Source organism: Typopeltis vanoorti, chromosome 14, assembly GCF_054136105.1.
Source record: "Typopeltis vanoorti isolate ZY-2024b chromosome 14, IOZ_Tvanoo_1.0, whole genome shotgun sequence".
Lineage (NCBI taxonomy): Eukaryota > Metazoa > Arthropoda > Arachnida > Uropygi > Thelyphonidae > Typopeltis > Typopeltis vanoorti.
In genome coordinates this window covers 47,762,049-47,906,227 of record NC_143562.1, presented here as the reverse complement: position 1 = coordinate 47,906,227, position 144,179 = coordinate 47,762,049, and the positions used below count along the sequence as shown (strand labels likewise).

At 34.6% G+C, this 144,179-nt stretch overlaps 1 protein-coding gene across 1 annotated transcript; it reads right to left on the bottom strand.

Annotated features, from left to right (window-relative positions):
* Positions 1-37,717: 37,717 nt before the first annotated feature.
* LOC150099431 (cytochrome P450 4C1-like) lies at positions 37,718-123,393 on the bottom strand. The gene is made up of 10 exons (XM_090404345.1): positions 123,300-123,393; positions 116,152-116,303; positions 66,749-66,819; positions 57,600-57,790; positions 55,195-55,264; positions 51,087-51,213; positions 48,880-49,071; positions 41,863-41,929; positions 39,641-39,820; positions 37,718-37,890 (listed from the first exon to the last, which is right to left on the bottom strand). The coding sequence occupies exons 1-10, from the start codon at positions 123,391-123,393 to the stop codon at positions 37,718-37,720; spliced, it is 1,317 nt and encodes a 438-aa protein (XP_090260471.1).
* Between the last annotated feature and the right edge of the window lie 20,786 nt (positions 123,394-144,179).

Sequence of the window (144,179 nt, the reverse complement as noted above, 5' to 3'; positions counted from 1 at the left end):
CTCTTGTATTTGAAGAGGTCAGTCTCTTCATAGTTTGCTGCGTGTTTAACTAGATCGTTGGGGTGTGTAGAGATCTTTGAGAAAAATTTTTCTGCTGTAGTTAATAGGAAGGAGTAGATGTAAGGGATGTTTGTATCTCTATGCAGTTGCACGTTCCTTACAAACCACGGTGCGTCCAATATTATGCGTAAACACCTATTTTGCACTCTCTGCAGTCTGAGGATGTTGGAGTTGGATGTGTGGCTCCAGGCTGGAGAGGCATATGTCAACATTGGGCGGATCGTCAACAGGTAGAGGAGCACTTTGATTCTGGTATTCAGTCTACTTTTTCTACTTATTAGAGGGTAAAGTTGTGCAATAGTTTTAGATGCTTTCGTACATAAGGCTTTGGTGTGTGGGTTGAACGTTAATCTTTTGTCCAGAATTACTCCAAGATATTTTGTTTCTGTTTGCCAGGGGATTTTGGTGTTGAAAAGATAAAGGTCCCCCATGGGAGTTGCCATTCTTCTGGTGAAAAGTATTGCTACACTCTTCTGGGGGTTCACTTGTAATCTCCATTTGGAGAACCAATGTTCTAGTTGTAGCAGATTTTCTTGCAACTTTTTAGTGACAAGATGAGGTCGTAGAGATCTGGCAAGAACTGCTGTGTCGTCCGCATAAAGTGCTAAGATGGATGACATTGGGTTGTGCGGGATGTCTGCCATATATATTGAGAATAAGATCGGAGCCAATAGGGAACCTTGAGGAACTCCCGCAGAGATCCGTCGCTGACTTGAAACTGTACCATTTATTTTGACTTGTATGTGTCTGTCCTGGAGGTAAGATTTAATTAGGTGGACGATACTTGATGGTATACCTGCTGAAATGAGTTTGTGTAGTAATCCCAAGTGCCATATTTTGTCAAAAGCTTTCGCTATGTCAAGGAAGACTGCTCCGGTGTGCTGGTGCCAATTGTATCCGGTGGTGATATACTCAGTTATCCTATAAATTTGTTGAGTAGTACTGTGATGTTGTCTGAATCCAAATTGTTCCTTTGGAATGATATTTAACTCATTTACTGAGGCGTGGAGTTTAGAGAGAATGATTTTTTCAGCAATTTTGCCTAAGTTTGAGATTAGGCTGATGGGTCGATAGCTTTCAGGCAGGTGTGGATCTTTACCTGGTTTATGCACTGGGACTACATCTGCGACTTTCCAATAGTTGGGGAAATAGTTAAATCGGAACATGGCGTTGATTATGGTGGTGAGATGTACAACAGCTCTTCGGGGCAGCAGTTTTATTACTCTATTTGTTATGCCATCTGGGCCAGGGGCTTTTTTATTCTTTAGCTTCTTTAGAATTTCATAGATTTCTATGAAATTCTAAAGAGGTGTTTGGAGGTATGTTGTTGCAGGTATCGGTGACTTTCAGTGGATGTCTGACATGGAGGTGGATTTTATAGACATGTTTGAAGTCCAAGTTGTCATATGTAGGGCTACATTGTTTTTCTAGGTGCCTTGCTATCTCTTTAGCTTTTTCTGCGTCCGTGTGTACTAGTCCCGTGTCTGACTTGAGTGGGGGAAGAGATTTACTTTTGTTTCTGAGACTTCTTATGTTCCAGATGGAGTGATCGCCGGGTGATACAGAGGCTAGTTTGGCTTCCCAAGTTTTGTTCCTATAAGCTTTAAGTGCTTCTCTAACTTCATTATTCAGTTTGTTGAGAATCCCCTTATCCTGAGGTGCACAGGTGTTGTGATACCTTTTCCTTGCTTTGTTTTTGTTCCTAATTAGATCCATAATGTCTTCTGGAAGTCGGTTTGGCTTAAAAGTAGTTTTGACGCAAGACGCAAGACGTTGCTGACTATAAGGGCGAAGCAAAATGCTTTTTTATTCCCTGCTATCTGATAAGGATTACTGTGTGAGGAAAAGTTTATGAGCTAAGAGCTCTGCCTGAGTGGGTGCGATTCAGAGATCTTCATTTGGAAGTAGGATGGCCTTCGGTCTCCTATATTTTGAGAAGTCTGTTTCATCATAATTTGCTGCTTGTTGCACTAATTCATTTGGATGTGAAGAGGACACTGAGAAGAACTTCACTGCTGAAGACTGCAGGAAAGAATAGATGTAGGGGATATTTGTATCCCGGTGAAGTTGGACATTTCTGACGTACCATGGTGCGTTTAATATCATGCGGAGACATTTGTTTTGCATTTTCTGTAGTTTGAGGATATTTGTACTTGAGGTGTGACTCCAGGCTGGGGATGCGTAAGTGATAATGGGTCGAATCAATAGTTGATAAAGGAGCAGTTTTATTTTGGTATCCAGCTTGCTATTCCTATTGTTAAGAGGGTAAAGCTGTGCAATGACTCTTGATGCTTTTGAACATGAGGCTTTTATATGTGAACTGAAAGTTAGTTTTCTGTCCAGCAGTACACCCAGATATTTGGCTTCTGCTTTCCAGGGAATCTTGGTATTAAATAGGAAGATATCATCTTTGGGGAGTATTGAGTTTTTAGTGAAGAGCATGGCAATACTCTTCTGAGGGTTTACTTGCAGTCTCCATTCCGAGAACCAGTGCTCTAATCTCTGCAGATTTTCTTGCAGTTTCTTGGTGACAAGGTGAGGTTTAATAGATCTGGCTAGTATAGCTGTGTCGTCTGCGTATAGAGCAATGATGGATGACATTGGATTGTGCGGAATGTCCGCCATGTAAATCGTGAAAAGTGTCGGTGCCAGAAGGGACCCTTGAGGAGCTCCTGCCAAGATGCGTCGTTGGGTAGATAATATATCATTTAGTTTGACTTGCATTCGTCTGTCACTAAGAAATGACTTTATAATTTGAACTAGATCTGATGGAATGCCAGCTAAAATCAACTTGTATAGTAGTCCAAAGTGCCATAACTTGTCAAACGCCTTCTCTAAATCAAGAAAAACTGCCCCGGTGTATTGATGCCAATTATAACTTGTGATAATGAATTCTATTAGTCTGTGAATTTGTTGGGTGGTACTGTGAAATTGGCGAAAACCAAACTGTTCTGAAGGAAGGATGTTTAATTTTTTTACTGAAAGTTGAATTCTGGAAAGGATAGCTTTTTCTGCTATTTTGCCCAGATTAGATATCAGACTTATGGGACGATAACTTTGAGGCTGCTGAGGATCCTTGCCTGGTTTGTATATAGGAACTACGTCTGCCAACTTCCATGCAGAGGGGAAGTACTTAAACCTGAACATAGCATTTATTATTGTTGTGAGATATGCGATGGCCTTTCGGGGTAGCAGTTTAATAACTTTGTTGGAGATGCCGTCAGGCCCTGGAGCTTTTTTATTCTTTAAATTCTTTATAATGTCATAAATTTCAGCTGGGTAAATAGGTGTGAGTTGGCTAGTACAGGTATCAGGCCGTTTTAACACGTGTCTGACGTGGCGGTGGACTTTGTAAATATGATTGAAATTTAGATTATTGTATGAAGGGCTACACTGTTTTTCTAAATTTTTAGCTATAGTTTCGGCTTTTTCTGCATCTGTGTAAACAATGTTCAGGTCAGATTTGAGAGGAGGAAGAGATTTGTTTTTGTTTTTGATGTTTCTCAGGAACTTCCAAACGGATTGATCACCAGGTGATATGGAGGCTAATTTATCTTCCCATAGTTTGTTTCTATGGACTTTAAGTGCATCTCTCACTGCACTGTTCATTTTGTTGAGATATTTCTTGTCTTGGGGTGCTCTGGTGTTGTGGTATCTTTTTCTTGCTTTATTTTTCTCCCTGATTAAGTTCATTATGTCATCTGGTAGTCGTTTAGGCTTGAAGGCAACTGAATTTGAGGTGATAGATGCTATGGCTGTGTTGATTTGATCAGTAAGTTTATTGACTGCAGAATCAATTTCTTCCTTGGAATTAATATGAGGGATGGGATCAATGTAGTTTGGAAGCATTTTGGATGGTTTTTCCCAGGGAATGAAGGTATGAGGCGAATGGGGAAGATCCCTCTGATAACCCAGTTGGAGCAGAATAGGATTGTGGTCTGATGATAACTCATTCAATGATTCCAGGGAGTACTGTAGGTTAACATTCTGAAGGACAGCTATATCCAAGACGTCGGATGAGCCAGTAGGACTGTGGTGAGTTGGCACTGAGGGACCAGCCACAGTTGCGCAATTTGAGCTTGTGTAGTTATAGAGGATGCGGCCATTCCTATTTATAGACCTACTGCTCCAGGCGTGATGTTTTGCGTTAAAATCTCCTGCAATAATAACCGGCAGTTTAATGCCGAGGATAGCATCCAGATCTGTGGTCAGCAATGTTTTTGATGGTGGGTTATAAGCAGAATATATTTTTATGTTTCCGATAGAGTTTGTGATGACATTGATACCTGTAAGTTCGAGATTGGTGGTTGTAGGAATGGCTACAGAATGATGATTGATGTGATTTTTGATGAGGATGGCGGTGCCACCACCTCTGTAATCCAGTCTATCATTCCTGTAGAGCTGATATCCTTTGAATTTAGGATTGTCAGCAGGTCTCAGGTGAGTTTCATTAATTAATAATATATCCGGATTATATCTGTCATTGAATTCCTGTACTTCTAGTATTTTATTTTTAAGGCCGTTGGCATTCTATGAGATAATCATTAGAGAATTTGGGGTAAATTTTTTCCTATGCATTGGAGAGTGCAGATAAAATGAGCTGTGTTTGCTGCAAGAAACTTTCTGTAGGGCTCAGTGATGGATTTGCGTTACTGAAATCCTGTAACATATTTACAAGAGAAGAGGTGATGATGGCTGTTATATTTGAATGTGGATTTGATTTGTCATATTCTGGTCATGGATTGCTTTTTTGGGGCGGGCCACATCAGCATATGTTCTTGTTTGGTGTTGAAGATTTATTTTCTTAGGGGGCTCAGTTGATGGTGGGTGAACACCTGTCATCTTGTTCAAGCTAATAGGAGCCTGATGAACTTGGGCTTCTGGGGCTTTCGTTTCTGTCAGTGAGCTAGACTAACTGATTAACTCAGTTTGTCTGTTTTTTGGGTGGCATATACATCCTCTGTAATTTGCAGGGTGGGGGCCACCACAATTAGCACACTTAGCCAGGGTGGTTTTTGGCTTGGAGCAGGTATATGTGGGATGGGTGTCACCACATTTCAGACATCTGTATTGGGCTTTGCACAACTTCTGGGCATGACCAAATTTTTGGCATCTATGGCATTGCCCAGAAGAGGCCTTCTTCCTAAGTGGCTCTGGTGAGATCTTGAGCCCACAGATTGTCTTCAAATTGTAAATATCTTTATAGATGTTGTGTATTTCTACCAATACTAGAGGCATAGGGGTCTTGTTAGATCTGTACATTCTACTGACTTTGATGGGAGGCAGATCTTGCATGTTGAGGTCAGCAGCTATTTCAGCTGTTTCAATGTCTTCAGATACTCCTCGGAGTACCACTTTAAGATTTTTCTCTGAGGTAAGTGTGAATGTATGGTATTGTATACCTCTTGTGTCCAACTCCTTGGTTAGATTTCTATAGTCAGACACTGTAGTGGGCTGAATTTTGATGCCCTCCTCTATGTTCTTGGCAGTGGAGTAATTTATTTGCAGGTTGGCCATGGTGGTTCTTAGGGCTGTCCATCTCTGTTTTTCCCTAAGAATGACTGGAGGCACCTTTTCATTGGTGGAGGCAGAGGAATCTATGTTGGGGGCATCTTCATCCATGCCATTTTCGTTTGCTGACTCCGAGGCGAGAGTTTTGCGTTTTTTACGCACGTGCTTCTCTCCTTGATCTGAATGAATAGATTCAGAGGTGACTGGATTTAAATTTTCCTCCATTTGAGGAGTGTCTTCATTTGGATCATCGTCAGTCTCAGGTGAAGAGTAAAGATTCAGGAAGCCGGGCCATTCACGCTCGAACTTCTTAAGGAGTTTCTTTATGAAGCTGAAAGCCAATCCTTTATCTAGAGAGTCTATAATTGTATCAGGATCTATCAAGTTTGATGGCCATTTGAGCTTAAATTTCCTTTGAAGTTTATTTACAAGTATGAGCGCTGGCTCTTCGTCCAGCGAATCTGTGAGGGCGTCCAAATCTGACACATTCATTATTGACAGTTTGCGTATAAACGCAAGTAAATGTATCTGGAATAGATATGCTAACAATGGCGATTCTATCGGCTGTTAGGCCTAACGAATCGCCCTCGTTGCAATTACCGTCCACTTACCTTTGCTGATGTTCTTAGATTCAGTATAGTCCGCAATTTAATGACTTTAAATAAACGCGTCTCTGCTAGTTAATCTAGCAGCTACACTTCAAAACCATCATATTTAATTACCACGTTCTACAGAGAAGAAAGTTCACAACCGTACAGTGAAGACTCACTCAAAAGTAGTTTTGGTAGAGGTGACAACCTTTATGACTGAGGTAAATACAAAAAACAAAATGGTAGGTGGAACATTTTTCAATTTATAATAAACTTTCCATTAAGTTTTTAAAATGTATTTAAAATAATCATAATTTATATTATGTACTATCATATTTTATGAAAATATCCCTAAATAGAGCTTTCGTATGGATAAGCCCTTTGGTTGGAAAGACCTAGGTTCGATTCCCGCCCATAGCGTGAGGAACCTTTATCAGTCGGTTTCATACGGGGGTAGAAAGTTTTTCATCGGGAAACTCGGATTGCTGGTCCTCCCAAACAGGCAAACCGACCCAGTGAACACACATAGATTACAGTCACGAACACGTCCCAGCTATATGCCGGTCCCGAGCCCAGTTAAAATTGGGGGTGGGGATGGGAAAAGCCATGATGAACTACTCTGTAAAACGTCTCACCAAGAACACTTTGTGGGCAAGCCTAGAAAGTCACTAAGGGTCGGAAATGTCTGAAGGGATAAAATCCCCACCATATACCTAAATACAATGAATTCTTAGATATTTTCGATTTTTCATATTTCTTTATTCTTTGAAGAAAACAACGACTGCTGTTATCCGAAAGAAAACCATTCAGGCTTTTGAAACCACATTTTTCGGATTTCTGAACTTGGGTGATATATCATCAGAGAATAGATATAGTTCGCATAGTAAGAAGTTGATATGAATTGCTGCATCAACTAGCAACATACCACAGTATACTACATCACATCGAATACTACTTCCCTCGCGTATCCTGAACTGTTGTAAAATAAATAAATACATAAATAAATAGATTTTAAATTAAACTAAAAAATAAGTTAACATATCGTTAGGGAAAAAATCAAAGTAAGATTAATAATTAACTAAATCTACCAATCATTCTTCTTTAAGTATCTGGTTCTTACAGCTTACTTTTAATTTTTGTTGTTTATATTGCTGTATTCACTAATTGGTTTCCCCTCTAGAATTATTCTGAGAGTCCTAGCTTGGAAAAAATTCAACGACACCCTAATGTGAGGAACAAACGACTATTGCGCACACCTTAATAAGATGTAAGACTTCCTTTCTCTGCGATGACTTCAGCAATCCTACAGCGCATACGTTCCCAAGACGGACAATAAGATCAATGGGAGATTTGAACCATTAGTGCAGGCATGTACGAGTTGGAAGTCGCTTACCTTCACCTCCTTCGACGCTCAAGTTTATCCCACAGATGTTCAAAGAGGTTATGATCAGGTTCTGGAGAGGCGAGTCAAGTGCAGTGACGTTCATGTCCACAAATACGCAGTTACAGCTGTCTTGCTGAAAGAGACCATGGTTAGTTCCGTAGAAACGCCACAATGTAGGAAGTATTACATTGTCCAGAATGTTCAGATACTCCTCGGAGTTCAATGTTCGTGGCACAACCAACAGAGAACAGGAAAAGTATGCCACTTTTGAATTTCATAGTTTGAGTAACGCACTCCGGTAAGAAACGTTCACCAGGCATCCTCCGTAATCACCGTTTTGAGATTTTGAGATTAATGTAGACTTAGCCTCTGTGAATGCGTGAAGTAGTGTCATGTGAGAAAAAGTACACCAAGTTTTTGGCAGCTGCAGAAGCTACACTTTAAAGGTGTCTTTGTCAGGAAAGATCAGACATTAAGGTAAGTCAAAAAAGGGAAATCTGATTGTTTTTGAATTGCTGCAGGTATAAAGGCTAAGAATGCGTGCTCTTCCTTACGAGATATCTGACAAGGTATTTCGCAAGATATTTTGGCGGCATTGATGTCTATAAGTTGTTCTTGCTCTCATTGAAATCTAGCTATGAGATCTTAGTTTCAGGCCACCGGTCGTAGTGGATTTTGAGGATTCTAATACTTGAACGGTTTATCAAAGGAAAAGGATGAATGAAGTTCATCCTTTTCCTTTGATAAACCGTTTTTCACCCTGTCTTTGGCAAAGTAATGGATAGGATTAGAAGTCTGTGAGAGCAGGTCATTTACATACAAGGGGAAGAGAGTGGGGAAAAGAACGGAACCGTGAGATACTCCTGCATTTTTAAGTGTACACGATACGTCTGTTCACCTTTCTTTACTCTCCTAAGAGTAAAGAAACGGTAATCTGAGGAGAGTAAACCGTCCACTATGACACGTAGTGAGCGACCAGTGAGAAAGTAGGCGATACGGTTGCAGAGTGTGGAAGGCAGACCATGGAGTGGTAGTTTGCTAAGTAGGTTCCTGTGTCAAACACGATCAAATGCCTTTGAGATGTCGAGAGCAACCAGGTGAGGTTCTCCGAATTTTTCCATAGTTTGAGTGGGTGGCAAAAGCTAGAAGATTAGGTGTGGATCGCGATTAGAGAAATGTGTATTGTTGGTTACTGAATAGTCGGTAGGTCTCCAGATGGGTCAGCAGCCGGTTGTTAATGATCTTCTCCATATATTTAGAGAGAGAAAAGACGTGAGAGTCTATCATCCTGCTTTGGGATGTGCTGGATGTGGGTCGGCTTCCATGTTGCAGGGTACATGCCCGGCACAAGTTTTCAGCATGATAGGTTGGATAGAACCAGGATGCATGGTTTATGTTCGGTTTATTAAGGATTCTTCGGATTTCTTTCTGGCAGAAGACTATAAACATGGAGAGAGGTGACTTGTGACATGGAAAGAGCAGTTCTTGGTGGAGAGGACGGAATTTTGTCTAGGTCATCAATGCAGCAATTGGAAGAGAAAACATGATGCGAGTAACTCGACCTTGTCATTAGGTGAAGTAACTATAGTGCTATTCAATCTGAGAGCGTCGGAAGCCTATTGCACTCGATGGCCTTGACAACAGGTCAGAAGGAGCCACTTGAACAGGAGGCGAGTTTGCAGCATTTGACCATTTCAAAGTCTGATTTGGGTTTGGTGATGATTCTTTTACAGCTGTTGCGAGCTGAATATAGGCGGAGTGAGCAGTTGGAGTATCGGGCTTGAGCCATTCGTGGTATGGCCATTTTTTTTCTTTTACTGCGTTGGGACACTTTTTTTCAGAACCATGACTTAGGCAAAGCTGTGAATTTAGAGAGGAATAAGGGACGAAGGACTTTATTTCTGCGAGAATGTTTTCTATTATTTAATTTGAGCTCCTTTTGGGGTTAGAAGAACTGAAACAGTAATCGGATCATGGGAAGGAGAAACAGAAGTTGCGGAGATTGTCCCATTTGGCGACTTTGTAATATCAAAGGACATGCGAATGAGAACTAGTGAGTGGAGGTTGTCGTGTGGTAAAAGACTTAAATGAGGATGTGATCTGAGTTTGCAAGAGAAGAAGTGACATCCACAGTATATTTGGAATGGTGATTGTTAGAAAGAGGTCAAGTGTATTGGCAAATTGGGAAATGTTTTCAAGTATTCTGTTAGGGAGATGATCTATGATAGGCTATTGCTAATGAAAACACCTCAGCATCCTCTCCTTACCTGATCGGTGAGATTCGAAAAGGGATGCAATTTGGGTCGTGGACTTTACAGTCCTCAAGTAAGATGACCTCACTATTGAAGTATATCGAGAGTAGAGAGTCGAACCTCAGAGAGAGAGAGAGAGAATTGAAGAGGAGGTCAGGGTGGTTAACGGAGTTTGGAGAGCGATGGAGAAAGAGATCGCATGAAAAGGGCAGGTTGGTTAGGTTAAGAAATTTTGAGCCAAAGCAATGAAACAGGTGGATTCGACGTTTTGCAATCTCTGGCCTGCCAGACCTTAGGAATGTACAAGTGGTGCTCGGGTGGCGGAAAGAACTGTAAAATGTGTCGTTTGGGCAATTGAGGTGTGGATTTATGGTTTTGAAAAGAATATTATGATTTAGATGACTGAAGGTTTAGATCATTTACAGGGTGTTCGGGATAAATTTGACAGTTTCGTAAGGAAAAAGAAAATCTTCTTTGTATCTATTAAATTTAATGAATTGACAAAAAAACATTACAGGCAGAGTTAATTACAATACTATCAACAAGATTTACTCAAAATAACCACCATTAGCATCGATCACAGCTTCAATTCTGCTTCGGAACCTCGAACAAGCTGATGCTACAGTCTCCCTGGGAAGGGCCGCAAAAACTGTTTTAATTTTATCCATTAACTGGGCTTTTGTATTACTGGAAGTGCGATTGGTGTCTTTTTCAACTGCGCCCCATACAAAATAATCCATGGGGTTAAGGTCTGGGGAGTTTGGAGGCCAAACATTTGGACTGGTGAAGTCGTAGAAATTTTCAGACAACCATTTTTGACTTTTCCCAGAGGTGTGGCAAGGGGCCGAATCCTGCTGCCATACATACGGCCTACCATTGGCTACCCTTGTTATCCAGGGCTTGACTACAGTTAGCAACTCCACGAACAAAGCCCGAATTCCAATGCCAGGGTTCTTCAACACCTGTTCCTGCAGATTTGCGAGGAATTCTGCTGTACGAACGCAATCAGATCGTCTGCTAGGGATCTTTCTTCTTGCTACATCCTCGTAGTCACCATTGCAAGTCTCTAGTTCATGCCTGATTGTTTTTACTGTATTCAGGGAGCATTGGGCAGCAGTCGTAATATCCTTATTTTGATGGCGGGCACGAATCATCATGATACAAGTTATTCTCTTCCATGATTCAGGTGGGTTCCAGCTATCCATCCTTTCTGACATCTTGTATATGAATGAAGAAGGGTCCAAACTTTTAAATGAAGAGAAGTGTGTGTTAATACATGTAACTTACGGAAAAATATAATTAATTATAAATATGTCAAATTTATCCCGAACACCCTGTATATATATATATATATATATATATATATATATATATATATATATATATATATATATATATATATATATATATATATATATATATATATATATATATATATATATATATATATATATATATATATATATATATATATATTACCATTAATCTGAATTACCATCAAATAGATGTAGATGTAGTACAGGAAACTCTCACTAAGGATGATCTAGATGTATTTAAGAGAGGGAAAATATATGGTTACAAGATGATTAACTGCATAAACCATCCCAAATATGGTGTGGCAACTTACATAAAAAATAACATTTCTAATTATAAGATCTGTGAACCAAGTACCAGCAAGGACATATATAGCGTCTATTATAATATCTGGTTATACTATAATCAACGTGTATAAACCTCCCTTAGCTACATGGTCTGATCAAGAACTGTCCCAGCAACAATATCCGAGCATAATCCTGGGAGATTTTAATCGTCATCACTCCCTTTGGGGCTATAGAATGGATGACCTAAATGATACCCTACTAGTGAAGTGGATGGAAAATCAAAACCTCTATCTGATCTTTGATGCCAAAGATAAACCGAGCTTTCTCTCCTCTAGATGGGAAAGAGGATATATAACCCTGATTTGTGCTTCTGTACTGCAGACGATTATGGCAGCCAAATTCCCATCTCTAGGAAAGTATTAGACAATTTTTCCAAATAGCCAACGTCGACCTATAATCTATATGTGTGCGGCAAGGAAAAAGAATCTTACAAAGTTTGTTTCAATAATACTTCTATTTTCTCAATATATGATAGTCTAAAGAATATAAAATTAATTTCTCACCCATACTTCATGATCCTTCAAGCAGTTCCACAGCTGAAATGAAAATAAAATATCACTTTAAAAGTAGAAGGTTATATAGATCTTTATTCAGTAGAAGACTATCTTTCATAACTGTGCTTTGGCAAGTAATTATGGCAAATATGAAGACATGAAAACATTACGCCAATGAATATCTAAGACACACAAACGTTATTATTCCAGCAGCAAAGCATTTCTCCTATTTGCTATAGTTAAAAAATACACAAGAAAAAAAATGAAAAAAACATTATATTTCAGACCTTTTGAAGTAAGATTGTTTATGTTGCAGTGTTCACAAGGAGCCAATCCTTGGAAATCTTATTCTTTCTCTCTCTCTCTCTTACTCTCGGTATGACATCTAGACCCAGCCGATGCTGAAGAGGTTATAGTCATAATGTACGTTCTTCATGCACGTTTTCGGCCTTATACCCAAATTAATGTATCCATGTTGAATTTCAACTTTTGTCTCTTAAAGAGTATGCATAGTTGTTTAGTGTTGCGTAGATATTCCTGGAAAGTGGAGCATTAAGAGGAAAAAGTATAATCTTCTTAATGCCCCCAATTCCTTTGATGAAATTCTATAACTTATTTTTGTAACCATCTTGAAGAAGTATGTGAAGGAAATACAAGAAGCAGACATCACTAGTTTGGTTAATAGATGATTGACTTTCCAGTTATTATACGATCAGAACACATCGTTCGATGTACTGTCTTCGTAAACATCAAAGAGTGGTTCTTTTTTTGCGATTTTCTCAAAATGAGCTTCACGTATTTTGTGCACGTTTCCCCAGCTATCCCTTTTCTAATCTCCATATTTGAATTACTACTGTGGAACACTACTTCTTCTTTTCAAAATCAATTATTTAATTCTATGTCAGAAGAAACACACTACATAATTAGAGTAATCTTGCACCTCAACGTCTGCGGCTCTTACTTTATAAAGATATGCGTTTGTACGAAACGAACAAACATACTCCACAATAATTATTTTTGTTTCAGTTTTGATTTAAGCACTGTCAGTTTTCTTAAGGATATATTTCCGATTGGCTTTTACAGGGATTTATGCAGTTTTTCAGATTTCAGACGAATAAAATGTGAAAATCAGCTACAAATGAGATACGTGGTGAAAATGTTCAGAAGACATCACCCAATATCGGCAATAGCCATATTCCAAATGTAGTCTAAATCAGTTAAGGAATATGCAGACTATAGACCATATAATTCAGATATTCACTGCAGATAATTCAGGTGCAGCAGGTGATTTCTACAGTGAAATATCCTACGGTATATCTTTATAAATCAATACTCATTTCCCAATATACTTTCAAGATATTTAAGCCTATTTTAAATATTTTTTTCTTTTCGAACCACTTTCTTACAAATTCTAGTTCCCGGTAGAAAAATACCGACTAACTCATGTTTAAACCACTTCTTAAGGTTCTTCGATCTCAGGTAAGATTCAAAGCAGAATCCGTAATTTTAGGGATCAAGTTCCAATTTTTGCCATGATATCCATACAATTCTTGAACAGCTTGCATATACGAAAGTAGATGATAACATCTCATTCTACATTTTGTCTTCTTATTTCTAATTAGTATATTTTTATGAAATCGACTTTCCGGATCCATTTCTCACTGTTCCAGTAGTAATATTCACTTCTCGAAAAACATAATAATACACTACTTACATCGTTAACTTGAATCGAAATATAAGCATTATTTTTTAGCTGAACTACCGAACTATTATCAATTCCCGATCATATCGTGATCTATAATTGAACTATAAGGTTATTTCTCTACCGCACTAGTATTACGAATTATTTTATGTCTCTGATAGATTTATGTTGAAACAATGATGACTGGGAAATCTTGCTAAGGGTTCAGAATCATCTATCTTAGATCAGAAGGGAGTACCTCTAATTAATATAATTTTGTGTCTCTAATAGGAAATATTTCACTTTTTCTGGCCTGCTGAAAAGTCATGGACGTTATGGTTATAATGGCAACAACAAGATGGAATTTATTGTGTACAATTTGGTTGAGATTTTGAGAAATCTTAAAAGAGATTTAATGGGTTCGTTATAAATGAACTGCTGCACCAAATAAATCCATAACGACATTTAATGAAAGCAAAAAGTATTTTTGTAGTTTATGTTACAAATAACTACAAAGATTTCGATATCCACTCTTTCTTTAAAATAAACATCAGCAAGCAAAATAAATAAGTAGAATAAACCAAAAATAAAAATGAAACTTTAGTTTAAAATATTTTCACTTTCAGTCCAATTAAGCTGGTGGTATTTAATTCCAATGGTTTGTCTTAAGATTTATGTTTTTCAAACATAATTGCTATTAAAATAGAAAAAAAAATATTAGAAAAAGAGAAGAAAGAGACATTTGCCTATTAAGGTGTCTTCAGTATATATTAGATACTTACTGCATAAACCAGTCCTTTCTCTATCTACTATACCATATATGTAGGCCTTTTCAAATACACTTCCAGCTACATAAGCAGAAGTGAAAAGAATGCAGAATGTCAGCGGTTTCATCTTGATCGAGAATGCCAATGAAAGATTTCACTGAAAATGGCAGCTGTATATGTACAAATTATTATCCGCCCAGCCGATACTTCTTAGTATGAGAGACTCTGGATTTACAGGTGTGTTAATAAAAGTTCATTATTTTCCAGGAGATATCTAATGCAAAAATCAGTTAAATGAGATGCACGCAATATTTTTGATGAAAGAAAAATGACACATCTATTGTATGAAACATAACCATCTAAAAACCTCTAAGCACGAAATATTATTGAAGTTCGGTTGAGATGCGCTTATCTGAGCACAATGAATGAAAAAGAGGCTCCTTGCGTAGCATTATAAAACAACCTCGTTACTGATTTCTTGGGGAAAAACAGATGTAAGTATTATAATATACGACTTACGTGATATAACAAAAACGAAGAATGATATATACTATTGCATTGTTCGTTTTTATTTTTCACAGTAAGTAAAAATCAGGTGCATGGATTTCTTAACATCATCATAAATACTGCTATCACAGCAACTACTGCTGTTCCTACGTTTTTATTGATCTCTGTAATATTTATTATTTCCAATAATCTGAAAATCATTCCAAAGTGTTTCTTTACAAAGTTCATCACTGAAATACTGAACATGTGGCCCACTTCCTTTAATTATTAGATGAAAAAATTACACAGTTCTTAATATATTCTAGATACATTGAATTTAATTTAATTGATAATTAAATTAGTTATTCAAATATATCTCAGGACAAAGTAGTCAATGATAGATAAAACATTCACAGTTAAAGCAGTTACAAGTAGTAAACGTTTTTTTAGTATCATAATAGTAAACTGCTTTAATAGTATCATACCTTCACAAATCTTATTTTTGATAGTCTAATTTCACAGTTCTATCTAAGATTATCATCTTGCTTCTCGAAGGCAAAAAGGCAAAAACCAGAGTAGATCCTGATTCATATTCATTTAATAATTATCCGAACTGTTGTTTCATTATCCGATACACTTATATCCTTTTCTAGTTGGAAATGATAATAAAATACTCTATAGGAATGCAAAATAATCTTTCTTCAAATCGAAAACCGACTTTGTCATCTCTGATTACTTTAATGTAATCAGAGATGATTTTCCCTTTTTTCCTAATATTTTTCAATAGCCAGAAAACAATTTCCCTTCATCTCATGGAGCCTGCAATGATGTTTAATTTCTGTATTCTTTCCATGATTTTTATTTAGAACTGCTATAATAATTTCGATATCTTTTATGTTCTTCTCTTTTCTATTCTTCCTCACCTTCTTTTATTCCACAACTTAACAGTGATACGCCATTTATTGAATTTCTAAAAAACTTTGGAGAATACATTTCTTTTTGATGCGATCTTCCTTTTGTCTATCTCAAAACTAAATCGCCGTCACTTCCTATTTCGAATGCACCTAAATATTAATATATGCAATCCTAATCTGAAGACATTACTCTCGATCAGTAGTGAATTTATATTTCACTTTGTTGGAATTTGCTGCGGTATTTCTCCTACTCCATTGGACTTATATAAATGTTTATGGAGTAGGAGAAATACCGCAGATTTGTTTTCTACATTTCATGAAGAATTACCTTTCCTTCTATTTTATCAATTGTGTTCTCACGATTAAAAATTCTCCTCTTTTTTTCCATTCTTAGCATTTTGTTCATTATAGGTTAATACCGTTCTGCAATTTCACACTTCTCAGTTTGCCTAAATCGCACTAATACTGTGGTGGAGCAGCCTGTTTTTCAAGATATTCGTAGATTCTGTTTATCTCTTTCTTATCATGATCACTGTTGCCTGAGTGTAAGAAGTAGAGGTTTTTTCGAAGTATTACCCGTATCGTATTGTTTTTTTCGCCTACTTGGAACTATTTATATTTATCTGGTGTTTCTGTAAATTCAATTCCTATCCCTAACTATTCTTGATTTTCTTCACAGAAATGCTTATTAACTTCACGATTGTGAAGTTGAAAAATACAATAATATGTACACATCTACAATGTTAGCAAATGAAATGATCTAGCTGACGAACATAACAATATCGATTTTGCGATCTTCGAGAACTTAAGCCAACATTCGCTTTTTTGGAAAATCCATTTCTCACGAACGTGTTGAGCGCGGTTGTCCTGTTTCAAAACCAATTGTGATGGATGTCGCAGCAGAACTGGAACTTTTGGAACTTCAAGAGGACCAAGGACTGAAGCTAGAAAGCAAAGTGAATCTTTCAAATCTCAATTAGGGAATATTTCAGAAATTTTGGACCAACGGTATCCAACACTTAAGCAATGTGCCACAGAAAACTGATCTCCATTTCTGGGAATGCGTACTCCTGCGAAGCGCAATATTCGACTCTTAAATTTATTAAATCAAAATATAGATCTTTTTAAATGATGAACATTTGAACGAGCTTGTAAGAACTGCCTGTGACTAATTACCCGCCTAATTTTAAGGAGCTTACTAAGAAAATGGATGCAAGGAAGGCCGCAACTAGTAAATAAATAACTAAGATTTTTGTGTTTCGACTTAAAAATAATTTTAATTCTTCAAAGTACAATTCACTTAATGTGTTTGAGAGTAAACTTTTTCTTGGAGTAATTTTCTAATCTTGTTTTAATCTCCCATTGCTCTCTCTCTTTTTTATTATTTATTTTTTCCCTCTTTTTTCTTGTCTTGTCTTCTCTTTTTGTTTATTTTTTTCCTGTTAGAGCGTGAAGAGCGTGGATGCGAATGCCATTCGGCTCGCGAGCCACGTTTTGACCAAATCTGCTCAATTATTATTATTATTATTATTATTATTATTATTATTATTATTATTATTATTATTATTATTATTATTATTCTCTTTTGAATATGCAGAAATTCTATTCTTGGATATTAAGATTAACGACACCAATAGCCAGAAATGCATGATAAATGCAACTAATGCAATAACATACCGCATATATAAAACTCCACTATCTTCTTTCACGAACTAACGATATGGATCAGTGACATTGAAAATCTCACAACAGACAAGCTCATCCTAACAAAGACATTAATGTAATATCATTGAACGGTCCTCTTCAACCAGTAACATATATCTTGACATATTAAGCCAGTAAGAAAATAAATCGGACCATAAATTCCCCACAAGAGAAAAAAATACTTATTGGTTTACTAAACAGATCATACTTAAATAACATCAATACACGGGCTCCTGTCCTTACATACTCGTCATCAGTAATCACAACCATAACCGCTGACCACTAAGTCATCACATTTCCGCTCTACAATAACAATTTTACTTCTCCAATATGCTGCAAATCTCCAAAATTATTCAATATTCACCTACAAACGTAACATAAGACTAACGATTAAAATTCGGAACTCAAAATTGCATTGCTACTTGCGAAATTCAAGGAACACAGTATTAGAAAGAGGAAAAACATAGCCGACACTAAATAGATTATTAACCTGATAAAAGAAAACCTGCTTATAATACTTTATCTCCAACAAATTCACTCAAGAAATGAACCAGAGGAAACTAACAGAATCACCCCACACTAGGTCTTCATAAGTATCACACAAAGAAAAAAAAATAGTTATATATAATTTCAACGAGACTCACAAAACTATGAAACCAATTTCAACAATGAATCATTTATTTTCATCCTACCCATATGCAGATTGGAACTGAACGATGCTCCCACAAAGACCAGTACATGATTTTAAAAATCTTGGTGAGAGATTTTCTAAAGAATTGTGAACCACTAAATCCTGTACTTCTGAAATTTTCGAACACAACATTCGACACGGTACTATTCCTAAACAACTAAAAATTGCGATAATCACCTACTATTTAAAACGAGAAAAATAGATATGACATTAAGAACTACAGCCATATACATAACTCACTAGTCATTTCTTAAATGTTTAGGTTTGATAAGACTACACAAAATCATAACCATTTTATTAAAGGGAATTAATAAAACTGGTGACCAATACGAATTTTCTATCCTCACACTCCTATACGTAGCCAAAGCTTTTGACACACTTGACATCTGAAATACTGCTGACTAAAGTATGCTCAGTCAGAATAAGAAGAAGACTACATACGTTTTTGTATAATGAGACTTTGTAGTATCCATTACTATAGAGTCAAGCAAATACCGCAGGAAATATTAAATTTTTATTAAGACATTTCGTCTTACGTATCGTAAGACATCATCATTACAAATAGCGAAGAACAGTAAGGAATTTGAAGAAAGAAAGAGTCGTGTGCATATGCATTAAATCGGAATCCCTCTATGTATACAGTAGTGTATTCATATGTTAAAACTATCGATTTACAAATAAATTAAAATATATTACTTTAAAATAAAATATAAGAGATCATAAATTTATTTAATACACTTGAGGGTATTAAATAATAAATTGTTCCACATTCACAATTGGTTGAATGCGGAACAATTTCCGATACTTTTGGGACAGTAAAACAGTCATTACGATTGAGGTTAGGTCGATGAAGTAAGGCTGAAGAATTATTTCTATAAATGTTCATATTTATGTAAGGGTTTCTGTAGCAGCCTGGGTTTTCCAATTGGATCTTGTGGTCAGAGTTTCCAATTCCATGTTCCATACCAGATTTGTTAGTTTTGATAATTTGGATGCGGTCTTTGTGTTCAGAGATTTGTCTATTTACAGATCGTCGTGTTGGTCTGGCCAGGTTGCATCATAGGTGAGGATTTGTTTTTTGGAGAAGGTAACAGGTTATGAATTTGGTTCATGGGTTTTTGGGTAGCGATAAATCTGTATTTATCATACTTTTTGCCATCCATTCAGAATTGTGTTAAATATATGATACAAGATTCCTGTTTACTTATTCTTGACTGGGTTGCTGTATAGGAGAATCATCAATTGTTTTTTGAGTTATTCTTGGATTATAGCCAATTAGTAAGGATGTTTTGTGTTGTTTCAAGTGCTTAGTTGAGAGATTCTTCGCAACAAATCTTATGTCCTATTGTAATAGGACTTTTATGATTCAATATGATTTAATAAGTTTTCAATTCAATTTTATGATTCAATAAGTTTCAATTCAATTTTATGATTCAATAAGTTTTCAATTCAATTTTATGAATCAATAAGTTTTCAATTCAGTTGTATGATTCAATATATGTGAGATGGAAGGTGGGCTGATATATTATCAATATAACGTAAAAGTAAAAGTTGTAAAAGTTGATTTTTCGGTAGACAGAAGTGGAAATAGATCCATCTTGCTTACGCTGGATGTGACATCTAGAAAGGAAATACCTCCTGATGATTCTGTTTTTAGTGTAAATTAAATACGATGAAGTAGAGTGTTGATTTGTTCTAGAAATGAGTGACGTTCTGGTTCTGTGTGAATCCAAAGTGCAACGACGCCATTAATACACAGCACCCAAATTGTTGATTTTGGGCCATGAGAGAAGATTCGTTCTGCTTTCAAGATAAAACTTGAGAAGGTTAGGTGATAGAGGTGAGCCGATTGTATCTCCTTCTTCTTTTTTGTAACTTTACACATGAAGTAACCAGATATAATTGTAAATCTTCATAAGTCCACTATTTCCTAAGGAAACGTTTTGGCTGGAAATTCTATTATCTCTTTGTATGGGACATTTATAGAGATAGAGAGAGAGAGAGAGAGTGAGAGGTCAAAGTTCACCAACATGTCTGCATCCCAGTTTAATGTCTTTTATTTTTCCAAGAATTTTTTTTTTGAAATTTCTTCTTGAAGAAGCTCAGCGGCCAATAAGGGGAGAGAAGAAGGTTAGATAGAAATCTTGAGATTTTATCGTAGAATAGCCTACGAATCCACAATATGTTTAATTAGGCATTTTTGTTTTTTTTATGTAATTTCGATGAACCACATATTCAAGGGTTTGATATATTCTGAGTATTTTGATGATTTCTTGATGTATGGTTTATTAGATAGATGACGTTGTTTTATTCAATAACATGATGAGATTTTTGAGTCCACTTTCCGTAGGATCCCCATTAAGCTGGGAGTACGTATTTTGATCACGAAGAAATAATTTCATTTCTAGATCATGCAGTTTATCATCATTGATCACAGTGGTATTCCCTTTGTCAGCTTTGGTGATAACTATGTTATTATTTCGTTTTCAGGACTTCAGGGAATTTCAGTCTGGCGGCGGGATATTCAGTTCTCATGGTTATGCATCATAGATAACGTGATTACCATAAAATGTAGTCTGTTAACTTCATTTCTAGATAGATGTTTAGTGTTCTTTTCAAAGTAGTACATGAAATCTAATTAGGGAATTCGTTTAAGTGAAATCTCCAACTTGTATCTCCGTGCTAATATATTCAATTCATCTTTAATTAGAGAATAGGTTCTTTATTCAAATTCCTCATTGTTGTTCACTGATTGTTCTGATGATGTCTACATAATAAATTTAAGTTCTACTGTGGTACACGTGTCATTTTTAGTTACACTATTATTACTAACAGTCCACACATACTACTCTCTATCCAAAGCATAACATAACCTAGAAAAAACAACAATCTATTTGCACGAGAACTCACTTATAGCGATCAACATTGAAAGACATGCTAATCACGAAGAACCCGAGAATCACGCTCTCTATACCACTGACGATATACCGTCACACATACCACTGCATTAATCATGTCAGTCATCATTGTTGGAAAATTATCCTAGTAGTGCTTGCTAAATACTAAATACTTGCTAAAAACCTCGTTCTATACAATCGCAACCACCTAATTGGACTAAACATTCAGAATACCTTAATAACAAAGTATACACCATTGCTGCTAAACTCTTCCAAGCAAAAGACATGATACAGAAAAAAAGAAAAAAAAAAAACTCATGTATGACGGAATTTGTAAAACAATACTATCCTAAGGTAAATTTGTCTACGCAAACACTGCAAACATTCACCTATTAAACTTCCTTCTACATAGCCTACGATGCGTACGCAATATAGAAGGAATGGATACGAGTTTTTGGATGTGTGGAGTGAGTTTCAGGGAAGATTGGATTTGTATAAGAGGGATGGCCTACACTTGAATTCGTTTGATATCAAGAGTCTGGAAAAGCTAATAACTGGTATGAGAACCTAACACAGAGAGTCAGGGAAACTAAACTATAGAGGGAGGAATGGTGGGAATGTGAGTGTAAGAGCGAAAATGGTATATAAGATGTTAATGACGGGAATGGACTTTGTCATGGGAATGTTGACGAGGCGAGAACGATTTCGGGTTTGTGTTCGTCCGGTTCGGACCAGTCATATGTGTGCAAAGATGTCTACATGTGTAACGCATTAGAGGAGAATAGAGATCTGCAAGTTGTCCAATTGGGTCAGGCAGACTGCAAACAAGAGTATACTAAAGAACATGCATGTAGACTATTATGTCAGTACACGAATGCTAGGAGTATCAGAAACCAAGGGGTAGAGTTTGTTGCCTTAGTCAATATGTTGCGACTTCAGATTGTACAGATTAGTGAGACTTGGCTATCAGAATCAGACCTATTAACTGGTATCGAGTGTCATGGGTACAGTATTTTTAGGAAGGATAGAGTGGATAGGAGAGGAGAGGGCGTGCTGCTAATGATATTATTATTATTATTATTATATAACACCTCCAGAGGGTCCAAAGACTCATCGAGGGAGGGTACCTACTCTACAACACTCTGTGTCCACCACTCCACCAATCGCAACTACCTTCATCATCTACACCAACGCCATCTACCACCGACGACCACCACCACTAATATTTTCACAAACAAACATCGATGCCCACGGCGGGATGCGAACCCGGCCGGCAAAATTGGATGACTTAAATCCGGTTAAAGTTGAGATCTATGATTTTAGTAATACTACTAACAATCTTTCACCTGGCAGTGAGTTTGAAGCCATCTGGTGTGAAGTGGAGTCTAACAAGACAAATTACATAGTGGGGTGTTGTTACAGATCTGGTGGATCGGTTGCTGGTGATGAAGAAATGCATCACCAAATGAGGCTAGGGATCTTGGAGTGTTAATAGATAGGAAGTTGAAGTTTAGGGGCCATGTGGCAAAGATTGCAAACACAACTCAAAAGATAATTGCCATGCTGAAACTAACGTTCACATGTAAAGATAAGGATGTTATTTTGCCACTTTATAACGTCTTGTTAAGACCTCACTTGGACTATTGTGCGCAGGTTTTGGTCTCCTGGATTGCGTTGTGATTCTGATATATTGGAGAGAGTAACAAGGAGAGTGTCAAAAATGATAACAGGATTGTGGAACACTGATTATGAAGACAGATTGAGAATTTGATTGCATACGCTATCAAACAGGAGAAAGAGGGGTGATATGATTGAGACTTACAAACTACTGAGAGGGTCATACAGGATTTCAATTGATGGAATGTTTCAATTTATGGAGAGTGGGGATAGGACGAGAGGACAACCCTGGAAGCTGAGAATTTAGCCCGCCAAGAAGGGTGCAAGGGCTAGATTTTTCTCTCAGAGGAGGGTGGTGCGTGATTGGAATGGATTGCCATTTGATGTTGTGAGTGCAAGCAGTGTGAAAGAATTCAAGAATATGTATGATAGCTGGTTTGTATAGTATATGACCTCCTTCGATGAATCTCTGACTCCTTGGAGGTCTCTTTTAATAATAAATAATAATAATAATAAAACTTACAACACCGAACTGTTTCAATGGTAGTTAAGAGGGCGCAACAAATACTCCCCCCCTCCACACACATACACACACACCAATCATTTACAGGTTTAATCGCATATTCATGAACATAAAAATATAAGACGCCACATCTTAGATATTATGATAAAAAATATAAATCAGTAACTCTAAAACACTAAGCTACGTATCGCATAGAACAGCCCACTGCAATCCTCTAAACAGTTAAGAGCACATAGCTGTGAGAAAACATCTCGTACCTACCCTACTCAGCATCCTTCCACACAATCTAGAATATCTAAATAATTACAGAATTTAATTACACAGAAAATAATTACACTTGCACTGTGAAAATTGTATCAACACACTTAGTACGCTTAGCGCAGTAAAAGATGAAATCTGTATCACAACTAACACAGAAACCACAATAACAAAGGCTAACATATAAAAAAGAACACAATTACGCTAATCTCACATCTTCAAAAACAGAAAACTCTGACTTCGAAGTCAAAGTCATCATTTCCCTTCTTTTACATTAAACTATGCCATAATTTGCACGCACGCACGCACACGCACACACACACACACACACACACACACACACACACACACACACACACACACACACACACACACACACACACACACACACACACACACACACACACACACATATTAAAATTTCAAAAATCATTAGACATAATGTATGTTAATTCATACCTTCAAATAATACTTTGTAGTTAACAATTCTATGACCCCTCCCCCTTTAAGAGTATGTTGTAATATTTCACTGTGGTTAGTACTCTACTTATGTCACTCAGCTAATAAAATATTAATAGGAATAAATTTAAATAATCTAAGAAACAAAAAAATTTACTAGTTGTAACTGCTTTAACTGTGAATATTTTAACTCCCATTGACTGTTCTGTCCTGAGATATATTTGAATAACTAATTTAATTATTAATTAAATTAAATTGAATGTATCTAGAATATATTAAGAACTGTGTAATTTTTTCATCTAATAATTAAAGGAAGTGGGCCGCATGTTCACCATTTCAGTGCTGAACTTTGTAAAGAAACACTTTGGAATGATTTTCAGATTATTGGAAATAATAAATATTACAGAGATCAATAAAAACTTAGGAACAGCAGTAGTTGCTGTGATAGCAGTATTTATGATGATGTTAAGAAATCCATGCACCTGATTTTTACTTACTGTGAAAAAATAATAACGAACAATGCAATAGTATATATCATTGTTCGTTTTTGTTATATCACGTAAGTCGTATATTATAATACTTACATCTTTTTTTCCCCAAGAAATTAGTAACGAAGTTGTTTTATAATGCTACGCAAGGAGTCTCTTTTTCATTCATTGTGCTGAAATAAGCGCATCTCAACCGAACTTCAATAATATTTTGTGCTTAGAGGTTTTTAGATGGTTCTGTTTCATACAATAGATGTGTCATTTTTTTTTTAATCAAAAATATAGCGTGCATCTCATTTAACTGATTTTTGCATTCGATATCTCCTGTAAAATAATGAACTTTTATTAACACGCCTGTAAATCCAGAGTCGCTCATACTAAGAAGTATCGGCTGGGCGGATAATAATTTGTACATATAGAGCTGCCATTTTCAGTGTAATCTTTCATTGGCATTCTCGATCAAGATGAAACCGCTGACATTCTGCATTCTTTTGATTTCTGCTTATGTAGCTGGAAGTGTATTTGAAAAGGCCTACATATATGGTATAGTAGATAGAGCAAGGACTGGTTTATGCAGTAAGTATCTAATATATACTGAAGATACCTTAATAGGCAAATGTCTCTTTCTTCTCTTTTTCTAATATATATTTTTTTCTATTTTAATATCAATTATGTTTGAAAAACATAAATCTTAAGAAAAAAATCATACGGATTAAATACCACTCAGTTAATGAGACTAAAAGTGAAAATATTTTTAACTAAAGTTTTATTTTTATTTTTGATTTATTCTACTTATTTAGTTTGCTTGCTGATGTTTATTTTAAAGAAAGAGTGGATATCGAAATCTTTGTAGTTATTTGTGAAATAAACTGCAAAAATACTTTTTTCTTTCATTAAATGTCATTATGGGTTTATTTGGTGCAGCAGTTCATTTATAACGAACACGTTAAATCTCTTTTAAGATTTCTCAAAATCTCAACCAAATTGTACACAATAAATTCCATCTTGTTGTTCCCATTATAACCATAACGTCCATGACTTTTCAGCAGGCCAGAAAAAGTGAAATATTTCCTATTAAAGGCAAAAATTATATTAATTAGAGGTACTCCCTTCTGATCTAAGATAGATGATTCTGAACCCTCAGCAAGATTTCCCAGTCATCATTGTTTCAACATAAATCTATCAGAGACATAAAATAATTCGCGATATTAGTGCGGCAGAGAAATGACCTTATAGTTCAATTCCAGATCACGATATCCTTGGTAGTTCGGCTGAAAAATAAATCTTATATTTCGATTCAAGATAACGATGTAAGTAGTTTATTATTATATTTTTCGAGTAGTGATTATTAATACTGGAACAGTGAAAAATCGATCGATCCTGAAAGTCGATTTCATAAAAATATACTAATTAGGAATAAGAAGACAAAATGTAGTATGAGATGTTATCATCTACTTTCGTATATGCAAGCTGTTCAAGAATTGTATGGATATTATGGCAAAAATTGGAACTTGATCCCTAAAATTACGGATACTGCTTTGAATCTTACCTGAGATCGAAGAACCTTAAGAAGTGGTTTAAACATGAGTTAGTCGGTATTTTTCTACCGGAAACTAGAATTTGTAAGAAAGTGGTTCGAAAAGAAAAAAATATTTAAAATAGGCTTAAATATCTTGAAAGTATATTGGGAAATGAGCATCGGTTTATAAAGATATACCGTAGGATATTTCACTGTAGAAATCACCTGCTGCACCTGAATTATCTGCAGTGAATATCTGAATTATATGGTCTATAGTCTGCATATTCCTTAACTGAATTAGACTACATTTGGAATATGGCTATTGCCGATATTGGGTGATGTCTTCGGAACATTTTCACCACGTATCTCATTTGTAGCTGATTTACATATTTTATTCGTCGACTGTGTTCTGTATTCATCGAATAGTAGGCGATATTTCATTTAAAACAATCTCACAAGTAATTAAAGAGTCACATAAGAAGTTGAAATTGAAGAATTCGTTGCATTTCAGATACAGCTACTTGACCTTAATGTTTTAATTGTTATTACGAACGTAAATGGCTCTCTAAAACTAGAGCAAGAGAAGCAATTAAAAAATAATCGCATTGAAATAGTCGTTTCTTAACTGCATGTAAATGCTTCTTCTTCCTTCGAACTTGATGCTCATTCTCTTATAAATGAGATTTTTTTATGTCCTGTACGCTACGTTCTGATATTGCTATAATTAATATTTCACAACACGACGTTGTTTATTTTTCTCCAGATGGCAGTGATCACGACATTTGTTGACTGCGTTCACTGTATACCTACAAGCGTAAGTATTTTATTTATTTTTTATTTACTGTTTCATTTTCTTTTATGAAAGGTTATATTTGATATATTTTTTACAATTATAGCATTCATTTCTTGGCAGTAGAGCGTTTTGAATAATTTACTATTATTATTTGCTGAATATGTCCTAGGAGTCAATCGACAGACAACTACGGAATAAAGTTCTCCTTTTGAAGAATATTTCACATGCACATAAATATTAAGTCGAATTGCTTTTATTGTCCGTTCAGTATTGAAATTTATTTACTAAAATGAAAATTCATTGGTTAGTATTTTAAATCCCTATAATGCGATATCGGCAGCCCATTATTGAATACGGTATGCTGGAAAGATATTTTTAATTCTGAATGTAAACAAAACGACTGGATATTAACTAAAGTTTCAACATGATGTAAATATTTAATAAGAATAAGAGGAAATAGACCTTTTTGTTTTGATTTTTTTAACATATTTGTATTAAAAGAAATACTTCATTCTCAGGTGAGTGGAAATGGAAGCAACTATCTTCCCTTGAGTGCAGTGATACAGAACGTGTCCCTTCGGCATTGTGAGGCAGTAGCAGCATTATTGAAAACAAAATAAATATGGTATTATATTCGTATCATCGAGGAAAAGCAGAAGTATTTTAATAAATATCTATTTATCAGATTGGAGAATTTTACAACGAACCGCTTTCTTTCGTTTTATTCGTTTTATTTTATTTTTAATGTTTTATTGATTTTATTATATCATCCTCCTCCTCCTCATCATCATTATCGGTTCTCAGTTATACATTTACATTAGTTTGCAAATCCTATTGTTATTAAGACCTTTTGCAAAATGCGAAATGCTAAGATTTGTTTTGTCTATCTTTCCTTATGAAGGTTTTTCAATGTTCAGTTTTTTTTGTTTTTTTTTCTAAAATTATGTATTTGGATTATTTTCAAATAAAATCACCATCGTCATTCTCCTGCGAAACTAATTTACAGTAGCATACTTGAAATTCCTATTATTATTAAGTATCTTTCGCAAAATGCGAGAATCATTAGAGAAGTTTTGTTATTCATTATTTATGCAAGTTACTCGTATTTCTTCGTATCCTTTCTTTTTTTATATATTTTGCATTTGGTTTCCTTTCAGAAATCAAATAATAATTCTGTTCAAATTGATAATTACACATCATTGATTAGTCATTTATTTATACTATATGTAAATTAAATATTTGGCAACATCTCAAATATTTTGTTATAATAATTCTAATAAATATCTGAATGCAAATAATTGAAATTAGTATTAATGATGTAAGCCAAAATGCGTCCATCCTCTAAACCTCGTTTATCTCATATCTCATCACAGAATTTCGCAAAACCATTCCACATAACTTGGCTCTGATTTGATCGAAGCGAGTTTGATTTTGGATTTATGATCTCAAATGGAATTGTGTTTTAATGACAAAACTGTAGATATTTATGATTTACCTTCAGTCATTTCATTAAAATTGGATTTTTATTAACTGAATTGCGTACATTTCTGAAATAAATTTAGTATGAGATTTCCTATAACATATTCGTTATATTGTGTTATTTATTATACGTTTATATTATTTTCCTGTTTAGGTATATCCTGCTGCATTTTATTGTTCCAAGACAATTTGTACTGAAAATTGCGAACCTTTAACTATAATAGGAAAAGCATGCAGTAACAAAGAAGACGGTGATAAGGTATAAGTTAATAAATCAATAAATATATTTTTACCTCAAATATTGTTGAGAACTTTGAGATCCCTATATTTCTAGAAAAATAAGTTAAGCTGGAAACAATGTGGGCAATTAAAATTCAATCTACAACAGTAGATTTCCATCACTGCAATGGATGTGAACTATAAGTTACGAAGCTAAATTCAGTGGTAATGTCAAATTGACACATTTTCTCTTACAAACTTTCATAAAGTGTGTTTATTCAGCTTCGGCAGGCCACGCTATAAGCTCCCTCATATGCTCTTTTTCGACCAAAGTATCATACTGTTACAGATTTTGAAAGTTTTCTTTTTGTCATACCAACGCATACTTTCCATCGAGAAGAAATCATAAATCTCTCTCTCTTTGTGTGTGCGTTGGGGGGAGGGTTCTTTCTGTAAAGAATAATCCTACTAGGAAGGAACAGAGATTTTTTTAAACATTCTTCATTAAATATAGTACTCATATTGCATATATTTAATTAATTTTTATGTTTACATTTTTATTGTTTTATATTTTCCGCTGGAATTTATTGAATACTAATTGCATTGCATTTGTACGTATTTAACATCAAGCGAAAAGTAGGCATATTATAAAAGTTTATAACTATTGAATGAAATTTAATATCGCCTTGTTTTTCTATTCACCACTAGTCTCTGGTTGTGATAATAAGTTTGGTGTTCAAGGTAGAGTAGGTAGCTCCTGTCGTTAGAATCTGCTTTACGCTGTCTTTAAAAGAAAATGTAGCTACCTTTCCTATTCTGTATATTAAACGTAGTTCCTTGTTCCTTTTGAAAAAAGTTGAAAAACATGGCGCACGTTCAAAACTGTTCGTTCAATGAAACTTCGTTTGCTGTATCCTGGCTCTTTCTACTGCTCCATGATTCTCTGTCACCTAGCAAAGCGGGATTTCTATTCTTTTAAGTGTAATAATACTTTTTATATTTGGCGCTTGTTCCTCTACATCTCGTTGGTTGTTTTGATTTCCAATGCGTTACTGATCTTTCTTCTCTTATCATAAACTGATGCACATGTTTACAGAGAAATATTGAATTCTACATACCTTATATGTAAAGATATGAGAATATTAGCAGGATTACTCTGCTAATATTTTCTTATATTTGCATATGGAAGAGAATATTAGCAGAATATACCACTTTTGGCTGAATAATGACGGGGATGTCATAACGTGGCATCGACAGCGCACTCACCTCACGCACCACGAATTGAGCTCCCTCTCCACTCATTACTTCGCATAGTATGTGGCAGCGAGATTAATTTCCACTTTACCAGGAAATCTCCGGATTCATCACTGATAGATTCTGGCCAGTGTACTAACTGGTGGCCGGCATACGACTCCTCCGTTTAAACAGCTGTATCCTCGAACTGCAGGAGGATATGGCTGTATACGTATGTTTGATATGGCCTTGAAGAGAATTACTCACAGTAAAAGTAGAAGGATAAGGGAGAAACAGAAATCGAAATCCCTGCTCCGAAGGTTGAACACGATGTGTAACACTTCGGTTCTCAAATAAGCCTGCTGACGGTATTTCAGCGGGCGAGGAAAGACATCTGCTACTTAGTGTCTAGATGGCATTCCCTACAATTAGAAACGTATCTCTTTGTAACAATAATTCTCCTTGGTTTTCTCAGGGACCATATCTTGGATATAGGCCTCAAGGTTGGGTTGACTTGAGAGAAAGGGCTCTATATTGCGCGACCCTCTCCATTATTGGTCCAGTTGGTGATCTCATACAAAAATTAAACCAGATTGCTTAGGTTAGAAAAAAAAATACCTAACGTATCACATAACGAAATATCTGTAAGAAATAAAAATAATGCCACAGAATAATTAACAATGCACACCTGAAATCTTCGGTTTTAGTTGAGTTATATGGTTTTTCCTACCTTGTCCTTTAAGGACAATTGCTGTCTGAAAAACTGCATAAATCCCTGTAAACGCCAATGGGAAATATATCCTTAAGAAAACTGACAGTGCTTAAATCAAAACTGAAACAAATTAATTATTGTGGAGTATGTTAGTTCCTTTGGTAGAAACGCATATCTAAGTAAGAGCCGCACACTAAAAAGGGAAGGTAAAGATCTGAATGGCAAAGCTAAAAAAGTTTTAAAAGTAAATGGGCCATTTCTACACATTTTTCAAACTTTAATACCGAAAATTATAAAAAAGCAGTTTTGTAAAAGCAAGGAGACCCCAAAATCTTCAAGATGGAATAGTTGCAACGATCGCATAAATGAAAATAGATAACGTTCGAGGTAGTGAAAAAATACAGAGATTTCTGCAGCTATGGAAGCAAAGGTTTAGTTATGCAGGTATTCAACAAAGACTTATGTTCTGAAGAAATTCTTACTTATTGGAAAGTGAGAAGAATAATTTCGGTATAAAAAGTTGTATTCAATAATGTACAAATTGTACACCAATATATCTTCGTTAAGTCACATAAATAAATTATTTATAAGAATTACACAACTTGAAGTAAAGTATCTTATGAGCAACATTTAGGAGAGCAAATGGAATTAATGAGAGAGAGAGAGAGAGAGAGAGAGAGAGAGAGAGAGAGATACATGATGCTCTCATGCTGTTTCAGAATTATTTGCAATGGCGCGGAAAAATCTTTATTGCTACATTATAGATTTTATGCAAATATTTGACTTACTAAATTGTTTGAAATTTAAAAAGAAAAAGTAAAATAGAAAAAATCCAAAACGTTATCTTCTAGTGAATTGAAAATATTATGACATAACTAAATTTTGAGTAACTTAAATTTAAAATGCTATTTCAGAGAGCCGGCATGTACAGATGTTCGCTTTCTCCCTATATGTTTCACCTTGAGGTGAAAGGACATGGTAAAAGAGTGTATCCCAGAAAACATGGGAATGACTATGAACTAAAGAAATATACATCACTTGAAATACTCTTCTGTTTTTATGGATAATAAGAAAACTGTAAAAGTATATAATTCAAAAACTACACAAAAATTCCGAGGACTAAGTAATGCAAAAAATCTTTAGGAAAACCAAAACAAGCTAATAGGCAAAATTTAGAATAATTTATCCTATATATTTAACTTAGTAGTCTCAACATTTTATTGCTTGCTTGTAATTTGTTCAAGCTTGTTCTTATTTAAGGCTTATTTTGTTCGCTGCTTTAAACGAAATTTTGTAGGTAAAATATTTCTGTAAAATGGTTAACTGTTTTTGACTGTAGTTTTTGTAGAGAAATAAAGGGAAAAAACCGTTAATAGAAACAGTTACTTTGACCTTCCCATCTTTTGAATTAATTATTAAACTCCTTTCTTCTTGGCGTACTCGTCATCAGTGTCTGATATTTCGGTTTCTGATATCCATTCAAACTCTAGCACGAATAACAATTCGCAAAACGTTACTTGAAACAATACACCTTCATTCAGTATTCCAGTTTGTTTCATAGGCATTCGAATGGGTTTTAATCAAGATCTTGTGCACTTAAGTCTTTCGACATCTTTTTTCCTCATTCCGTATATCTCAGTAGAACTTGCACTACACTATAAAATGGGCATCATACTGATAAAGCGTAGAAGAAGCCTTCAAATAAAATCACCAGAGTGTATAACGTGTTACATTATTCATATAAACTGTAACTCTTTGTGACACCTCCACCATCAAATTTCACAAAAAGTGCCCTCTTTATTCATATATGTATATATATATATATATATATATATATATATATATATATATATATAATTAAGAATCAAGTTTAATAAAGTTCCCAGGAGTATACAGAATTATTTGTAGTTGTGGTAAACCTTACTACGGAAAAACTGATAAATCAATCTTTCTCGGTCTTGAAGAGCACAAAACAGACATCTCTTATAATAGGATCCGAGCCAGCGCCCTCGCCAGCCACGTCTCTTGTTCTCTGTAAATTCTGATGAAGGCCGCCAACGTCAAATAGACGGGAATCAAACTTCTAGTATTCACAAACGTTACGATGAACTTGAAAGACGTATCCTGGAGTCAAAAGAAATCGTCCTCGATTGTATCCACATGAGTAGCAATCTGTCAGATTCGTATAGCTCTGCTGTTAAGTGCTAGCGTTCTCGCGAGATCACACGCACTCGTATAAATGTAGCTAGAACTGAAGCGCGGACTGAGGAAGTTGGCTTACCAACGAAACTAGTTGTGTCTTTATCAAACTTTATTTTTAATTATCTCGGTGGTTTAAGTCATAAAAATTATTGAACATGTTCATAAACCGATTCAATCTGCATACAAATGAATAAATAAATAAATAAATAAATTATATATATATATATATATATTTATTTATTTATTTATTTATTTATTTATGAAATTAAAATTTAACTGACTAGAACCCGAGAAAGTCTAACAAAAACCTTTAATAAATCACGACTAGTTTCATCGGTGTTCCGACTTCTTCAGGTGAGTAAGAAATAACATAAGACTTATAAAAATAACAAGGTAAAAACATGGACTATCCAGCTTAATAAAAAGAAGCAGAATAGTAACAGTCATATTTGAATAGGAGACCGTGTGCTACTGTTGGTATGAGTTGAATGTGTGTGACAGCTAATTTTAGATCGCCAGTATTGGATTATTGCGCTATGGGAATCAGACAAATTGCAGCTTAGATTGTTGCTCAAGTGTGAAGAGTCCAGAACTATTTCTTTTGATTTTATAATTCGTCTTCAAAATTCATCCTTGCATATATATAAATTGGTTGTGCGGTCCCAATCAACTTGATGTGGCCGTTCTTCGAGGTTAGAGTTTGCGGAGAAGAGAACATGACTGGAAAGGAAGCTCGCTCGTGTTCTACTGTAGGAGATATCACGTCTATGTTCCTCAAGACGAAGCGAAATAGATTTATTTGTCTGGCCAAAATAAGATGGACCACAGTCGCACATAACTTTATAAACACCAGGAAAATGCAGTTGGTTGTGTTTTGGTTTTGGTCGATTTAGAAAAGAACGAAGTTTTGGCAGAGTAGTATAGCCGGTCTTTATGTTGAATTTCTTCATAATCCTAGATAGATTCTCTTATGCATTTCTTGCCAAAATAACAATCGCCATTTTGTCAGACATAAGAAGATCATGATGTTAGTGATTCAGCATTTTTGAATCTCCACGATATGTGCGAATGCTCTGATATAATCGATGAACTTATCATGTGAACTTGATCGCTTGATCGCTTGATCGAGTTGATCGCTTTATCGTGTGTACTTGAACATGCACGGTTAAATACATATCATTATGAATGCTAATATGGCTTGTCGAAATCTTAAGATGACGGCTCTGTACCAACCATATTAAGAAGTTAACCTATAACAAACTGTAATTTGCATTTAGACACTTTAGATATATCATGAAGCTCAAGTAGCTCCATAAAATTAGCAAAGTTTAAGCGTGTTGGTATTAATTTATTAATAGTTTATTAAAATATGTTGATCTCTTGGGAAATTGTCGAGTCCCATTCATATAGCTGATATCTTTAGTTTCAATTATGATATCTTAACATTTTTGTTAAACAACAGACAGACCTATGCATGAATATACATAAGCTTACAGATATAAGGATTATTTTTCACTTGAGATCATCAATAAATGTTAATAAATAATACTGTAGCGTTCTTAATGTTAGTGTTTTATTATGAAAGCTTACTCAGCTTCTCTAATAATTGGTTACACCATTTTATTCCACTTTTTGTAATTCAGTTATGTCTTGAAAATATTTTGATATTTTTCCTTCTCAGGTTATCAGAAGGAAATTTATTGCGAGGTATTTTTGTAGCATTTTTCCTTCTTCTACATATGATGCAATTTAGCTAGAAATTATTATGTTCCTGGATAATATGCGTGGATAAAGGAAAGTGTGGTAGTCACCAAGCAATTTACAATAGCAGAAATTTTATTCTCTGTACGTTACAATCTAAATAATTACAACTCTCTTTATATGTAGTGGATTATAATGATACTTCAGTTGATTTCGAGAGAACTCTTTGTTTGTAAAAACCTTCGTTAGAAACCGTATGTGAAGAAAGTAATCTCTAAGCTTTCAAACAAAGGTGAATTAGCTAGTCTCATATGAAGGTCACGGGAAGTTTCTCTCGTAAACTCGGCTTATTTTTATTCTTCAAAACCGACCCTGTGAGTACACATATCTACGTACGCAGAATATTATTGGACAATGAAGGCAATGGAAAACCACATTGTTTTATAATAATATCCTAGTAAAGTAGTTTTGTATCCAACCAACCATTGGATTGAGGGAAAATACACATATATAGTAGATGATTATATTCGTGTAGATAGAATTATGGAGGAGATGACATCTCGGCTATCAAAACGGTTTTTCCACAGTTTCACATTTTGCTAGAAATTGTGATATTAGATAATAATCTGTATATTATTCACAATACTACGCATCATGAGTATTGTAATTATCGTTTATTATGTGTATGAAAATATACAATCCAACAATATGCATTAAAATAATGTTTACATTTAATTCACACACAACTTTCAAATACTCTTGAAAATTCACTAATCTTGCGTTGTAATGTAGTATCTGTACTAAAAGGGGCTAGAAAAGGACTCTTTAAAACAACTCTGTTCATATATTTTAGCCTCTTATTATTTTATTTAATTTTAATCTTTCAGTCCTGGCAAGTTTTATCAGAATGATCAGGATAAACCCTGTCTTTAAGGAATCCTCAGCACCAGAAATCTGAAGTGGTCAGATCAGACGAACGAGGCGACCATATAGTTGAAACTCACAGCTGATCACGCTGGCTTCCGTGAAATGCTCTCCAAATGTACGGATCGACCGATATGTGGAGGGGGGATCCCCAACTGGCATGAAAAACGACTAATTTCATGCTCAGGAGTTGCTGTAGGTGTGGCTGAACAAAATCGCAACTGAGCAGTTAACAATATCCGACTAGCGAATGTCCTCAACGAAAAATGATCCAATGACAAAGGAAGCTGTAAACACTAACCAGACAGTAACTTTGGGTGAATGCAATTGTGGGTATTCACAGCTCCGTTCAGGTGAAAGTGAGCCTCATCTCTCTCTACAAAATCATCCACGACCACGAAGCCTCCAATTTATATCGAGAAACGAATGCTAAAATGAATTTCAATCGACTTTCACAGTCCTTCGGAGGCAACTCCTGTGTCAGGGTTATCTTGAATGGGTAGAAATGCAGAATCCTCCGTAGAATTTTCGAGCCAGTTGTGGAAGGCACATTCATATGTCTTCGTGCCATCAGATTAGTGCCATCATACTGGACAGTATTAATCACCAAAATGACGAGAAAAATCCCCTGTCTATATTTCTGCCCACTCGCACCTGATGAGTTGCGTGATATGCAAATTCCGTGGAGTTCATGTTTATAACGCACCTGATGTTGATTTTTGGAAGTGCATTTTTTTCTCAGATTTTATTACTGCCTTTTCCTGAAAAATTTCGCAGCAATTTAGGAAAAATGTTGTTCATCGTTTTGATAAGACAGAGTCGTTTCTGATTGATATTGAAATTTACATTTTAATTTCAGTAGTTTACAAGATTTAAACACATTGAAATTCCACTAAATAATTTGGCAATCGTGGAAGGTAAAATAAGAAATGAAAAAAAAGCTATCAGATGCTTTGTAAATATAAAAAAAAACTACTTTTGAATTGTTTGAATTATCTAAAACATTTATACCAGTTATTCAACAGGTTGGTTTAGACAATTTTTTCTCAGTGTGAAGTACAGCAATCCTTTCTCATTATAATTAATCAAGTGGTAAAAACTTCAGGGGGTAAAATATTTCATGCGAATTTAAATTTCTTTTCTTTTCTTCTTTCTTTTTCTGAATGCATTCAGCGTGAAGGTGGATGAGTATTTTATCATCGGAAAGTAGATGTATGGGTTCATATATCAAGAGAACCATAGAAGTTTATGTCTGAAAAATAAAATTTAAAATGTTTCGGAGTTAAACGCGTTTAGAGATACCGTATGAATTCTCTCTCTCTCTCTCTCTCTCTCTCTCTCTCTTTTCAGCGCAACTGTTCGATCAGCTGTCTCCATGTTGATGGCGACATATAGATATGCATTTCACGAATTTGAATGCTGCTTATGAGAACAGCCGCATTCCTTTACCGATTACACAGATTGTAATCGGTAAAGGAATGCGGCTGTTCTTTATTAACAGCATATTTAATGAGTCAAAAAGTAATAAAATTGCAATAAGGAAGTCATTTTGTCTCTTTACATGACCTTGGGAGGACTTTAATTATACTAACATGAGGAGACCATCCTCAAAAAGTTCTCGACCGCGGATGACTCATGTTAATTTCTAGAATCCTAGAAGCTATATGGTCTAAATAGTATATTATGCAGAGAACAATACAGACCATATTTATGTGATGAATTCTTCTCCTTTCCGCTCATGGTGGGTTGAGTATCTCAAAGAAGAATTTGTGCCATTTTTTTCTGTCTGCTGTCTTTTTATGAAGTTCTGTTATGGAGTTTAAGTGGGTGCTTTCTTTAATCTTGTCAATCCATTTCTTTCTTTTTCTTCCTGTGCTGCGATGTTCTTCAATTCTACCATTTAATAATATGTTTGGTGGTCTTTCTGTGTTCCTTCTTAAAATATGTCCAAACCAGCTTAGTTGTCTCTTTTTTAGTGCTGTAATTATTATTTCTTTAAAGTTAAGTTCTTCTCTGACTTTTTTCATTTGTTTTTCATTCTGTTCAGTGTCATGTGATCAATTAACAGTTAGAATTGAAGAATGAAGACTGTACATTATACATCTGTTATTTATCTTCTATACGGAACATATTATGAAGGAAAGTTAAAGGAGATATCAATATAAGCTATGCAGATTTTCAACTACTCTGTATGCAGATTATATCATACTCCTAAATAAATCTCGTTTCAATTTGCACTGATGTAAAACATTTTAATAGTAAAAAAATAAAAATTTAAAAAAGTGTAATTTCTTGAATAGTTCTATATATTCCACCAGGATATTTATTTTATGCACACTAATTAGAGGACATGAACCTACACTAGCCGTTTTTTTCTCTCGAAAAGTATATTTCTTATATGTTCAACAAAAATAACTGTATATGAATTTTAAGTAAAAATTAAAAAAAGAAATTAATGTATTTTAACGAGTACTTTTAAAGGTTTTTAACTTATAAGATTAATATGTCCTAATTTGTCTTCTTTGGAATTGCAGTCTGATTGGATTGTGCGGTCGAAGCACAGTTTCTAATGCCATAGAGTATTTATCACGATGATCCAGAGACAAAACTCTAAACTGCAAAATGATGTTGAGGACCAAAACTTTTAATGCTATCATAGCATATTTTTGACCTACAAAAAAGAGAATAAAAGTATTCTTAATTCTTATATTCTTTTAAAATAAATACATTGAAAGTTTCTTATATATACACGTATGTCATTAAATACATGGTTAAATATTTTAACCTAATGTATCCTACAATAATTGAGTCCTCGTTAAGGTTAAGTGTATGCCAACGGCAAATGAAACGCAACTGAATATATAGATGAAATAAGGCAAAAAGATAGAAATGGAGAACTCGACTATGAATCTAAAGACTAGGTTGAATATTTTAATATTTTCCTACATTTTGTTATTATATTTTGTTTTCGTTTGTATTTTTAACATAGATTTTGTAACCAGTTATTAGATTAAAATTTTTATTCGCTTTTTAGCTGACATGTTGCAAAAAACCCGTAATAATATTTAGCTAAAAATTAGTATCAATTGAAGATGGTACCGAAGAAATTTGGTTCCTTATTCCAGAATGTTAATCAGATGCGTCATGGAGTAGACCTTTGTGAATAAATTATTAAATATTTTATATTTTGTACTTTGTATTTTATGTTTATTAATATTTTCTTCACAAGAGGTATGTACCAATCAAGTACCTTTATGCAACCGATTAGGTTCATTTGTTTTGATTTATCGTTCATTAGTTTTGATTTTCTTATACATCCCCTGCTTAATAGCCAACCCTATATTAATGTCAGACAAGTCGGTATCTGAACCATTCTTTCTATAGCACGCGTTCCAATTCGCCTAATATCATTGGAACCAATACCAGCATCCAGTGTTTCATTTCGTCCCAATGGCATTCAATGAGTTTAGAATCTGGACTTTCAGCAGCATTTTAGATCATCGTTTTTCCTCTATCTCGGTATCTTTACATATCTTACATATAAAGATGCATTCTTATATAACTTTTCCTACGTTATGAAAACAATTATTAGGGCAAAGATCTTGTTAAGTTCAAAATTGCTAATCACTACTCTGAGTGTTATTTTATCAAAATTGTGCAAGATACCACTTGTCCTCAGACTGTGAGTTATACGTATAACGTCCATATTCATAGTTGGCAAGTTGTTTGTATTGTATGCTCCTCTGCTAATAGGCTAAAAAATTTGTCACCATAGAATAGGGAACATTTGTTTGTCATTAAATATTTCCTTTCTAAATGATTTAAGCAATTCGCATTATATATTTTGATAATCTCTGTTCAAATTTTAACAGTAAGAAGTAGTGAAGGATAGTTTGCAATTCATCATGTTTTCATTTCTTTATATAATGTATACAAGTAGGAGAGAGAAAAAGACGCTAAGCGATCTACATTTACTTATTTTCTATAGCTATAAAAGTTTCGGAATGGCAGGTAGGATTTTAAAATCGTACTATCGCAAAATTCCTTGCTATAGTGAGAGAGACAGAAATGATTAATAATATCAGCCGTAACCTTTTCCATCAGGTGGTTCAAATATTTCGTTTTATTTTCCTCTTTGATGTTTTAACCATAAAAGTTGCATGTTTTATTATGGACGGCAGGTCTCTTCGATATAAAAGTAAGATTATTTCATTTAATCAACTAGGTTTGATTCAACAGTGACACTGATCATTGCATTGCCTCTACATTTGGATATAAAAATTTGCATAAAATTTTGAATTACAAAGCCACTTATTTCATTAGCCTTTATTTATTATTCATGTCAAAATGAACGATCTTATTAAGCCATGATCTGACTATTTTATAAAGCTGACAAATTGGACAGCATACTAAAGACTTACCAAAACAATTTCTAGGTCCCGCTGAGAAAGGGATAAAAGCATACGAACTTCGATTTCTGCAATTTTCTGGAAGGAAGCGACTTGGATCAAATACTTCAGGGTTCGGAAATACCTCGTTGTCTCGGTGAAGGGCATACATATTAACATAAACATCAGTTCCACTCGGAATTACATATCCATCTAAAACATTAAACCAAATTAGTCAAAAACAGCAGCTTATCAATATTTTCATATTAAGTAAAAAATTGGCCATTTATAAATACAAAAAATAAGAAGATGAACTCCCGACAGATGATGAACTAGCAATTATCCTTCAACAGGAAAAGCCTGGGATTGAATTTCATATTTTATATTTCGTCCCACATACAACACAATTTCGTTCCTTATTTCACAATGATTTTTAAGGAAAAGTGAGTGGGATACCCTGAGTATTAATCAAAATTGATAATTCAATAGTAATGATGAATTAACTTTTTAATAAACTCAAAGGTATACTTAGAAAAAATATTTAAACTATGCTTATTCATTATTCACAGTAATCTGATATTTATTTATTGATACGCCCTTATTTACGTCAGGATCATCAAATAAAGATACACCAATGCCTCAGCAGTAATTCATTTCAATGGAAACATCTCTACTGTTGAAATACAGAGAGGTATAAGATAGGTGACACAATAACTTCAAAATTATTCACAGCGTCCCTAGAAGAAATATTAAAAATAATTGATTGGGAAGAAAAAGGTCTGAAGATAAATGGAAGATATTTAAGCCATTTACGCTCTGCTGATGACACAGTTATTTTTACTTCAACTGCGCATGAATTAGACTCGTACCCATGAACTTCAAATTGCTAGTAAAGCAGCTGGCCTAAATATAATATCCACAGCTATATCCAGCCAGAAATAACAAAAATCAATAATGATGAAATTAAACAAATAGATCATTACATATATTTGATTATATAGAGAAACCTTTGGAGAATTCATGACTAAATTTAACACACGTGAACCACGGTAGTAAGTTTTTTATTACGTAAATATTTCGTCCTAGGTATCTTAGGATATCATCCTATGATGTCCTATGATAGATTTTTGGTCATAATATTTCTTAAATTATCCATACGTACTTAAGCTAGGGAACATTTCGAAAATACAAGTACTTCGCTTATATCAGTTCACTGAAACACATGGAAACAATCAAATATCTCTCCAGCCTGACAGTCATAATACGCATATTAGAATACTATTACTTTATCTCGTTACAGCTTCATACTATATTCAAACGCAAAATGAATGAGCGAAGATAGTTGGAAAGTACCATAACAGAAGATTAATTCAACTAAGAAATTTTAAAATATCCCCTAAATATTGATTTATGTAGTGAAACATTCTGTTTATATTTTGTAGGAACTATAAAATATCAGCATAATATTATCTGTACAGTAATGACAAGTTGTTGGTTTCGTTTCCTCTTCAGAGGGAGTTGCTCTCATCAAAATCACTCTTGCATTGCTGCATACGGTCTACTTCACACATATCACAGCTTCTCAGATTAAAAGTGGAATTTATTTATATCTCCTACATATTTCACTCATTGTAACGTGAGATTCATTCTGGCAGAGAGCAAAAGAATTTCTTACAACATTCAAAATATCAACACGCGATTCAGTTCATATCAACGTGTCCAACTTTTACTTGTCTCGAAAGCAGCTGAGAGAGTAGGAGAAAACACAATTGAAGTTCCAAGGGAACCATACCAGGTATAGTCGTATAATAATAATAATAATAATAATAATAATAATAATAATAATAATAATAATAATAATATTATTATTATTATTATTATTATTATTATTATTATTATTATTATTATTATTATTATTATTATTATTATTATTATTATTATTATTATTATTATTAAATGAATGATAAAAATAATACACATGAATAATTTATGGCCAACACTTCCATAATTATATATAAATTACAATGTAATGCAGATCGATTTGAATGTACTTTTAAACAAAAACTTGTTTAGATATTCCTAAGACGACAAGGATATTTTCTGAACGGAGGACGTGTTTTATTATGATAGAGGACAAACTTTATTTCGAATTGGCACATATTTAATAATAAAATCTTCCCTATTTTAACTGACCCATCACTCAATGTTTCTAGTATCTTAAGTTAATTTGATTTTTTTTTTAATTTTATACTTACTAATATTAATGTCCTCTTGCACATGACGAGCAATTATTGGTGCAGCTGGATATAATCTCAAAGATTCCTGCAAGTAAAAAAACGTCCTTTCACTGCATGATAAAATAACAAAGATATTTGTTTTAAAATCGAGATATAATCAGAATATTTCATTTAACACAGGTACAGGCATTCAGTATGGAACGGTTGATTCGAAATAAATGGCGGACAGAGTATACGGAAAAGGAAACGCCTATAATTGTATACGCCTTATTTTAGGCAACCTAGTCATCTACCATCTGATAATATGTACCAAGGATAATACGTAATGAAAACTGTTTTTATGAGAACGGCTGTTGGTTGAATCGATAAAGCAAGTACATCCGTGCGTCCTACAACAGATGTTTAACAACATCTAAATCCGCACAGTAATGGGAGAATGCCATTCGACGCACATGATTTCTGCTATTAGTGAGAGCTGGAGACCAGCAGCCTCCAGGTTGCAAAAAGGTAGTATGCTTTAGAAAATAAAATCGCATCAGACGATCCTGTCGCAATCATCAGAAAACATCTGAGATTGATTTATGAAGAGCCACAAAATTAGCTAATCTTTCGCAGAGGCAATGGAGAGACCTACAGGAGACAAGGCATTAGTGAACGCAGAGCAAAGGTTTTAAAACCACAAAATATTTTGTTGCCTTTCGCACTATCAGAAAAATCTCCATCTTTCTCAGTTCTCCAAAGGACAAGCTTCCACATTTCAAGGAATATGTTAGACAGGTGTCTATCAGACTCCTTCCACCTGTGGGGCTATCTTATTTCGAACACAGGAAGATCTGCTTTTATTCGGCTAGAAGAATACAAGTCTTATATTCAATACCTTGAAACCGAAGAGTCTGGACTTATAGAGCATGCCATCAACCCTAGACATAGAGTTCATTAGAACAAAACAAGAGTCCTTCACAAAAGTCGGTTTCTCATGAAATGGCTTTATAAAGAAAAATGTGAAACTTTACTTCACTCTCCTAACTTAAACAGATCCGATGATCTAAGCCTATCCCTTTTGTGGAGGTAGTTAAACCAGCTAATCTTTTATAATAAGATTACACTGTTTTCTTTTTATGGGACAATGAAGACAACTCAAAATACATAGAACAAGCGTATAATATATAACATAAATTAAAAGGAAAATCATACGCATGGAGCCTGTGTTTCATTAGTTATTGTTGTGTGAGCACACTCTGTAGTTTTCAGCGATATTAAATTCTGGCAAGCTTAGCGATCTTATTAGGGTTTCCTGTTTAGGCTGCTTTCAGAATGGAGAACCACTGTAGCTTCTTTGAAATTGCGAAACCAGAACTCTTCTTCTAGATAAGGCATGGAAATTTTGTCCCATTCAATCGTGTGGCTTGTGTGGAAGAAGTGAAGGACTAATCCGGAGCTATCTATTCTGTTGTTTTTAACATGTCCTACGTGTTCCTTTTTTCTTATTTCAAGACTTCTTGATGTCTGACATATGTACTTTAGACCACAGGGGCAAGGGATATTGTAAACTCCAGCGTATTTGAAGAAGGCATTGCTGTATTTTGGTGACCTTAATATGTATTGGACCGTCTTGATCGGTTTGAAAGTTACTCTAATTTCAAAGGGTTCAAAGAGAGTTACAATCTTTTTTGACACTGTTCGTGCATACCGGATAGCAATTGAGGATTTATACTGAGTCTTGGCAGATTGTTGTGTGGGAGTTTCTCTGAAGTATCTTTTTAATTAAATTTCTTGGATAGCCGTTGTTTACCAGAGTGTGTGATATATGAGTTGATTCGTCTGAAAGATCTGCAAAACTGAAAGATCTGCCATAGCCAAGTTAGCCGGTCTTCAGCGTGACAGCAGGGTTTTTCTGCCAGTTTATGTGGGTTTTTTTAATCTCGAATGCTTGGAAGGTTGTGGGCCTTAAAGGCCTGTTAAAGCCATTGGGATAGGATTATATTATTTAACTAATTATTTTTTTAATTTTATGTACGTTTTTTAATAAGTTAGGAAATTTAATGACCTTCTTTTTCAGTTATCTTACATTAACTACTTTGGTGACGCCTTTCTGAATTGTCAGTCATTGTTCTTTAGCTTTGTGCTGAAGATGCCCTTGATTCTCAGGCGAAAATTATACTAATAAATAATATTTAACGTGAGTTAATTTCAGTATTATAATTTATTTAAACATACAGGAGGATTTGTTTCTTTTTGACTTCTATTTCGTAACGGAATTCGACTTTTTTTTTAAATTAAAGATTTTTTTAGATTCCCGTTGATGAAGTGAGGAGCTGAAGGATCTTCCTCGGCTAAGTTAGCCGGTCTTGGACGTGGACAGGAAGGTTTTTTCCTCAGTTTATCCTGGGATTTTTCATTCCGCAAAGCAGGCAAACCGGCCTTGAGAACTCAACACTACGGACATAAGATACACCGAGGAGTATGGCTGACACCTTATCCTGTGAACGGTTTGAGGTACGATGATCAATAAATCCTTGACACCGCAAGGTAAAAGAGGGGAAAAAGAAGATGAGATGAGATGAAAGATTTTACCCATTATTTATGCCAGATTACACAAATAATAGAATAACGGGGAAATATCGGCAGATGACCCCATCGTATGTTGGTTATACTGTTTTATTTGAAAAGTTCTACAAACGCTTTCCATAAGAAAATTTGCCTTGTTTGCCTGTAGATTACACGTAGTAGTAAAATGGCGACACACGAACAGGACAAAATGTGTATTAGACTAACATGGAAAGTAATTCTAATTTTTCTCCATCTCTAGTTTCGTTTCCTGTGAAGATTTTCAAAAGGTGAGTTTATTATCCCTAAATATCTCCAACGCTGAAAATCTCGAAGAATCACATATATAACCAGCTAGCAGTAATGTGCAGAACGGAGCTTGATCTATTGCCAAACGAATGGCGCAACGTCCAAGAACATATCATTCTATGCAGAGAAAATAACCAAACCGAACGCATACTGAACTATCTCAGAGCATATGCATATATAAAATATTTATAGTAATATTCAAATGTTACCTTGACTACACAATCAAAATATTTCAATTTATTCAAATCCTCCTGTGTGATTTCGCGTCCTGTGTCTTTCCCGAATATACTGTAGATCTCGTCTTCTATTTTATCTTGTACTTGAGGATACAGTCCTAGAGAGTAAAGGCACCAGCCCACTGCTGTCGCTACAGTAGTATAACCCTAGATAGGAATACATGCGTTTATTTAGAAACATCGAAGATAATATATATATATATATATATATATAAATTGGGTCACAGAATACATCTCTTCTGCCACCAGAGCTCTCTACAGTCCTAAGAGTAACGAAAACAAGTCCTAAGAATAACATAAAAGATGGCAGATATTTCGTGTACAGAAATTTCTATACAAATAGAAACGCCCAAATCTACAACACACAATGAAAGCAACCTCACTTCTAGAAATATTCAAGGCACCTCTCTTCTGCAATAACCTCAGGACAGGGGAATAACGAAGAAGCCATACCTGATAGCTGAATAAAGAGGATGTGAGCAAGGGATGAGGAGCATAGATTTTTGGTATGGAGAGTGGTTGGTTATTGAAAGTGTGGTGAATGAATTTAAGTCGAGGTGCGGTGTGCTGTGCATGTGAGGGTGAGATCTCCCACGATGAGTCTCTTGACTACCTGGAGATCTGTTAATAATAATAATAATAATAATAATAAGAAGAAGAAGAAGAAGAAGAAGAAGAAGAAGAAGAGTCGGCAAAGAAAAACCAGCTTTTCTTCCCCCTCATGGACTTGGTATGCTGGGAGAATCAAGTCACAGGAGAAAATGTATGCCTAATCTTCCCATGGCGCTATTCACAATCCCTAGAAAATTTTCACCAAAGAATCCAAGCTGAAATGATGGGCGCCATGACTCTTACGATTCTGCGAGCTAGACATAGTTCGGATACATAGTTCCCATGTAAACTATGTATCCGAGCGCCTACAGCGGAAATAATGAGTATAACTGTCTAATCTAAAGAATAAGCAAGCATCTTCACAAGGGGATCCTTCATAATATTCGCAAACGTTCATTAAGTGGAATCTTCCATACAGAACTAGAGCCGTTTTTTCTGATGCTAACATACAAGGGACAAAATCGCATACAAGGGTGGTCTTCCCACCAATTCTAATACTGCACAAATTTTATTCTGATTCATCGGAGAATTTCCTCGGTCACATATCGGTCACACTTTCCTGGGGTGCACCATTAACCGCAAATGATCCATACAGTCGTACACTCAGTCTGCAGCTGTCTCTTTATTACTGTGAAAGCAGTGATATATAATTTTTATCTCCGACGCATAAAAATTGACAGCAGGACACCTACACAGGGGGATAATACTAAAACGTTTCTTTCAGCATTTAAACAAATGTTTTTTGAAGCCTTCTTCTCCACGAATATCATTATTACAATCTATCTACAATTCCTGGTTGAATAAGGAAACATCATCACAACATCTTACAAACATAGGATCAAAAACACACCGAGCAAGAGAGAGAGAGAGAGAGAGAGAAAGAGAGAGAGAAATGAACGATTTTTTATCAGTACTTTGACATTTGATTAAGTCACGATTGCATATGTAAACTCTCTGCCTGAATAGACACAGACTCTAAAGTAATTCACATTTCATTTTTTTGTATTTAAAATGCTATTTTAATAAACCAAATGTAAACAAAATTAAATAAAAGTATATCACTGTGGCAGCTGAGTGCTTTGAGTGACACGACCATTTGAAAAAGAGAACCTAATTGACATAATCCCAAACCATAACAGACCAGATAAACACATGACAGGAAAAAACTACCATCCCAAGAAACAACAAACCCCTTCAGCTTTGCATACATTCCACCGAATACAAACTTTCCAAATCAAGCGACCATAACGAAATTATCTTTGGATGAAACCTTCCTTAAGCTATCTGAAAAGAACATTACAGATGCAGACCAGACAGAATTAAAAGCAGCTCGCTGCAGTAAATAAGAAGTATGACAAACAAAAATCACAACTAATGTTGGAAAGCAATTGACCATACAGCGAAAACATAGCCAATGCTCCTGCATAACAGCAAAGCCCTACCACTACTTAGCCCTACACAATCACTCTGAATAACCGCTAGGGAGATTGATTACTGCCTCATCAGCGGGCTAGAATCCCGACGACAGCATAATTAAACCATATTTTTAATAACGATGTTGTTAGGATTCAACCACTGCTAAAGTTATACAAAACATAAAGCAACGAACCATGAAGCGCAGATAACAATTCTGTCAGTAAATGGAACACTCCACTGCGAAACAAGTTAGTTCTACATTGTATATACCAGGGATGGGCAAGTTCGGTAATAAGAGCCACATATAATACTTTTCATACATTTTTAATGTTTAAGAGCCGCAAAAAATATTATTTTCTGGAAGAATACAGCGATCATAGTAGTCACTTTTTGAACTAATTTTGGCGGGAGCGACACGGGCCATCAAATGTCGAAACACTTTTTACCAACCAAATACGATAATAAAATCCATGTTAACAACACTTTTAATCCAGTACCATTTAAAAGCTAAAAATTTAAAGTTTCAAAATATCTGTTTTTTTACTTATCTTTAAAGCATTTACGAAATAAAATATTCTAATATTGGTACATACTATACTACTATAGATTATTAATATAAAATTTCAGGAAAAATGGTAATGAAAACAATATTGTCTTGGGAGCCGCAAAGAGTAGCTTTGGGAGCCGCAGGGTGCCCACCATTGGTATATACACGTACTTTACCATTATTCAGAAAGAGTAATACTGTTGGAAAACAACGTTCACTTCATATAAAATTCTACCAATCATTGGAGACACTGGCCATAAGCATTGCATTACTCTCCTGCTATACAACTGCATGGATAAGGAGTTACAATAGATACAACATATTTTTACTACAGCTACAAAATATTGATATATTTCCTGGATGTGCAAGCTGTGCCTGCTACAATATAAGCACTAGGAAGCCAGTCCACTTAATGAACATATAAATACCTTAGGATGAGCAGTTGGTAATTCAAGTTCTGCACTTCATGGAAAGTCATCTTAGCAATGCCAACAATGATCACATCATAGATATAGGAGACTTTAACTGTAACCTGGACCCACAGCGAATCGACATTCAATGTGAAGAACATTGAATGTCGATTAGACTTGCTCAACTTCTTGACGAAACCAACTATCACCATGCAATGACTATTGATTAAGCACTAAAATACACAAAAAAAAACAAACCTTTTCCTGAAGAAGAGCCAAGGGCAGCTCTTTAAAAGTTCTATATTAAGCAAGTCTTCACAAATATTATGCTTGTAAACATATCATGTCCTGGCAGGCATCTCCATATTCCATCTCAGATATCAGACCATAAATCCATTAAAAGATGTTGAGGAGAACGAAGAGAAGATATCACAGGTTAACGAAGAATAACAGTAACTTTCTGATGTAGCCGAAAAGCTCCTCAAATTTGTAATATATTCTTCAAAGCAAAACTCGTGATTTCTTTCCTATTCTTCCTATTTTCGTTTACGTTTCATAGCCGATTTTTATCCGACTATATTCGAGTTTTTGCGACTCGAATAAAAACAAAATAAAATAAAAATCTGCATTATAAGTAAACTACATTTGATATTTCAATGAGATAGATTAATTTTATAGCCCAATTAGTCTAGAGTTTTGCATTTGCAATGTGATAATGATCTACTTAAAGACCAAAATGTGCATATATTATAATATATGAATGTTTTTGAAAATATTGATCAAAAATCAATATGCATATTGATTTTAAACCAGGAACCTCTCCATAACACAATCATCGCGTAAGAAATGTTCTGAACGTGGCGTTTAAATAAATAATAACGACATAAATCAGCAAGAAAAGAATATCCCTTCCAGAGATATAGTAATATTGAGAAATATCCATTATTAATTTACCTACCGCAGCCATAAACGTATGAACTTCGTCCTCGATATATTTCATAGTAAGTGTTTTGTCCTGCAAATCGAGCAAGTGCTCCAAAAACATGCGTTTCTTTTTTCTTTTAATGTTCTCAGCATCATCATGAAATTGTTTTCCGTTTACTATCTCAGATGATTCCATGTGTTTACGTTTCTTTTCTCTAATAATAACCTGAAAAGAATGACATTGTTATTTAATTACGATGCTAAACGTTACGAATTCACCAAAGTATATAATGACTGTAATTTTACTTTTAAAACAATATTAAATTTGCAAATTTCTTATGTAGCCGATTCACGCTTGGTTAGTTACAGAGACTCAAATATCTTTTTTTTTACGATATTATTTCATCTAGCAATCAGAAAGCGTGCAATACGTAAAAAAACAAAAAACAGCCTTCAAGAATTTAAAAATATTACATGACAGCTCACAACGTTTTCTGTGTATGAATTTGCACTATAAATTAAATTTTTATACTTTCAGAGGAATTAAGCTTTTTTTTTTTTTTCGAAATCGCCCTTTGTTCAGTCATACGACCTGGATTATTTGATAAGCAAGGATAGCAGGGATTTCTTATAATTGCAATAAATAAGCTGGTTAAACGTATTTAGCGAGCAAGACATTGGGCGAGAGTTACTTGGTTTCCCACGATTTCTTATAATAAGAATAGCAGTGAAATTCCAGCTGTCATCCAGTCTTCAAATAAGACTTCTCGAAACAAATAATTAACTTATTAATTATTTGTTCCAAAATCCATGTCATTCATATTTTCAAGATTGACTCCAGATTTTTATAACTTGTGAACTGACTGTTTCTCTAGTACCAGTATTTTGCATTTCTTTCAATTCTGATTATATTATGTTAATTACGTAATGATTTTATTATGTTTAACAGAATTATCGGTGCAAAGTTAGGAAGAGCTCATGTTGGTTCCATCGAAATTCAATATTTCTTACGCATTCTTGTTTCATATATTATGATTTTCTGTGCAGTCAAAATACTCCTTTGCTTTAGACCTTCAATAATTTCAGCAATTGTTTTGCTCATCAAACGTGATTTATTTATAAGCTTTCATTTGATCCTACTAGTATTATGTTTCAGCTGTTCTTCTTTAATATTCTGTACTTTACTAAGATCAGCACTCAGACTGTTGATTTTGTCTCTTTCTAGCCGAATTTCCCGACATGCAAATAGCTTCATCTTCGACTTGTAATCTAGTAATCTATGACCAAACTTCATTGTTAGAAATCGATATGTTTTGCTATATAAGAGCTGTTTTTTTTTCAATTTAAACATTCGATCGTAATAAATTCTATTATTACATTCATTGTAGCCGACAGTTACGTTGAACTTCTAATGTTAGTAGAGTCTGTCGCTCATTTGTAGAGTTAATGTTCTCCAGTATGGCCGACTTTAATTCCCACTGCAGAGACTTCTCTCAGCCGAGTCTAAGATATTTCCTCAGCTTGATGATCATTGAGTTGAATTTCAAAGGACACAGCAACCCTGCAGATGAATCCTTGGACTGTCTGTTAATTAGTATGACACACCTGAAACTGGAGGTCATTAAATACTTTGTTTCTAATAGTAAAAACCGTTTGGTTCATAAGTCTTTGTTAGGTTATTGCAAACTGTAGGAACATTTGCTTCCAATTATTGTGTGTACAGTTTTAATATTTAAAAACATTCATAACTTCCTTGTTTTCATCTACAGTTCATTAATTTCAATTTTTCTTCCAGCTGATTGGCAACATCTGCCTCTATAGCTGGGTCTGCAGCCTACCTGTCACCTGATACCTAGGAGTCCCAACATCTTACTGAGTCATTAATGATTGCAGCTTTGATGGGAGTTAAGAGTACTGAAAATAGCACTTTGATATATTACAAAACGCATAACACTCTCGTAACATTCTGCAAAGCACTACTATCAGTATTTAAATATGTATCCATATATTTTTTTTTCTTAAATTGTCAGCGTCGTATATCAATGAGACCTTCAGACACCATATAAATCAAACATTAGTCTTAAAAGATGTATATACAGTCGATGCCTTCTAGATCGATATATTGCTGATTCCTTCATCATTATTCCCATAGTGTAGCAGAAATCGCATCTTATTGAATAGCTTTGAAAGATATGTTAATAACGCAGTCTAATTTTCCCTTCCCCTATATTTATAATTTACCTCTCTCACAAACCGACGCACAGTATTCAGATCTCTTGTGTAATTCCTTCCCATCCAAGTAAGTTTAAAAATCCGCTCATCATGCAACCAAGGCCGGAGAGCTCTGTATCCTACGGATTCAGTTAATCTGCAAAACAGAAAAGAAAATGAAAAAAGAAAAAATATATAAATAAACGTTTAGTGCGTGTTTGCTCGACGATATACAGGTATATTTTAATAATGTTTCTATTTTAAGAAATGAAAGCTTTCTTCATAAATATCACCGGAGCAATTAGGACAGGGAAAGAAAATACACTGTACATTCTCATGAAGAATATTTAATTGTAATAATTTAAAATCGCGAAGGGTCCGTTCATTGATTTTGTAATTATATCAATGTTTTGTTAAATGCCTCCATTATATATCGTTTGTATAACGAACGATGGATGTTTTTCCTTCTCATATTTTGTTCTGAAATTCTGCAAATGTTTTTATCATTAATTTATTTATTATCCCTATTTTTTAGAATCTGAAACTGGTTCTGCAAAAAATATCCTTTGGAATTATTGTATTAATTTTTTAATTAAAATTTATAATTATTTTGGGTATATTCTTCCTGGACATTATTATTATTATTATTATTATTATTATTATTATTATTATTATTATTACTTGGGATTTATCCGCCTCATTCATCTACACTTAATCCTCTTAATCAAAGACTGCAGATTATGTAACAAAATAGTCAATAAGGTATATAACAATAATGAAGATACTGATAACATTATTCAGATAAGCTCTGCAAAGCTTCGAGGAAGAAGCCACCCAAACAAAAAAGTAAATATCATAATCGATTTAATAAAAAATGAATCGTTGTAAATATGAATGTGAAAAAAGATGCAAAACACATTGTTAATATCATTATTTATGCAATTTAAATAAGATATTTTCCTAGCATTCTGTACAGGAAAAAAAATTATATAGATAGATAGATAATTGTGTAATCTATCCTGTGTAACTGAATAATTGTATGCACATACATGATAGTAAAATATTACTAAAATCGTTATTACTACTAACAACATACGAATTGTTGAACTACATGACTTGCGCACTGTACAAAGTATGCGATAAATTGGAATCTGAATTGAACCACAAGTAAAAAATTGTAGTAGTATCTTTTAAATTGTATGTAATTATTAATTATATGAAGAGCCAAAGGCTTCAATTCGGCGACATGAACTTATTTAATTAACTTAAATAAGTCCATATCGCTGAATTGAAGCCTTTGGCTCTTCATATAATTAGTAATTTATTAGGACACCTTCTTGACAATTCTCATAGAAGGGATGTAAGTTCTGTTCGCTACAAACTTGGTATTAACTAGGTGTACCTACTCACTGATAAGACCTCAATAAAGGTTGAAACCGGTCTGGGTAGTGACCTTCTCTCATAATGTAGAACAGTAATACAGCTCCTAAGAGCTGTGTTTTACATTATGGGAAAATACCAAGAATAGTGATCGGAGCTTGCTCCACTCTTTCTGTGAGTTGCCTCAGTTTGCACTGCCAAATAGGTCAGATGCTGCACTATCCAGGTATTTGCTTACGCTTGGAATCACCGAACTTTATATAGTTTCTATATTCGGCATGAAACTCTTTGAGTTTCTTATTCGGCTAAGAAACAATATGGGATGCAATATCCCTTAAGTTAAAAAGTATCTAATTATATTAAATTGTATGTATTATATAAATATGTGTATTATATAAATATGTGTATTATATGTATTATATAAATTGTATGTATAATTAAATTGTATGTATATGTATATAATTTATTTGACAGATAATAAAGTATTATTATTATTAAAATAATAATAATATTATTATTATTAAGAATCTTTGTACAGACAAAACGACAGTATTGTCTGCACAAATTTGAAAAGCATTTCAGACAGCGAAAACTATCGGGTAAGAATATTTCTTTAAAGATGCAATTATTCAATGCAAAGAAGTCTTAGAGAATGTTAGAGACATTACATATGATTTATTGTGCTTAATGACAGACACGAAGATCCTGAAAGAGACCTGTATAACAAAGCAGTAAGATCTGTATGTTTTAAAACAGTAATAATATTAGCATAAACATGACGATGATATCGTTGTTCTGTAATTTCATGGACCTGTAGACATATAGTAGACCACCCAGCTTTGAATCCTGCTTCACCTTATCCTATTGCCAAATGCATTAAGGTTTGGAATTTATTTTGAATGATGCGTGTGAAGAATTTATATCTATGACTTAGCAATGCTATGTCGATAACTTAGCAATGTCGATAATATTTGCACCCTTTTCAAAGTAGAAAAGGAATCATGCAAGGTTGCTCACTCTCACCAAATTTATTTATTAATCTATCTTGAAGATATATGCAAATATGAAGCTGAAGAACCAAGTCTACAAATAAATGGAACGAATATCAACTACATTAAATATGTAGACAATATTATTCTTGCAGTATATAAAGAACAATTGACAAAAAATGAATAAAATAAATAAATAAAACAAACTTTTAATTGAAGAATGAAAAACGTTTGGAAAGAAAATCTATGTAAGAAAAACTGAAACAATGAAAACAGGAGGGAGGAGAAAATTTCAATAAAATTTATAAATCACATACTTGAATAAGTAAAGCAATTTACATAACTTGACAGTCTCATTACTCACAACCTCGACGACACAAACAGTATAATACAGAGTTAAAAAAGGATAGTCTAATATGAATAAATTAAACAAAATATGGAAAAATAACAGCATTTCAGAGAGTTTCAAATTAAAACTCTACAATACTATTATTTTATCTGCAGCAACATATGGTGAAGAATATTCTGTATAAAGAAATACAGAAAATGAGGGTATTCGAAATGAAATACTTAAGAAATATAAATGACTCAGTGGTCACAACACAAAACAAATGAGTAAGTCAAACAAGAATTAAACTACATAGAAGATATCATAGCTATAATTCTTAAACAGCTATTAAGATGGTTTAAACTCCAGAGAATGTTCTTTGAAAGAACATTCTCCTCCAGAGAATGTTCTTTCAAAGATTACTAATTATAGTTTTGAAAGGAGTCATTACAGGCGGACGATCCAGAGATCGCAAAAAGAACTTGGCTGCCGTCTTTGAACGAAAGGTCACAATTATCAAGCTTCAGAGAGAGATGGCGGAAATGGCCAGAGATAGAACCAGAGGGTAAAGTAAATATAGCTGTTTATAATTAATGAATTTCATTAGGTCCCCTATACCTGCACTCTACATATAGAACTTGTGAAGTAGCATGACGTTCGTCAAGCAGGATTTACAATTTGTTACATATGCACAATAGCAAGGACGTTTTTTGTGTGAGATTCTCTTAAAAAATTCTGAAAGATTTCAGTTTAAAGAAGTAATGACCCAGATAAAAAAAAAGCGCCATCTGTTATTAAACGCTATTTAGAGATTATTATATTAAACATATTTAATTTTTTTTATTACACTGGTGATGTATAAGCCAAGAATGATACATAATTAAATAGTAATAGCGATCTGCCAGAAAAATTAACAGTACAAATATAAATTATGAGAACACTAAATAATTATAATAATCTGATTGATTATGGATATATCGATAATGAATCAGATTATTATAATTATAAACATGACTTCAAAACAAGCAGGTCATTGCTACATGCCACTAGGACTACAATCAAATACCAAATGTTGAAAAGTTACAAATCGAAAAATCACACGAGAAAAAAAGAAAATTAAAAACAAAGAAATTGTTAGTAGATATATATCTATTATAAGTAATATAAATAAACTATAAATAATAAATAAATATTCTTACAATGTAAATAAGAAATAAAAAATATATATATTAGTTTCCAAGTGATATTTGAATGAACATCGTGTATTGGAAAAAAATTAATAACATTTCATTAAAATCTTAATTTAAAGTAGGAAATCCTGATTTGAATTAAGATCTTTTAATGTAAATGTTTTATTCTGATTTTTTATATTTACAAGAAGCATTTTAATCAAAAGTTTGTTTTTTTCAAAAAAAAATGCCTAACTATAGCAAATACTTACGCATCTGTTGCAGTAGTAAATGGGGAAGATATATTATTCTGGGCTACACTTTCAATTCCCATGGAAGACTCTATAATAATAACAAAAAATAAACTCTATTTAAAATAAATTATGTAATGTAATGTACATTATTTCTTCCTGTTTTATTTTACCTTATTTCGAATATTGTGGACTACTACTACTGATCGGTGACGCGTACTCTATGAGTAGAGCCAATCCCGATGAAGTCGTGCAAGCTTTTCAAGCTGCAGCCTGTTTTCACTAAAGGATCACTGTTAACAATATCTCTAATATATATATTAAAAGGATACATTTCTAGTTGTAGGAGATGCCAAATAGGCCTACTACTTGATGATGAAGTTGGTGCAATACTGCATTGCTTAATGGGAAATGAAATGCATGTTGATATGCTTCATTCCCAGAGCAGGTTTCCATTTTTTACTTCCCTATTCTCAAAGATGCAAGAGAGAGCGTCTGCTACATCTCTAGACCATACCAAGCATACTATAGAGACTCAGAAACTTCACTCAGCTTAGAGGGTATATACACGTATCTAAATCAGTTACACAGGCTGGCAGTCAGGAAATATAAGGGAGTGCACCTGACCAGCTGGCACATATCAATAACTATAAATAACATTTATAGTTATTGATATGTTTCATATCAATCGCTACCATCTTCGATGCCACGTAGTGCAAGCGTTAAGCTGTTTAAGCAAGGGACACTGCTGAAGCCAGTTTATGATATGGAGATCAGATGCACTCTATGTGGGTAATATATATAGAATAATTCCTCTCACAGTATTTTTTTCTGCTTCTTTTTTTTTTGGCTTTGCAATAACAGAATTAAAGCACACCTAAGCAAATATGGTGTTCATTGCAGATATTATCTGGAATATTTCAAAAATTCTTCCGGAATTTTTTTTTTCCCAAATGCTCTGCACAACACAAACTTAAATGACATGCAAATCACCTGCTGACATTCAAACTTGATCCACTGTTTTGATTTTAACCAAATTTGTGTTAATAATCGCTGCCCATTCTAATTCTCCAAACATCCTGTGTGATTCCTTTGGCCGATTTGTCGGAATCATTCAGGATGCCGTTTAAACACTAAAACAGAAGTTTGTGACAAAGGTGTCACGTGTTTCTACTTTTCTGTGATTCGGTATTTCTTGCCAGAGGGTTTAAAATCTTGAATCTCTTCTTCTATTCCTTATCTGGCTGAAGATTTCCTACACTCATTACGTCTCTCTCTCTCTCTCTCTCAGTTCTGAAACGCATTCTCAGCTCCTTGGCTTCTTATCCATGAAACTTGATTTCCTGCAATCCAAATTTATTAACAGGTCCACTAATAGAGCTTGAAGAGAATAGAAGATATTTGCTGTAAGCAGTGCTCAAAAGGAAACCATTGATCTCACAATCAGAATTCCTGACGATCTTCTAAATTCACCCAACAGAATGGATATATATTTTCAATAGTTCTCTTTCCAGGTACATTGTTGAATTGACCGTTCTTCTTGTTAATTCATATTGCAACCGCATCCAGGTTTATTCTCTATTGGAATGTTCTCCTCTGCTCACTCACCATTCAGAGCCTCGTGTACACTAACACCACATCAATGACAAGTGGGAAGGTTTACTAGTGTTTTCTCCTCGTTTAAATGGTTATAATTCTCTTTTCATTTTCACGATTCAGATATTTGAATCTGGCTGCAGAAAGTATCCATGTGTAAATGGACCGCAGACAAATACTACAACTTCATTCCCACCCTGACTGTTGACAGAAAACAGTTGCAAATCGATCACTAACAGGATTATTTCAAACTTGAAAGAAGCTAATATAGAAATCTTCACCTATGTCAATGGCTGTCGTGCTCACTAAAGCTCTCAAGGGCTTCTGAGCGCATCGTTTGTCCATAAGTAGCTCCAACTTTTCATAGGTGGGAAATCACATAGTATATAAATACCGTGTGTAGGCTAAGCACTTTTCTGTATTTTTATTCATTTCTACCTAGTTCCAAACCACTGTTCTAGAGACCAAAGATGGAAGTGTTTCAAGCCAAATCTGACCTCCATATACGGGATATGGTCTCTCTGATACATGGCCAAGAAATTTATTATGACAATTCTGTAGAACGTTTTCTATTGTGAAAGCCTAAGCAATAGACATTGTGTCTGAAAGTTATATTTTGTACATGGAGCATAAATTAGAAACAAATTTTAATAAGAATTCATAATCTCATTTTCTTGATAGTCACAAAAGATTTAATACAATTAAAGTATTAAAATTTATATATTTTTAATCTTATTTATTTTTGAATTTCTTAATACTTTGAAACTGAGATTTGTACTTTTCAGAAGAAAGGAATTATTTAAGAGAATTAAAATATTTTCACCGCTTACCACATATTAAATCCAGAGCATATAAACTAGCATACTTCATAATATCCACCCATGGTAAGTGGGAATTCTTATCTAGATTCCTTATGAATATTTTGGAATGTTTGTTCACAATAGTAAAGAAGCCTTCCAAGATATGAAAATGAAATGTAGGAGCCAGCATTTTGCGGTGTGATTTCCACTCTTTTCCGCCGCTGAAATAAAAGAACACTTAAATCAACTGATTATAATTATTTGCAGATAATTTCTGATTTTGACAAGCTCGACAATAAAGAAAACTAAAATAATACTTTTTACCATATTAATCATTTAGAAAAGGAATTCATAATCTTATACTGTCGTAAATCCGAGGAATATGATTATGATTATCTGAGAAATATGATTATGATTATTAGAGAAATATTATTATGATTATCTGAGGCTGAGGAATATGATTATGATTTTCTCAGGAATATGATTATGATTATCTGGAGAATAGGATAGTGATTATCTGAGGAATGATTATGATTATCTGAGAAATATGATTATTTGAGGAAATGCAGACACTTTTTGCATTTCATGAATCAGAGTGCTTTCTTAGCGAATTTTCAAAGTAAGAGAAGATCGTGTCCATTTGCAGTACTCTTCAAGAATAAGATTCATTTCGGAAAACTATATTTAACACATATATATGTGTATGAATAAAGGAAAACGTTGCCATGATTGTACTATTTATTATGCTTGGAATTGACCCTAGTTAACAGAGAAAGAAAAAAAAGTATAACAGTTCTTTACTTTTTATTATTTAGAAAAGTAATCAATAATAAAAATATCGTATGCACAATTGCAATTATTGTTGTTGCTAATCACTATAAGTATAATTAATTATAATATTTCAGGATGTGCTGCAATCATCTATTGGAAATTATTGATTACTGTTGAGTGTAATGGGAAATAAAATAAAATACTCATAAATGATTGATAAAATATGTCTAAGACGGATTAAAATAATACTCCAGCATGAATACGTAATTCATGTTATAGATATAACATGAATTATATATAACAATTTTATAATGCACTAAAACTCCAAGAGAATGAGAAAGCATGAACTGGATGCCATAGTAGCAAGATTACTAAACATCGTGGAAAGGGATTTGGAATCAATTATGAAATTGTCTAGAATACAGCAGTAGGTATCTAGCATTCCTCCAAAATGGGGTGAAGGCCTAATAAGAATAAATCCCCAAAAGAGGTTAATATAAACACCCAAAAATTACAGAAAATCACTTTACTTCCATTCACGCTTAGAATGTATAATGGAGTATTTCAGACCAAATTAAACCACATGTTAAACCTCTTCTGATCATAAATTAAGCAGGCTTCTTGAACAAAAGAGCACTGTTGAACACATCCTCGACCGCAGAAGGTTACTAGAAGGAACAAAAGATAAAAACCTTATTTAATAATAAATTTTTCAAATGTCTTCGATTGAATATACAATTAAAGGATATTCAGAATTTTAAGCTAGAATTACCATGCAAGACTAATGGTTAGTGAAGCGATGAAGGGGTGTGTTCCAATTTCCATTGGAAATTTTCGATTAGACTCTTCACTAACATATCTTCTTTTTATTTGAGTTTTAATTCAGACTCACCAGAAATGGTCACGAAGTAACTCAGGTTTCAACAGGACATATCAGTAAAAGTAGTCTCCGTTTTGCAGATGATGCACTCTAACATTCAGATTTCTCAAAACCGCTTAGATAATTTATGTAAAATTACAGCAGTGATTGGAACGGCACTCAACAACAATACATCTAAAGAAGAGAATAGCAGGACATATTAGGCTAAACGTTGTTGCTCTTGAAAAAGAAAATTATTTTTCAGTTCCTTAGTTCCTACTGAGATATTCAAATTACCATTATGAAAAGAAGCAGTTTAAAAAAAGTCAGCTAAGGTGGATGGCACACAAAATTAGACATCCATCTTCACCTACGATCAGTGTTCCTGTAAACGTTACTGCTGCTGCGCCTTTGTAATATTTTCCTATTGGTATCATATATTTTATTATTTTTATTTTTTATTCTCCTTACTCTATTACTTTCTATCCTTTCTTATTTTTCTCTTACTTTACTCTAGTTTATCATTAATTCTTACTTTACTCTAGTTTATCTTTAATTTAATTTTCTCTGTCCTTTATTAACTCTACTCTAAGGATTAGTACTTTTCCGATACTGGAAAAGACCCTGAACTGAGGGTTAGGTCCCCGAACATTTCCGCGCAAATGGTCTTGATCTTCACATTAATGTTCACTCTTAATCTTCACGGGATATATACACACACACATACACATAATCCTGTTTTCAAAAAGCGGAACTGCTTCAGAACTAAAACGACTTTTATCACTGTCCTTGAATCTGGTATCTGGCTGACTCCAAGCACATTTAAAATCACTTACATTGTATACAATTCCTACATCAATACTGCGCCGATTTCTTTCAAAGGTTTTCACCTTGAATCCGACAATTTAAACATTTACTGTTTTGCATAAACTTGTATGATAATTTCTTAGAGTTAAATACGTGGGCTTTTATAATATTTACAACGTTAATACAAAAATTGTTTAGCTTGTTTACGAGTTGCGACCTCTGTAAAAGTCGATGCAAAAAAAAAAAGGAAAAATTCTGCTGCATCGAAATTTACACTCCTGCTCTCTGCAGACCAAGTAATGGATCCAGATGAAAATAAAGCTAAGAAAATAGTTTTGAATATTAATAATCAAACTTCCTTTTGAATATGAATGAAAACCTCATGAACTATCTGACATTTTCCATTTTGCGCAAAATAGTGCTACTCGGCTCATTCTCAAATAATAAAGTTTATCTCCATGAGTTATTATATGAATATTTATGTAGTTCGCTATTCAAAAATGAATAGATAATAATAATAATAATAATAATAATAATAATAATAATAATAATAATAATAATAATAATATAAAAGTGAGAAGTCTTCCTGGGAAAGTTTGAAAATAAAAAATAAAGAAATACGCATACCCTATGTTTTATTTTTACAAAAAGTGGAATTTAAAATAAAACGTTGACTGTATTTGATACAAATTTGAAGGAATATAAAACAAATAAAGTTAATAACCTTTCGAAATTTTCGCTAGCCGTTTATTCCTTTCGTAAATACAGATCAACACATTCATAATGTGTTAAGTAAATTCGCTTTTACATATTCATGAGAAATGTAAAAGCGAATTAATCTTTGATTAATACTAAATGTTTATACATATCAGTTAATAAAGATTTAATAAATTCATTTAAATTGGCCAGTTCGATCATTCATCTAATATTCTCTCTCTCTCTCTCTCTCTCTCACACAGAACAAATTAACTACTAGTTCCAAGAAATTAAATTAATTAATTGAAAACACGATTACGTTTATAATAAAAATTCTTCGAATTTGCAATGTCACAAGTTTAAAGATGTCTTAGTTAAGTTTTCCCAATTATTCTTTTTGATGTGATTAGTACTTTTACCAGAAAATGTAAGTACATACCAGGTAATCAATCCTTCCTCTGCCAACGGATGGAAAATTTTATAAACACTGCCCTTATCCATCGTGTTGTGGTGACTTAGAATTTTCTATAATGAAGACAAATATTTTTTTTTTCAATATTATGAAAATTACAATATATATTATATGGTAATTTAGTAAGTAGTCGAAAACTGAGAGACAGAACTTGAGTAAAAAGAAAATGAAATAACTTATGTGGATAATAATAACATCCTAAAATGCACTACTATTCAGGTTTTATACTTCACATCCAATGAGATATTCCGAATTGCCTGAAAACTATTCCGCATTTTGCCATGTGTCCATCACGTGCGTTTAGCTTTTTATCTTTTTTTTTTTTCACTAGCTTTGATTATAAAGATGTTAGTTCTTTAAATATCCTTTCCCAAGACTAATTATATGTATTTGATAATATATTATATATTAATATATATTCTTCACACAACGTTTTAATATTTTTAGGGGGGTTTACTTGGGACTGCATTGTAAGACATGATACCTATTAGTGTTTTCTATAAGAACCATTCCTATAAGCACTATTATTTTCTATAAGAACCATTCCTGAGTAACTTGGACATTATTTTTTAAGATTAAGGACGAAACAACTGAAACAACAACCGAAGTGTATTATATGCAGGGATTGGATAAAATAATGTGAACAGAGAGGAAATCGGCGACATGTCTTTATTAGTAAGGTGTGGGACCACCATTTGCCTTTAATACAGCTACCAACTGACTTGGAATAGATTCATACAATCTTCTTATAATGTTTGACCATTCGTCGATCAGAATATCTGCAATTGCTCGAGAGATGTTGGTTGAGGGAATCTGCTTCTCACTCTGCTCTCCAATATTGCCCACAGTGGTTCGATGATATTCAAGTCTGGTGATTGCGCTGGCCAGGGCAGATGTTAAAGTTTTTGGTGCTCCTCAAACCAAGACTGAACTGTTCTGGCTGTCCTGTGTGTAATGTTGATTCTCTGATTAAAGGTTTAGCAATCGCACATTGTTCATGTATGTTGGCTTTGTAAAGTTGTCTGCGGACTAATTTATGGAAATAGGCCGCTCTTCAAGGTAGAATTGAGTTCAGATGTCACTTTGCTGCAGTAGCGCAATCCTTGTTAGTGTTCGACGACCCCCTGTCATTCAATTTAGGGTTTCAGCCACTGTTATTATTCGCCGATGAAGTCTTGCAATGCTTTATGTACGAAGTAATAACGACGTCATTGCTCATGAATCACCGACCAAATGGTCTGTTCTAGTTGCAGACACTCCTACTAAAAGGGCTTCCACAGAAAGAACAAACGATATTCGTACTTTTTTTTAACAATGTAGTACTAAAAACATTAACCTCTATAAAAATGGTGTTCCCATGAAAAATGGGGAAAATGAGTTTCGTTAGAAAGGTTTGGAACCTGAATTATGAATTTTGTATTTTTTGTAACATACAAAATAGTATGTGAAATGAAATTTATCGTAACTAAATAATATAGTTTTGATGCAAATGCTCCATCGCCGAGATCCTATTTTGGCTAATTAACGCGATTAGTTAGAATATTATTAATTGCATTCATATGGCTCTTACTATAATAGATATCTTGGTGGATAAGGGATGGAAGGGGTGTTGAAGCTCAATAAATAACTCTCCCACACAAATGCCAACCTCACCTTCTGTGGTCCATCCTGTTCTAAAAGTACCAACGAGGCACTGGCGACCGAGTATGGATGGTATAGTCCTAACACCCTAACATAGTAAATGCTGTTAGATCTGCCTGTCCAGATGAGTTAGATAGCAGTCCTACCACTGCACTTACCCAGCTACAGGTTAGTGACCTGCCCTAGGGAAATAATAAAATACTTTCAAGTATCATCCAAAGAAAAGCTGGATGGACTATTAGGTAAAAGACCAGAATGCAGCAAACGGGAAAAGAAATTAGAAAAAGGAACACATAATGAAAATTGTAACATGGAATATGAGAAGCAAAAATGTGATTTAAATTAGCAAAAATTTGATTTAAACCAAAGTGGCTAAAAACACATAAAATTCAAACTTCTTACCAAACAAGCTATAAAATTTCTTCATTCTAGGATCCCCAAGTTAGACAATAATATGAAATATGCAAAAACTTGAAAACAGAAACCTCACATGAATCAAGTGACATATAAGATGAATGGGAAAATTTGAAACAAATTATCACAAAAGCAGCAACAGAAACCTTAAGAATAAAGCAAAAATAGATTAGAAAAAGAGGACTACGAGACTGGAACAAAGACATAGAAAATATAATAAAAATAAAAAGGACAGTTACTAGATTTGGCTAAATTCCGAAACAATAGAAGCAGGAATAGAGTATAAAATAAGCAGTGCAATTGCAAAACAAGAGATAAGGAAAACACATAGAGAAAGATGGAACAATTTCATAACAGAACTAGAAAAGGATTTATTTAAACCACAATTCAAAACCAATAAAGTAATAAAATACATGAATAAAGAAATAAAGGAAAAGATAAAAATACGAACAATAGATTTAGAAAAATGGGTGACCTATTTCCAAAATCTCTGGACAGATGAGAACAACGAATTAAAATTTTATAAAACAAAGAATGACCTAATAGAAAATACCACAAATTTAGAACTGAAAAATACAATAAAAAAGATGAAAAAGAGGAAAACACCAGGAGAAGACAATATAAATACGAAACGCATGTGAAAAATTTAATGAAAGCCTTCTGAAAATTTTTAATATGGTTTGTATGGCTGGAAAAACTCCTCACTCTTGGAAAAAAGCACTGGTTATCTCAGTCTATAAAAAAGAAAATAAAGACGATTGCAATAACTATATCGAAATTAGTCTGCTGAATACAGGATATAAAATATATATGAAGGAATATTAAAAGAGAAGCTAAGCAGTAGTGTAGAGGACAAACTACTAGAAGAACAAAATGGTTTCCGAAAAGGCAGACTCTGCACAGATTCAATTTTTATTCTAAAATTATTAATAGAAAAGAGAAGAAAATTTCAAAAATAAACACGTGCCCTTTATTGATTATTAAAATGCCTTTGACAAAATTAGTAGACAAAAATTGTTTAAAATATTAATCGATTTAAATATACCAAACCAACATTTGCAATCCATTCAAGAAATATTAACAGACAATAAAATAGCAGTTAAATTAGAACACATCTCAGAATGGAAAGATATAAAGAGGAGTACGACAAGGATGTACCCTCTCACCTCTGCTTTAAGAGTATAACGCATTTGGTATACAGATAACCCCACAAATAAAGATAGATACACTACTATTTGCAAATGATCAAATAGTATATCAGATAAGCTACATGCGAGAATGATTTACAAAGATCATTAAAATCATTAAATGATATCTCAAAACAATATGGTATGACAATATCTAAGAAAAAATAAAAATAATGGTATTCAAAGGAGGAAACCCAACAAGAAGTAAAATAATGATAGATAAATAAAGTATAATATTTTATAAAATATAAGAACTATTAAATATTTTATAAAATATTTAGAATAAAATAAAATAATAGAACAAGTAAATATTTTCAGATACTTGGGATGTGATTTATCATACGCAGAAGAAAAAGACATATAAACCAAAATATCAAACTTTGTCAAAGTAAATGGCATGATAAATAATATATTTTAGCCATTCCTAGTACAAAAACACATTAGAATCAGACTAATGTCTTGTCACAACCAACTCTACTATACGGAAGCGAAACATGGATCATAAAAAAAGGAAACATGAAAAACGAATTCAAACAGCAGAAATGAAGTTCTCAAAAAAAAAAACAGCTGGATATACCAAGTGGGACCATAAAACAAATGAAGAAATTTTACAATCCCTGAATATGAAACCAGTTAATTACTTCATAAGACAGTATAAACAAAAATGGCTAGAATATTTAAATCGAATGGACAACAACTGACTACCAAAATATTATAAAGATATAGAATAAGTGGAAAAAGAAGATTCAGATGATCAAGAAAGAGATGGACTAAAATCCATGTTAGGAAGAAGAAGAACTGCATGAGGTACTGGATTTTTCAAATGAATGGAACGTAACTTCTTGCATCCATTTGAGAATTTCTAAAAATGTCATCTGCGCCTACATTATCGCACAACATTTGTATTATTTAAGAAAATAACAACCGTTATTACACACACACACACACACACACACACACACACACACACACACACACATATATGTATATATACATGTACTGTCCCATAAAATATAGAAGTTGCCATAGTAAAACGTTCTTGGTCATAATATTCAATTTCATGTAGGATAGGTAGATAGAGAGATAGGTAGGTATACAGGATACATATAATAAGTATTTTTCAATTTTGTTGATCCTGTGAAGCTTCAAAAAAAGATATATAATTATATAATATAATGTACTTCTTTTTAAGTAGCTAGTTTTCATCAAATACCGTTTTTCAGAGTTTTAATAGCTGACAACACCTTTCTGTTTTTAACAACTGTACATTTTTTTCCCAAAAATATATCATACGGTGTACCAGGTGTATGAAATTTTTAATGATATTCCCATCCAGGAAATAATGGGAACTTATATTTCACTAGTACAGTAGATAATGAAACAAAGGTAACATCACCCAAAGATAACATGCATTTCTTGTCATCGTTATTAATTCTTGCCCAGATGACGAAGGCACATATCCTCTCATTATTCCATGAAGTAATCAACATCCCGCGCCGTATCGTTTTTAAGAAGAATATTAAAATAATCAGTAACCTTGATGTTAATAAGCCTTCTGGTCTAGGTGCTATAAAAGTTTATGCTAAAAATTTTGCTTCACATTCGAAACACCGACTGTCTATCTCCTAGTTTGATATAGCCGATTTCGGATATGCATTCATTCTCTAGTATTAAGTGTTAATTCCATGCAGGATGAAAATTGCTATATATTGATATGAACTGCATCAAATTAGACATAGCCATTGTATATAGGCATCGGCTTAGACAAAACTAGGGAATGACTTGTAGAACTCATGTGGTCACACGTGTTAGTTATAAAGCATTTAATAGTGTGATGCAGCGAGATCTTCCGACTTATCTTAATATTCTGGTCTCCCTCTAGCCTTTTGTGGCTGCTATGCCATGTTTCGCTCTGAATGTTCATTGTGTATCAGGTAGATCATACGTGTGCATTAGGGAAATACGCTCTAGCGATGAAAAGATATTTTTGACACCGTTGTAGCCTTTAAGTAAGGAACAATACGGGCTATTTATATCAAACTGTTAAACACTGGAGCGAAGCGCTTTCAGTAACTGAACTTTCACTTGATTTTCAAATGGTCTGAATCTGCGCAGGTTGGATATTTATGTAACGACTACCTTATTTTATAGTATAAGGCGAACCTCTAAAACTCTTTACTTTCTCGCCTGAGCTGAATGCAACAGTGTATCGTGGAAGAAAGTGACTATACAACGTAATAATTTTAGTGAACATTCACCATGTCAATAATCTCTTATATTCATTGAATCGCAAAATACAAAATTTATTACAGAAAAAAAAAAAGATTCTTACCTCAATTGTCGATGCTCTACACAACATAACTGAAGAAGCCCATCCCACACGAAATCTGAAGATACCTTTATCTTGAAACAAGAAACATAATCCTTCGATTATCTGAAATAGATCTAAAAACATTACATGATTAATACTACGATGATGATATATCATATTGTTGGAATAAATAACATATTTTTCCAATAAGGGTGTGAATATTTTAGAGCAGCATTCGGCTTTTTTTGTTTTAATTTTATCCTTTAAAATTTTTTAAACTAAAACCACTGTTGAGACCTCTATTTCACTAGATTTATTTCGGTTGGGTATTGAGATATTTCAGAGCTGTTAAAAGCTATTGCATTAATAATAATTTTCTTAAGAACTGATTTTCGTTCAAAATGTTTGGAACCTGAATTATGAATTTTGCATCATCATCATCACCTCTTAAAAGGTCATCATCGGTAACCTTTTAAGAGGACGTCCTGTTTTTCATTTTCCTAATGGCTTGTACTCTAAGGCGTTTTTGGTAATCGTTCTGTTTTCATTCTTTGAACGTGTTCCATCCATCTATGTTTATGTTTTTTTAATTTTTCTATTACTTATTCCTGGTTTAATCCTTTCATAATTTCTTCGTATCTTTTGTGATCAAATAGAGTATACTTTGCAGTTTTTCTCATGAACTGCATTTCAGTTGTTATTAATTTTTGTTTGTCTTTTTTATTGTCCAGATTTCACTTCCACACATTAGGCCTGGTAGGGCTAATATATTATTTAAAAAGATTTGGTTTAATATAGAGTTAATTACATCTGTTAGTTTTAAATATTTTGCAATTTTATGTTTATATCTTTTTCATTTTCATATGTAATCATACAACCTAGGTAGATAAATGAATTCACCTGTTCTAAAATCTTGTTATCCATTACTATTTCAGTTTTTTAGAAAGGGGAATGGTAAATTCCTTTATGTTTTTATAACCGGGTACAAAACTCGGATCGAAATCCTTCGAAATCCATAGAGTTTCATGCCGAAAAAATGGATTTCGATCCAAGTTTCGTACCCAGCTATACAAACATAAAAGGATTTACCATCCCCCTTTCTATTAACATATTCGTCTGTAAAATAGCCTTTCGGCTTATTAAATTAGTATATTTTAGTTCTTATTGGATATTCAAGGCCATAGTTTTTTTTTTTCTGTTGATATTATCATACCATAATCTTTGGCTATCTCATTTAGATTTAAAATAGCTTTCAGTAAGTTATCTTCAGAATTTGTGATTATTATTGGTCGTCGGCAAAAAGGAGAGTGTTTAAGTTCACAGAAGAAAGTTTAATACTTGATGGAATTTTTTATTCCATTTTATTATTATTTCATTTACGTAAATATTAAAATGAGCTGCTGAGCGGGGGAGATCCCTGTCGAATTTCTTGGTTTATCTCTCTCGTATATGATAGCTGCTCATGATTAAATCTTATTTTCTTTTAGGATATTATTTGGTATTTGTCTTTCTTTTAATATGTTAAAGAAAATGCTTCTTTTAACTTTGTCAAATGTTTTTCCAAAGTCAATAAATGTAATATGTGATTCTAAATTGTATTTTCTTCTTTTCTCTATGATTAAGTTTAGTGAAAAGGCCGGGTCTATACATGATCGCCCTTTTCTAAATGCATTCTGTACTTCCAAAATAAATAAATTTTCAGAATATTTTATTAGTTTGTTATCTCAAATTCTGCTATATGTTTTGTAACAGGAATTTAGTATACTTATACCTCTATAGTTTTTGAGGTCATCTCTATTATCTTTTTTAAAGATAGGAATCACAATTGCGTTTTTCAATTCTATTGGGGGCTACCAATAGAATGGAATAGATTTTATTTAAAAATAATAGGAGTCTTTCTTTGAATCTTGGTCCTGCACATTTATATAGTTCTGAACCTAGCCTATCTTCTCCACATGATTTTCCGTTTCTTGTTTTTTTCAGGCTGTTTTCTAATTCTTCTTTAGTTATTTCCTTTTCATTTTCATTAAATGTTTGCCAGTTATCATTTTAAAAATATTTATCAGTCCACAATTCTGTATAGAAATTTAGAAATTCTTCTAATTTCAATTGGGTATTTAATTTTATGTTTTCTTTAGTATCTGTATTTAAGTGTTTCAAAATATTATATACATTGGGTCTTATTTTATAGAAATCTTGTTCTAAATTAGAAATAAATTTGATCCATGATTCTCTACGTCTTTTTTTGACTTCTCTTTTAGCTACGGCTCTTATACTTTTATATTCTATTTCATCTTTTAATATTTTACTGCTTAACCTATTACGATAGGTTTCTTTATTCATTTTGCATTTTTGTAACACACAAAATACTATGTGAAATGAAATGCATCGTCAATAACTAATATAGTTTTGATCGTCGGTTTTCGTCCCCCATCGTCTTCATCGTCGACAGAAATGCTTTCCTCCCATCGAGGTCGTTTCTTGCAACCTTTGGATTCGTGAATAATTTTTCGTATTCGGCATCATTTTCGGTAATATTTTATATTTTCATCGTTTAAATCTTAGCACCCGTTAATATTTTGAACGGAATTTAAAATATCGGGTCGATGTTTACCCTATTATTTGAATCTTCCACTTCCAAATTTAAATTCCACAGAGAATTTAAGAAAAATGGAAATTTTTTTCTATCATTGAGGGCAACGATAAATCCTACCCGTTTTCTGGATATGTTCGCAGTAAATTATGTTAAAATCTTTGCACTAACTTATTGTGTTTCCTTAATTTTCGCAGAAAATATCATGATGTAGAAGAGATCTGTATATGCATGTACAGAAGTTTAAATATTATCTTCAGGTCAAAATGTATATCAAGATATCCGTCATCAGAAACATAACCAGCACTATACTTACATACATTTCTAGGGATGCTCTCTTTAACTGAGGGTGGCCACAATATGACGTCTGTTCCCAGAATGAGATTTTCACGAAGTCCTGGTATTTTAGAGATCATTTGTTGGTATTTATACATTCGTAAACATTTTTTCAACAAAAATACTAATAAGAATCCAACAAAAATCCAGTGGAAATAATTAATCAGATTGAAATATTTAAAATTCGCTATCGAAAAGAAATTTATTAGTGTTATTTCATTCATTATCAAAGCGAAACTCGGCACAACGAGAAAAGCTCAATGTATGAGGAAAAAAGCTCCAGGTGATCTACACGCAAGAATAAATATGGTACGCTGTCAAGGTTATTTTAACTCAATTAGAAATGAACCAATGATATCAGTCGACCTTGGAAGAAACATAAGTGATATTCGTCTAATAATGTATTAATCAAAGTGAGCCTGTCTTATAACGACATAAATGAAAACTAAGGGAAGAATTGTTGATAAAAAGGCTGAAGACTTCGTTCTCTTAAATTTCGTTATTCTTATAAAGGATATTTTACATACACCCTCTGTCCAAAAAGAAACCGAACCTTTCGAAAACAGAAGACACTAGGGGACCACCTGTTGTATCTTTTTGTTGTTGAAAGCGGCAACCTGCGTTAGTGTTGTGTCAGCTGTTTATGACATTTGTTTCATTAAAAGCCGAGTTACAGTGCCAAGTGTGACAGTGCGTTTTGACGAACGGTCGGAAAACGAGTTTCAAACAGAGAGCTGCGATTGACTTTTGTGCTAAACTTGGTAAAAGATTTACCGAAATGCATGAAATGCTTCAAAATGCATACGGTAATGAATGTTTATCCCATACTCAAGTTTACGAATGGTTTAAGCCTTTCGAAGTGGTAGTCGGACTCTCGAGGACATCGAAAAGCCAGGCGATCAAATAAGTGGACTGAGCGAAGTTAATATCCCAAAAGTGCGTGATTTCATCAAGAAAAACCCCAAATCGTCCGTGAGATTGATTGAGGATAAATTTGATATTCCACAATCAACTGTGCACAATATTTTGCCCGAGAGTTTGGGCTTTCGTAAATTGAATTCGCGATTTGTGTCCCCACAAGTTGACCGACGATCAAAAAATGTATCGAATTGAATACTGCAAGGACCTCATTAAAACCGCCCGTAAGGACTCAGCCTTCGTTGAAACGATCGTTACTGGTGCTCGGGCTCATACTCAAAATACCAAATGAGTCCGAAACAAAGTGCTAGAGTGCTGAATGGAGACCAGCAGAAGAGGGGCATCCGAAAAAAATCGCTTGGAGAAGTCAAAAGCAAAGACAATGCTGATTTGTGTCTACGATTCCAAGAGCATTGTCCATAAAGAATTTGTTCCACCTGGCCAAACGATCAATTGTGAATTTTATTTCGTAGTTTTGAAGCGATTGATAGCGAGAATTTGTCGCGTATGGCATTAATGTTGTGACGACCGACCGTTCGTCAAAACACCCAGTCACTCGGCTTCTAATGAAACAAATATCATAAACAGTTGATAGAAAACTAAAGGAAGTTGCTGCTTTCGACAAGAAAAAGATGCAACAGGTGGCGCCAGTAGTTTCTTCTATTTTAGTGAAGTTCGGTTTCTTTTTGGACAGATGTTGTATATATACTATTTAATTATTTATTTTCTTTTTTAAAGACAATTTTTTTTTCTGAGAAAATATGACAATGTAACCTTTGGTTTAATGACTGATTTGGTTAGCCCTATTTGAAAAACAAGCACTCTCCTACGACCATGAACTTGTCTGTTGTTAGTGCATTTAGGTGTCACTAGACTGACAGCAGTTTCGAACAGTTAGTTGTATCAGAGACCAGGCAGCAACTAAATGTTCAAGCCATCCAGGTTCAAAAATGTTGAAATAAGCGATCAGTAAAAGGCAACCCTCAAGTATCTGCCGGTTTGTCATTTCCTACAAAGGCCTCATGAGCTCAATGTTGACAACTAATTAGTGCTGAAGAGGGTCACTTCCTAGAATCCGGAAATTTTCACCAGAAAACTAAGCCAATTTCTTAACAACCAAAGGCTTCCGGTCCACGCCTGTGCTCAAGGAAGCAGCAGACAAACCATAAATCCTCGGTGCACGAGTCAACTCTTCTTGTCAGAGTCCATGTAATAAGTTTCTTCAAATTATCGAAATTCAAAAAAAAAAAGTTAGTGATCTGAAACGCACACTGTTTTTCACGTCGCTGCAAGACTAGATCTCTTATGACTCACTGCGATTTGCCTTATAATCCTGATAACCTTTGCCTAATATCCCGGACTTTGCCTGTGGCCATGTTGGACTAGAATGGACACAGGCAAAGTCCGTTACCCCGTCAAGCTTGAGCTCAAGGCAGCAGCGGCTCAGTTATCTGAGAGAGAACCGGGAGTCATAATTGGTCCAGTTTTAGAGCTGCTTTAGAAAGTAATTTTTATAACTCACTCACAAGTGTTTGGATCTTAGGTAATTTGAATAACCTTATTGCCTGGTCTTTGAGAAGAACTGAACTGCGGGCATGATGGAGGGATCTGGTCGTCATGCAGAGAGATGACTCAAGAGATTTTTACCAAGTGCAATTTGAATAATTAATTGTCTACTCCCTGAAAAGAATAGCGTTCCCATGCACGCCGTTGGGATTGTCTGCCGTTTAGCCAAGGAATGGCTTGGGATATATCGGTAGCGATAATTGCCTCACGTTTTGCAGAGCTGAGTTCCCGCTGTTTTCGGGGTGGAGTTTCCTAGAATCCAGGTAGTTACCCTTTTTGTACAATGATTAGTAATCTATTTGAGACAGTGACATCTTTAGGGGCATTGATAAGTTTGCAGTTTCTGCCATCTAAATGTAGCCGTTTCAATATATAGAACTTAATGTTTTGAACATTTGGTTCCTGCGCGTTCTCCAATGAAAACCAACATTTCGAAACAGGTATCGGGGGCAAGTGAAACCTAAATGCAGTAATAAAAGGCAAACATATAAGTTCAAAAGCTGAATTTATGCCTTTTAAGTTATGATAAACATTCCAATCTCCTGCCGAGCATTATATTGTCATAAGCTCTCAGATAAATTTCGAATCTGGCAAATAATATTAATGGATATATAAATTCTTTATCGTACTAACAGAAAAAGCTATTATCACTCATGACGAGAAAACTGCTAGAATATATATTTCCAGACATAGAAATACAATATTTAAACCTTCCTCTGGAGAGAGAGATAGGTAAAATGTGATGTCTTATTTAACCTAGAATGATCTTGGAGGAGTGGAAGAGTACTAAATGTTTTGATCCATTGCCGACTTGAAAACTTTGGTGTCATGCTCATCAAAACAAAGATACAGGGACATAAGTAATAAGGACATATAAAACACTGACGTCGATGCCTTAGATTCTGTGAACTTAATTTTAACTAATGAAAATTTTAATTTTTATTTACTTTTTATTTTTGCGCAGTACTTACGTGGATTTCAATATATTAACAACACGTAGACTCAGTTTTCAGCCTTTTCGTCTTATATTTAAGTTGGCAAGCTGTTCGAGATCTTTCTCATGTGTAGTTCAAATTTAGTCATCTTCAAGGAGAAAAGGAAGACTTCCGTAATCTAACAACACAGTTGATCTTCCTACGTTGTTTGTACGCTCATTCTATCTCAAATGTTGATTTTCATTGTTTCGTCTGTGACTCCGTTATCCTCTGTATAATACCTCCCTATTCAGTCACAATTTTAATGCTTGTTGTTCTTCAGGATCTCTTGAATACCTTTTTTACGATTTTGTTTAACATTTGCAGAACACACAGCTATGTTTTTTTTTCCCCTATTTTACATCCAGCCAACGTCACTCTGATTCTCACTTCTCCCTTATCACATGTACTCAATGCGTTTCATTTGAATAAACTGCTTTACTACTTTCTGAATACGAACAAAGCGAATACGATTCCCTTCGATATCTCCATGAATAGTGAGCAAGTTTCTGTTTCATTTCTACTTATGTTCGTCCTTTGTCTTCTAATTCAAACACTCTCCTCTGTTTCTGAGCTCGTCACAAAGAGATTTCCATGAGCAACAAAAGGCATTCTCCACATGTCAACTTCCTCTTTTCTTCAGTTGTCAGAACTACAATAATATCAAGCACAATAGTTAACACATTCACGTCTTTGCCATTGTCATTTTCTCACCATAATCCTAACTATCTGATGGGATGCGAGAAAATACTCTGCCCCTCAGAAATCAATTTCGTAATGCGTCTCTGCAGACAGACTAAATATAGTGACGGTCTTTAATTTCACATTAAATTTCCCTGGCTGTGCTTCTCCACTTCAGATAACAGCGCAAGGTTCTTTCTGAATTTTTCTTTAACAAGAGTACATATTTTTCTAATACCATTTATTGTCACATGTAATTCCCTCTCCTTTTACCTACTATTTCCCATCTTTAGATATAAAACCATTGTAAGCCGTGTTTTTTTCCTTATTTGTGCTCTACCATGAAATGTCTCAAAGCCGGCCACGGTAACTTATTATTATTATTATTATTTATTTATTATTGTATTCACATGATTAATATCCAGTGAAAACAAGATATCATATAAACAGCAAAAATTCAGATTCTACCCAAGAATCCAAATCCAAGAATAGTCCCTCAGTAGAGTGGTAAAATATGGACTGTTCAAAGTAATGATACTTTTTATAGGTCATATGGGGTCATTTCTTTGATGTTTAATTGCTGTAAATATTTGGATAGCTTCTTTGAAGTTGCGCCAAGTGCACCGATAACTATCGGGATGATCTCGCCAGGATGATCTTGCCAGATCTCGATATTTAGTAATTTTTTTCCCAGTTCTTTGTTGTTAATGTTGTCATCACTGGGAACTGCGATATCAATAATCCAAACCTGTCGATGTTTGATAATTGTGATGTCAGGTCTGTTGTGTTCCAAATGCAGATCAGTTTGTATTCTAAAGTCCTGGAGAATTTTTGCTGTTTCGTTTTCCAATACAGTCTCTATTATATGCTGCCAACAGTAACCAGAAGTAGGAAATGCATATTTTTTGCATACATGCCAATGAACTATTTTGGCCACTTGATCATAGCGGTATTTATAGTCAGTTTGAGTTATTTTGCTGCAGGCACTGATTAGATTATCTACTGTCTCATCCTTCTGATCGCATAATCTGCATTTGCTGTTATTATTGATGTTGAAAAGTTTTGCTTTGATTGAAATACTTTGTAATGCCTGTTCTTGAGCTGCTAGAATAAATCCTTGTTTTTTTTTAATGTATCCGTGTTGAAGCCATCGCCATGTCTTTTTCATGTCAATTTTTCCCTCAGTATCTCGAAGAAATTGGTTATGCAAGGGTTTATTTTTTCCAGCGCACATATCGGTTATTTTGCTGTTCTTTGTTGTAATCGGCTTTGTTTATTAGAAGGCCCTCTTGAGTAATTGCTTGAAGCATTGGCTCAGAGATATTGTCGATATAACTTTTTAAACTAAGTTCTTCTTCTCCACAATCTGTCTCACTTGCAGCACACTCCGTCCTCCTATTCTCCTCGTTAGGTACAACCGGTCAAAATCACTTCGTGGATGTAATGCATCGTGAATAGTCATTCCTTTTTTACTTTTGCGATCCAGTTTGTCCAGTTCTTCTTTAGTCCAATCTATTATGCCATCTGTGTATCAGATCATGGTATAGCCCAAGAATTTATTGCTCTAGTTGTGTTTAATCCATGTAGTTTTGTTTTTAGAATATTTCTAACTCTTTTGGTGTATTTTGATGCTGACTATTGTTTAACTTTCGAGTTGAGAATATGACTGGGTCCTAATATTCCTAGGTATTTATAGTGTTCGTCAGCTGAAATTGCTTTTATATATTTCTCTTGATCAAAATTAAAACTGTTAGTGTCATTAATTTTTCCTAATTTAATATATAAAATTGAGCATTTATTAAACCAAATTCCATTCTAATGTCCTGACTGAAAATACGAACTGTGTTCAATAAAGAATCTACTGGGCCAATTTTCCATATAACTTCAAGTCATCCATATACAACAGATCAGATGGAAAATTTTAATATCACATTTAGGAATTTCATATCCAAGTTTTGTTTTCTTCAGAATCATAGACAAAGGTATCAAAGAAATGTTGAAGTGCAGTTTTGACAAGGAATCACCTTGGAAAATTCCACGTTTAATACTGATATCTGCAAATCGTTCGTTATTCACTAATAAAGTTGTTTTCAATGATTTCATAGCCGCATGCAGAAATGAACATATGTTTTTGCTAATTGCAAATATTTTAGTGATTTTAGGATCCAGGAGTGTGGGAGGGAATCGAATGCTTTCTTGTAGTCTATCCATGCCATGTTTAAGTTAATTTTCCGTCTTTTTGTGTTTCCGAGAATCATTTTATTAATAGATATTTGGTCTTTTGTTCCTCTAGATTTTTGAAAATTGCCTTTTTCTTCAATCAGATAATTCTGATTATCTGATATGTAGTGGTATATGGAATTTGCTATGATTGCAGTGGACGATAGTTACTTGGGTCTGCACCCTTATCCTTATCTTTCATAAATAGAAATGTGCGCTCAGATATCATCGAGTGTTCCACTGAGTCTGACTGACAAATAACTAAATTGTTCAACCACTCGATCATCTAGACTGGTTAGATGTTTTAACCAAGATCCATTTCGTTCGTTTTTGCCAGGTGCACTCCAGTTTTTTATTTTATTTTCTAGCTTGAGCATTGACCATATCTTTAGTGATAATGTCATTTTGCTTTTGTTTTTGTTTCATTTATGATTCTATTTCCTTAATCCATGAGGCATCTTTATTGTGTTCAATAGGATTATCCCAGATTGACTTTCAAAATTTGAGTGTTTCTTCTTTTCCTGGTGAATTATGGTTTGCATTTGTATTTCTCTGGAGAGACTGAAAGAACTGACATTGGTTCTGTCGAAATTGCTTATATTGTACATATTGGTTTATTCTTGTTTCATATATTTTAATTTTCTGTGCAGTCGCTGTAATTCTTTGTTTTAGCTCTTCGGTAACTTCAGCAATTGTTTTGTTGGCCAAATTATATGTGTTAATCAATTTGATTTGATGCTTTTATTTTTCAGCCGTGCTTCTTTAAAATCCTATAAGTTGCTCAGATCAGCTGGAATTATTATTATTATTATTATTATTATTATTATTATTATTATTATTATTATTATTATTATTATTACACTGTTATATACACAGTTTATCATCATACCGCGCCTTAAATATAGTTACTGTCTCTGCACTCACCACACTATCGGGCAATGCATTCCAATCACTCACCACTCTCTATGCAAAAAAACCTCTACCTCAATCCCTTGCTCACACGCACCTTATACAGCTTCCAGGGATGACCTCTTGTTCTCTTTCAATCTGTGCGAAATCTCCCTAACATTAATCTGGTAATAACGTCTTAACAGCTTATATGACTCGATCATATCCCCTCTCCTTCTTCTACCCACCAATTTCTACAAATTGTATTTTGTCAACCTTCATACTAATTAATATTCCAGAGACCAGAAACCACCTTAGTCATTCGTCTCTGAACATTTTCCAGTTCACCTTCATCTTTTTGAAAATACCAGGTGATCAAATCTGTGCACAGTAATCCATATGTGGCCTGATCAAAACCTTATAGTTACTGTCTCTGCACTCACCACACTATCGGGCAATGCATTCCAATCACTCACCACTCTCTATGCAAAAAAACCTCTACCTCAATTCCCAAACAAGGGAATCATTACATCCTTACTTCTACAAGTCAGTGCCCTCCACATCATTCACATTTTCCGCTGTGTTATCCTCAGAGTTTCAGTAATATGTTCCCGAAATGTTTGGTCCTTTTCTAAAATCACTCCTAGATCTCTCATCTCCTCTGCCACTTCCAAGATATTTCCATCGATTGTGTAATCTACATTCAATCTCCGCTTCCCAAATTGAATTGAAATTCTCACTTATTTACCCATTCAGCCAGTGTATTCAAGGCCTCTTGCAAACTGCAGCATCCGCTCTACTCCTGATAGCCCTCCCTAACTTTGCATTATCTGCAAACAACTGCATATCACCATTCAGACCTCTCCAAATATTATTTCCATAAACAATAAGCAGCAATGTACTCAAAACAAATCCTTGGGATACACCACTAGTAACTTTCCTCTTCTGGGATATTGTTCCTCCAACTCGCGGATGCCTATCAGACAGCCAATCTCCAATCCAGCGAACTAATCTACTGTTCAGCCCCATTCGCTCGAATTTAATTACTAGCTTGTCTTGTGGCAATTTATCAAATACCTTTGCAAAATCTAAATATACCACTGTATATGCAGCACCTTTATCCGACGCATTTGTCACTTTATTATAAAAAGTAAGCAGATTGCTAAAGTACGATCTTCCTTTAGTAAATGCATGCTGGCCGCCAAGGAGTATTTTTCTGTTTTCAACGCAATTCTGAATCTTGGTCCTAACTAACTTCTCTAATACCTTAACCACAATCCAGGCATACAGACTGGACTATAATTCAAAGGCCTACTCTTATCACCTCCCTTATGAATTGGAACAATTTTACCCTCTTTCCACTCCGTTGGAACTGGACCCATTGAAAGACTCATGTTGAAAAGATCTTATATGGAACCAACGTTTCTTAACTGGGAAAGACTGCACTTTTAACTACGCTTAAGGAAGCGATGCTAGAAAAACTCTACTCCGGATGAGACTGTTGTTCAATGAATAATCTGTATTTAATCTACACATCTGCAAGTATGCTGTCTGCTCCACAGACATTTTCATTCGTTTCATTTCACTTTTGAAGCATTCTAGGTCTATTATTCGTTTAGCTATCGTTCTTCTAATTATCATTCACACTTATTTTGTATTTTCTTCTTCATTCACACTTATTTTGCAATATTATTTTCATTTTTCTTTATATTCTGTACAATGTTTCTCCTGAAGAATGTTTAGCATCTCACCAATATGGATAATTTCTTCTCCTCCACGTCGATTCTCCGTTGTCGCCAGATCCATACATTAGGTATAATATAATATATTATCTTAGATTGCTAATCTTCTATCGACTGTTGTATACTGATAGCGATAAGGGGCATTTCCTGAAAGAATCAGCCTCCTTGCAGACCATCTGCACATTAATCAAATACATTAAGGTGCAAAGGTATAGATATCTTTTAATTCCTTTAGATCCCTTACACAACAATCCCATAATTCACTGGCCTCACTATTTCCCCTTCTGTTGACTTTAAAAACGCATTTTTACGTCCTCATTCCCAGTGCATAAATAATAGCTGTAATCTTTGTAATCTCCATTATTTCACTTATTTGTTTTATTACAACACTTTTATTGATTCTATTTTGTCCCAAGTGCTATACTCTATGTAATTTATTCCACGTCCTTCCCTCATTCTAATATATTTCATGTTTCGCATTTATTCTACTTCATTACAAGTGTGACATTTAGTCTTCAAACTTACAAGTACTGCATTGATTACATATTATTCGTTTCATCTAATCTTTTCATTATTTCAGACAATGCATTCTTCAGTTTATTATTTCTTCTATTCACTTCAGAGACATTAATCCTTCGATAGTGTAATCGGATTCAGTTCTTTCCATTGGCAATAATTACACTACAGAAAAGCGTTCAGAACGAACCAATCTCGGAAACATGATTCTATTCATATGTGCTTCTTGTTAACCGGGCATTTTTATATTTCTGTTTCCCATCAGTTTGACGCTTAGGTGGGGGTTTTCCAGCATTATTTAGGATGACACAATATTTTTTGCTTCCCTTAATTATCTTCCATTCTCTCTCTCTCTCTCTCTCTCTCTCTCTCTCTCTCTCTCTCTCTCTCTTTCACTGCTATAACATATATTATTAAGGCATGTATTTGTTGTTGCCAAATATATTGAACTGCTGATATCTTCTTGTACTGGAATGCATTTTTTCTCATTCATATGAAATTACTTCCATGCTACCCTCGCCTGAGCAATAAAGTTACCGCATTATCAATTGGACGCTAATATTCTCTATACGTTCCAACACCTAAGAGCCTATTTCATAAATTTAGAAGGAAAGAACAGCAACCTGTTTTATAGTTATCGATGCGTAATCGAATATACTGGTTGCTGAAACAACCATATCCGTTGATCTGTTTATCAAAGTCTCTATTGTTACTAGGTTAGAGCAGAGACAGAGAAAGAATATCTTTTGATGGTATTTATGAATCTTTCTTTTCCAGGAAGGACGGTAAATGTACTACAACTGGATTGCTTTTCTTGAATGATATTGTCAAACAAAACAAAATGCTTAACGCACATTATTATTATTATTATTATTATTATTAGTAGTAGTAGTAGTAGTAGTAGTAGTAGTAGTAGTAGTAGTAGTAGTAGTAATAATTATTAGCCTTCGACAGACTCATCTAGGTTTAAGGCGGCAACGGAATTAATTCCCCAAAATACACAAATTCATATTTGCATCATGATATACACGTAACGTAAACCAAAATCTGTCCAAGTCTATGTTTAAAAGGAAAAAGCAATCCTACAGCCACAAATGAACCGACTAAAAATATTCGAAAAAACTTGAACAGAAGTGAACCATAGAATGATGATGATCAACTACTATGAACAAACGTATTAAAAGGGCTTCAGGGATATCTTCTGTAAATTCACTCAGCTTATCATCTCACTTGATTTATTTTCTTTTTTCACATACATTTATACACAGAACAATATCGACAAGTTCAACAATGCCAGATTAACGAGTCTATCGCTATACTTGCATTTTTGTTAACAACATCTTTCATAACAGCTGTGTTATTATGTCTTTAAGTTACATAAATTGTCTTATCCCACAACATATTGTTCACGTATATTTTTCATATTCTCAACCGTATTAAAATTTCATAAATTTAAATGTTAATTCCGAGTATACACAAATATGACCCTTTTGGACATAAATAATTTTTTTTTTGAGCTCAGACCATCAGATGTTTTTCGATAAATATCTTCTCTAATTATAAAACAATGTAGTTCGGAATATCATCAGGAAAATAGTAGAAAACCGAAAATATCTAAAACAAAAATATTATTCACCGATTCATGATATGACTGCTTTATTAATTCACTTTATTAATATCGACTGCTTACATAGCATTTAGCAGTCCCCTGATATTTAGTTTCATTGATATTTAGATTTCCACTGATATTCCACTTCTTATTCTAATTTGTTTCAATTATTTGTAAAAAAAATTAATTTGTTTTCTATTTTCTAATTTATTTTGAATTTATCGCAAATTATTTCTTGTAAGACATTTCCATCATCTGCAAATGACGCATTTTAGCAAAACAATTATGATGTTCTTGGCTCATACATCAGGAAACATGAAGTAATTCTACAGCAAATCATCATTTGAAAAATGATTATCTGCATGTGATATCATAAACAGTAATCCTATTGTGTGCGTGTAATGGATCATTATATTTTCCTAAATACAAGAAGGAGCAAGGTTACCTCTCTCCATTATCCTAATGGCTTATTTAATTCCTAATTTTACGCTTTGCTAGATAATTCTGGTAATTCCTTTGCATGTTGTTTTGCACAATACTACGGAACAAAAGTACTCTCAGTAGCCTTTATATTTTGTGTGAAAATATTTATTTCTACAATACATATTAATTAAAATAAGAGGGCAATACCAGTAATCTTAAATCCATCTATCAATTCATTGGGCATAACTAGATACCGTATGGTCACTCCTTTTGCTCGATTATGTGTAGGACAGTCCTCGTTAGGTGGTGCTGTTGTACACTTTTCCGGAGGCGTACACATTCGGTCACTCTAAACACCATCCATTCTTCTCAAAGAGAGTCTACCTTCATCTGTTTCCAGGAGCTTTACCTTCTGAGAAGTCCTCCTTCCATCCTTTCAATATGCCCAAAATATTTCAACTTTCTTCTATCAATATCCTTAAGGAGCCTCAACGTTCGAACAATCCTTTCTAGCACTCGTAAGTTTGATCCTTTCAGCATATAATATTCTCAACAACCTCCTATAACACCACATATCAAAAGTTGCTATCTTTTACTATCAGACTTTTTCAGGTTTGAAGTCTAACATCCATAATTGGCTATTCGAAAAGCAATTGCATCCAAAATCCTCAACTTTGTTCCTGTGGAAATTGATCTATTCTTCCAGATTTTAGACATTTCTCTGACTGTTGTTTTGTTTTAGCCATTCTTTTTGACGTCTTCTGAACAGCAGTTCTTCACATTAATAATGGATCCCAGGTACTTGAACTTGCTGACCTGCACAATATTTTCTCCATTAAGACACACTTGTTTCTCAGGAGCTTCTCTGTTTGCATTTCCTTTGAGAACAATAATCTTTGTTCTGCTGCGATTGAGCCGAAGTCCTTTATTTTCTTTTTCACATTAATATCATTAACTTTGCTAAGGATTGATCCTAGATCTTTCTTTTATAAAGGCGTACTGTATCGTGAGGGTACCTCATACTACTGATCCACCTACCACCAATCCTAATTCTGTCTTAAGCTCAATCAATGCTACACGCATGATGTCCTATTAAATATATCTTTAAATATCCTTGTAAAATTCACTGATAATGTATTAAATGCCAAGTTTTGTATTTTATAGTTCTCTTTTCATAAATCCATTTAATAACAAATTTAAAAATTAATCTGTTCATTAAATTTCTGTTGAATATTCCCAAAACTGAAACCCATACGAAAGCTAAAAAAAATTATCATTTTTTTTAGCTTTCGTATATATCCATATCAAAATATTGTTCAGAGTCTCAGCATTTTAGTAGTAAACAACATTAACAAAAAGTTTCATAGTCATTGAAACTAGTTTACGTTTAATTTAGAATTAGATTTTATTTCTAAGTGGATGTAACAGAATGTAGCGAAATGTCATATTATCTCTGTGTTTAATGGTTGTCCCATTTAAAAGAGATTGTTCAACCTCTTCAAAGAATATAAATATATGAGATAAATTGCACACCTTTAAGCTTATGAAAAAACATTCATCGTGCATTAAATATACTCTTTCCAAATACGCTGACGTGAGATACGCAAAGAAAGAAAATATTTAAAAATCACATGAATTTTATGTTACAGTGTAACCATCGAGACGAGTTGTTGTGTAAAGTGACTGAAAATTTTAACTGCAACTGTTGCAGTCACATTCATTGTGTGATCGCATACATTCAAAGCAATATTTTATCGAATTCTATAACTACTTTATAACATCCTCAATTTATTTTATAAATCACAGATACTAACATCGGGAAGAAATTTCAGTAATAAATATACAATCTCTTATATAATCTACTTTCGTTTTTATGTTTCAATTTCCTTATTTACAATAATTTTACAGATATTTTTCTTTAATACTTTGTCTGCTTTGAGGGTGGGGACTCATACTCCTTTCTTGTTTTTGTCGCCTTTAGAGACTCTACCAAATGATGCGAGAAGATTCAGGAAAATTGGCAAAATTGTTCAAATTACCAGTAATGACACACTGCAGTGAAGAAAGAACTATTACGTAAATATGGCTTCTATGTAATTTTCAAAAATTCATAAACAACTTGCTGACTTTATCAGATGAATAGGTGATTAGAGATGCCTATAAATGGTGATTGTACAACATTTGTTTCGGACTGATGAAGTCTTTAAATTGTTGTTCATGTGCTTATATTAGCAATTTGCTACTCGTTTTCCTTTGCGATTCCGGGAAACTAGAAGTACGACGTCAGAGTAATAGGATGACGCTCGTGTGTAGTACTGACCAGAAATCATATGCTCTGTTTTGAAGAAAAAATTTAGAAAAATCATTCTAAAATGTGAGAAACGTAAGAAGTTAGATTAGTTTCAGATGTGTATATAACATAGTCTGATTGATCGCTAAAGTTGAAGAGCCGGAGTTGAATTCATTTTGTCAGTATTTCAGCATAATCAATTAAATCTACGGTGCAAATGTATTAGCTATTAATTGCAGGTGTCCGGTTTTCATATGATAAATAATATGAATTTCCCGAATGTGAATGCCTGCTATACCTATACAAGACCCGCTTAGTCACCTTCGTTTGGTAAGGAAAACCCTCAGAAGATTTTTCGCATCCTGAAGGATTCGATCAGATATTTTCAACAATTTAAGGCCTCCGAACTGATTCCGAAATTCGGTAGAATGAAGCTGAAATGTAGACGATATATTGCCTAAAGGAAGTATTGTATATGAAAGGTGTTTCAGTGAGATAAGGCTATTTAACAACAAAAGAAAGCCTGCATTTAGGAGATTTATACTGCAACTGAAATTTCAATTTCATTCTTACCAGACTAAAACAAAACGGATATTCTGTTAAATAGTTGATCATGCATGGAAGATAAGATGTAGGATAATAGTTCACCTAGAAACATTTTATGTAAGAAAAGCGGAAAAAAAGAAAATTACAGACAAGGAGTTTAGCTCAGTATAAAGAACAACACAATTCATACTTGTTGTAACTAATGAAGAGGTGAATCTCCAGATGTTATACTCTACTTTGGAGAGGTCAGTAGGTCAATCGGCCAAAGATCATAGTAACATAGCGAGCGACGATTGTTTGCAAGAGAGGCAAGTTTCTGCATTTGGTCCTTTCAGGTGAAAATTTGGATTTCTGTAATTTTTGTATTTTTTGCTGGCTGCAATCAGAATGGAACTGGAGGTGCACAAATACTGGACAACATCTGCAACACGAATATTGAGTATGAATATCAAACTGCTTTGTTACTGTGTCAAAGAAAGATGAATCGGATAGAGGATTAATGATATTATGCTGATAGTTGACTTCTTCTCGTATATTTGAAAAGAAAAACTCCTTAAGAGAAGATCAAGAGTTAAAATACTATGATGAATAACATTCTGGAAGATAGCCCTCACTTCGGCAACTCATGCAGAAGTATCATTGGAGAAATGAAAAGAATTTAGCAGAGAGATCGTAGAGGAAGTTAACTTCATTGTATTAATAATTAAATCATATAACATCACGCTTTATTGAAATACATTTGAAACGGTTGGAATGAATATCAGATTTTCTATAGGAATAGAAACCACAACAAAAGGGAACGAGAATTGTTTTGTTCCTTAAATGGTCAAAGACAAAATACTTCTAATGCCTCAGTGTGCGTAAGACTGAATTATGTAAAGAATTATGTATGAATTATGAATTATGAATTATGTATGTAAAGGGTAGGTACGATACTTATGTTTTGCGAGCAATTCGGGACAGTAGCTATAGCAGTAAAGTTAGGTAATGAGGGAAATGGGAGGAGGGACTGAATCTCGATGTTAGTGAGGAATTGCATTATTTTAAAGCTTAAATACAACGCAAGGAGATTCTGTATAATTTTTATGGTTTGTTCTTCAATGTTTGTTGTAGGTGTTTGCTGTAGTTTCCCCTTTCATATTGTTTTCATTTTTATGAGTTTTTATTGCTATTGGTGTGATTTTTATACCTATCAAAACTAATACTGTAGTTATTTGACTTATTTTCTTTTTTTTATTTGGAAAACGAGTTTTTATATAATGAAGATGATAAAGTTCTGGATTTGTCACCTACTATAGATCACTCAGTATCCCAGCCAAAGCATTAAATCTTCGGAGACCCCCACCCCTCCTAATGCAATTCAGAATCTCTATGTATATTATGCACAGCTGCGGAGATTATGCTGGCAATGTATATCGGAAAGAAGGATTGTGCACTGAATAGTCAGTAAGTCTCCACTATATTACTATTAGGTTCAATTCAAGTAATCGAGTATAAGGAAATATTTTGAAATTTTATTTTTTTCCGGATAAAAGGTGTCTTTTAGAATATGTTTGGCATGTCCTTTGAAGGGTATCGTTTACAGTGAAAGCAACAGTGATATCATAGACACACACCCACACGCACACAAAGAGAGAGAGAGAGAGAGAGAGAGAGAGAGAGAGAAATCTGTTCAATAAATTTATTGAATATATTTACTATTGTAATAACATAAGGCAGCTTATATTTTTTGGGATGGTGCTATGAGAATTGGAGCGTACCACTCATCTCATTTTCCAAGAAGTGGTGCGAAAGTTACGAAAGTTATCTGCTGAACTTAGACTGGGGAAAATTCTGGATTACCGTTCAGTAGAAGAGTCAGAATGTCATTGCGATTCAGGCTATCCATATGAGATTTTTAAATGGATTATTTAACACCAAACATTTCTCAGTGAAGTAAGTAATACGGCTGTTTATACAGTGTTTCTCAACCTTTTTGATGTCACGGACCCCCTGCAGTGAATGATAATTCACCGCGACCCTCACTCGGCTTATAAATTCGTCATATAAAATCCAAAATAGAAATTTTTTATATTTTACATATCATAAGTTGAAGTAATAAATTACAATTTTACAACACTAAATGTGTCATTTATGAAATATTGTTATAAATGGAGATATTCGGAAGAATAGGAACATATCAATTAGGCCAGGTGTAAAAAACAGGTATGAGCAACATGATAAGATAAAGTTTAATGAAAATAAACTATCCCGGGGATGCCCTTTGAATTTCTCGCGGAACCCCCCCCCCCCGGGAGTCCGCAGACCACAGTTTGGGAAACACTGGTTTACAACAATATCGTTTCAATAAGAGAATTCACATTCGGCCTATTTCATAACACTTTTAAAATTTCGTGGGTATCTTTTGAAGATTTTCTTATGTGAAACTATACAAAGGGATAAAAGCGCATAAGAATTATTTTGCGTTTAAATTTTCATTAGTTTCTTATTTATTTGTGATTTACGATGATCTGCACTATTTAAATTTGTATTTATTTATTTAATTATATTTAATTTTATTTTACTTTTATTTTAATTTACAAATAAAATTTACAAATTTTATTTCAATTTGTAAAATGGATTAATTTTCATTCAAATTAAATAAATAAATAAATTTTAAAAATTGAAATGCTGAAATGTAATCATTTTAGTTAAAGCAAATAGATTCAAGTTTTCAATATATTTCGCTGACAGACATATACGCTTAGAATTTACATAAACTAAACTCTGACTTCATATAAAAACCATATTTTTTTCTACATCTCGAGTTGAACTGCGTTCAGAATAGAACGTTGTTCGAAGTACAACTTTTGCAACGCATGAGTCCTTCCGCATTGAGTGCACTCAGTACTACTTTGTCGATGAACATCGTCTAGAAATGATCAAAATAATATTGCTGATCATAAACCCATACAAGAAATGTCTATACATTTTACACATCTGTTCTACTTTAGGTTAGGCGTTAGATTCCCAGAATAATCTGTCACTTTTGAACAGTAATATTTTTTGGGCAACAATTTTCCTCCATCTAGCAGAACTTTAAGTGTGCAGCACGGTCTGATAATTTAGTTTGTCCAGGTAGTTCATAACTAAATAGTTATGGTGTTGTCTGCCTTTCGCTGCTGTTTCGATGCTAGACTATCCATATATGGGAGATTATTCTAGCAATGTATGAGTATCCTCTGAATCGCAAGTACTGATAATGCCCGCCTTTTTAAAGTGAATATAGGAAGCTAATTTTAATATTAGTTTATAAGTTTCTAATTAGTATTCATTGATTTTTTAATTCTTTTCACATGTTTTCTTGATGTAAGTAATTGATACTATTTAGAGTAATCTAAAGACTCTGTTAGTGTCTTTAGATTTTGATAGAAATGTTGATGTTGTGAAATCCTATATTACATATAGGATTTCACAACATCAACATTTTAAAGAGATTTTGACCATGATCGGTGAAATTATTTTAAAAAGTATATTGTTATTCTTCTGGAATAAAATTAATTTGAGAAAGTTATTGAATATACACTGGAATATACACTTTTATTATGGAATGTACACTACTTAGAAAAGTCAACGCACACGGTAGTGTTGGGAACAAACAGCCATGGCGCCAATCTTAATAAGATGGGGGACCTTCTTTCGCTGCGATCACTTCAGCAATCCTTCGGGGGATAACTTTCCACAAGCGTATGATAACGATCAATGGAAATTTTGCGATTCTTCCGATAGGCATATAATGAAGTCCTGGATTGTTGTAGCGCGGATGACCTCAGCTGAAGCTCCAGTTCATCCCAAAGATGAAGTAAAAAATGTGTTTTTTTTATACTGATAACTTTTTAGGGAAAAAAAAATAAAAAAACGCGTTTTTTTAATTTTGTTCCCTAAAAAGTTATCAGTATCAGTTGGATGTGACATCACTGAAAGATATCCGCAAATGATAAGCTCGCTCATCTCCGCTAGCCTGAGCAGACATTTTTTGGAGGAGAGAGGGATGAAAGGGTTAGAGTATGGGGTGGGGGAGCATTGTAGGGAAGCGTTTTTTTTTTCTTTTTTCGCTCTGCAGTTATAAGTATCAGTTGGATGTGACATCACTAAAAGATATCCACAAATGAGGAGCCTGCTCATCTCCAATAGGCTGAGCGGATATCTTCTGGAGGAGAGAGGGATGTTGGGGTTAGAGCATGGGGTGGGGGAGCATTTAGCATCAGTTGGAGGTGATATGACTAATAGAAATCTGAAAATTGCAAGCTAGCTCATCTCCCTTAGATGAGCAGACATCTTCTGGAGGAGAGCCTTACAGGGAAGACCACTGTCAACCTCTCGACTACCCTTTCACACCCACCACATAATACTATTTTTTTTTCCATCCCAACAATTTCGGACATCTGCAAATGGCGAGATCGTTCATCTCATTGGTTATCAGTTTGAGGTGACATCACTAAAAGATATCTACAAATGGGTAGCTCGCTCGTCTTCCTTTGGATGAATTCGAGCCACAGAGATAAAGTTTGTACCATAATGTCACAAAGTAAGATAAACGCACATCAACATCAAATCCACCATCATGCGAAAACATGTCTGTGAGTCATCTGCGCGAAAGTTTTATTTTGGAAGGAACGGTCAGGGTAAAGGGTCGGTAAACTGTACTATAAGGAAAAACAATCGAGTCGAGTGTCTTTTCAGTTACTGCAATTCGTTCATCCAGTGCAGCTATCGTATTGTGTTGTGTTGTGGTGTTTGTGTCCAGTAAAGTAAAATAATGAGTGAACCACAAAAGTCTTTGAAATTTTCTTTCTTCAGGAAAATAGTGTAAACTAAATATTGTGAAATATTTTTAGGTAATTACAAGTTTCGATTTTTTTTCTTTGTAAGTAATATTTCAGCAAAATAAAATAAGCATTTGTAAAACTTAAATGAACAAAGATGTGTGTTGTTGTTGTGTTTTCCACATGAAATGTTTACTCAGTTATTCAGTTTAGAATTTGATAATTAAATCCATAACTTTATGCCTTAATGCAATTCTGTTTAATTATTGTAAAAAAATCACTACTGTGAAATTACAGGATATCAGGTTTCCCAGGAACATGGGAAACCTGATATCCTGTAATTAATCATTTAGAAATTTGTCTACTGCTATCTACTGACATTGTTTGAGTTATCTGTAAACATTTCGTTCGCATACTCGAAAATCCAACCTGTTAGAATTTGGTGATTTTACAGAGAGACAGCAGATAATTTTACCCAAAACGTGACTTAAACTCTTATAGTTTGGTATAGAAAAAGGTTTGTACTCTCCAGATAACACAAATACAAATTTAACCTTTCCTCACACAAAGTAAGATAAGAATTTGGCTATTTTACAGAGAGAGTGCAGATATTTTAACTCATGACGTTACCAAACTCTTAAAAAAGCTTGATGTAAAAAAAGAAAAGAAGGTACATTTTTCTTTTCTTTTCAAATATTTGTACATGATAAAAGTTTAAAAACATATCACTGGCAGTCGAAACTTTTTTCTTTTTTTTTTTCAAAACTTGACACCACATAGTTGTATTTTGGTGAATAAAGTCCAAATGAAATGAAAAGTGACAATTTTGTTACTACATCTGTAGATACCTTCACCAGACTAGAAAAAAAATCAGTCGTACCAAATTCAAACAATACAACTGTTAGAATTTGGTTATTTACAGAGAGACAACTGATATTTTAGACTATCACGTTACTTAAACTCTTAAAACGTTTATTGTAGAAAATAAAAATGGTATCGTAGCATGCAGATAACAAATGAATCAACGTGTATATATCAAATAATACTCGCCTTTGGAAGAGAAAAATCAAAAACATTAACAAACTTAATAGCCATACCCGTTCTTCATTTGAATGATACCAAATGATGAAAACAATATGGGTATGAATTTCCAAACTTTGAAAAGCAGATGAATTTCTTGCTTGCTCTGATCATAAATAGTTATTTGAATGTAAACATTTTATTTTTCTATACAATTTCTCTTTCTTTCTAATTTTCTTTCTTTCTTTTCATTTTGACAATATGGGCATGAATTTCCGAACTTTGAAAAGCTGATGAATTTCTTGCTTACTGTGATCATAAATATTTATTTAAAGGTAAACATTTTATTTTTCTTGCGAGTCGAAACTTATTTTAAAACTTTACCACCCATACATTCTAGTAATGGGGGAATTAAAAATAGAGACCATAGCAAATAACGGATTTGTAGTTTTGTGAATAAAGTACAAATGAACTGAAAAGTGACAATTTGTTACTACATCTGTAGATACCTTCACCAGACTAGAAAAAACAGTCGTACCAAATTCTAACAATACGACTGTTAGAATTTGATTATTTTACAGAGACAAACAGGTGATATTTTAGCCAATCACGTTACTTAAACTCTTAAAAAGTTTGTTGTAGAAAATAGAAAGGTATCGTAGCGTGCAGATAACAAGGAATCAGCATGAATGTATAAAAAAAATGACCGCCATTGGAAGAGAAATATCAATAACATTAACAAACTTTATACCCAGAACCGTTCTTCATTTAAATGATACCAAATGATGAAACCAATATGGGTAGGAATTTCAAAACTTTGAAAAGGTGATGAATTTCTTGCTTGCTGTGATTCCAAAATAGTTATTTGAAGGTAAACAATTTTTTCTTTACAATTTTCTTTCTTTCTTTCTGAGCTAATATTCATTTAAGATAAGAACACATAATTATTTATTTGTGTTGGAAAGAATATCTAATATAATAATTGTGTTAAAATATATAAATATCCCTACTGTGAAAAAAAAGAGTCAGGCTGAGAGGGCAAAGTCAAAATACAAATTTAAGTATGACCATAACATTTTTTTTTCTCCTTGTAAAATTTCATGCCACAAACTAACCAGATTATTTATTTATTTGTTTTTTTTTGACTCAGTGAATTAAAAGTCTTATTTGTTCATGCAAGCCATCAAATATATCAAGAAACTGTTAACTCTTGGAAGCAAAAGGGATAATCGGGTATTAAATTAATAACCAGAATTTTAGTGGAGAAGATTTCACCTAAAATGTTACAATACTACTATAATTTGTTTAATTTAGAGCCATTAGATATTTTAAACCAACACATTACTACACACACACGATTTTTTACCTACGTACAACAATGTGGCAACTGGATAAGAGAGATATCTTTAAGATAAGACTTAATAAGAAATCTACAGTGTTGGAAAATAAATTCCCATACATTTTATTTATTCATTAATTTTGCTCAGTTATTCTGTTATAATATGTAATTAAAATGAATTTTAAAAGTAAAATACAGAAAATAACCATTCAATTTGAAAAAAAAATCATTTCACTTGTCAGAGTTCCATACCCTAACAGCACTCGGAATTCGAAACAGGAAATTACACTTACCCTAAACAAAAAGGCGCATAGACTTTCCCACCAAGCTTAGGAAAATATAGCATGAGCAACTGTGGGAAAGAATTAAACAGAGAACCAATCGGATAGTAATCTAAATTAAATAGTCAACTATAGAAAAACAGTCGTACTTCCCCCAACTGATAATACCGCGCAAAACATCAAAGGAAGAATATGAGTCATTTAAAAGGTGATTACTGCGATTTGAAGTTACCACTCGGTTCCGGATTATTACTCATAGAAAACACACAACTTAGGATATGTGTGTCACAATGAACGAATCATGTGAATGCTAAAAACATATAGTCACATCAAAAACATCGTATGACCCTATGCTAAGGATTTAACAGTGTATCAAATGGACAGAAATCTAAGGAACAAAAGTCAAATAGCTTTTCAGATTATTACAGAAATTTTGTTCTTTCCAGATTGTGTTTTTGTGTGTTGTAGTGTGGATAAAAATTCAACTATTTTGGAATATCCATTGCATTAAGAAGAATCATACTGGAAAACTGTAAGTAAATTTAAATTATCATTAGAATTTCTAGACTACATAAAAAAAATTATTGTAACCTTTTAAGCCTCCTTTTATTTTTAAAATACCGTTTGACTTTTTCTCTTCATGTAAACTAAAAATAAAACACCATTACCCAAACATTTGTAAATAAGATAACGTTAATTCGAAAAAGATCTTTCATTTGCCAATAATCTTTTAGTAATGTCACCTCCAACTGATAAGGAAAACTTCGGAGCAAAAAAAAAAAAGTGTATGTTTGAGGGACACCAGCATATAATGAAATTATTCAGAAAATTTGGAAACACAGCCGCCACTAGACTCTACTCTAAGAATTCCCACCCTTTAACAGGAAAGAAATACTCCAAAATGTATTGGAAATTAGTACTACCATCTATAGAAGAAAAACAAACTGTATGTTTAAGTGACATAGCATATAATTAAATTATTCAGGAAAGCTTGAAAGACTGCCGCTATCACGACTTACTCTTAGAATTCCCACCCTTTAACAGGAAAGAAATACCCCAAAATGTATTGGAAAATTAGTACAGCCATCTATAGACAACCAAACAAAACATGATGACAATGACGGATGTGTGTCACCCTAGGAAAATTCCAAGATATCTTATCTCAAAAACATCGCCCACAATTCCATAGCCAAACCAAAACACCATGTGATATCACAGAGAGACATATGTTCCCCAGAAATTTCCAAACACATAACGTTGCAATTCTTATCTCTAAATATCACCCAAAATGCATTAAACGAACCAAACAAGCCACTGACGTCCCTGCCAGACGAGGGCCCCAGCGAAATTCCGAACATTCCAAACTCTATAATAACAAACATCCACGTCACGATTCCTTATCTTATCTTGATCTTGTCAGAAGTGTCCCATCAATCACCACACGATTCCTTATCCACTAATATATCTCCGTTTTCCATTCCAAACAATAACGTCACTGATTTACAACTAACAAATGACGTCACTTATTTACATCTCATCACAACACACACCCACGTCACGATTCCTTATCTTATCTTGATCTTGATCTTGTCAGAAGTGCACCACCAATCACAACACGAATCCTTATCTCTACCATCACCCATAATTACATACGCGAACCAAAGTACATGAACTGAAGCCATTGACACATATGATCCCAGGGAAATTCCTAACATTTCAATCTCATGACGTCACGCTCACAATGTCGTCATCAAATCAACAACCAACCACATCACGATTCCTTATCTTATCTTGATCTTGATCTTGTCAAAAGTGCCACCCATACTACTTTCGGATAATGTGGAGCTTGAATAATGAGATCATTCCATGGAAACCGATGCCGACAGCCTCGGTATGAATGATTTTGTGCAGATTCATGTTCCAGTCGATGTCCAAACACGGCACTCAACATGTCTGCCGACGAATGGCGGTATTTACATATTATCCTTCGTAGTACCCTATACACCCGAGTGTGGGGGACTTACAGGGGGTAGCACATTTAGTTGACTCACCGCGCTTTCATTGGAATATTGTATCAGGGATTGTTGACCTGGGATGACCCAATTTGTAGATACAGGGTCTGCATTAGTCTTTCTCCTTATTTCATATTCTTTAAAATTATACCGACTACAACAAGTGACTCGTCACAATGCACAATGTACCTTGTCCACGGTGATGTCCGTTGACTTCTTGACAAGGATTGAATTCGCCGAGGATATTGGTGGGAAATGTTGTAATATCGATCGTTAAAATCTGAAATAAGGAGAAAGACTAATGCAGACCAACGTAATCGCTCTACAACGATAATATTCTTCTTGTTGTCCCTTCTACTCTATTACGATCATCAAACTCATATTAAACTATTCGTTTGATTATCCAACACTTTTGAATCAGTGCAGAAAATTTATAGGATAAAGGCATGCAGTAGCAGTCAGTACTTGAACGCATATTTCTCATATAGGGATACAATGGATATTGTGTAACACATTCAGATCCAATGTTAATTAGATATGTATCCATCTAGAAGAACGTTGGGTAAAATATTAAAACACATTCCACTGAAAAATATGCTATGATTTGTTTGTAGTACAAAATATAAAACCTATCAATGGGTGCAAAATTCAAAACCTGTCTGCAGCAAATGTACATTTATTGCAGACACAATGAAGAAGGTGTAGATATCGAACAATTCAATATCCTTGATTTCATAAACTGCTTAATTAATAAATGAATTAAAACACATTCCATTCTTACTTAAATATAAAGAGCCAATAGGCTTCGTTTCGGCGATATAAACATACTTAAATTAAGGGGATATTAAATCCCACATTGTTTTAAAACCGAATAAGAAACTCAAAGATTGGAATCAGAGAGCTTCATGCCGAATATAGTAGAATAAACTATAAAAGTATCGGCGACTATTAGCATGATCTAATGCGTGAGCTGATGAAACAAATCACAGCTACTCACTGATGAAGCCTCAATAAAGGCTGAAACCGGTCTGGGTAGTGACCTCCCACCATAATGTAATAACAGAATACATTTCCTAGGAAATGTGTTTTACATTATGGAAAATATCAAGAATAGCGATCAGAACTTTACCACCTTTGCTGCGAGTTGCCCGAGTTTGTACTACGTACTTGGACTACGTGCATTAGCTTACGCTAGTAGTCGCCGATACTTTTATAGTTTATTATACTCTATTCGGCATGAAACTCTCTGATTCCAATCTTTGAGTTTCTTATTCGGTTTTAAAACAATGTGGGATTTTATATCCTCTTAATTTAATTAACATTCCATTCTGCTTTAGAAAACTGATTATTTGATACTAGCAGTCAGATTCAGACGAGTAGCCTCCGTAGCTCAGTCTGTTTCAACGACGCTGCGTGTGAAGAAAGAACTGGATTCGAATTCTTCTAGAACGCAAAGCATTTATCAGGGATTTTTAACTAAACGTTAAGCAGACAGTCCCGATACAGAGATGGCATTTGTTTTTTCCCTTCAGAAACTCCTGGAGAAATCCACCGCCAGAATTAGGTTAAGGTTATTATAAGATAATAAATTACCGTAATTCAACTTAATGACTATGTGACATGATTATTTAGACCAAGCGGTGGTTAAAAAAAATAAAGACATATCATTTAGGCGTGATTAGATTAATGATCCCCCAAAAGATCAGTATTCACTTTCCATTAAGGTCAAAATTCCTTTATATTGGCACTCCTAATAGAGTCGCCACGTTTCTGTTAAGCATTCTCTGTCCACTACCACTGTTCGGGTACATATACATCAATAGAACCATTGATTGTTTTTGTCAAATCAGAAAACCTATAGACTTAAGAAAACGGAGGCGTCCTCTGAGGTTCGAGTTCAGCTTTCAGAGATGCAGAATGCATGCGTTCTCTCGATCTCTTCTGCAAGATTGTTAGTTCCTTTCCTTCTCAGCAGATGGGAACACATATATGCACATTATACGAATTGGAATTCTGCCAATCACTTCATCCGAGACCAATTCAACAGCAATTTTGCAGCATATCTTCTACGTGAAGTTATACTGGGTTACTCCAGTAACCTTTTTTATTCATAAACAAAATATTCACCTTCATGATGTTCGAAAAACGTACACTTGGATATTCACGGTGATAAGGAAAGTCCACCGAATATGAAAACTAACTTAGAAATTATTAAAAGAAACAAATTCACTTTACACCTTTACACCTTTATGTAATAAATGAGTCAACAATTATAGCACTCAGAAAAGCTAAAGATCAAATTGCGTTCCATGTAAAAAGGTAAGCCAATATCAATTCACAGTTTCTAAGAAAGAAGGTAGCATAATGGAAAAAAATTGTGTGTGGGGGGATTCAATCCGATGCTAATTACCTGAACTGCAAACGTGGAAGAAAGGTGAAACGTGATGATTATGCTATACTAATATTGGAAGGATTTGACCAGCGACATACAGTTATTTGCTGATGATGCAAAAATAAGTAGGGTGATCAATTGCAGCTTATATGCAGTCTTTGCAGAATGATTTGAATAGGCTGGAAATGTGGGCATGGGAAAATGGGTGTCAGTTTAATGTCATAAATGTAAAGTCATTCACTTCGGCGTGATCAGATATCCAATGTCGTATTATATTGGTGGGATTAAGCTAGAAGAAACTGATGAGGCTAGGGATTTTGGAGTGTTTATAGATAGGAAGTTGACGTTCAGGGGCCCATGTGGCAAAGATTGCAAATACAACTCAAAAGATAATTGCTATTCGAAACAAACGTTCACATGTAAAGATAAGGATGTTATTTTGCCTCTTTACAAGGCTTGATAAGACCTCACTTGGACTAAGGTCTGGTCTCCTGCTTTCCGTTGTGATTCTCGTATATTGGAGAGAGTACAAAGGAGTGTGTTAAAAATGATATCAGGATTGTGGAATACTGATTATGAAGACAGATGGAGAATTTGTAGACTGCAGACACTAACAAACAGGAGAAAGAGGGGTGATATGATTGAAACTTACAAACTTCTGAAAGGTCATACAAGATTTGAATTGATAGTATTTTTCAATTTATGGACGGCGGTGGAAAGACAAGAGAGCATCCTTGGAAGCTGAGAATGAAGAATGCTAAGAAGGGGGTGAAGGCTAGATTTTTCTCTCAGAGGGTGGTGCGTGATTGGAATGGATTGCCATTGGATGTTGCGACTGTAAGCAGTGTGAATGAATTCAAGAATAAGTATGATAGCGGGTGTGTGTGTAGTATGTGGCCTCCCTCGATAAGTCTCTGGAGGTCTCTCTTAGTAATAATAATTATTATAATAATGATAATAATTGCAATTCAAGAATTGTATCAAATATTCTATGACGTCATCATTCAAATCGTTAAACAATTATTTTATCTCGCCATTTCTTAATAAATTGGCGAAGAATTCTGTCATCCTTTAGACATTTGATTTCTAATGTATATAGATTGTACATTTCAAAGAATGGAATCAATCATTTATTCATTATTTTCTTTAATTATATTTAATTAAACCAGTAATAATATCTTCTGAACATGGAAGAGGAACTAATGAGTGGCGCTACACAATACATGCAGTATTCTCCTTTAACTATGTAAAGTTTTGGTTTTATTTATTAATTTTTATATTTATGCCTTTTATATTTCCCAATATTATAAGTATTCCAGCCAAAACCTTCTGTACGCAGAAATTGAAATTATATCTGTGAATGCATAAGAATACAGCCTTTGCGACCGATTAATAACCTTAATTATATTCATTTATTCACATATAGCAGACAAAAGTGTGTGGACCTATTCAGAGATATCTCTAAAAGTTAGAATTATGTCTTAAGTTGTGAAAGGAGCAAATTATCCAAAAAACTGTGTCATGACATATTCTCGCCATCATTCTGATCAACATGTTGTCAACATCATCACGTTCTCAGTCAAATATAATTTCAATTTGTTCTTGTTTAATTAAATTCATATAATTCAATAAATTCAATTTAGTAAATAAATAAATGCCCAAGATCTCTTTAGATCTTTAGATCCCAAAAGAATGAGGCAGAATTCTTTTAGCCGAATCAACTTTTGAAATATTTAGGCCATCACTATGTACCTTTAGACGCATTCAGAAGATTTCATAAGCACCGATGATTTCAAGAATTCTGGGAGAGTATGATGGAAACCTTCAAACTCTTATATACCTATTCTCTAATTAATATATTATAATCTGCAACAATGTGGATTTTATGCTCGATTTTTTCTGGTCGATTTTAGATTAGTGTGTTGAAAATCCAAAGAAAAAGAGAAAAAGAAACTATATTTTCGTCCGGCAAATTCGATTAAGTCTGGAAATTGCTGATAACAAGGGAAGAACAAAGTTCTACTCATCGACTTCAGTGAATCACACTAAATATTATTGAAGTTCTCCTACTTAAATATTCTTGAAGTAGGAGGTCATATAGAGTTGATGAAACTATAATTTAATGGAGTGAAATATGTAATGCTTAATGATATTACCCGTTTTAATATTTTCATAATAGAGGATAAGTGATATTTTACCTTATTGGCAAAATATAATTTAATTTATGTGTAATTAAATCTTTTACAATACACGATGTACATGTTGTATTCCAAATTGCAAGGAAGTTGCTACAAAATATATACAGTAAATTATATTTTAACCAATATAAGTTTATAATAACTCACACCATTAACTTGTACTAAATATAATTCTGTGATTCTCTCTTCGATTACAAACAGAATTTCTACTGAAATCATTCATCGTTTAGCGGTGGTGAAAACTGAAGAAATATCAGGAGGCACATCCGTACTTAAGGTAGAAAAAACATCAGAAACCTAAAATGTGAAAAAGCATCTTACGTGCATGATATTCAACAGAAATGTTCAAATATAGAGGTAACAATTTTTACAGTGCAAAATTCAGGAGACCTGATCAGATGGTTGAATTCCAGATGATTGCAGCAGATCTCAGAATACCGTCTATAAAAAGGAAAATAAAATTCAAAGTGAGAATTACAAAAGAATTTCTCTAATTAGTGTTCCTAGTATGACTTATGCAAACATACTTGTGAAGTGGTTGCAAAACCTCTGAAAGGGAAATTTTAATAATAATAAGCTGGGTTTATGACTATAAAGTTTGTCAGGAACAGTTTTCCTCCTTCAGATAAATAGTGCAGTGCTCGTTTGGAGCGGTATCTAAGTTTTTAGACCAAGAAAAGGCATATAGCAAAGAACTCAGAGAAAAGCAGTTCGAAGCACTAGAATTATATCGTATAATCTGTAATCTGATGTTAAATTGACATGAGATAATTGTATCCATTATCTTCACTGTTATTCTTTAAGTGTATGAATCAAATTATGAAGGAAAGTGGTAATATCAATTTAATTATATATATATATTTATTTTAATTATATATATATAATTACTGAGCATAAAAATGCTCAGTACATTATGCATATACTCAATGCATAATATATGCACTTCGTTAAAATCATATAAAATAACTCATCGTAATCTACACATATATGAGAAATACATCCATTTATGTAAAATGTAGCGGATAAATATAATACTGGTGATATGTATCTTCGCTTTCTTATAATAATCTGTAATTAACGTATAGAGAGTTCTTTAGAATGCAAACGACGGTAATATGCGTATACATCATTCATCATTCGTTCATCGTTCATGCATATACATCGTCCCTGACAGCCTGTCCTTGGCTATCTGCATTTCAGACATAGAGATTCTGTTTTCATCGCTGGTGATAAACAGCTATGACGCACCGATTTTGTCCATAATATTAGTGTGTTAGATAAAATTCCTACTATACGCTATCACAGAATGATATAACTTAAGGCAAGAGGAATGAACCGAAGAAAGTAATCAACAAGCATGAATGACGAAACGAAAAAAATGTTATAAACACCAATGCAAGCCAGGAGATTCAAAGATATTTAAAATACATACTGATCTCAGTGAAATATCGATAAGAAGAAATAAATGCTCGGTTCAAAACGGTTCTTATTCGTATGAAATTAAAGATAACAATGATAAAAGAAATTATGGAGTTAGTTTATAATGCACACATTAAATAGATAAGTAAGATAATTTTTTAGTTAGTGAAGAAAGAGTCAAATTTAAAGATCACTTAGTAATAAATCAAAATGCAAACAGCAACGGCATCTGTGTCCAAAATAATCAGGTTATAGGTAAATAATTTCTAAACGACGCAATTTTTAGAGTAGTTTGTGGTTTCCCTTTATTTCAATTAAGGCAGGGGTCTTCAACGCATGGACCGCGGAGTTCTTTGCCGTCGCCCGCCGGCCATTTTGAAAAAAATAACTACTTAACATTAAAACGTGATTAAATTAAAAATAATTTCAATGAAGCCAGCAGGCCACTAAGCCGTACTGGGGTATTTAGAATTGTAAGATGCTTTCCAGATTCATAAGGAACGCTGTGCATTTGATACCTTACACAAAATCCTATAAAAATAAATATTAATTAGACATGCTTCTTCAGCCATCTACCAAAGCCAAGTGGTACTTAAGTACTAGTACTAAAGTCGCAGGTAGATGGCTGAAGCAGTAGTTCGTTCGAGTGCGCTGTCTAGTGCCTTCCAGATACATCTCGAAGGTTCTCGATACTTCGTTATTTTCATATAAATACAAGAGGATCTCATCCACAGTCAATCAGTCGTGAACAGTGTTAATATTCGTGTATAAGCGCACGCAGGTTCGTCGCTTCAGCCATAGCCTATTGTGGTTTTATATTGCCAGACTTTTTTCATTGCTGTGAGACATATTCAGTGGATAATAACCGTTAACGGGGCCATTTTGGATCATTTTTTGATTTCACTTTTCATCACTATGGCGTCTACGAGTAAAAAGGGTAAATCATGTGATTCTTCTCGGGTTTTTAATGAAAAGTGGACCAATTTGTACTTTTTTGTGCCGATCGACGATACGCCAGTGTGTTTAATTTGTTTGAGTCAGTGTCAGTTTAAAAAAATACAATATAAAATGACACTATATAAATATAATATATAAACATAAATATAAATATAAAACGACAAAGCATGCGTCCAATTTTGATCAACTTCAAGGGCGGTGTGGACAAAGCGAATCGTCTCCAAATTGATTTAAAATGCCAGCTGGGTACGTTTAAAAGGCAGAGGGAAGAGAGCGAAGCGTGGGTCAAAGTAAGTTATGTAATAGATGAACAAATTACTAAAAAATCAAAAGCTTTCTTAGAAGGCGAGTTTGTGAAAGAGTGTCTCATCGCTGCTGGGGATATTCTGTGCCCAAATAATTAGGAAGTGTTTAAAAAACCGAGTTTGTCTGGGGGCAACTGTAGCACGTCGTGTAGAAGAACTTGCCAATGACATTAAAGGAACGTTAAAAAAATAGTCGTCCGAATTTAGGTCATATTCACTTGCTTTAGATGAGAGCACAGATGTGAAGGATGCAGTACAACTGGCTATCCTTGTCCGTGGCATTGATCAACAATTCAATGCGACAGAAGAAGTGCTAGCGATCGTACCTATGAAGGGAACGGGAAAGGCACTGATATTCTTGAAGCCGCCAAGAAAACGCTCCAGCGTTTCGACTTCAGCTTAATCAACCTCGACGGTGTGGTAACTGATGGTGCCCCTGCTATGGTGGGAAAGAATGAAGGGTTTGTTGCGCTGCTACGGAAAGAACCGGAACTAGAAGGAAACGATTTCGTCCTTTACCACTGTTTAATCCACCAGAAAAATTTGTGCGCGAAAACTATTGGATTTGAGAATGTCATGAAAGTTATTGTGACTGTTGGTAACATTAGTAGGGCAAGAGGATTGAATCATCGTCAATTCCGAGAGTTTTTGACAAAGAGTGTAAAGCGGATCACGGCGATGTGGTTTATTAAAGTGATGTGCGTTGGTTGAGCAGAGAAAAGGTTCTTAAAAGAGTCTTTGACTTAAGGAGCGAAATATAGCAGTTCATGCCAAGAGGAAGCCGATTGCATAATTCAACGATCCGAAGTGGATGAGAGACTTTGCCTTTGTGACCGACATCTCGTTGCATATGAATGACCTAAATACGCGGCTACAATCCGAAGATCAACTGGTGCACACTTTGTTTGATCACATCAAAGCTTTTGTGGCCAAGCTCAAACTTTGGGAGGCACAACTCGCAAAAAAAGATTTAACTCATTTTCAGCTTCTCGCTGAGTCCATTCGTCTCTTGATGAATACGCTACAAAATTAGCTGTGTTGCGAACTGAGTTCGAACACAGATTTAGTGATTTTTTCTTCTTTAGATTTATTTATTTATTTATTAGATTTATTTATTTATTAGATTTATTTATTTTATTTTATTTTTTATTTATTTATTTATAGATTTATTTATTTATTTATTAGTTTTATTTATTTACTAGATTTATTTGACTTCTTTAGATTTATTTTCAATGCCATTCAGTGTCAATGCTGCCGAAATGCCAGGCTCAGTACAAATGGAGCTGCTTGAACTTCAAAGCAACCCTTCTTTGAGAGAAAAATTATTCAATGTGCCCTTGCTTAAATTTTACAAAGACTACATTTCTGAGGACGCATTCCCTAATCTTCGCCAGCATGCTTTGAAGATGTGCGCTTTGTTAGGAAGCACATACTTATGTGAGCAGTTCTTCTCCAGAATGAAACATGTGAAGTCCAAGACAAGAACTTAGATTACGGACCAACATATCGAGAATACTCTGCGCATATCGACTTCCAGCATTGAGGCCAACATCGACAAACTGGTCAAGAAAAGACATTATAAAAAATAAATGTTTTCTTCAATAAATTATCTTTTTTTCCGAAGTATTGATTGTATTTACTTATCATGAACCTGATTTCTAGCTACCCTCTTAAAGCTGAGTTTGTTTATTTTTATAGGATTTTATGTAAAGTATCAAATGCACAGCGTTCCTTGTGAATCTGGAAAACATCTTACAATTCTAAATACCGCAGTAAAGGTTAGTGGCCCTCGGGCTTCATTGAAATTTTTAATGCCACCCGCACTGTCTAAAAGGTTGATGACCTCTGAATTAAGGCATTAAATGTTTTCATTTATTATGCAGGTTTTTTCAACAATTAAATATCATCAACAATACCAAATTACATAGACATGCTTATTGTATTTTGACTAGTTTAATTTCTGTGCAAATATGATCAGTATAGTACAGAGATTCGTAAATAATATTACTTGAAGGTTGCAAACTGTTAAGATGCACGATCTCAAGAGGACAAAAGGCTCTACCACATAGTACACTTTCTCTAAAGGTTTTATACCGATATGAAAATGAGGAGCTGCCTTGTTATAATCTATACACATGATTTATATCGATTACATCCTTTTGATTTTTAAGAAATGTGAAAAGAAAAAAAAACTTGGGGATCTATTTTAATAGAGGCCTCCAGGCAGCGTATTAGTTAACAGGATGGGTCCTGGAGAAATATCAGACTAGCTGATACATTCGCAGACAAGAAGTACAGCTTTAGCATTTATGAGCGTGGAGAAAGTACAACAGTGATTGAGTTTGTATTGTACTGAATATTCCAAATTACGGAAACTAATTGTATAAAATAATTATAATAGAAGGGGTTGTACTCACGCGTCAGTTATAGATCATGGAATGAGAAGTGACAGAAAATTCTTTAAGAGGAAAACAAAAATCATCGGTTGAATACCCATGCCTGTTAAATGAGATTCACATGCTTCCTCCATGGAAGCATGTGAATCTCATTTAACACAAAAGAATCGTAAGTTCAATTCTAGTCGCCGGCTAGAGGAACTTTTACTAAGCCCTTTTTCGACCAGTTCCCGAATTAGTCGATCTCTGGCATAGGCAAGCTGTTATTTTCGAGCTGTTTACTCAATAAAATCGACCTTATAACATACACTATTTTCAGACAGTAAACATAGTGTTAGGATTCGGGACCACGAGATGGCGACACTAGTCATCTGCCTCTTTTCACCGTATGCTGTGTATAATTAGTCATAGTCTTGGGCGAGGGCGAGCTATCTCTGTTTGGCTACCAGTGGAGAATGAACTGCCCCTTAGTCTCCAAAAGTTAGATAAGTCTAAAACAGCCTCGTCTACTCCCTGTACGGAAATTTGTGCAGTCATCATTCAACTACCGAAACGTTAACGGCCAGAATTAACCATTTGTTGCACATGTTTTGCTAATCATTATGCCAGTTGAAAGCGTTAATTAAGACTAAAAGAGTTCTGCATATTTCGTTCCTGTAACAAACAGCCTTTGGTATATGAATATACCGGAAGATAGTTTTTTTTCGTTTCAAAAATAATAACGCATTGGTGTCCATAACAAGTTGATACGTTTGGACCGCATATCCAAACGTATCAACTTGTGACAATTTGTACAACTGACGCTTTTGAGTAGAAAGCAGGTGCACATTCAAATTTCGAATCGCACGCAAAGGGGTCGTATTATTCGACCAGATAAAAGGCAAAATGATTAGCTAAGTGAATTGTGTTTGAAGGAAACTCTTTTCTTGAAGAAATAAAGTTGAAAAATTCTCAAAGTTGATTTCACGCGGGGAAGAGTTATTGCAAAACTTGAAGAAGGCCGCAGAATTACTGATATTGCCAGAGAATTTGGAATCTCACGTAGCGTTTTAACGAGACCAGACCCTGGGAAGCGTTTGAAACCAATGGAACGTGTTCCAGACGTTTGCTAAGAGATACCCCCTTTCTCTACCACGGAGCACGAAGATAAATATTTAGTTAGCAAAACCGAATATACTCACCACGGTAGCCCAGCTTGCAAGTCGGCTCCATTCAAGCACAGGAAAGCAGATATCTCGACAAACTATGAGAAGTTATCAGCGATAAGTAGGCCTATACGCCCGAAAGCCTATACTTTGCATTCCTCTATTCACAACTATTCGTATATCTTTTCAGTGGTGTTGTATCCATAAACATTGGACTGGATACAAATGGGCTAATGTACTTTTCCCAGATGAGAGTGATTTTAGTCTTTCCTCTGATTCTAGATGACAACTGATCTGGCTCGAAAGTGGTACTGCTTGCCATCGCTAGAATGTTCTTGAAATGGAGAGATACGGCAGTTCTGAGGTTATGGTACTTGGGAAGCATTGCGTTTAATATACGCACGAAGCTACAAGTGCTGGAAAGAGAGACGATGACTGTTGAACGATATTGCAACGAAGTTCTTCAACATCATGTTCGATTGCCTCTTAGTGCTGTAAGCGAGGAAGTAATTTTTATGGATGACAATGGCATACCATACCACATGCTTGATATGGTATGCCATTATGGATGATAATGGCATACCACATCAAGCATGAGCAATGAAGATACTTCTGGATACCCAGGATATTAATCGAATCGAGTGGTCAGCACTGCTTCCCAGATTTCACCCATATATATATATATATATATATATATAGGACACGTTTGAGACGCAATAACGAAACATATTATTGCTCGAAATTCCTCTCTAGAAAACAAACAAGGCCTTATCCCTGTTCTGAAGAAGGAGTGGGCCAGTTTCCTTCAAGAACTCCTGAATCACTTGGTGTTAAGCAACGTACGACATTGTGACAGCTGAATCTCAGTTCGAGGTGGACATATTCCATACGGAAATGTCTCTCCGCATAGTTTTCTGTAAGCACTGTACATTAGTTCCTTAGGAAATACATCCTTAGGAAATTTGTAACTTTTGCCAAAAGAGTATTGCAATTTAATTTATATGAAATTTATAACACATTTTTGTGTAATGGTATAATTCATTATTATGAGGGCAATAATTTTCTTTCCTCGTTTGGCTGTAGTGATGAATTTTTTTTCATATGCAGGTAAAAACGTAGTTCTTCCTTAGCTTTTTGATACCAGTGCATATCTCATACAACGATTCTTGTTACTGCGAAAGGAGCTCTTGTTATGCATTTCATCAGCTGGGTTTAGAGCAAGTTGACTAAGTTAAGCTTTTTCTTCTCACAGAAACTTAAGTTTTTATTCAATTCAAGAAAAATTGCCGTATAACGATCACGGTTTCCAACAGTGATATATAGTGTTAAAGTCATATACCACAAGATAATGGAAATTGTTCCAGGTACTTTCTCTCACAGTTATCTATGATATCATTAATATCCTGGGATGAGCTATTAGTGATGTGTACAGATAAATTTTGTTCCATGTCAGCCTTGAAAATTTATTTATTTATTATATAAAATTTATTAGTTATAGTCGTTGTTTAATTTTCCCCTTATTTTCCCATCTCCAGCCTGGTTGACCGAATGGTCAGCGTTTCCGCTCTCCAGCCAAAAGGCTGCGGTTCGAATCCCGCCTTTGGCATGGATGTTTATGATTATCTGTGAAACTACTAGTGATGATGATGGGCGATGGATGCCGCTAGTGTAGATGATGATGGTAGTTTATGGATTGAGCAGTGGAAGCAGAGTTGAGAGTGCCCTCCCTCGATGAGTCATTGGACTCCCTGGAGGTGTTACGTAATAATAATAATATATATGTATTATATATATATATATATATTTGACCGCAGTTGTGTCTCGTACTCTCCTATCCGGGTGACAAATAAAGTCACTGATATTCTTGGGCCAGGTACCGTGTGATTGACTAAAGGTGGAGCTAGTTAAAAATAGTTAAAAGTTGCGTAATATCTTCAAATGTTAGTAAATATATTCGCCTACTCCCTTCAGGTATGAAAGGCATTAGTGGATTAAGATTTTATTTCTAATTTGAGTTCATATCCTACGTGCTTATTCTTCTGAACCAACCATGTTAAAAACAGAAGAAAACCCAAATAGCAGATACTCTTTCTAATAATAATAATGATAATAATCCACTGTACTTATAGGCAATTAAGGAACACTATTTCCCACATTGGGATTCGTAAAATCTATCTACACTGGATGCATGCTTTCTCCTGTCTGGTTTGCCTGGTGGTGGAATGAAAACTCGAGTTTCCATGAGGAAAAACATTCATCCGTTGTACGAGATCGGCCAATTTAAATTCAGTTGGAAAGCCCTAATGAATACACTTTGCCTCCTAGATAAATTCAAGCTGAGGTCTTTTCAATCAAAAGACTTTGTCGAGAAAGACAAATGTACAGAAGCTCTTGCTTTATGTTCTTATTAAAATTAAAATTTTATTTTCAATTTGAATTTCTCAAAACTCATATTAACAACAACACAAATCTCAATAACTCATTTCGATTTCCCAAAAGGTATAGGTCAGACTCTTTCAGTCCTAACCTTTGGATATCAATGAGCAGCAGCAGCTGCCCTCTATCCTTATTCAATAGCAGCTGCGTTCAGAGCTATAAACGATAAAGAGACTTCTTTATCTCATCAGAGTAAAGTGAGATCATCTGCAACAAAGAGAAATGGAAACGTAGAAGATAGCATTTATTAATTTCGTTACACTTAGGTCCAGCGTAGTGCCAAAGAACTACTGTAAAGAAAGTTATTCCTAAGCAAGGAAACGTACACATTGTATTGATTTAAGTTGCTAAAAAAATGGATATATACTCATGATTGGTAAGAGACCTAGATCAAGATTCTTGAAAGAGTCACTGGGATTATCATTTATTCTGGTCAATAAATGAATATTATATCAGCAAAATGGATATTATATCCAACATTATTTCAGAACGAACCGAATCTTTGTCGAAACTATGAAAGATTTGTAAATTGAATCTTTGGTAAGGATCTTATTTTAGTAATAAATTAATAATTTGTGATGTCACTATTCACAGTTAATATGTAAGCAGAATTTTCGCTTTGTTAGTAAAAGTGGAAAATGAACGTTACAGTCGTTAAAATCACTTACAAAAATGACATCACTCCGTCAACATCAGTTGATTAATAATTAAAATGCTGATAATTCCAACTTCAAGAAAAAATATTGTAAAATATCTAATGAATATTTTACTTTGGAACGGAGAAGGAAAAGCTAGAAATTAAGGGAAGAAGGAAGAAAATTATTTAATTGACTTTTCCTGCTATGAAATGTGCTGGACGAAATCGCAGAGTACAGCGTGCGGTCAATACAAAAAATGAGTAAATGTGAAAGGTAATTTAGTTAGAAGCAGCAGGTATATCCTAAATTTCATTCATTGGAGAATGCGAGAGAAAATGCAGTGATATTTTTATTATTGATGATGATGATAGATTATTTTGTGTTCATGGGTTTTATATGCACCACTTTTTTCCTCCGGACTGTTACTATAAATAGTACATTACTTTTCATTGTTTATGTGAAGATATCCGTATAGGCATATGCATTGGAGGACAGTAAATATCGTTTTGTACATGTTTCCCTTGAAGATGTCTCTCATGTTCTTGTCGTAATATAATCTCGATATGTACCATATGTTTGAATGCGCTGAATTATCTTAAATCAAGTTCTTGGCCTTCTAAGCCTAAACAATACAAAGTGCTAGATTATAGGGAAACTTCCGGTGAGATATTAAATTGTAAATATTTAATATCTCACCGGAAACTTTACTGTAAAATGCCACTAAACCCATTTAGTGGTATTTTACAGTAACAATAATGATCTGTACTTAGTTACTTAGTTCAATTCAAAACAAGTAGATATTAGAAAAAATCTAAAGAAACCGCCCAAACCATTAAAGAAATAATAATTTTTGATATTTAAAAAGAATTGCTCTTAAAAGCTGTCAGTTTTTCTGATTTGTTCGACATTATTTTAATGATGTTTCATATTGTCAGAGTAAATGAATCGAAAAGAATAACTTCACTTATTGAACAAATTTATACTTAAATTAAGTAAGACTAAAATTCACCTGTAAAAGGGATTTCCACAATTGAATGGCATACGTTGTATACAACTACACAGCTGTAAAGCAGGCACAGTGGATAAAAAAAGTAATGACATTGCATTAAATAAGTGCGAGTATCACTGGGAAGAGGAAGACGTATGAAAGGTTGCTCCTGCTGATCTTTCAACCCAAACAAATTGAGCACAAATTGCTATTTTTTTTTTTTTTTGCATTGGTCTTCATGCATCATATAACATCACTGTCAGAAACCACAGAACGAAACAACTTACAGCATATTGTTTGTTCTGCTCACTTTGTGAGAATATTTTGTTTTTATTTTTTCACCTAAAAATGTATTTTCTCCCGAGGAATTGCGATTGGCTTTTACATCCATAGCAATAGGCAACACGAAGAAAACCGTCCTGAGTTAGAATCCTCTAGTAGGTTTAGAATGCGTGGACTAACAACATAACGCCACTGATTTTATGAAGCGAATAAATTATGTCAGTTAATTGCGCGTGGTGTTATATAGCAATTATGTCAATTTTGGAGTGAAAATTCTCAGTTCCAGGGAGGGAAGATTTGTCATCTTTGTAGAAATGTACAAAACTGACTACCTCACTTCAAATGATTTTAGAAAGGTTCTTTACATTCTAGATGAGATTCGAATCCAGGATTTTCCAACGAAAGGATATTTCACTATCGAATGAGATATGGAAACGGCAGTGCACATACCGTTCAAAATTTTATTGAATACATGTAATAGCTGGTAATACGAATAATGTATAATCTTTGTTTTTTACACAGCACGATTAATTTACATTTCGATTACCATTACTTTTTATATATTTTTGAACTGATTTTAGAATGGAAGTGGTGTTGAAAGACGAATTCAGAGTGCACTGGATGATATCTGTGCCACCTCACATTTATTAAACTATTAAATTTCATTTTTATCAAACTCCTGTGTTATATCACAGAAATTAGATGTTTCTGCCTAGCACAGAAGTTGCCCTGATGTTGGGTTTGGTTGTGATCTTATCGTTGGTAGAAGTGATATTAAAATCGGACACGAAATTGTCAAATGTATATAAACAAGCACTTAAAACAATATTCGGTATTAGCGATTACATCTAGGGTGTTGAAATAAAATCTCATTTTCCGAGGAATATCCAAGTCGAAGATAAGTAAACGTTCTGACATCTAAATTAACATATCAATTATACTAGCTTTTGTTATGATTCTGTATATTTCAAATAGGATAGTTATAAACTACATGTACATAGAGCATTGGTTTCTATTGGCAGGTCTGTTCCTAAAAATAAGATCCAGTTGAATTATATCGTAAATTTATTCAGAATATCCGTAGTCATAACTGCCACTTGAGTTTCCTATATTTTTCATCCTTTCTGAAGAACACATTCTCGTTCATATTCTCTAGCCATTGATGTTCTTCAGTTCAGGAGTTCAACAAAGATTACTAGATTCTGATTTACAATAATGCAAATAATTCGCTACAACAGCAGGAAAGGAAGATACGTTGTAAAATTTCTGCCAAATCTGCATCCACATGACATTATGCTACTTGCAAATAGAAGCATTCCGTCCTGCTTCAATAGAGAAATAATGCATCAAATTTCATTTGTAAGAATAATGAACAAGAATAGTGAAGACAGTGCAGTGATGCTTTTCAGTATATGGATATAACCATGCTTCTGATAAACTGAACAAATTTTACTAAATTTTCAATACATCCAGTGTCATAATCACAACACGCTCATCAGGAGTTTCAATTCTATAATTTAAAAGCATTTATATTTCATAGCCTAAAGAACGGAAGAAATTGGGTAATGAAATGAAAGAAGTTGTAAGAATAAGCTTTTTTCCTCTTTAGTAACAGGAAAGGTGAAATCATGAGCATCAAAATAATTTCCAGTACATGTTTTGTAAGCTTACTTCCTTTTTGGGTTATAGCTGGACATTTAAAAACATCAACAAAGGAGAAGTTACAAACTATTTAGTTTCCATATTGATTTTGGGTGAAAAAAATAGGAGAATGAATTGTGAATTCGTGTCTCTTAACACAATATATGAATAGTAGATTTACATCATCCGAAAGGAAAACATATCTCTTTGCACAGCGAGGAATTACAGTAATATATACTTGATGAATTAATTATCTGCCCTGTAAAGTCCATTGTACATAACTATCTTTTTTCCAACATCTCTGAACTCGAAATCTCTTAACAGTGCGAAGTGGAAAGGGAGCTCCTCTCGACATCAGGAATTTTTATTACACAATCAGTTAAAATTACCAAAAATATATCGGGAATTCACACACTGACATTCATATTTTTTTTTCCTGCTGAAGTGAAAACAACAGCAACATTCGAACTGACTGAATGACATTCAGACTTCAGACGGACATGGAATTAGTTGACCTACACAAAAGCCAGGTTAAGTGAAATATAACACTGTTGTTGCTGTTCTTTCTTCAGCAGTTGTTATTATGCACCGTTATGACAATCATACTGAGGCACAATCGCCTACATTGTGTTACTTGAAGGTGTCACACAAATTTTCAAAGGAAAGTCGATTGCTTCTACTGAATTAGGATAAATATGATGATGATAATGACGATAGACCAGTTCGGTCGTTATTAAGCAATGCAGAGTTCTAACACGGCGCATAATACTAACAATTCTATCAAGAAAATGTGGGTTCGAATTGCTTAGTGGCATGGTAGTTTGTCGTAGTTCTGAAGCAGGAGATTTCCATTAACAGTGTAGAGCTAATACCTTGGTTATTAATCAGTCAGACAAATTATACTCTAACTGAGAAATACTGTTTTCTATAGTCTTTTACATAAAAATATTCTGACAGCCATTAGCCTTCTCCGCATGTCCGCACCATTTCATCTGTCTTCTTCTGATGGCTGTCAGAATATTTTCCCTTTTTCTCCCATCTATTGAATCAATCAGTTTTCAGACATTTACATTGATTTCGTAAGCGGTATAGGGAATTCTCAAACGTCTTCTGTAAGTTTTCATTTCGAAAGACAGGAGTCTCCTCTCATCTTTCTTCCATAAAGTCCAGCCCTCACAACCATACAAGAGGATAGAATTCACCAAGGTGTCAATTAGTCTTAGTCTGGTTGTGATTGCTATTCTGTTATCTCCCCACAACGGTTTTAACTTCTGTAGGACCACGGTTGCCTTAGCAATTCGGTAATTAATGTCGGTTTTTGAACGACCATCTTGACTCAACGTGCTACCTAGATAAGTGAACTTCTTTACATGCTCAATTTGCTTATTGCCAATTTGTATCTTTAAGAATTCAATGTCTGATTTTATGGTTATCATTGTGTTTGTTTTTGTAGGTTTATGTATAATCCATATTTTTTAAACGTTCCTAAAACACAACTGGTTATCTCTTGTAATTAATTCTTCTTCACTTTCTGCCAGAAGATCGATATCGTCAGCAAAATGTAAGTTATTTATTCTTAGTCCGCCAATTACTATTCCAGTTTCATATTCATAAAGAGCTTCATCTATGGCATATTACAGAAAACAATTAAAAAGAAGAGGGGACAAGATGCATCCCTGTCTTACCGCCCGTTCTGTCCGGAACGGTTCACTGCTGTAATTTTTAATTTCAATTCTCATATCAGATGAGGAATAAAGAGATTTAATAATCCTAATGATTTTGTTGTCGATACCATAATGTTCTAAAATTTTCCATAATGCCTCGTGCCATATTGAGTAAAAACCTTTTTGAAGATCTAAAAAGTTGTGACAGATTATTTTGTTATGTTGTATGTATGTTTCACCTAGTATGTGTATTGTAAAAATATGGTCAATTGTACTTCTGGACTTCTGGAAACCTGCTTGTTCATCTGATATTCTGCTTTCTATTTTCTTCTTTTCGATTCTTGACAATAGTATTTTTAGCAGAATTTTGCTTGGATGACTAATAAGGCTCATTGTTATATAGTTGCTACATTTATTGCTGTTTCCCTTTTTAGGAATAGGTACAAGGACAGAAGTCCGCCAATCAGAAGGCCATGTCTCTGTGTTCCATACGTCCTGGAATAAATTTAGCAAGGTGACTATGATGATGTCACCTCCTTCGCGTATCAGTTCCACTGTGACACCATCACTTCCCGGTGATTTTCCTATTTTGAGGAGCTAACTGCTGCAATAAATTCTTCTTTTAATATCGGGTAATCTCCTTCCTCCGAACCTCCTGGTAAAATCCCGTCCAAAATACCATCAGTCAGTTGAGGGTCTTTTTGAAAACGTTTGGTTGCGTAACATTTCCATCTATCAACTATTTTCTGGTTATCCGTGATAGGAGTTCCATCTTCATCTTCTATGCTCCAATTAATTGCGGTAAAAGTTTGGTTAACTTATTGATAATTTGAAAAGCACTTTTAGAATTATTTTTATTTAAGTCCTCTTCTATATTTTTGCATTCATCCCAATATCCATAAATTTCTAGCATGTTTGATTTCTTTTTAATAATCTTAGTAATATTTTTATACTGTTCTCTGTTATCACCGCTATTAATATGAGATTTCAAATATCTTCTTTCGTCGCATAGGTCCAAAATATTTTTGGTTATCCATAGTTTATTTATTTTCCTTTTGTATCCAAGGATTTCTTCAGCTGTCTCAGTTATCTTTTGTGAGAAGTATTTGGTTTTAGATTCGATACTATTATATTTATTGAAGCTTGTGTCAAAAATTTGTTTTAATTTGTATTTATATAGTGCATTTATTTGGGGATCTTTTAATTTTTCTATATTATATCTTTTACGAGTTGATTTTGTAAGTAATCTTTCCCTCATTTTCATATTCATAGTTGCGATGATCATGTTGTGGTCATTGCCAATGTCAGCTCCGGGAAATGATCTGGTTCTTGTGAGGTTGATGGAGTTTTTAAATCTTGTGCTTACAAGGATAAAGTCAATTTGGTTGTGTGTTTTACTATCAGGGGAAGTCCATGTCCATCTTCTGGAAGGTTTAAGGGGGAATAGAGTGTTAGTAATGGTAAGTTCATTTTGTGAGGCAAAATCGATCAATTCAAAACCTCTTTCTTTTGTCTCCCCATAGCTATGCGGTCCGACAAATGGGAGATAATCCTTGCCGATGTCTGTTCCAATTTTGGCATTCCAATCGCCCTGTACAATCAAAAGGTCTTTTCTATTCGCTATTGTGATTGTTGCATTAAGTAAACCATGCATACTTTAGGAAAAAGACATTTCAAATAAATGCTAAAAATATCTGACTCTGTCGGCTTGATACAGTAAACTGTCTCTTTTTTTGATTTAATGATATTAAACGATACAAGTGTGTTTTGGGGAGTGAATAAATTAAAATTAAAGCATCAGGGGGTGATATTGAAGATCTACATTGGGCAGGCAGGCATTCATCGAGCAAAACAGAACACAACATTTTCCACATTAAGGGCATCGTTCTTGAAAACTAACGAGTGAAACTGCGTGAAATTGGGCAAGTGGTGTGACTTGAATATCCGTAAGTTGAGTAAACTTTAGTCCACTGTTTACAAAATTGTTCACGATGTCCTTGGCTTTAGAAAGGTGTACCCTTCTAACAATTGTCGGAGCATCCAAGGGGGGAGCACACCTTTCTAAAGGTAAGGACATCGTGAACAATTTTGTACGATGTCGATGCACATTGGGGTGTGTTTGGAGAATCTATTGCGATTCAGCGAAAAAGGAGAGGATCTTCTCGCTCGCCTAGTTACAGGAAGAAACGTCGCTTCGTCACTTTATCCCGCAGAGCAAACAAGACTCCATAACCTGGAAACATCCACAATTTTCTGTGCGCAAAAAATTCAAAAAGGTTCACACTGGCCGAAAAGTCATTGTCACAGTGTTCTGGGATCGACAAGGAGTTCTGCTGGTGGACTGCTTGCCCAAGGGAGGAAAAATTCAATCCTGAGCTTTACTGTGCAACATTGTACAAACTGAAAGCCAACATTCGACGTAAACGTTGTGATTGGTTGCACTGTAATCATTGGAAAATTTTGCCATATCTCTCTTGCAACTCAGACGCAGCGCCTTCAGACTTCCATTTATTTGGGCTCCACTTAATGTCCCAATGATAGATCAGTGATAAACTGATTTATCATGGGGAGAAGTGCATCAATAAATTCGGAGAGACTATGTGGAGAAAGAGTGCATGCTCACTAATTTCTTGGTATATAATTTAAACTTCCTATTATTAAACATCCTGGAGAGAAAAAAAATGTGTTTCCATACTTCTCGTAAACCCCTCGTATATATGGCATTTCACTGCATAATGTTATCAAAACTTCTATAAACAAAGACACCTCACTTTTATCTATATTCTTTACAGTTGGGACAAAACGTACATGCTTATTATAACATCTGGTTGTCGCCAAATCCATCTTTGCGGATTAAATAAACATTTTATTTAACACCGTGTTGGACCTCATTTATCTTGAAGTACGACATATATGAGGTTTGACAAAGATTCCACAAGATGATAAATTGCATCTACTTCTACAGCATACTAGGCAGTCGTTTAAATGGCTCATGTTTAACCGAAGAAGGCTTTGCTCGCGGATTTTTTTCTAAGATGTCACATATATTCTCAATGGGGTTCAGATTTGGGCTAGGTAGTGGCCACAGGAAGAAGGAGTCGCCCTCATGCTCGCAAAATCACTGATGAACAATGTCTGCGCGAAGGACAGTTCCATTGTTATCCAAGAAACAACTAAAACCCTGGATAAAAAGTCAACATCACTTGATGGACATGATGGACAACAATGTTCAGATATTCTTTGGAGGACACGCGACTTTCCAGCAATATTAGGGGACCCTTTCCCTATCAAAAGAGCATTCTCCATACCATGACACCACTTCCACAACCTTCAGTTGTGTTTACAAGGCGAACTTGGTTCATTGCTTCATGGGGTTTCCTCGAAACTCTCTGCCTACCATCGGTACACAACAAGATGAACCGTGACTCGGGGGAACCAAATGACATTTTTCCAGTCTTCCAGTGTTCAGTCACGGTGTCCCTGATATAGACGAACTTCCAGGATCTTCGTTGAAATTAGTGATTTCCGTATAGGCATGCGACTGGCAATACCGAACCTCTTCAATACATTGCACGCAGTTCTGTGAGATATGGGTCGGAAGAGTCTTCATAAAATGCTTCGGTCAATTGCTGCACACAAGAAGTTCTGTTTGTTCGTACAAGTTTATTAAATTATGGCAATCTCGTTCTTATCTGAGTGTCTGAGACTGAGTATTTCACACATATATATATATGCTGCATAATGACGTTTACGTACATCTGCATGCTGGTTTCTGATTCAGTAAGCGGTTAGGAATGTCTCAATGAGTGTCGGTTAAAAGGGTAATTGCAACTACTATACCTAAGCATGAATTTGCGTTAATTTGTTTAAAAAACTTTAAGCCGTGCTGGTTCTATTATTTTAGTTTAAACTACCTATGATGCATGGTGTTGTCTTCATTATACACACACACACATATTCCTAAAGTGTTATTAGAATGCTATTTAAAATGTCTTAAATAGACAGATAAGATTATTTCATTCAATCAAATAACTTTGATTCAAATATCTATCCTGCTACTGAAAACATTACTTTTCTAAAGAGATGCTAGAAGTTGAATAAGTTTTGAAATTGGTGTTCTCAGTAGTCTTTATTTATCTTTAATAGCAAAGTGATATTAATAAACTATTTCAGAAAGGTAATAAGTTGGACAACATATACTTACCAAAACAGCTTCTAAGTCCAGCTGAGAAAGGAATAAATGCAAAAGGACTTCGATCGAGGCAATTTTCTGGAAGGAAACGACTCGGATCATGTCTCGGTGAATAGCATAAATCTGAATATAAACGTCGACTCCACTCGGAATTGTATATCCATCTAGAAGAACGTCATATTACAACTTACTATTAAATAGTTGTTTATTAACCTTTGAATGATAAAAAGGACTGATAATTTTAAAATAATAAGAACAATTAAACAAATTTCCAACACGATGATAGCACAACATTTTCTGTTGGGATCTTCTGGCATACGAAAACATTTCGTTCCTTAGAGTGGTTTTTAAGTGGAGACAGGACAGAAGCAATCATTTCCTCTTTTTAAATTCAAATTAATCTTTCAGTAGAAATTTTGAATAAGTTTTCTAGCACTGACTAAGCATTGATTATTGAGTTTCCCTTTCTGGTGCCATCTGTTTATTTTTTACTTATTACATTGCTCTTATTTTTGAATCACTAACCTAATTATTTGAAATATAAATTTTAAGTATAAGGTTAAATTTTACGACTCAGCAATATAGCGTGGACGATTAGATTCCAAATCAGTTCTGAAATTTGCGTGACGCACAGCAAAATATACGATTTTGGATCGCTTGATGTAGTAAATAATTTCATTGTACAGCATGAGACTGCAATCTTCTTCTTTTTCTTCTTCGTATTATGGATTTTACGCTAAATAGCCTATTTCAATTTCTTGACATCGCTTTCTTGGTCTTCCAATTATTCGTTTTCCATTTATTTTAAATCCATAGAGGATTATTGGCAGTTTGCTATTGTCCATTCGATTCAGGTTTCTAACCATTTTAATTCATATTTACTTATATAGTAATTAATTGATTTTTTATTCTTGGACTGTAAAATTTCTTCATTTATTTTATGGCCCACTTGTACATAAATCCACTTTTTTTTTTTTTTTTTTGAGAAATTTCATTTCTGCTGTTTGAATCCATTTCTCATTCTTCCTTTTTATGGTCCATGTTTCACTTGCCTATAATAAATTTTCGTAAAGACAAAACGTTTGTGATTGTGATTGTGTTTTTGTACGAGGGATGGTTTAAATGTATTGTTTATTATGTCGATTACTTTAAAAAAATTTGATATTTTTATGTCTATATCTTTTCATCTTCATATAATGTTGCATCCCAGGTATTTGAGAGGATTTATTTTATATTTTAATTACCTTCTGTATAATCTAATTGCTTGTAAAGTTAAACGTCTTGTATTTATACCGGATTATTAGGTTGACTAACTTAGCCAACCATATCACTAATGTGCCGTGGGTTTCAAAGTTTTGAGAGGGAGCATAATAAAAATGCTTTATATGACAAAATGATTTAACAAAATAATGACTGATGTTTTATTTCAATCGGAAGTGCTTTGCATGTTGTATAATATGTGGATAATATATTGTTAATTCAGGTCAAATTGGCATGAGAATTTCAATACAACTTTCCTGAGAACACTGCAGCAATAAGAAAAATAAATATTAATATTACTTATAAAATACTGCGTTGTCAAATAATATTGTAGTAATTAAAATTATACCGATATATATATTTTCACCATGATTCATATTGAATTTTATGAAAGAAAAAGCTACATTGATACTGGAATGGGAATAGTTGATTTTTGTCAGTAAATTATTTATTTGCTTTTCAGTGCTGATGTAGTTTTCTCTTCCAGATTCTTCAACATGAATCATAGCAATAACTACGTAAATTTGAACATGGAAATTTCATACCATATATACATCATAAACAATGACAGAAATTCGTAATAAAATTACTTCACCCATATCAATTCACTTAAACACATATGTACCACCAAATATCTCTATAGCTGCCAATCGTAACAGACAATTACGATACGCACTGAGAGGTGATCTTCGTGTAGGGAGGAAGTTATGTACTATTTTAGGCAATCGGACATGGATTCATCTGCTTACGAAAGTTGTCTATATATATATATATATATATATATATATATATATATATATATATATATATATATATATATATATATATATATATATATATATATATATATATATATATACAGGGTGTTCGGGATAAATTTGACAGTTTCGTAAGGAAAAAGAAAATCTTCTTTGTATCTATTAAATTTAATGAATTGACAAAAAAACATTACAGGCAGAGTTAATTACAATACTATCAACAAGATTTACTCAAAATAACCACCATTAGCATCGATCACAGCTTCAATTCTGCTTCGGAACCTCGAACAAGCTGATGCTACAGTCTCCCTGGGAAGGGCCGCAAAAACTGTTTTAATTTTATCCATTAACTGGGCTTTTGTATTACTGGAAGTGCGATTGGTGTCTTTTTCAACTGCGCCCCATACAAAATAATCCATGGGGTTAAGGTCTGGGGAGTTTGGAGGCCAAACATTTGGACTGGTGAAGTCGTAGAAATTTTCAGACAACCATTTTTGACTTTTCCCAGAGGTGTGGCAAGGGGCCGAATCCTGCTGCCATACATACGGCCTACCATTGGCTACCCTTGTTATCCAGGGCTTGACTACAGTTAGCAACTCCACGAACAAAGCCCGAATTCCAATGCCAGGGTTCTTCAACACCTGTTCCTGCAGATTTGCGAGGAATTCTGCTGTACGAACGCAATCAGATCGTCTGCTAGGGATCTTTCTTCTTGCTACATCCTCGTAGTCACCATTGCAAGTCTCTAGTTCATGCCTGATTGTTTTTACTGTATTCAGGGAGCATTGGGCAGCAGTCGTAATATCCTTATTTTGATGGCGGGCACGAATCATCATGATACAAGTTATTCTCTTCCATGATTCAGGTGGGTTCCAGCTATCCATCCTTTCTGACATCTTGTATATGAATGAAGAAGGGTCCAAACTTTTAAATGAAGAGAAGTGTGTGTTAATACATGTAACTTACGGAAAAATATAATTAATTATAAATATGTCAAATTTATCCCGAACACCCTGTATATATATATATATATATATGTGTGTGTGTGTGTGTGTGTGTTTATAATGTTTTATAATTCATTTGTGTACAAGTCATTTATAAACTGTCTGTGATTTCAGAGAGAGAGACCTTTTAGGGTCAATTCACTCTGTCTTAGTGCTATATTATTATTTACAACACTTCAGAAATATCTCTTAAGAAACTCACTGATTTAATGCCTTTATTGCACTCCCACTGTGTTCATAACATCTTGAAAAGATTCCTTTAAAATAAAGTTAACAATGTTACTTTACCGTACTTTAACTAAAAAGGATTGGCTCAATCTGTGAGCTAGAAATATTAATTTACTTAAACCATTTACACCGTTTCCACACTCGTTTTGCATTGAAATGGAATCTACTAACTCAACCCACTTTACATGGTAAGCGATGTAATAATTTCTCTCCCATTATCACTGATGTCTACTTTCCTTAGAATATGGACAATCCCATATTCTAACTGCAAATTTTGAATTATTCACCAAATATGAATAATTATTTGAAGATTAAAATCTTACCTCCTTCCAGTTATCCACCAATATGCTTTTTGATTATTTTACGAGTAGTTTATATGGAATATTTTTCAGTAATACTTACCAACAACTAAATCCTCGTACAGATGACGAGAAATTACTGGTGCAAGTGGATATAATCTCAGAGATTCCTGCAAAGGAAAAAAATGATATATAACTGAGAGGTGCAGAACTGGCTGAGAATATCATTTTAAAATCAAGATGTAATTAGATAATTTCATTAACAGAAACTGCACTAATTTACTATGAGATGAGAAATTCAAAATATATAGCACTGAGAATGTAGTAATAGCGAAACTCTTGAATTTTATGAACATTATATTATTTATATAAATGAAGTCCCATCTTAGAATATGCGCCTAGGACAAGGCATTAAAAACTCGTTAAATTAAAAAAGCACTGTTGTTTACTTCAAAATGTAAGTATGTCTTTACCCTGAAAGAGATCATGTACACATAGCTGATGCTGTTTAATAGCACCTAAATTTGTAGGAGCCATAATTCCCTACGATATCCAGGAAGGAAAACATCATCTGGACTGAAAATCTGCAAATTTCAATATACATTTCTACTTCAGCTTCTTTTTTTCCCCACTCCAATGGATATCAAGCAGTGATCGTGACTTTGAAACACTGCATCAGCCAGTGCTGTATTTTAAACCTGTTAGAAACAGTAAAAAACCAACATATTATAAGCATTTCGTTTCTTATTATATATATATATAAATCAAGAAAGAAAGTAGCCGTGTTCGGACATCCCAATGGATAAGGAGCATTGTACCATCTAACGAGTAACCCGTTTGAAGCAGGTATAAATTGTAGGAATATAAAGCTCCCTAGGCAATGCAACAGTGACACAGTGAAATGGCTGCAAGAAGGATGTCATGTTGGAGGCCTATCTTTTCTGCAAATTATTCACAAATTGGACCATCCTTGGTCAACAATCAGTGATACCATACTGAGAGGGAAGCGCAAGGAATCAAATGCAAGTGATACCCGTCGTGGACGACCCACCACACTCACTGAACGTGACCTTAAGTTGCTGTAAAGTATAATATGCAAAAACCTCCATTTGTCTGAGGACTCGTTGTATTCAATGTAGAGTTCCGGGCATTGACTAGAACACTAACCAGCACGAAATTATTCAAACTTGAGACTCATACCCGAACCGACAGGTACCGTCGTCGCCTGTGGTGGAAAAATCTTGTACAGTCGGACGCGTTATAGAGCTGTTATAAAGCGAAAAAATCATTCTTCACCTTCTACTGAGCGGTTGGACGGGAGTGAGTGTGGCAGATGGCCGGTGAACGTCTCTCACTAGAGTGTGCAACTCCAACAATGAAATTCGGCGGTGGCGGTGTGATGGCATGGTTCTGTTTTTTGCAGTTTGGCTTTGGACTTCTGTTTGTGGTGCTACGAACATTGAACCAGGGAGAGGTCTCTGAACGTTCTGGACAATGTAATGCTTCCTACTATATGGCGTTTCCGGAACCGACTATTGCCTCTTTCAGCATGACTACACCACATAAGCGTCATAAGCCTGCTTCTCTAATTCAGTGGTTTCTAGAAATGAACGCCATCGACTTGAATGGTCTGTACAAAGTCCTGATCTCAACCCTAATGAACAACTATGAACATAAATTGGAGCTTCGGATGTGGTCAAGAGCCACCGGCTTTAAAAACGTTCAGGACTTCATTACCTGTATGCAGGAATAATGGTTCAAAATTTCCATTGATGGTTATCGTACGCTTCTGGAAAATATAACTCATATAATTGCTGCATTCATTGCAGCGATAGGTTATCCTACGTCTTATCAAGGTAGGCGGCATGACTGTTTGTTCCTCACAGAAGTCATCGGTCCATATTTACATGTTGGAGCAGATAGCACTGTTCTGCTTAGAGTTTCCATTATATGTGGATTAAACATTCACCACCGTTGTTTCTCCAAACTTTAATGAGCTCCTGTAATGAACTTGGTCATTTTCACCTTGTTATCGTGTGGCATGCTAATTTTTTCCAATGGTACTCTCGAGTCTTAGACCAAATTGAACTGCTTTGAAGAGTGTGCTAGATTAATGCTAGCAGAAATTCGGACATGTTGGCATAACTCAAAACCCAAAGTAAGACATTTCAATAGAATAGAATCATGAATACTAAACTTTGAGATCTCTATTCCTAAATGTATTCGAATGCAGGAGTTTTTTTGTAGCCAGCCGCCATCATTGTATACCATTTTGGAAAACCGCATGATAATGGAAACAGAGAAGCAAAGTGAAGGAGAGAAACTTTTAAGAACAGATTTCATCTATTTTCCCGTAGCTAAGTCATAGGCATTATTCAATCAGTAACATGAGTGTAGGTGGATATAATATGACAACAACAACATCTGAAGATAGTATCACCTCAAAGTTCTTCGAGAGAAATATTTACCCCATCGCTGAACCCGACTAAGCAGGGTAAGATCCCATCACTTGGATTGAACTTTCAACAGCATTGAGCAATGCTCTACGGCAAAACACCAAAGCTTAAAGGATTGCACATAGAATTTTATCAAGAAGCATGGGATTTTGTTCTTCACCGTTTTTTTTATTATTATTTTAATCTTCTCTTTTACAAGATATGTGCCATATAACGTTCATTTCCTAATCAAACAGGGATCTCTCTAGCTAATCAAGAAGTATAGGCAAATAATGTTGTAAAGGACAGACTATAAAATCCTTGATCCATGATGCATCATTCATGTTATAAATACTACTTAAGCTAGGGATTTATAGGAATTGTATGGCGTCCCAGATTAAATGAGAGAATTTGATGTGTTCTTCATCAAAATTTTGCCTACTACTGCTCTAACAATCCCAGCTATAACAGTATTTATATCTTTAATATCCTTTCTAGTTGAGATCCTTAGCATTGGATGTTATATAAAGTGCTTTTGGCGATTATAGAGGTACAGAATATTTACTGAATCTCCATTAACAGGTATTAATACAATGAAGATAGAGAGAGCAATTCCCTATGAAATATATTGAGGCCCAAGAATATATACCAATACGAGCGTTATCAAACTGGGATAAACTAAGTTACATCAAAGCGGCACATGTCCAAATAAGATCCATCCTGATTCTCGTAAGAAGTGAGTTTTAACATGGTCATGCATTTGCCAGTGCCTAATCTTATAAACATCGAGAGCGAAGAAGTACCTTCCGTGAGCGTAGAGACATTTTCTATACGCTAACGTAACTTCCATTCTATAGAACCTGCATTGCAACATGTGTTTGAGGATTTCTACTTGGCTAAAATGTTTAATTGCGGTAGTGTCAGGCATATTTCCAACTAATTCGGAACCCATCTCTCTGTGAAAATTGCAACTATACTGATTACAGATCATCTTGTGTTACAAGTTCGCAGAGAGGGAAGTAATGATCCCACTTAAAATGCACCCTGCTATAGATGACAGTAAACTTTCCATGAATGTATTGTGGAAAGGACCACCTAAATAATTCTTGGAAAAGTTAAGAAGCCAACTTTCCACGTGGGTCATCTTGCAGCAATAAACATGGAGCAACATCACACCTATATCAACTACTCCACCCGCTGTTACAGCTGCACAAGAATCTTCAGCAGAAACAGTTGAAGCTTCATCAGCGTCACACCCCATTCCTTCCATCGATAAAAGATTAGGAACCTCAGCGGTTGCAGTGTTCCTAAAAGAATAGGAACCTTGCAATGGCAGTCAAAAATATCAAGATTATCCCAGCATCTGAACGTGCCCTCTGAGTCCTCTTCTTTTTTGCACTTGTCAATGAGCTCTTCCTAAATGGATGAACAATTCTCGTAATGTAAGAGGAAATCCACTTCCGCTTTCCATGGAGAATCTAAACATATAGCATACAAGGACATTTGACTCAAAATAACTCCATTACAAACTTATTCAATATCATCTTGAAAAATCAAGATAACCACGGCAGAATGCATCTTAAAGTGTATGAAGACTGAGATGCGAACAACATTCGCATGGCTTAAGTCCATGGTCTCCCACGAAAGTGGTTCGTGGTGAGCAATAGGTTACATTGGCCTGTAGAGGCGGTTTGATTTGAACGCACTGATCAATTATTCGTGTCAGTCACCCTCGTGGTCCTTTCCATTTTAAAGACCCTTGCAGAAACAGAAGCCATCCAATAACAGCAGTGACCTAAAATATGACAAAATACGATATGAGACCTACTGGGCTTATTGTCTCTCTCTCTGCTTCCTATTCCTCCCATTATCCTATCTTGAAGCATTTATTTTCCTCTTCTACTCTTTCTGCTTGTTAAACACGAAATAGAATATCATGTTAATACAGCAAAACATAAAACGTAATGAACTTTCTTAAAGCCCGAAATGAATCTTTGAGTTGATCTTTACAATAATGTAATTTTCCTTTTGAGCATACGTTAAATGTATATATATATATATATATATATATATATGTGTGTGTGTGTGTGTGTGTGTGTGTGTGTGTGTGTGCGTGTGTGTGTGTGTGTGTGTGTGTGTGTGTGTGCGTGTGCGTGTGTCTTAATGACAATCTCAGTAACACGCCTCTACGCCAAGATCTGAGACAAACAGAGATATTAGTCAAAGCTGTCTAGTATCAGTAATCATGAAAGTGCAAATTCATTTTAAACACAACTACACCGATTAATAGAAATCTCTCTCAACAGAAATAATTCACTTACTCTAAAAGGAACCAATCTCTGCAATCCTGCAGCGAATTTCAGTCAGTATCTCTATTCTGATGGTATCGTTATCATAAGCGGAATGAGGGAGAAAGGGAAATTATTCAATGGGCACATAAAAAAATGCAAAAGCTAAATTGTTCAAATGAAATTAAAAAAAAAACTAACTCAATTACAGTACCAGCTACAGAAATAGTAGCACATGCAAATATAATACAAAATCTTTGCTTTTCTCTTTATATCAAAATGCAAAAGTCATCAGGGCAAAAATAAACTCTCGAAAAACACTATTCTGGGAACAGGCAAAAAGGGAAAATCTTACATTTACATCATGAGTGTATTTTTCATTCTAAATATCCATCAGAGTACCACTGCAACCTCTAAAGGAAATCAATGAATCTAGCTGTTGAAATCATCTTTTTTTAAAGCCTTTTCCGATAACTACCTATCAGAATATGAGTTACTGACGGATTGTATCACAGACCACAATTATTTTTCTTTATTTTCTAATAAACTCTACCAATATTATCTACCAATGTCAAGAATATATTCAGCTGCCACATGGCAATATGTTCAACTTCACCCTCTCTCTATGTAGAATATTTTCATTCTAATACGCATAAGTGATACATTTGTATCACTAATATGTATCTCATTGCAGTATAGCTTCCAATGGCATGCCCAACAAAACAAAATAAGTAGTACTCCAGCAGATTCAGATATCGGGTGGAGCTTGTCAAGCAATCGTTTCTATCCAATTAATCACCAAAAGGTCCTACTAAACTATTCACATTTTTTTTCCTATAGTACATTCCAAGCACCCTGGAAGAAGCATACCAAGGAACCCAACTTATATCATCTCCTGGTCTGGATACGTAACAAGAAACGGAAAAGCACCTGCAGCTATAGGATATAATTTAAAACAAGACCCATCTTTTTTTTTTTTCCCTCGATATTTTACAACCACTTTGACCGGTTTGTATAGTATGTCTTACATATAAATAGTTTTCAGTTGCACGCTTTCAAATAAATATTCTTAGCAAATCGAATAAAAAACAATAACTTGAAAATATGCATAATAATTAAATTACAGCAGAGGCTCTAATAATCAGATTATTTTTATGGCCAACAAGTTTATTGATTTTTGATCTTCATTGCAATGATGATCTCGTTAAAGACCAAAATTAGTCCAATTCCTACTCGTATAGCGTATACGTTGTTTTAAAATTACTATAACTTCAATGATCAGCATTTTTATATGAATTCTACCCATAAATGTTAATAACATTATATTAGTATTAGTATTTTGTGTAGGCTAAAGTTACGTAATTAATAAACATTTCTCTGTAGGAAATAATTAAGAAAGTCTACATAATTCAAGAAACTTTACCGCCCTGGTTGACTAAGTGGTTAACATACTCGCTCTTCAACCAATAGGGGGCAGGATAGTATCTCCCGTTGGCGCAGATGATTGTGAGAATTTTCAGGTGGGATGTGGTGGAAAATAATTATTCTTGACCATCATGTATTGTACAACAAGAATACAGGTTTTTGTAAGTGAGAAACACAGTAAACGAGTTGTTGTTTTTAAATCGATTCTGCCATATAAATCAATATGTCGGCTTCACACAAGGCAACGAAAATATCTTAACCCTTATTCAAAGTCCTATTAGGTAGGATTTCAAACCAACAGCTGAAATATAACAAAGAAAATAACTGAAAAGACATACAATAATTAAAAATAGGCCCCAGTCAAACTCCCCGCCTACAACTGTCCTCGGAGCGGATCGCACCAGGCAACGGAGACCCGGCGCTTAGGGCTAGAATCGTGGACCCGGAGGGTCCGCTCTCCGCTTCACCGAGTCAGTAAAGAAACGCTCTCCTTGGGATATGCATAATGCAATGCATTATGGGAAGGGTCACTACCCAGACCGCCTTCGACCTTAATTTATTCGGGACTCATCAGTGGGAGCCAGACCCAGAGGTGATACCAAGGTTGAAGTAACGCAGAAGTCATATTTTTCCTATACGAGTTGCAAAAGGGTGTCACACCTTATTATTAGAGATTAGAGATAGTTGTTGAAAGGTTTTTTCATTTGGTTATACTATAAATTAACGATACTAAGAAATTATATACTTGGTTTTGTACTTTATCCAAGGCGCAAACTTGTTTGCTGAGACTTGATAAAGGAATAAGGATTGAACCAAGTATATAATTTCTTGGCATCTGTAATTTATAGTATAACCAAGTTGGAAAAACTTTCAACAAAAATCTTAATGTCAATATGAGTGTCATTGCTATAACAACGACTTTTTCAAGCCTGAAAGTCACGTTCTTTCCGTTACAAATGATCTGAAATATTAAAGTTTTGCATGCCAGATATTCACAATTTCAGGAAACTTCATGCACACCCACCCGCACACCTACGCGGGAGCTCGCAGTCATTCGTTCAAACTCTTCTTTGAATATCGAATTTCTTTAACGCAGATAAAATTTTCAACTTCAGAACACACAACTCATTTGCTTAAGATATTTGTTTTGAATAATGCGTGTTTCAACTTTGAAATAAACTATTAACAATCTATTTAGTTTTCTCTTCCGTCGGTATACACATAACTTACCTCTTTTACAAACTGACGAACGCTTTTCAGATTTTTTGTGTAACTCCTCTCCGTCGAGGTAAGTTTATAAACCCACTCCTCATGCAACCACGGCCGTAGAAATCTGATTACGACATCTCCAGATAATCTGTGAAAAAAAGAAAAAAAATCAGAAAAGACGTCGGCTGGATAACATATGTGTTTGATGATATATATTTTGGTAAAGTTTCTATCTATGAAACAAGAGAAATATTTTTATAAATATCACCTGAGAATTTGAAAAATAGAAATATTGAAGGGAAAGACCTGTATAGCCTCAAAAGAAATCTCATTATTATTATTACTATTATTATTAGTATTATTATTATTGCGCTCAGGACGTTTTGGACGAAAAGATCAAAATTATCACAGCACACACACACACACACACACACACACACACACACACACACACACACACACACACACACACACACACACACACACACACACACACACACACACACACACACACACACACACACACACACACACACACACACACACACACACAACGAACGAGACGATATCACTATGCATATATCCTAATGTAATCACAAGGTAAACACATCATTGGGGAAGAGGAGGTCAGAGGAATATAATGTACACTGGTGGCTTACCAACCAAGAATGATATTCAAAAAAAAAAAAAATGATGAGGGAAACACTTACCTGACCAATTAAAATCTTAAGAATTCTATAAAATAATTAAAATAATCACACTCCTAATCTATAATATATTATCAGTACGGATATGCATTAGAGAATAGATTATCAGAAATTTAGTCTTATTGTATAGATAACTTAACCATAGGGGTTACACCAGTCGCTAACACAATCGTCACTTCGACACTAGCAAATCATTACTACTTAGTACTAGAAATACATTATTGAAATCTCAATTTTTTTTTTAAGTATAATTCGAAAAAAAATACATGACGGAGAAATTATAGACGAAAACTTTTTGCATAAATAAGTTATGCAGCATCGTTAAATTTACGGAAGAAGATATACAAATACAATACATCTTGGAGTGTTTGTTCTTTTGTAATTCTTTTTTAGAGACTGATTACAAAAGAATATGAAACCATCCGTTAAGTACAGGTAGGAAAAGCAGAAAAAAGTAAAAGAAAACACCGCCTAAACAAGAAAAAAATAGACGCGAGACGCGATTGCTGTGGTGTTAATTTGTATCTCTAAATAGGTCCACTCAAGAGGTTAAACGTGGTAGATCGCAAAGCTGAACCACATGAAATCTCACAGAGTTGTTCTCGAGTATAAATAGCTCTCGCTATGGCTGAGCATTACAATGAACTGTTTGCTGCAATTTCTCTTCTGCTGTTTTGTGAAAGTTAACACAACTAGTAAGAATACAATAGTTGAATCTCCCACCCATAAAGAGGCTCATGTCATCATATACAAAAATAGTTGTTCACCTCGTTCAATCATACATTTTTGTATTAATAAATAAAACAAAAATTGTATATAAAGATATACATGTTGCAAAATTTTCCTATATATTCAGCCAGTTTTATAGACATAATATGCGTATATAAAAATATACGCATGTTATATTGAATCATTACATTGAACCTTTTTAATCAACCTTGTATACATTGAAACAATATAACGACTCCATATTATTTCGACCATCTAATGAATGTAAGAAATTAACATAAACTGGGCTGTATATTGGCCGAAGAATTTTAATAATTGATACTAAGTAAAAACACCAACAAGTTTCGCAAACTTAGCTGTCTGGCTTCGTTAGGATGTATTAAAGAGATACAAAACAACTTAAACTGTTCTTGAAGGAATGAACCGAATACAATTGTATTTTTTTTTTTTACAAATACAGAAAAACGCGTACACCAAACGCATGGAGCGTGTATGATATCAACTGTTGTTATACAGGAACGTTCTGTAATTACCAGCGAAATTTAACTCTGGCGTGCTTAATGATCTCATGGGGTCTTCCAAATATCATCTAAAATTAAACCTTGATTTCTATTGAGGTTGCGTTTAGAACGGATGACTGCTATAGCTTCTTTTATGTTTCGGGAGGGAAATATTCTTCTAAACAGGGCATGGAGATTTTGACCCATTCGATGGTATGATTTGTCCACGAGAAATGAAGAGCTAACCCACTGTTTTCTTCTCTGTTATCGTTTACATCTCCGATGTGTTCTGGTTTTCTTATTTTCAAACTTCTTGAGGTCTGAACACTGTAATTTAATCCACATGAACAGGGAATGTTATAGACACTGACGTATTTGAAGAAGGCATCACTGTCTTTCGGAGATCTTAAAAAGAGGAAACTTCATCTAGAAAAAAGGTTTAAAAGTCGCTCGTATTTCATTTGGCTGGAGGAGTGTAGCAATCGTTTCAGAAACTGTGACAGCCTAAGGAATGGCAAAGGTGGATTTGTAACGTGTTTCCTCAGATTGTTGTTGTGGGGGGATCGCAGAAAAGTATCTTATGGATCAGTTTTTTTGAATAACCATTATCTATCAGAGTTTTTGATATATGGGATAATTCATCTTTGAGATCTTTTTCTTCTGTTGTGATGCGAGTGGCCCTATTTTTGAGCATGTGTACGATGCTCAATTTTTGAGAAATGTGGCGCGAAGTTGTGAAGTGTAAATATCGACCTATGTTGGTTGGTTTGCGATAGACTGCAAGGCTCATATGTCCATCCATTTCTTTCTTAATTAAGATACCAGCAATGACAATTGTTTGTCCTTCTCAACTTCCAAGGTGAACTTCATTTTGTGATGGAAGGAGTTAATCTTGGTTAGAAAATCAAAAAGATCTTTTTCTGTGTTCATCTATACGATAAAGATGTCATCCACGTACCTCCACCACACCACTATCAGTTTCTCCATAAAGATATCTGCACAGGGGGAGGGGGGGATAAAGAGGGCTGCCCATTGCGAGGCCTGTTAATTGTTCATAAATCGTTCCATTCCATTAGAAAAAATTAGATTTTAGGCAATAATGGAAAAGAAGCAAATATCTTGAGGGAAAAGGTTACTCAAAATGCTGATTACTTCTTCTACTGGAACATTAGTAAATAAGGATATTACATCGAGGCTTGCAAGAATGTCTGTTTCGGAGATCGAGATGTTCTTCAATTTTTCAACAAAATGGTGTGAATTTTTTATGTAGGTATCCAAATTACGGATGTGTGCCTTTAGGAGACTCGTGAGGTGTTTCGATAAGTATCTTGAAGAATTAATTCCGTCCACTATACGGCGTAGGGGTATTCCATTTTTGGGCACTTTGGGAGAGCCATATAGCCATATAGCCGCGGCGTTAGTGGATGTAACGACTTTAATCTTCCTTTTAGGTCTGTTGGCCAGCTGTCCATATTACATAACACTTTGTTTGATTCATTGTGATTTTTTTCCTGTTGGGCCTGAATCTAACGCACGACAGGTAGATGTGTCAGAGAGCAAGTCCGTGATCTTTTTCATATAATTTCTGATGCTTAAGACAACTGGAGTTACCTTTATCTGCTTTTAAGATGTTAATTTCCCTATTTTTCTTCAAACTAAACATAGCTGTTTTTTCTAAAGGCGTGATATTTTGGTTTGTAGCTCTTGAAGATGAGAGAATTATTTAGAAGAAGATTTCCGAAAGAAGCTATAGTAGCCACCGTTTCTAAACACAACCTCAATAGAAATAAAGTCTGTACAAGAGGGACTGAAGTGGATATGTCACAGAGAGATCATTAGTCAGCCCACTGCCCTGTTCTGGATAGAATCAAGCAATCTTAGAGAAGAAGTTGGTGCAACACACCATTTATGGGAGCAATATTCCATGGGATTTTTATAGAGTTAGCAACTGTGAAGGTGTAAAATAGTGTCTTGTGCGAAAAACTACAGCAAGTTTTTGGCGGCTACAGAAGCATATTTGAAATGTATTTGTGTTGGTAAACCTCACAGGTATAGGTAACTCCAAGAAGGGATATCTGATTGTGTTTGGATATTTCAGGATTACTGAAGGTAAGGGGAGTGATGCGAGCTCTTTCTTGGGAGTGATAAGATAGGACTGAGTTTTAGCGACATTGAAGTCTACAAGGTTATCCTTGGTCCATTGGCTTATAGCTAGGAGGCCGTTATTGAGGCCAATGATCATGGTGGATCTTGAGGATTTCAATACTTCATCACAACAAGATTTATCAAATCAAAAGGAGGAATGGAGTGTATTGTCGTCAGCAAAGCTATGGACAGGATTCCAAGTCTGTTAGAGCAGGCATTTATATACAAGTGGATGAAAATTGGTGAATGAACGGAACCCTGCGGTACTCCGACATTTGTGGGAAATCTGAAGAAAGAAACAATCCACCATGACAGGTAGTGAGCGGCCAGTAAGAAAGCTGGCGATCCAGATGCAGAGTGCAAAAGGTATGTTATACAATGACAGTCTGCTAAGTATACCCTTGTTCCGAACCCTATCAAATGCCTTTCATATGTTGCGGGCACCACGTGAGTTTCTCCGAATTTCTTCATGGCTTGAGTCGAGAGGTGGGTCGTTAAATTAAGGAGAACAGCCATAGATCGCGACTTGCCAGTCCCTACTGCTAGTCACTGATTAGTGAATGGGTCTCTAGTCGGTTCAAGAGTTGGTTGTTGATGACTTCCATAATTTTAAAGAGAACAGAAGTTATAGAAATTAAACTGTTGTTGGTTGGTTGCCTTTTATCACCTTTCTTTGGGATGGGTTGGATGCGGCCCTCTTTCCATGTTGTAGGGTAGATGTCAGTTGAATAGGATAGATTGAAGAGGCGATACAGGATGGGATTAGTTCTGGGGCAAACGTTTTTAACACAATAGGTGAGATACGTCAGGACTTGACTCTTTGTTTATGTTCAGATCATTAAGGATTTCTTTATGGTAAAAGATTGTGAGTGACATGTAGAGCGCCGTTCTTGTTGCATTGGAGGGTTCTTTACCCAGGTTATCAATGCAGGAAATGGAAGAGAGGTGTGATGTAATAGTTCGGCCTTGTCTTTAGGCGAATTAGCTACAGTAACATCTGGATATGAGAGTGGTGCAATTCTGGGTGAGCAAAGTTACATTCAGTGGCCTTGGTGAGAGAGCAGGAGGAGCGACTGACATTTGAGAAGGAGGAGGGTTGGCAGCATTTGGAGTCTTATCCAAATAAGACTCCTTTCAGAGTCTTATTTGGATTTCGTGATGATTTTTATACAGCTCTGGCAAGCTACAAGAGTTTGAAGTGAAGCTGTTTTCGTTAAGGAATAAAGTTGCGAAGTTGGATGTCTTGTAATGTCTCAAAAAATCATCTAGATAATTTCACGCAGGGAAGAATTATTCCAAATCTTGAAGAAGACCTCAGAGTACTGATATTGCAGAGAGTTTGGAATTTCACCTACCGTTGTATTCAGTCTCTGGAAGGGTTTCAAACCAATGGAATGTGTTCCAGACGTTTGCTAAGAGGTCGACCTTGCATTACCACAGTGCATGAAGACATGCATTTGGTTATAACAGCAAAACGTAATCAACGCACCACGGCACGTCAGCGTACAACTCGGTTTCATTCAAGCACAGGCACGTAGATATCTCGAAAAACTCTGATAAGAATGCGACAAGTAGGCCTATATGCTAGAAGGTGTTTGGCCTGCGTTCATTTATCCACAGCTCATCATAGAGATTTAAGTGGTGTTTTATCCATAAAACTTGGATAGGAAACCAATTGGCTGGAGTATTCTTTACACATGGATGCCCTTTTAGTCTTTGTCTAATTCAAGGCGAAACTTGATCCGGCATGAAAGTGGTACTGCTTGCCGTGGAGAGAATGTTCTTGAAGGGATAGATACGACGATGCTTGAGTCAGTCATGGTGTAGGTAGGCATTATGCACCGAGCGAGAAGTGCTAGAAACAGGAACTATGACTGGTGAATGGTATTGCAAGGAATTCCTCAACGTCATTTTCGATTATTCTGCGTTGTTGTAGGCAAAGACTTCATTTTTGTTATTCATGACAACGTCACACCTCATTATATACGAGAAGAGGAAACTTCTGGAGACCGAGGATATAATCGAATCGAGTGGCCAACAGGCTCCCCAGATCTTAGCGCCATAGAACATATTTGGGATGCACAATTGTGATGCATTGCTGCAGGAAATTCTCCAGACGGCGTTATCTTTTGCTTGAAGGAGGAGTGGGCCAATTCTCCTCAAGAACTCCTAAATATCTTGGAGATAAATATTTTATGACGTTGTGAGAGCTGTATCGCAGTTGGGGGTGAACATATTGCATACTGAAATATTTTTTCCTCAGAGTTTTCTGTAAGCATTCTACATTAAATGTGTTCATATACAGGTAAAATGCACTTCATCCTTAGGTTTTGGACACCAGTGTATATTTTACTCTTATACTGTTGTACTACTGACCAATGGTATAAATGTCCTAATGTCTGTTTCACCATAGAAAACATCAATTTTCAGGAAAATTGGGGTTGCAAACTGATTACGTTATGTTTCCTTCCTGTTGGTTTTTTTTCTTTTATTTCATATATCTAGATTTTTTTTCATCAATACATCATTTAATAAGCAAATCTGAAGAGAAAAGATATTCTTTTCTTTACAAATGTGATCATGTAAAAGCATAAACAAATCTAATAAGAGTACTTCGCTGTGAGCTATCTCACAAAACAGTGGAATCAGTACTATGCTATTTACTATATCAAACAATAAGCAATGTAACAAACAAGCAAACTAAGATTACTTTTACGTATATTCTTGTGAATTAGAGCTAATTAATAACCCTCTGCTGTGTTTTAAACAACACTCAGTTGTTAGTTACTCAAATGTCATTCAGAGAAGAAAGCTTTTAAATTGCTTTCAGTTTTTCTAACACGGGCGTGTTCATCTGATTCAATCAAAAAATATTAATTTATTATTTTGATTCTTTGCACAAGTAGTCAAATGCGTACCCAAATCCAGAAGTTGCTGACATAAATGTCAGTATAAGGAGAAAGAAATATTGGCTTATCCGGAAAGCATTCTCAATAACAGCGAGGCAGATTGATACATTAAATCTTATCTAAGTAATTATACGTGAATGAGATGCCTCTGCATACGAAATAAACGACTATAAGTTTAGAATTTTCTGAGCATGAGGTTCCTATTTATTATTTAATGCTCATTAAGCTAAAGTTTGTCATATACTGCAAACAATTTATATTTACATATATTCTAAAACGGACATTAAAAAATAAATAATTTCATTTTTGGGTGATTTGAGTGTCTATTTAGAAACGATATCTCTGACCTTAAGTGATAAATGGAGTTATCATAATATAACTCCATTTTCCTGAGAATAAGCTATCGTCTCCTGTATTAAACAAAAAGAAATAAATAATTAAAGTATATCCTTTCCAATACGAACTAGACTATCGACTAACGGATCTTCTGTTATCAAACTCTAAATGCTCTTTGAATACCAGACAGGATCAAGCTCAGATCTTTTCTTTCCAAGGACGTTGCTCTATACCATTAATCAAAATAAGTTTACCTGCATTTTATTTATCAATGAAATCATTTGATAAATATAAAGCGTTTTAAAAATGAAATGGACATATACAATTCTCAAAGAGAAAAAGAACAAAACTATAAGAGTGACATCAAAATTTGAAGGAAAAAAAATTAAAATGAAATTATATTATATAACGCGATTCTGATGTCCAGAATTTTAATGAAATTCTACGTTACTTTACTGAATAATACGATGATCTAAATATTTGATTCGTATCTAAATTTTATATATGTCTTAGTCCAGTTACTGATATCTGCTTAAATCATCTTAATTCATCGAATAAGTTTCCTCTAAATCGATCCAAATGTACTCTCTCTCTCTCTCACACACACACACGGAAAAAAATTCTTCCAGCAAAATAGGACAAATGAACTAGGTATATATTCCTCAAACGGAATAAAAATTAAATGGAAAAACAGTAAGTTTATAATAAAAAATTGTTCTGATGTCTTAATTAACTTGCTACCTATCAGTTTCCTGGCAATATGATTAATATTGTGGGCAAAACAGATAGTACGTACCTGGTCAACAATCCTCCCTTGATCAACAGATGAAATATTTTGTAAGCAATCCCTTTTTCTATCCAATTATGCTCACTTAGAAGTTTCTATAGTAAGACATAAAGAATTAGATTTTTTTAAATATTAGGAAACTTCCATACATACTATATACTAATATAACACGGAGTGAAATATTGAGAGAAGAGAAGAGAAGTGGATTGATAAAAGGAAAGTTAATTATGGTATATGGCTAATCCAAATCTTCGAACTGCACTAATTTTAGATTTCATAGGATTCATGTTTTCCGTAAATTCTCCATATTTTGTCAATTTCCCTCAGAACTTTTTTTTACTCACTGTAGAGGTGTTCATTTAATTCGCCATTCTTAAGGTTTGATGAATTCGATATATCATAGCCTTTGAACCAGCTTTCAACCTTAATTTTCTCAGATTAATTTCTTTGGACTATTTTACAAGATAAATGGATACTACTTTTCTAACGATTTCTTCGTCATACATGTGTGTATTTATGAATTTGGAAACCGGTAAGATTGTTTGAAATTAAAGATGTACAAACTGAAGTGATAAACCATTGTGTTATATCTCTTAAATATGTGTGTGTGTGTGTGTGTGTGTGTGTTCCAAGAACTGTTCACATCATACCATTTGCGATTTTTTGTCAAAAATACTCTGTAGCTGTGATATTATTTAATATTTTCCCGTCAAACGAATCGCTTATGTGCTAATCATTTCTACTTCAGCTACAAAACATCCATCTTCTATCGTTTACATGGATATAGGTGATATAGGACGGGTGTTAATAATATAGAGATAAGTGTTGATACATAATGATGCTATCAGCATAGAAAGAAACCCTTATTTACCTGTCCCAAAAGAGGTGATCAAATCAAAATTAGGCATGAAACTATGAACACAAGTCATCGAAAAAATATTTAGAAACAAATTTTTTTTTTTTTTTTTTATTTAGTTAGCGACGTCAACGCGATATCGCGTGATTGGCAATGAACGTGTTGGTGAAACATGGCTATCGGAATCAGATATTGTAACTGGTATCGAGTGCAAACAGTACAGTACCTTTAGAAAGGAGAGACAGGATAGGACAGGAGGGGGCATGATGGTAATGATATCAAATGTCATTAATCCATTTAGAGTTGAAACCTATGAACTAGTTAAAACTTTTCATGTGTCAGTGATCTTGAAGCCATCTCGCATAAGGCGAGGTCTAAAAAGATTAAATACACAGTGGGGTGTTCTTACAGACCTCATGGATCAGTTCCTAGTGAGGAAGAAATCCGTCAACAAATAAATACGATGGGGGCGAAAAGAGTAATCATAACTGGGGACTGCAATTATCCGAACATTGATTGGGTAGCTATGAAATCGCACAAGAAGAATGAAATTGAATTTATTGACCTATTGCAAGACAACTTCCTCAAGCAGTATATGACAGAAGGAACTGGAGGTCAAAGAGTGTTAGATCTGATTATAGCGTCAGAAGGGGATTCAATTATAGAAATACTCTTCTGCCTCCGGCTGGTGACAATGATAATGCGGTACTCACTTGAGAAGTGACTAAGTTTATGAATGTTCCTTTCATAAAAGGTTACATACTGAACTAAAAAGCAAGAAATTATGACCACTGAGTGATATGATGGGTTCTGTATCATGGTATCACTTATTGGAAGGGAACAATATCGACAATGCGTGGGATGTATTTAGAAAATACTTAAATGATATGATATCAAAATGTGTCTCTCGAGATCGAAGAATAAATAGAGTGGGAGTGAAATGGATGTGTAATCTCATCAAGCAAAAGATTCGTAAGAAAAAGATGATGTGGAAGGAATATCGTGTGCATAAAGATGATGTCAGTTACGATAATCATAAGCAACAAGCCAGAAGAGTCACAACTGTTGTACGGAAAGTAAAGTCCGAGTATGATTCCTGTGTGAGACCAGTATGTGTCCTGCATGTTAATGACAACCCATAAGAATTCTGTCGTAATACTGCAAGTAAAAGAAAGAATGAATTTGAAAGTATAGCTTTGCCGAATGCAGATGTTATGCTGATGGCTGGTGCAGAAGTGATTATTCAACTGCTGAGCAGCCATTTTGCTAAACATTATCGACCTGGTGAATGCAACATTGCACTCACCGCTACCTCTTCATCATATGAGGAAACCCATGTGGATGAGGAGGACGTACTCGAGCTGTTGCGATCTGAATACAAATTCTGCAATAGGAACTAATGGCATATCAGCAGGGATACTAAAAGTGTGTTCAGCTGAGGTGGCTATTCCTTTGACGAGGCTAATTTGAGTCTCAGAACCCCGAAGATTCCACAGGAGTTGAACGAATGTATGGTAATCTTGTTTCACAAGGGTGGTGCAAAGCTGATGTATCCAACTATCGACCAATCAGAATCTCAAGAATGGCGGTGGTGAAGATTTTGAAAAAGTTGGTCAGGGCTCGCATTCAGAAATTGTTTGATAGAGACTCTACTTTGCAATGAATAACAGGAAAATCATGTTTTAGCAACTTGCATACATTTTATAATAATGGTACCAGAGAGTTAGAGAAAGGGGAATGGAGCAAGATGAAAATTTTGGATTTTGATAAGGATTTCGGCAGAATGCAGCATGGAATGCTTTTGCATAAATTGGAGAACATGGGATTGGATTATAAATTATTGGCATAGATAACAGGATGGCTGACAGACAGATATCAAAGTATATGAGGGTGTGTGAATGTGCAAGATTCAAGTAATCGGTAGTGTGCCTCAAGGATCAGTTCTTGGTGTCCATTGCACATTAATAACATTGGGAAGGATTTGACATGGCACAAAAATCTATTTGCTAATGATGAAAAGATAGGGTAATCAGAAATGCTCCTCATACACAGTACTTGCAGAATGATTTGAATAGGCTGGAATTGTGGGCATGTGAATAAATATAAAGTCATACACTTTGGTGTGACTAGTATCCAATGTCAGATTGTATTGGTGGAATTATACTTGAAGAATGTGATCCTGGAGGTTTAATAGAGAGCACGTTTAAGTTCGAGCGTCAAATAACAAAAATAAATACAACTCAGAGAATAATGGCAATGATGAAACAATCCTTGAGATGTAAAGATAAGGAAGTCAGTTTTGCCTCTTTACAAAACCTTGAGAAGACCTCATTTGGACTACTGTGCGCAGGACTGATGTCGTGGTTTCCATTTTGATTCTGATATGTTGCAGATAGTGCAAAGGAGAGTTTTAAAAATGATATCAAGATTGTGGAATACTGAGTATGAAGACAGAGTGAGAATGTGTAGGCTGCAGACACTAGCAAGCAGGAGTAAGAGAGGGTGATGTGATTGAGATGTACAAACTGGAATTGTGATGACGGAATGTTTCATTTTATGGAGGGTCGGTAAAGGAAGCGAGGACAATCATGGAAGTTGAGAATGAATACTATCAAGAAGGGGGATGATGGCTATATTTTTTTCTCATAGAATAGTGCGTGATTAGAATGGATATTAGATGGAGGTGCGTGCAAGCAGAGTGAATGAATTCAAGAACAGGTCCGATAGCTGATGCGTAGAGTATGGCCTCCCCCGAGGAGTTCATGACACCCTCGTGGATTATGGGGTGGGGGGGGGGGGGGGTGGGGGGGGGGGGGGGTGGGGGGGGGGGGGGGTGGGGGGGGGGGGGGGTGGGGGGGGGGGGGGGTGGGGGGGGGGGGGGGTGGGGGGGGGGGGGGGTGGGGGGGGGGGGGGGTGGGGGGGGGGGGGGGTGGGGGGGGGGGGGGGTGGGGGGGGGGGGGGGTGGGGGGGGGGGGGGGTGGGGGGGGGGGGGGGTGGGGGGGGGGGGGGGTGGGGGGGGGGGGGGGTGGGGGGGGGGGGGGGTGGGGGGGGGGGGGGGTGGGGGGGGGGGGGGGTGGGGGGGGGGGGGGGTGGGGGGGGGGGGGGGTGGGGGGGGGGGGGGGTGGGGGGGGGGGGGGGTGGGGGGGGGGGGGGGTGGGGGGGGGGGGGGGTGGGGGGGGGGGGGGGTGGGGGGGGGGGGGGGTGGGGGGGGGGGGGGGTGGGGGGGGGGGGGGGTGGGGGGGGGGGGGGGTGGGGGGGGGGGGGGGTGGGGGGGGGGGGGGAACCAGCAGAAATAATTAACATCATCAAGTGTCTCAACAACAACAACAACAAAAAAAAGTCCCAGGTCCGGATGGCATCACAAACGAAGTCATTGAATTGCTACCGTGCAAAGCTATAGGGCATCTTGTCAATATCATGAATGCAATCCTAGGAATACAATATTTCCTTCTTCCTGGAAAATTGCTGACATTACACCAGTTCACAAGCCAGGCAAAGATCCACATTTGCCTCAGAATTATCGCCCCATCAGCTATCCAATCTAGGAAAACTTGCCGAAAAAAATATCCTCTCTAGACTTCAAGAATTAGCAGACTAAATATTATAAAATATAAACAATTTGGCTTTCGTGGAATCACAGTACCACCCAACAAATTCATCGTCTAGTAGAGTATATTACTACGGGTTATAATTGGGAGCAACACCGGTGCTGAATTCCTTGACATAGCAAAGGCTTTGATAAAATCTGAGACTACGATTTGCTTTACAAACGTATCACCACCAACAGGCCTATGAATATGATTCGTTTAATCAAGTAATTACTGAAAGAAAAAAAAAAACAATGCAGGTCAAATTTAATGGACACAAGCTCTACTCAACGTAGAACTTTGGCCTGCTGGAGTTCCGCAAGGATACTTACTGGCCCTCTTTTGTTTTAAATCTAGATGATTGCAAACATAGCCATTGACGATTGATGATTGATATAAAGCTGTGACTTTATATCAATCACGGCTTAATATGCAGACAATACTGCAATACTAGCTAGATCACTCAGTCCTCATCTTGTAACCAAAAACCTTCAAGATAGATTTCAGTGTTAGAAAAATGGTTCTCAGACTGGAAACTGCAAGAAAAACCCTCAAAAAAAAAAAAAGCGTAGCCATACTCTTCAACAGAAGAATAGCATAGTAAATAGAAACCAAATGTCTTGGATTACTACTATCCTCAACTCTATCCCCTGATTAATCGTCGCAGCAAATTGAATACGAAGAACAAACTATTACTCTATCAGAGTGATTGAGTAAATAGTTTTTGGAGGTGTGCAGGTGTAAGTCACACCTCCAAAGTTAACATACTAAAATTACAACGAGTGCAAAACAAGTACTTACGGATGATACTAGATTCTCCATGGTTCATCAAAAACGAACAGATTCACCGTGATACCAATATTCCATATCTCCTCATTCTTTCGCTTTTTTAGCAAACTTCTGTTCAAAAGCGGCTACGCACCCAAATCAACTGATACAACAAGCTGCAGACTACAAAGAATATGATCCCTACAAAGACAAAAGACCTACAATCATTCTACTTTCCAATGATATAGCTTAATCTCTCATCCCCTCCCCCGAGAAGGGAGAACTAAATGCCCATAAATTATTTCTACCATGGTTGTTGTCTCGGATTCAAACAACGAGGATAAAAAGCGTTAAGTTTCACAATTTTTGCAAAGTACCGTTATGCGTTATGCAGTTCCGAAATTTTTAAGGTACAAAGTCTCTTTCTCATATATAATAATATACACATAATATACGTATATTAATATTATTATATATTTTGGAAAGCGAATCAGAGATAGCTGGCTCAATACTAGCACTAATTTTAACGGCAACCGATGAAGAGACTGGCAAAGAAATGCTGTCATGTCTTGGTACCTAACCCTAACAGGATATGTTGTCGGAAATAGTTTGGCAAGTGATATAATTATAAAACGAAAATTAAAATTATATTTCATAAAATAAATAGAATCGAGTATGTTGTAATTAAAATAAATTTAGGGGAGGGGGGGGGAGATAAAATGACGTTTTTGTGTATTTGTAATGCAGACGACAGCGATGTCAGTATTTCTGCTTAGCTGTGGCCAATCACTTTCCGAAACGATTTACAGTCTCGCTATCTAGTGAAGATAGCGGAAGTAGCCGAGTTTCGGTTAGTAGCCATAAACATAATTGTTACAGTATAACAATTATAAACATCCTATTATATATAATTAATTTTCTTAAATCTATTATAATGTTGGCATTATAAAATTATGTCAGCATTATTTTATAATAAATTTAACATTTATTTTGTATATATTTAACATTATTTCAGCTGTTCAAGTTAAATGAATATATGCATTATTACAAAATGAATTGCTTATTTCCCGTAATGTCCACAACAGTAAGCACTGATTCAATAACACCTTCAGATTCTCTAGTCTTAAATTACTAATTCAAATAAGTTCGTTAACGTTAACAGAGACAAATATATATATATATATATATATATATATATATATATATATATATATATATATATATATATATATATATATATATATATATTATATATATATATATATATATATATATATATATATATATATATATATATATATATTAGGATAACGAAGTAATTTTATAAACAATATATGCATGCAAACCAAGTATGCAAACAATTAAGTTTGCGCCTGAAACAAAGTTCAAGACTAAAGATGTTACAACACCAGGGCAACTCATTGTAAAGGTAGATAAAGTTCTGATCACTATTCTTAGTATTTTCCCATAATGTAAAGCACATCTCACTAGAAGATGTATACTGCAATGCATTATGGGTAGGGTCACTACTCAGACCGGTTTCAACCTTTTTGAGGTCTCCTCAGTATGTAGCTAGACCCAAGGTTACATAGTCCTTATATAAGGACTGGCTTAAAGGGGCGAAGCAAGATGCTTTTTATCTTCCCCCTTATCTGTAGAGGACAGTGGAGGGATAAGGTGTTATTGAGCTATTAAAGCTCTGATCGTGGCAGGAGAGTAACAGCAATAACCGAGCCTCAGTTAGAGCTTCATTGGCTACAGCATTGCTATCCATTACCCTCCAAGGATACTTCCACTCCTAAATACCATACCAAGGTTTTAGTAATACGGAGCCTTATCACCTTTACCTATAGAAGTTGCAACAAGATGTTTTTATTTTTAATAAAAATCTCTGGAGGAGATATAGATGTAATAAATTTTTTAATTGGGGATATTGTATGTTAGGATAACCAAGTAATTTTATAAACTTGGTTATTTTAACTCCTAATCCCAAGTATGCAAATAATTAAGTTTGCGCCTGAAACAAATACTAAGAATAGTGATCAGAGCTTTACCACCTTTACAATGAGTTGCCCTGGTGTTATAACATCTTTAGACTTGAACTTTGTTTCAGGCGCAAACTTAATTGTTTGCATATTTGGGATTAGGAGTTAAAATAACCAAGTTTATAAAATTACTTGGTTATCCTAACATACAATATACAATATCTCAAAGTTAAAAAATTTATTACACATATATATATGTATATATTTTAGAAACGTGTGTAGCTCAGTGGATGTTGGCGTTTGCACACCATCGCGCTAGGCCGCACGAAGGAAGTCTTGGTTTCGAGTCTAGTCGGCGACTAGAGGGAAATTTTTTCTAAGCCTTTTTTCGACCGGTTCCCGAGTTAGTCGATCTCTGGCACGGGCAAGCAGGTTTTTCTTCCCGGAAACTCGGGTTTTTCGTCCTGTAAACTCAAGAAAATCAGACCGTTAGAACCCACATTATTTCAGACATTAAAATATATTGATGTTAGGGTTAGAGACCACGAGATGGCGGCACATTTGAGCCGTCCTCTCTTCACTGCGTACCGCTTAATTAGTGATAGCCTTGGGCCATCTGTCTCTGATTGGGTACCAGTGGAGATTGAACTGCCCACTCAGTCTCCAAAAGTTAGATAGGGCTAAATGGCCTCGCCTACTCCCGTATATACGGGAATAAAAAGGCGTTAGCTGAATTTTTTTTTTTTTTTTTTAAATTTCTAAAATTTATTACATATATATATATATATATATATATTTTTAGAAATAATTTCCTTTCTTAAATTTCTAAAATTTATTACATATATATATATATATATATATATATATATATTAGAAATAATGTCCTTTCTTAAATTTCTAAAATTTATTACACACATATATATATATATATTATATATATATATATATATATAATATATATATATATATATATATATATATATATATATTAGAAATAATGTCCTGTCCTTTCTTCAACTATTAACGTTTAACATACCAGGTAAGTTAGCGGGAAAGATTTGTTACTGTGGATATTTCCTTTCTCTGATCCAGATTGGTATGCCTCCTGCATTCTAAGGTAAAAGTCTTTGAGTGTCGCTTGAAGGTCTGCGTATTGATCTCAATGAAACAATGAAATGCGATATTATTGTTCCAACTGTAATAACAATCCCAGAGATTCATTACACTGTTGATTGATTGATTGTTAAACAGGGCTTATCATTTATGAATAGCATTAAGAAAGGACAGAGTAGTTTTTATTATCTAAACTTCTTTTATATTTTTTACGGAATACTAATATTATTTCTCTTAATATCTCATATATTATATATATATATATATATGAGAAACTAGGGGTGGGGCTTCGCCCGCCTGACGCCTACGGCGCCCAACCTCCCCTCCCCCGAGTTCCAGACCTGGTAGGCCGGTTCTCCTTGAATTCTGATGACTCGAATTTTGAAAACTCGAAAGGGGGGTTCCTCCCTTCCTTCCGAGTTTTCGGCTGCCAACACCTCGAATTCCGAAACTGGTAGACTGGTTCTTCTTGAATTCTGATGACTCGAAAGGGGATTACACCCACCCTTCTCCCGGCGCCCAACCCCCTGATTTCCGGACTGGTAGGCCTGTTCTCCTTGAAAACTGATGACTGGACACTCAGGGTAGCCCTGAGTTTCAAAACATTTCAAACCACTTGACATAAAACGTGACACAAAAACGTTACAAAAAAAGCCTTATCATTTTATATTATAGAGTGTATATATATATATATATATATATATATATATAT

What these genes read in the sequence shown, in the direction of transcription:
- LOC150099431 (XM_090404345.1), bottom strand. Translation starts at nt 123,393, where the DNA reads ATGGAAGGAATGGGGTGTGACGCTGATGAAGCTTCAACTGTTTCTGCT. An exon ending in GCAAGAGGACATTAATATTA is followed by an intron (nt 39,821 to 41,862) that starts GTAAGTATAAAA and finishes TTAATGTTTTAG; the next exon opens with ATGGATATGTAATTCCGAGT. An exon ending in GGGACCTAGAAATTGTTTTG is followed by an intron (nt 37,891 to 39,640) that starts GTAAGTCTTTAG and finishes TCTTTTTTGTAG; the next exon opens with GTCAAAAATATGCTATGATA.